General features: G+C 41.4%; 1 protein-coding gene and 1 long non-coding RNA gene across 6 annotated transcripts; one reads left to right on the plus strand and one right to left on the minus strand.

The window, feature by feature from the left end:
* Positions 1-41197: 41197 nt before the first annotated feature.
* On the minus strand, positions 41198-65433 carry LOC118154513 (uncharacterized). 2 transcript variants are annotated; one of them, XR_004744503.3, is made up of 4 exons: positions 65375-65433; positions 64550-64673; positions 60630-60758; positions 41198-60390 (listed from the first exon to the last, which is right to left on the minus strand). It is a non-coding gene; the product is annotated as an uncharacterized LOC118154513 (long non-coding RNA). The 2 variants fall into 2 exon arrangements; XR_004744501.3 differs by having other exon boundaries at positions 65223-65394.
* A 54-nt stretch (positions 65434-65487) lies between these two features.
* Positions 65488-107060, plus strand: LOC100388814 (protein FRG2-like). 4 transcript variants are annotated; one of them, XR_008482075.2, is made up of 6 exons: positions 65488-65768; positions 67025-67075; positions 67192-67314; positions 104603-104689; positions 104949-105026; positions 105256-105645. XR_008482075.2 is itself a non-coding variant. In XM_035304069.3 (4 exons), the coding sequence occupies exons 1-4, from the start codon at positions 104512-104514 to the stop codon at positions 106123-106125; spliced, it is 804 nt and encodes a 267-aa protein (XP_035159960.1). In that variant the 5' UTR covers positions 101749-104511; the 3' UTR covers positions 106126-107060. The 4 variants fall into 4 exon arrangements, 2 of the variants coding, with proteins under 2 accessions (XP_035159960.1, XP_035159961.1); XR_004744504.3 differs by lacking the exons at positions 104603-104689; positions 104949-105026; positions 105256-105645 and adding an exon at positions 72867-77790; XM_035304069.3 differs by lacking the exons at positions 65488-65768; positions 67025-67075; positions 67192-67314 and adding an exon at positions 105656-107060 and having other exon boundaries at positions 101749-104689; positions 105256-105333.
* The last annotated feature ends 37119 nt before the right edge of the window (positions 107061-144179 follow it).

A 144179-nucleotide genomic window follows, 5' to 3' on the forward strand; every position in this document is an offset into this window, starting at 1 on the left:
CTTCCTGGTCCCCCCAAAATGGGTTATTCACAGACTGATTTCTCCCAGCTTCTCAACTTTCCTGAGTTTGTTCTCCATCAGCACTACCAAAAGGAGACAGGTAGGTGCCTGCCAGCATGTGGACTGCCTTTATCCAGGCAACAGTCCTCCTCAGGGCTGAAATCAGGAGGATGACTGGAGGAATGAGGACTTCAGCTTTCCACCCTTTAGAGTTGGCACCTGGCTGTCCTCATGCCACCCCAGTGCCAACCCAAACAGAGGAGGTTGGCAAACTAAAGACACTACACAAGGGCCTGTCTGCCAGCCTGCCTGACCTGGATTCTGATAACTGGATTGAAGTGAAGAAGTGGACTCGGCTGTCCACAGCACAGCCTAGGTGGCTGAAGCCTGTCCATCACCTTGGTTCAATCACTCTGAGCTAGGGTGCTTGAAGGGGATATCACATGGGCATAGCACTCTAGCTCTGTGGGGCCAGTAGGAAATATTGGTAGCTTAGGATCACAGTGTGAGTCGAAGTTACCAGTAGTGGCAACAGAAAGGTTAATTTGGCCTCTTTTCATTTCATGTGGCGACCACCATTAGGGCATCCTACTGTGTGAGTTCCTCGGTGACATTTTTTATAAGAGATTATGCAGCATCTGGCAGCAGTGTTTCAGTCTTCTTGATTCTTGGCTCTTCTTTTTGCTCCATCTAAATTTTGGGGGCTGCATTTTCAGTGTCTTTTCCCTAAGTATGTTTCCACTGTCACATATCTAAGCCCCTTAGGCCCTCAGAAGAAGGAAAGGGGAGGAAGCAGATGAATGGGTTAGATATAAAGTTAGTCTACACTTGAACACACAGGTCTGCTGTACTATTAGTGAGGAGAACTTGGGAAGGGTGTTTAATATCTCAAGGCTTCAGTTTTCCCATATAAAATGAAAGAAAAGGTTAGAATATTCTAGAAATAGTATGTATTTCTAGAAATAGTATATATATATACATACACAGATGGAGCTCACTGATAGAGAAATATTACAATCTGTAACTAAAATTGCTACTTCCTTTTTAAGTGCTGAATTTTTCCCCACACACCTGCTCACCCTCATCCCCTCTTTGGAGACCTCTGGTCTGAGGCTTATGAGGAGACTTCAGAATTAACGTTGGACTTTCAGATCTTTGGAACTCTATACTCCCTTATCTGTGCCACGGTAACTGCCTCACATCATCTTTTTTTTTTTAGAAGGTAGTTATAATGTAAAGCAGACTTAAAGTTGTTAGGATTTTACATTAGATCATGTGAAACTAAATATTATATCCCAATTTGTTACAATTTCTTCACAATTCAATGTAGTTTTACTAATCATAATGAAGAATCACATGCAGTTCTCACGCCAAATAGATTATAATGCAAATGTTTTATTAGTTGACTACTAATTTTATAAAATTAATTTATTTTTTATTGCATTTTAGGTTTTGGGGTACATGTGAAGAACATGCAAGATAGTTGCATAGGTACACACTTGGCAGTGTGATTTGCTGCCTTCCTCCCCTTCACCTATATCTGGCATTTCTCCCCATGCTATCTCTCCTCAATTTCCCACCCTTGGCTGTCCCTCCCCTATTTCCCCCAACAGACCCCAGTTTGTAGTGCTCCCCACTCTGTGTCCATGTGTTCTCATTGTTCAACACCCGCCTATGAGTGAGAACATGTGGTATTTCATTTTCTGTTCTTGTGTCATTTTTCTGAGGATGGTCTCCAGGTTCATCCATGTTCCTACAAAGGACATGAACTCATCGTTTTTGATGGCTGCATAATATTCCATGGTGTATATGTGCCATATTTTCCCTGTTCAGTCTATCATTGGTAGGCATTTGGGTTCATTCCAGGTCTTTGCTATTGTAAACGGTGTTGCAATGAATATTTGTGTGCCTGTGTTCTTATAGTAGAACAATTTATAATCCTTTGGATATATACACAGTAATGGGATTGTTGGGTCAAATGGAATTTCTATTTCTACGTCCTTGAGGAATCTCCACATTGTCTTCCACAATGGTTGAACTAATTTACACTCCCACCAGCAGTGTAAAAGTATTCGTATTTCTTTGCATCCTCTCCAGCATCTGTTGTCTCCAGATTTTTTAATGATTGTCATTATAACAGGTGTGAAATGGTATCTCAATGTAGTTTTGATTTGTATTTTTCAAATGACCAGTGATGATGAGCATTTTTTCATATGTTTGTTGGCCTCATGTATGTCTTCTTTTGTAAAGTGTATGTTCATAGCCTTTTTCCACTTTTGAATAGGTTTGTTCGTTTTTTTCTAGTATATCTGTTTGAGTTCTTTGTAAATTCTGGATATCAGCCCTTTGTCAGATGGGTAAACTGCAAATATTTTTTCCCATTTTTTGGTTGCCAATTCATTCTAATGACTGTTTCTTTTACCGTGCAGAAGCTGTGGAGTTTGATTAGGTTCCACTTGTCTATTTTGGCTTTTGTTGCCAATGCTTTTGGTGTTTTGGTCATTAAGTCCTTGCCTACTGCTATTTCCTGAATGGTTTTGCCTAGATTTTCTTCTAGCGTTTTTATCGTACCAGGTCTTATGTTTAAGTCTTTAATCCATCTGGAGTTAATTTTAGTCTAAGGTGTCAGGAAGGGGTTAAGGTTCTGCTTTCTGCACATAGCTAGCCAGTTTTCCCAACACCATTTATTAAACAGGGAATCCTTTCCCCATTGCTTGTTTTTGTCAGGTTTATCAAAGATTATATGGTTGTAGATAAGTTCTGTTGCCTCCGATGCCTCTGTTTTGTTCCATTGGTCTATATCTCTGTTTTGGTACCAGTACCATGCTGTTTTGATTACTGTAGCCTTGTAGTATAGTTTGAAGTCTGGTAGTGTGATGCCTCCTTCTGTGTTCTTTTTGCTTAGAACTGACTTGGCCATGTGGGCCCTCTTTTGGTTCCATATGAAGTTTAAGGAGGTTTTTTCCAGTTCTGTGAAGATCATTGGTAGCTTAATGGGGATACCATTGAATCTGTAAGTTATTTTGGGCAGTATGGCCATTCTCACGATATTGATTCTTCCTAACCATGAACATAGAATGTTTTTTCATCTATTTGTGTCCTCTCTTATTTAATTGAGCAGTGGTTTGCAGTTCTCCTTGAAGAAGTCCTTTACATTCCTCGTTAGTTGTATTTCTAGGTACTTTATTCTCTTTGAAGAATTGTGAATGGCAATGCGTTCTTGATTTGGCTCTCTTTAAGTCTGTTATTGGTGTATCGGAATGCTTGTGAGTTTTGCACATTGATTTTGTATCTTGAGACTTTGCTGAATTTGCTTATCAGTTTCAGGAGGTTTTGAGCTGAGAGGATGGGGTCTTCTAGATATACAATCATGTCATCTGCAAATAGAGACAATTTGGCTTCCTCCTTTTTTCTTTGAATACCATTTATTTATTTTTCTTGCCTGATTACTCTGGCTAGAACTTCCAGTACTATATTGAATAGGAGTGGTGAGAAAGGGCATCCTTATCTAGTGCCAGATTTCAAAAATATGCTTCCAGTTTTCACCCATTCAGCATGATATTGGCTGTTGGTTTTTCGTAAATAGCGTTTTTTATTTTGAGATACGTTCCGTCAGCACCTAGTGTATTGAGGGCTTTTAGCATAAAGGGCTGTTGAATTTTGACAAAGGCCTTCTCTGCATCAATTGAGATGATCATGTGTTTTTTTTTCTTTGGTTCTATTTATGTGGTGAATTATGTTTACAGACTTGCATATGTTGAACCAGCCTTGCATCCCCGGGATGAATCCTACTTGACCATGGTGGATCGGCTTTTTGATGTGCTGTTGCAATTGGCTTGCCAGTATTTTATTGAAAATTTTTGCCTCTATGTTTATCATGGATATTGGCCTGAAGTTATATTTTCTTGTTGAGTCTCTGCCGGGTTTTGGTATCATGATGATGTTGGTCTCATAAAATGATTTGGGAAGGATTCTCTCTTTTTGGATTATTTGGAATAGTTTCAGAAAGAATGGGACCAGCTCCTCTTTGTCTGGTAGAATTTAGCTGTGAACTCATCTGGACCTGGACTTTTTTTGTCTGGTAGGCTCTTAATTGCTGCCTCAACTTTAGATCTTTTTATTGGTCTATTCAGGGTTTTGACTTCTTCCTGACTTAGGCTTGGGAGGAGGCAAGTGTCCAGGAATTTATCCATTTCTTCCAGGTTTGCTAGTTTATGTGCATAGAGTTGTTTGTAATAAACTCTGATGATGGCTTGAATTTCTGTGGAATCTCTGGTGACATACCCTTTTTAATTTTTGATTGCATCTATTTGGTTATTCTCTCTTTTCTTTTTTGTTAATTGGGCTAGTGGTCTGTTTATTTTGTTGATCTTTTGAAAAATGAGCTCTTGGATTTATTGAATTTTTGAAGGGTGTTTTGTGTCTCTAACTCCTTCAGTTCTGCTCTGATCTTAATCATTTCTTGTCTTCTGTAAGGTTTTGAGTTTTTTTAATCTTGCTTCTCTAGCTCTTTTAATTTTGATGATAGGGTGTCAATTTTGGATCTCTCCTTGCTTCTCAAGTGGACACTTATTGCTCTATATTTTCCTCTAGAGACTGCTTTAAATGTATTCCAGAGATTCTGCTATGTTGTGTCTTCATTCGCGTTGGTTTCGAAGAACATCTTTATATCTGCATTTATTTCATTGTTTATCCAGTCAACATTGAAGAGCCAGTTGTTCAGTTTCCAAGAAGCTGTGCGGTTCTGAGTTAGTTTCTGAATTATGAGTTCTTTTTTTTTTTTATTGGATTATAGGTTTTGGGGTAAATGAGCAGAGCATGCAAGACAGTTGCGTAGGTACACACATGGCAGTGTGCTTTCTTTTCTTCTCCCCTTCACCCATATTTGGCTTTTCTCCCCAGGCTATCCCTCCCCACCTCCCCCTCCCCCTGGCCCTCCCCTTTTCCCCCAATAGACCCCAGTGTTTAGTACTCCCCTTTCTGTGTCCATGTGTTCTCATTTTTCATCACCCACCTATGAGTGAGAATATGCGGTGTTTCATTTTCTGTTCTTGTGTCAGTTTGCTGAGGATGATGTTCTCCAGATTCATCCATGTCCCTACAAACGACACAAACTCATCATTTCTGATTGCTGCATAATATTCCATGGTGTATATGTGCCACATTTTTCCAATCCAGTCTATTATCAATGGGCATTTGGGTTGATTCCAGGTCTTTGCTATTGTAAACAGTGCTGCAATGAACATTCGTGTACATGTGTCCTTATAGTAGAACGATTTATAGTCTTTTGGATATATACCCAGTAATGGGATTGCTGGGTCAAATGGAATTTCTATTTCTAAGGCCTTGAGGAATCGCCACACCGTCTTCCACAATGGTTGAACTAATTTACACTCCCGCCAACAGTGTAAAAGTGTTCCTTTTTCTCCACATCCTCTCCAGCATCTGTTGTCTCCAGATTTTTTAATGATCGCCATTCTAACTGGCGTGAGATGGTATCTCAATGTGGTTTTGATTTGCATCTCTCTGATGATCAGTGACGATGAGCATTTTTTCATATGATTTTTGGCCTCATATATGTCTTCTTCCGTAAAGTATCTGTTCATATCCTTTGCCCACTTTTGAATGGGCTTGTTTGTTTTTTTCCTGTAAATCTGTATGAGTTCTTTGTAAATTCTGGATATCAGCCCTTTGTCAGATTGGTAAACTGCAAAAATTTTTTCCCATTCTGTTGGTTGCTGATCCACTCTAGTGACTGTTTCTTTTGCCGTGCAGAACCTGTGGAGTTTCATTAAGTCCCATTTGTCTATTTTGGCTTTTGTTGCCAATGCTTTTGGTGTTTTGTTCATGAAGTTCTTGCCTACTCCTATGTCCTGGATAGTTTTGCCTAGATTTTCTTCTAGGGTTTTTATGGTGCCAGGTCTTATGTTTAAGTCTTTAATCCATCTGGAGTTAATTTTAGTGTAAGGTGTCAGGAAGGGGTCCAGTTTCTGCTTTCTGCACATGGCTAGCCAGTTTTCCCAACACCATTTGTTAAACATGGAATCCTTTCCCCATTGCTTGTTTTTGTCAGGTTTATCAAAGATTGTATAGTTGTATGTATGTTGTGTTGCCTCCGGTGCCTCTGTTTTGTTCCATTGGTCTATATCTCTGTTTTGGTACCAGTACCATGCTGTTTTGATTACTGTAGCCTTGTAGTATAGTTTGAAATCCGGTAGTGTGATGCCCCCCGCTGTGTTCTTTTTGCTTAGAATTGACTTGGCTATGCGGGCTCTCTTATGGTTCCATAAGAAGTTCATGGTGGTTTTTTCCAGTTCTGTGAAGAAAGTCAATGGTAGCTTGATGGGGATAGCGTTGATTCTGTAAATTACTTTGGGGAGTATAGCCATTTTCACGATATTAATTCTTCCTAACCATGAACATGGAATGTTTCTCCATCTGTTTGTGTCCTCTCTGATTTCGTTGAGCAGTGGTTTGTAGTTCTCCTTGAAGAGGTCTCTTACGTTCCTTGTGAGTTGTATTCCAAGGTATTTTATTCTTTTTGTAGCAATTGCGAATGGCAGTTCGCTCTTGATTTGGCTTTCTTTAAGCCTGTTATTGGTGTAGACGAATGCTTGTGATTTTTGCACATTGATTTTATATCCTGAGACTTTGCTGAAGTTGCTTATCAGTTTCAGGAGTTTTTGGGCTGAGGCGATGGGGTCTTCTAGGTATACTATCATGTCGTCTGCAAATAGAGACAATTTGGCTTCCACCTTTCCTATTTGAATACCCTTTATTTCTTTTTCTTGCCTGATTGCTCTGGCTAGAACTTCCAGTACTATATTGAATAGGAGTGGTGAAAGAGGGCATCCTTGTCTAGTGCCAGATTTCAAAGGGAATGCTTCCAGTTTTTGCCCATTCAGTATGATATTGGCTGTTGGTTTTTCATAAATAGCTTTTATTACTTTGAGATACGTTCCATCGATACCGAGTTTATTTAGGGTTTTTAGCATAAAGGGCTGTTGAATTTTGTCAAATGCCTTCTCTGCGTCAATTGAGATAATCATGTGGTTTTTGTTTTTGGTTCTGTTTATGTGGTGAATTACATTGATAGACTTGCGTATGTTGAACCAGCCTTGCATCACCGGGATGAATCCTACTTGATCATGATGAATAAGTTTTTTGATTTGCTGTTGCAATGGGCTTGCCAATATTTTATTGAAGATTTTTGCATCTATGTTCATCATGGATATTGGCCTGAAGTTTTCTTTTCTTGTTGGGTCTCTGCCGGGTATAGGTATCAGAATGATGTTGGTCTCATAAAATGATTTGGGAAGGATTCCCTCTTTTTGGATTGTTTGAAATAGTCTTAGAAGAAATGGTGCCAGCTCCTCCTTGTGTGTCTGGTAGAATTCGGCTGTGAACCCGTCTGGACCTGGGCTTTTTTTGGGTGGTAGGCTCTTAATTGCTGCCTCAACTTCAGACCTTGTTATTGGTCTATTCATAGTTTCAGCTTCCTCCTGGTTTAGGCTTGGGAGGACACAGGATTCCAGGAATTTGTCCATTTCTTCCAGGTTTACTAGTTTATGCGCATAGAGTTGTGTGTAATATTCTCTGATGATGGTTTGAATTTCTGTGGAATCTGTGGTGATTTCCCCTTTATCATTTTTCATTGCATCTATTTGGTTGTTCTCTCTTTTTTTTTTAATCAATCTGGCTAGTGGTCTGTCTATTTTGTTGATCTTTTCAAAAAACCAGCTCTTGAATTTATTGATTTTTTGAAGGGTTTTTCGTGTCTCAATCTCTTTCAATTCCGCTCTGATCTTAGTTATTTCTTGTCTTCTGCTGGGTTTTGAGTTTTTTTGACCTTGCTCCTCTAGCTCTTTCAATTTTGACGATAGGGTGTCAATTTTGGATCTCTCCATTCTCCTCATATGGGCACTTATTGCTATATACTTTCCTCTAGAGACTGCTTTAAATGTGTCCCAGAGGTTCTGGCACGTTGTGTCTTCATTCTCATTGGTTTCGAAGAACTTCTTTATTTCTGCCTTCATTTTGTTGTTTACCCAGTCAACATTCAAGAGCCAGTTGTTCAGTTTCCATGAAGCTGTGCGGTTCTGGATCTGTTTCTGAATTCTGAGTTCTAACTTGATTGCACTATGGTCTGAGAGGCTGTTTGTTATGATTTCAGTTGTTTTGCATTTGTTGAGCAGTGCTTTACTTCCAATTATGTGGTCAATTTTAGAGTAGGTGTGATGTGGTGCTGAGAAGAATGTGTATTCTGTGGATTTGGGGTGGAGAGTTCTGTAAATGTCCACCAGGTTTGCTTGCTTCAGGTCTGAGTTCAAGCCCTGGATATCCTTGTTGATTTTTTGTCTGGTAGATCTGTCTAGTATTGACAGTGGAGTGTTAAAGTCTCCCACTATTATTGTGTGGGAGTCTAAGTCGTTTTTTAAGTCCTTAAGAACTTGCCTTATGTATCTGGCTGCTCCTGCATTGGGTCCATATATGTTTAGGATCGTTAGCTCTTCTTGTTGTATCGATCCTTTTACCATTATGTAATGGCCTTCTTTGTCTCTTTTGATCTTTGTTGCTTTAAAGTCTATTTTATCAGAGATGAGAATTGCAACTCCTGCTTTTTTTTGCTTTCCATTAGCTTGGTAAATCTTCCTCCATCCCTTTATTTTGAGCCTTTGTGTATCCTTGCATGTGAGATGGGTTTCCTGGATCCAGCACACTGATGGGTTTTGGATTTTTATCCAATTTGCCAGTCTGTGTCTTTTGATTGGTGCATTTAGTCCATTTACATTTAGGGTTAATATTGTTATGTGTGAATTTGATACTGCCATTTTGATGCTAAGTGGCTGTTTTGCCTGTTAGTTGTTGTAGATTCTTCATTATGTTGAAGCTCTTTAGCATTCAGTGTGATTTTGGAATGGCTGGTACTGGTTGATCCTTTCTATGTGTAGTGCTTCTTTTAGGAGCTCTTTTAAAGCAGGCCTGGTGGTGACAAAATCTCTGAGTACTTGCTTGTTTGCAAAGGATTTTATCTTTCCTTCACTTCTGAAGCTCAGTTTGGCTGGATATGAAATTCTGGGTTGAAAGTTCTTAAGAATGTTGAATATTGGCCCCCACTCTCTTCTGGCTTGTAGTGTTTCTGCCAAGAGATCTGCTGTGAGTCTGATGGGCTTCCCTTTGTGGGTGACCCGACCTTTCTCTCTGGCTGCCCTTAGTATTCTCTCCTTTATTTCAACCCTATTGAATCTGACGATTATGTGCCTTGGGTTTGCTCTTCTTGAGGAATATCTTTGTGGTGTTCTCTGAATTTCCTGCAATTGAGTGTTGGCCTGTGTTGCTAGGTGGGGGAAATTTTCCTGGATGATGTCCTGAAGAGTATTTTCCAGCTTGGATTCATTCTCTTCGTCCCCTTCTGGTACACCTATCAAACGTAGGTTAGGTCTTTTCACATAGTCCCACATTTCTTGGAGACTTTGTTCATTCCTTTTTGCGTTTTTTTCTCTAATCTTGGTTTCTCGTTTTATTTCATTGAGTTGGTCTTCGACTTCAGATATACTTTCTTCTGCTTGGTCAATTCGGCTATTGAAACTTGTGCATGCTTCGCGAAGTTCTCGTATTGTGTTTTTCAGCTCCTTTAATTCATTCATATTCCTCTCTAAGTTATCCATTCTTGTTATCATTTCCTCGAATCTTTTTTCAAATCTTTTTTCAAGGTTCTTAGTTTCTTTGCATTGATTTAATACATGATCTTTTAGCTCACAAAAGTTTCTCATTATCCATCTTCTGAAGTCTAATTCCGCCATTTCGTCGCAGTCATTCTCCGTCCAGCTTTGTTCCCTTGCTGGTGAGGAGTTTTGGTTCTTTCTAGGAGGCGAGGTGTTCTGGTTTCGGGTGTTTTCCTCCTTTTTGCACTGGTTTCTTCCCATCTTTGTGGATTTGTTCGCTGTTCGTCTGCGTGGTTGCTGACTTTTCGATTGGGTCCCTAAGTGGACACCCTGAATTTTGATGATCAAGTATTTCTGTTGCTTGGTTTTCCTTCTACCAGTCTAGCCCCTTCGCTGTACGACTGCTGAGGTCCGCTCCAGACCCTGCTTGTCTGGGGTGCACCTCTAGCAGCTGTGGAACAGCGAGGGATGCTACCAGTTTCTTTTTCTGCTATGTTTGTCCCAGCATGGTGCCTGCCTAATGTCAGTCTTTTGGATATAGAGGGGTCAGGGAGCTGCTTGAGGAGACAGTTTGTACTTTATAGGGGTTTAATTGCTGAGCTGTGAGCTGTGTTGTTCATTCAGGGCTGTTAGGCTGCTATGTTTGATTCTGCTGCAACAGAGCTCATTAAAACACCCTTTTTTTTCTCAAATGCTCTGTGTTGAGGGGTTTGGGCTGTATTTTTGGATGTCCGTTGAGGTCCTGCCCAGCTAGGATTCAGACTAGCCACTGTTTGCCTGCCGATGCTCCGCCCTGCTGTTGTGAGGCTCGCCCTGGCTCCGCTGTTCTGCTGTTCTCCGCCACGCCCTGCGGCGGAGTCTCTCTGTTGTAGCGTGTTGCATCGGCAATGGCTGGCTGCGTCAGCAGTGGGCGTGTATCTCAGTAGGGACGGGTTGCCTCGGCAATGGCTGGCTGTGTCAGCAATGGGCGTGTATCTCCGTTGGGGCGGGTTGCCTCGGTAATGGTGGCCGCCCCTCCCCCTCAGAGCGTCTCGGGCCGTCTGCACAGGGCTTGTTTGAAATCGCGGTTTTGTTCGTCCCACTGGGCCAATCCTTACGCTCTGTTCCTGCAATCCCCTGGGCTGGCCCACTGTGCAAGTCTAGCTCAGTCTTAAGTGCAGCCCTCTCACGTCTCCGGTTGCCGGTTCAACGGGGCACCCGGACAAGTGCGCCCTGTGGGGAGCGCTGGGTAGGGCCGGCCGCCGCCACCCCGGCTGCCGGCTTCGCCAGGTGGAATATCTGCCTGGTGTCCCGCGTCTCCTCTTCACTTGGGAATTTTCCCGTTCCGTGGGCAACAAGATCAGTCTGGAAATGCAGCTCAGACTCACCTCTCTGCAGACACAACGAGAACTTCAATCCTGGGTTGTTCTCGCAGCGCCATCTTGAGTCCTCCCCCTGAATTCTGAGTTCTAACTTCATTCTACTGTGGTCTGAGAGATTGTTTGTTATGATTTCCGTTTTCTGCATTTGCTAAGGAGTGATTTACTTCCAATTATGTGGTCAATTTTAGACTAGGTGTGATGTGCTGAGAATAATGTGTATTCTGTGGGTTTGGAATGGAGAGTTCTGTAAATGTCTATCAGGTTTTTTGCTCCAGGTCTGCGTTCCAGTCCTGGATATCCTTGTTAATTTTCTGTCTGGTTGATCTGTGTAGTATTGACAATGGGGTGTTAATGTCACTCAGTATTATTGTGTGGGAGTCTAAGTCTCTCTATAAGTCATAAATAACTTTCCTTATGTATGTGGGTGCTCCAGTATTGGGTGTGTATGTATTTATATTTGTTAGCTCTTCTTGTTGCATTGATCCTTTTAACATTGTGTAATGTCCTTCTTTGTCTTTTTTTATCTTTGTTGCTTTAAAGTCTATTTCATCAGAAAAGAGAATTGCAACCTCTGTTTTTTTTTTCTATCCATTTGCTTGGTAAATCTTCCTCCATCCCTTTATTTTGAGCCTTTGTATATCCTTGCATGTGAGATGGGTTTCCTGGATACAGCACAGCGATGGGTTTTGGCTTTATATCCAGTTTGCCAGTCTGTGTCTTTTGATTGGAGCATTTAGTTTATTTACATTTAGGGTTAATATTGTTATCTGTGGATTTGATACTGCCATTTTGATGCTAGCTGGCTGTTTTGCCAGTTAGTTGATGCATATTCTTCATTTTGTTGATGCTCTTTACCATTTGGTATGTTTTTAGAGTGGCTGGCACTGGTTGTTCCTTTCTATGTATGGTGCCTCTTTCAGGAGCTATTGTAAAGCAGGCCTGGTGGTGACAAAATCACTAAGTACTTGCTTTCTTGCAAAGGATTTTTTTCTTCACTTATGAAGCTTATTTTGGCTGGATATGACATTCTGGGTTGAAAGTTCTTTTCTTTAAGAATGTTGAATATTGGCCCCTAATCTCTTCTGACTTGTAGGGTTTCTGCTGAGGGATCTTCTGTGAGTCTGATGGGCTTCCTTTTGTGCGTAACCTGACCTTACTCTCTGGCTGCCCTTAGAATTTTCTTCTTTATTTCAACCCTGGTGAATCTGACAGTTATGTGCTTTAAGGTTGCTCTTTTTGAGGAATATCTTTGTTGTGTTCTCTGTATTTTCTGGACTGGAATATTGGATTGCCTTGCTAGGTTGGGGAGGTTCTTCTGGATAATATTCCGAAGAGTATTTTCCAGCTTGGATTCATTCTTTTTGTCATATTCAGGTACACCTATCAAACGTAGATTAGGTCTTTTCACATTGTCTCATATTTCTTGGAGACTTTGTTCATTCCTTTTCTTACTTTTTTCTCTAATCTTTCCTTCTCATTTTATTCCATTGAGTTGATCTTCGACCTGTGATAACCTTTTTTTCTGCTTGGTCAATTCAGCTTTTGAAACTTGTGCATGCTTCACGAAGTTCTCGTGTTGTTTTTCATCTCCGTTAATTCACTTATATTCCTCTGTAAGTTGTCCATTCTCATTAGCATTTCGTCAAATCTTTTTTCAAGGTTCTTAGTTTCTTTGCATTGGGTTAGAACATGTTCTTTTAGCACAGAGAAGTTTCTCATTACCCACCTTCTGAAGCCTGATTCTGTCATTTCATCACACTCATTCTCCATCCAGTCTTGTTCCCTTGCTGGTGAGGAGTTGTGATCCCTTGTAGGAGGAGAGGTGTTCTGGTTTTATGTGTTTTCCTCCTTTTTTGCACCGGTTTCTTCCCATCTGAGTATTTATTTACCTGTCGTCTTTGTAGTTGCTGATTTTCAGATTGGGTCTCAGAGTGGACCTCCAGATTTTTGATGATGAGATTATTTCTTTTTCTTAGTTTTCCTTCTAACAGTCTGGACCCTCTGTTATAGGACTGCTGAGGTCTACTTGAGGCCCTGCTTGCCTGGGGATCACCTGAAGCAGCTGCAGAACAGTAAGGGTTGCTACCAGTTTCTTCTTCTGCTGTCTTTGTCCCAGAATAATGCCCACGAAATGTCAGTCTGATCAGTCCTTTGTGAGGTGACTCTTTGGATATGTGGGGGTCAGGGAGGTACTTGAGGAGACAGACTGTCCTTTATAGGAGCTCAAGTGCTGAGCTGTAAACTCCGTTGTTCATTCAGAGCTGCTGGGCAGGTATGTTTAAGTCTGCTGCAGCAGAACTCATAAACCCCCGCTTTTCTTCCTGGTGTTCTGTCCTTGGAGTTAGGGATTTATTTTTGAGTTTCCATTGTGCTGCTGCCTGTTTCTTCAGGGCTGCCCTGCCCAGCAAGGAGGCTGCCTAATCACCGTCTGCCTGCAGAGGCTTTGCTGAGCTGCTCTGGGCTCCACCCTGCCACCATGTGAACTTCCCTGCAGTCCTGTTTATATGTGTGTGGTTAGAACGTAGTCAGCAATGGTGGCTCATCTCTGTAATGGCGGACTCTCTCTGTAATGGTGGGTTTTCTCGGTAATGGTGGACTGCCTCAGCAATGGTAAACTACCTCCGTAGGGGTAGAGTGCTTCAGTAATGGTGAACACCCCTCATTTACAGAGCTAGGACATCCCAGGTTCAGCTGTGCTTGCCGTGAAACTGTCAACAAAGAGCGCCTCCAATTTCTGTTTTGTGTGTGTGTGTGTGTGTGTGTGTGTGTGCACATTTGAGACCCACCAAGCCTGAACACCTGGCTCCCTGCCTCAGAGCCTTTTTTTAAAAGTTGAACAGTTGACAGTCTCCCAGGTGTTCCAGTCATCTGCTGAAAAGGCTCTGGTTCCTGTGTGATTTCCCATGCGGTGACCCACTGCTCTGGCTGAAACAATGGTGCTGCCTGGGAATCTCCTGGCCTGGCTCCTTGTTTCAGTCCCCTTTTTAATCAAATAAATGGGTGACTCTGCCTTCCCGGAGCTCCAGTCTTCAGCTTAAAAGGGCAACCAGACCAGTATATTTTGTACAAAGAACCGCTGTTCCAGGGTGCTGGCAAAACAGCCATGCCAGCCAAAACAGCTGCACTGGCAACCTGTGAAGCTCCTTGGCCTGAAAATCTCCTGGTCTGTGGGCAATAAAGATCCATCTGGAAATGTGTCATCCACTGACCCTCTGCGCTCTCACTGAGAGTCGCAATCTTGATCTGCTCCTAAATTGCCATCTTGGATCTTCCCTCTTTATTTTTTTTAAATTTGTTTATTGTATTTTAGGTTCTGGGGTACATGTGCAGAACGTGCAAGACAGTTGCATAGGTACACACATGGCAGTGTGTTTTGTTTCCTTTCTCCCCTTCATCCACATTTGGCATTTTACCCCAGGCTATCCCTCCCCAACTCCCCATACTCCGCTGGCCCTCCCTGTGTCCATGTGTTCTCATTTCTCATCACCCTACTATGAGTGAGAATCTGAGGTATTTCATTTTCTGTTCTTGTGTCAGTTTGCTGAGAATGATGTTCTCCAGATTCATCCATGTCCCTTAAAACGACACAAACTCATCATTTCTGATTGCTGCATAATATTCCATGGTGTATATGTGCCACATTTTCCCAGTCCAGCCTATCATTTATGGACATTTAAGTTGGTTCCAGGTCTTTGCTATTGAAAACAGTGCTGCAATGAACATTCGTGTGCATGTGTTCTTATAGTAAACCGATTTATAGTCCTTTGGATATATACCCAGTAATAAAATTGCTGGGCCAAATGGAATTTCTATTTCTAAGGCCTTGAGTAATCGCCACACTGTCTTCCACAATGGTTGAACTAATTTACACTCCCACCAACAGTGTAGAAGTGTTCCTTTTTCTCCACATCCTCTCCAGCTTCTGTTGTCTCCAGATTTTTTAATAATCGCCATTTTAACTGGTGTGAGATGGTATCTCAATGTGGTTTTGATTTGCATCTCTCTGATGACCAGTGTTGATAAGCATTTTTTCTTATGATTGTTGGCCTCATATATGTCTTCTTTCATTAAGTGTCTGTTCATATCCTTTGCCCACTTTTGAATGGGCTTGTTTGTTTTTTTCTGTAAATCTGTTTGAGTTCTTTGTAAATTCTGGATATCAGCCCTTTGTCAGATGGGTAAACTGCAAAAATTTTTTCCCATTCTGTTGGTTGCCGATTCACTCTAGTGACTGTTTCTTTTGCCGTGCAGAAGCTGTGGAGTTTGATTAGGTCCCGTTTGTCTATTTTGGCATTTGTTGCCAATGCTTTTGGTGTTTTGTTCATGAAGTTCTTGGCTACTCCTATGTCCTGGATGGTTTTGCCTAGATTTTCTTCTAAGGTTTTTATGGTGCCAGGTCTTATGTTTAAGTCTTCAATCCATCTGAAGTTAATTTTAGTGTAAGGTGTCAGGAAGGGGTCCAGTTTCTGCTTTCTGCACATGGCTATCCAGTTTTCCCAACACCATTTATTAAACAGGGAATCCTTTCCCCCTTGCTTGTTTTTGTCAGGTTTAACAAAGATTGTAAGGTTGTAGATATGTTGTGTTGCCTCTGATGCCTCTGTTTTGTTCCATTAGTCTATATCTCTGTTTTGGTACCAGTACCATGCTGTTTTGTTTACTGTAGCCTTGTAGTATAGTTTGAAATCCGGTAGTGTGATGCCCCCCGCTGTGTTCTTTTTGCTTAGAATTGACTTGGCTATGCGTGCTCTCTTTTGGTTCCATATAAACTTCATGGTGGTTTTTTCCAGTTTTGTGAAGAAAGTCAATGGTAGCTTGATGGGGATAGAATTAATTCTGTCAATTACTTTGGGCAGTATAGCCATTTTCACGATATTAATTCTTCCTAACCATGAACATGGAATGTTTCTACATCCGTTCGTGTCCTCTTATTTTGTTGAGTAGTGTTTTGTAGTTCTCCTTGAAGAGGTTTCTTACGTTCCTTGTGAGTTGTATTTCTAGGTATTTTATTCTTTTTGTAGCAATTGTGAATGGCAGTTCGTTCTTGATTTGGCTTTCTTTAAGTCTGTTATTGGTGTAGAGGAATGCTTGTGATTTTTGCACATTGATTTTATATCCTGAGACTTTGCTGAAGTTGCTTATCAGTTTCAGGAGTTTTGGGCTGAGTCGATGGGGTCTTCTAGGTATACTATCATGTCATCTGCGAATAGAGACAATTTGGCTTCCATTTTTCCTATTTGAATACCCTTTATTTCTTTTTCTTGCCTGATTGCTCTGGCTAGAACTTCCAGTACTATATTGAATAGGAGTGGTGAAAGAGGGCATCCTTGCCTGTGCCGGATTTCAAAGGGAATGCTTCCAGTTTTTGCCCATTCAGTATGGTATTGGCTGTTGGTTTGTTGTAAATAGCTTTTATTACCCTGAGATACATTCCATCGATACCGAGTTTATTTAGGGTTTTTAGCATAAAGGGCTGTTGAATTTTGTCGAATGCCTTCTCTGCATCAATTCAGATAATCAGGTGTTTTATGTTTTTGGTTGTGTTTATGTGGTGAATTACGTTTATAGACATGCGTATGTTGAACCAGCCTTGCATCCCTGGGATGAATCTTTCTTGATCATGATGGATAAGTATTTTGATTTGCTGTTGCAGTAGGCTTGCCAATATTTTATTGAAGATTTTTGCATCTATGTTCATCATGGATATTGGCCTGAAGTTTCCTTTTCTTGTTGGGTCTCTGCCGCGTTGGGTATCAGAATGGTGTTGGTCTCATAAAATGATTTCAGAAAAATTCCCTCTTTTTGGATTATTTGAAAGAGTTTCACAAGGAATAATACTAGCTCCTCTTTATGTGTCTGGTAGAATTCGGCTGTGAACCCATTTGGACCTGGGCTTTTTTGTGTAGTAGGCTCTTAATTGCTGCCTCGACTTCTGACCTTGTTATTGGTCTATTCATAGTTTCAGCTTTCTCCTGGTTTAGGCTTGGGAGGACACAGGAGTTTAGGAATTTATCCATTTCTTCCAGGTTTACTAGTTTATGTGCACAGAATTGTTTGTAATAGTCTCTAATGATGGTTTAAATTTCTGTGGAATCTGTGGTGATTTCCCCTTTATCATTTTATATTGCATCTATTTGGTTGTTCTCTCTTGTCTTTTTAATTAATCTGGCTAGTGGTTTGTCTATTTTTTTGACTTTTTTCGAAAACCAGCTCTTGAATTTATTGATTTTTTGAAGGGTTTTTCGTGAGTCTATCTCCTTCAGTTCTGCTCTGATCTTAGTTATTTCCTGTCTTCTGCTAGGTTTTGAGTTTTTTTGATCTTGTTGCTCTAGCTCCTGCAATTTTGACTATAGTGTGTCAGTTTTGCTTCTCTCCATTCTCCTCATATGGGCATTTATTGCTATATATTTTCCTCTAGAGACTGCCTTAAGTATGTCCCAGAGATTCCGGCATGTTGTGTCTTTGTTCTCATTGGTTTCGAAGAACTTCTTTATTTCTGTCTTCATTTCATTGTTTATCCAGTCAACATTCAAGAGCCAGTTGTTCAGTTTCCAAGATGCTGTGCGGTTCTGAGTTGGTTTCTGAATTCTGAGTTCTAACTTGATTGCACTATGGTCTGAGAGACTGTTTGTTATGATTTCAGTTGTTTTGCATTTGCTGAGGAGTGCTTTACTTCCAATGATGTGGTCAATTTTAGAGTAGGTGTGATGTGGTGCTGAGAATGCATATTCTGTGGATTTGGCATGGAGAGTTCTTTAAATGTCTATCTGGTTTGCTTCTTCCAGGTCTCAGTTCAGCCCTGGATATTTTTGTTGATTTTCTGTCCGGTTGATCTGTCTAATATTGACAGTGAAGTGTTAAAGTCTGACACTATTGTTGTGTGGGAGTCTGAGTCTCTTTGTAAGTCATTAAGAACTTACCTTACATATCTGAGTGCTCCTGTATTGTGTCCATATATGTTTAGGATTGTTAGCTTTTCTTGTTGTATCGATTCTTTTACCATTATGTAATGACGTCTTTTGTCTCTTTTGATCTTGTTGCTTTAAAGTTTATTTTATCAGAGATGAGAATTGCAACTCCTGCTTTTTTGGTCTCCATTTGCTTGGTAAATCTTCCTCCATCCCTTTATTTTGAGCCTTTGTGTATCCTTGCATGTGAGTTGGGTTTCCTGGATACAGCACACTGATGGGTTTTGTTTTTTATTCAGTTTTCCAGTCTATGTCTTTTGATTGGTTCATTTAGTCCATTTATATTTAGGGTTAATATTGTTATGTGTGAATTTAATACTGCCATTTTGATGCGAGTTGGCTGTTTTGCCCGTTAGTTGATGTAGATTCTTTATTATGTTGATGCGCTTTAGCATTTATCGTGATTTTGGAATGGCTGGTACTGGTTGTTTCTTTCTATGTGTAGTGCCTCTTTCAGGAGCTCTTGTAAAGCAGGCCTGGTGGTGACAATATCTCTGAGTACTTGGTTGTTTGCAGAGAATTTTATTTTTGCTGCACTTACGAAGCTCAGTTTGGCTGGATATAAAATTCTGGGTTTAAAGTTCTTTTTTTTTAACCATGTTGAATATTGGCCCCCACTTTCTTCTGGCTTGTAGAATTTCTGCCGAGAGATCTGCTGTGAGTCTGATGGGCTTTCCTTTCTGGGTGATCCGACCTTTCTCTCTGGCTGTTCTTAGTATTTTCTCCTTTATTTCAACCCTGTTGAATCTGACGATTATTTGCCTTGGGGTTGCTCTTCTTGCGGAATATCTTTGTGGTGTTTTCTGTATTTTCTGAATTTGAACGTTTGCCTGCCTTTCTAGGTGGGAGAAATTTACCTGGATAATATCTTGAAGAGCATTTTCCAGCTTGGATTCATTCTTTTCGTCCCCTTCTGGTAAACCTGTCAAACGTAGGTTAGGTCTCTTCACATAGTGCCACATATCTTGGAGACTTAGTTCATTCCTTTTTGTGCTTTTTTCTCTAATCTTGGTTTCTCGTTCTATTTCATTGTGTTGATCTTCGACTTCTGATATCTTTTTTGTGCTTGGTCAATTCGGCTGTTGAAATTTGTGCTTGCTTCACGATGTTCTCGTATTGTGTTTTTCAGCTCCTTCAATTCATTCATATTACTCTCTATGCTATCCAGTATTGTTATCATTTCCTCGAATCTGTTTTCAAATCTTTTTTCAAGGTTCTTAGTTCTTTTGCATTGATTTTGAACATGTTCTTTTAGCTCACACAAGTTTCTCATTACCCACCTTCTGAAGTCTGATTCCATCATTTCATCACAGTCATTCTCTGTCCAGTTTTGTTTCCTTGTTCGTGAGGAATTTTGGTCTTTTGTAGGAGGCGAGGTGTTCTGGTTTCGAGTATTTTCCTCTTTTTTGCGCTGGTTTCTTCCTATCTTTGTGGATTTATCCACCTGTCATCTGAGTAGTTGCTGACTTTTTTATTGGGTCTCTGAGTGGACGCCCAGATTGTTGATGATGAAGTATTTCTGTTACTTGGTTTTTTTTTCCTACCAGTCTAGCCGCTCTGCTGTACGACTGCTGAGGTCCACTCCAAGCACTCCTTTTCTGGCGTACACCTGTAGCAGCTGCAGAACGGTGAGGGATGCTACCAGTTTCTTCTTCTGCTATCTTTGTCCCAGAATGGTTCCCGCCTAATGTCAGTCTGATCAGTCGTATTTGAGGTGACTCTGGATATACAGTGGTCAGGGTGCTGCTTGAGGAGACAGTCTGTACTTTATAGGAGCTCAAGTGCTGAGCTGTAAGCTCCTTTGTTCATTCAGGGCTGTTAGGCAGGTGTGTTTAATTCTGCTGCAGCACAACTCTTAGAACCCCATTTTTTCCTCAGATGCTGTGTCTTGGGGGAGTTGGCGCTTTCTTTATGAATGTCTGGGGCACTATCTTGCCCAGGTAGGAGGCAGTCTAGTCAGTATTTGCCTGCCGAGGCTCTGCCCTGCTGATGTTGTGTGGGCCCTGTTTCTGCAGGCTCTTCCCTGCAGCCACAGGCTCCACAGCAGGCTCCACACTGCTGCCACCAGCTCTGCCCTGCAGCAGAGTCTCTCTGTTATTGGGTGTTGCCTCGGCAATGGCAGGCTGCGTCAGCAATGGGAGTGTACCTCCACAGGGGCGGATATCCTCGGTAATGGCAAACGCCCCTTCCCCACCGAGCTGCACCGTCCTGGGTTCACCTGTTGTGGTAGTGAAACTCTGCACCTGGAGCGTTTTGAGTTACTGTTTTGTTTGTCCCTGTGGGGGTGAAACCCGCCGAGCCCACTCGCCTGGCTTTCTGCCTCAGAGCATCTTTTTTTTGTAAGTTGAATGGATGACTCTTTCTTAGGTGTTTCAATCTCCCATTGTTAGAGCACCGGGATCTGAGTGATTTCCCATGCAGCTAGCCACTGCGCTGGCTCAAACGCCACTTCCTAGGAATCTCCTAGTATGGATCACTGTCCAAGTCCCGTTTAATCAGATGGATATGCTAATCTGCCCTCCCAAATCTCAGATTGCCTGTTTAGCAGGGCACCCGGGCCCGTCTGTTTTTTGCGGGTTGTTTTGGAGTGCCTGCGCTGTGGTGGCACTGGCCAAAGCGGCAGCAACAGCTGAACTGGCTGCGCTTGCGTCCCGTGTCTTTCCTACACCTGGGACTTTCCCCGTTCTGTGGGCAACAGAGATCCGTCTGGATATGCGGCTTTGACTCACCCTCTGAGCATTCGCTGAGAGCTGTGATCCCGAGTTGTTCTTACTGTGCCATCTTGAAACATTGCTCAACCACACTCAGATCTTCCCTCTTTTGACTACTCCCTCTCATCTTCTTTCTCTTGCCTGCCTGTTCATACCCAGAATTCCCCACAGTTTTGGCTTCAGCCCTTAAAAGGTGTTGGAGATCCAGCCAGAGACATGAGGTAGTAAGTGGATAAGGGTCTTACAAAATCCAGTCTTGCAAAATTTTGTTTTAGACAGGAGCCACACTTGGCTCTCATTTCAGAATTAGAGCCTCTACTTTGAACTGGCCCATCTTAAGCCTTAAAAAAAGAGAAGGTTAGAGTTTATGTGGGAAGCTCTTGGCACAGAAGGGAATCTGCTTTTGAATAAATACTGTGAGGTTAGACAAATGCTTCTCTCTCAGTGTCTCATACAATCAGTCTATCAAAACTGAAATAGTTTCTCTTTGCTGAAGGCACCCTGTTTTCTTTTGCCTTTGGAAAAATGCTGTTTTTTCTGCCTAGCATACTCTGTCCTAGTCTTCATCTGGTTTACGTACGTTTATCCTATGGTAGTCAATTCTTCAAGGAGGCCTTCCCTCACCATTCTCAGTCTCAGTGGCTAAGCTCCTTTTGCTTTGTGCTTCCACAAACCTGCTTATAGCCATTACCATACCACAATGCTGTTGGCTGTTTGGTTGGCTTTCTCCCACTAAACTGAGCACCCTAAGTAACAGGGACCTTGTCTTATTCATTATTCTGCTTTTATGTTTCTCATACAGAGCCTGGCACTAATGGTACTTCCTCATTTATTATATAATTGAACATCCGCCATTACTAGATACCCATTTAGGTACTGAGTATATAATGGAAAGTAAGGCAACTATGGTTTTTGCCACATGGAGCTTCCAGTTTATTGGGAGATGTTGAGTAGACGGATAAATGGATGAATTGACCTGCTGAACTTCTGTGTGTCCACGCCTAGGCTAGGTGCTATGTAGGATATAAAGGTAAATGAGAGCACAGTTCCTCTAGAGAACGCATCATCTATTTGTCTTTGAGTGACTGTGATGGGAGCTGTGAGTGGAAGAACCTGAACTCATGTGAGACATCCTTTCTTACAGTCATAAAGCTGACACCCAGGATGACACATGTGACCTTCTGGTGTTACCAGGGTCATAGCTGTACAGTCTCATGCTGAGGGGCCAGAGACTCCCTCTCATGAAATAGCTACAGAATCTGGGCCAAGGACCCCTGTTGATTCCTTTTTCTCTTTTTCTGTCCTATTTTAGAAGTCAGCGGAGCTGAGATTTGCCCACCCAACCTCTCTGCCTCAGCAGCTGCCCTCCCAGCAGCTGATGTCCAAAGATCAGGACGAGACAGAGAAACTGGATTTCCTGTTTGATGAGGAGATGGAGCAGATGGCTGGGTGGAAGAACACCTTCACTGCCTGGTCTGATGAGGAATCTATGAGATTGATGACAGGGATGTCAACAAGATCCTCATTGTCATCTAGACACCACATCATATTTGCCAGCACCCAAGGGGAACCACACAGGCAACCACACCTCCCATGCCAAGATGAGCGCTGAGCTGGCCAAGGTCATTAATGATGGTCTCTTCTACCATGAGCAGGACCTGGGGGCTGAAAAGTTCGAACCTGAGTATTCCCAGATCAAGGTAAGGCTTGGACATAGCAGTGATTGTGGGTGCCTGTAGTGTACAGAGAAGAGGAAGACTGATTAGCTGTTCAACTTGAGGCAGGTCCTTATAATTCAGAGTCTCAATTTTTATATGTGGGAAGGGGATGGTGATTGACATCTAGCTTGGCCATCAGGAGTGAGGGGCAATGTATAAACACTGCAAATTCTTCAGGTGAGGTGGGGGTGATTATTGTTCTGCCTGTGCATCCGTAGTTAATATTACAATAGTTGGTTAGGCACTTTTGTGAGGAATAGAATAAGGGTAGATTGTTATTTCTAGGCTTACATATTTAGGCGTCTACAAACTTAAAAGCCTTTTAAGAAGCTTGCTTTGAGTATGGACAATGGAGAAAAGATCGTCTTTTGAAAAATTGCTGCTGCCTGGAAATAGTCAAAACATCTCCGTTGCAGGATTTTACAGAGTGGGTATGTTTGGTGGTAGGTTGTCCTTGCATGAGTCTGTGTAACAAGTAGGAGTTCATGCATTGGAAATAAAGAGGAAGGAGAGATGTCCAGCCACTGTGTGGTAAGGCAGTTAGAGAGAGAGATGGGCAAACAGTGGAATTTTCAGGGGAGTCTATAGTGAGTTCCTGAGGAGCTGCTGTCAGCCTGGTCTCAGTCTTACTATAAGGATAGGACAAATACTGTCTTCTTCTGGGCTAGCACACTTGTGCCAAAGTAACTGGGGTGAGGAATGGTGACGGGGCAGCTGAGAGCCTTGGGAGCAGAATTCCACATATGTGGGAGCTGCTCTGTCCAGCTTCCTCCAGTCTTGATTCCTTAAACAGGCAAAAGCAGCCTGCTTACTTACATTTTCACCACTCATCTCATATCCTCTGCAGCAAGAACTTCAAAAGAAGTCAATATGATTGGCTGGAAGCAGTTTGACACACTGATCTCTGAGCCCCCTGTGGATTTCAACCAGGAAATTCCTCCTGGGCCACCTCAGTTCCAGGAAGGTGAGAGGCAGACACCTGAGATCCTGACATGGGTGAGAGGTTCTGGAACCCTTGGACTGGGGGCTATCCAGAACTGGATGCCATAGGCCTTCCCCTTCTTTCTGACTTTTCTCTCTGTCTCTGCAGTTGCTATGGATGACCTGATCAACAAGTTGATGCTCCTGAACCCTCCACCATCGCCCACTCTCTACCAACCACTGTCCCAGATTCACAAAACTACCACAACATTAGGACTCCCTCTAACACCCCCTGACACTCCCTGGACACCACAGCTAAAAGACTCAAGCCAGACATCATGGTTTTACCCAGTGGTGAAAGAAGGATGGACACCGGATGCCAAGGTGTGGCATTACTGCCAGGCTGCTCAGAGTCTTGGGCCTACTTCACTGCATTTCAGTGCTTTGGTTCTCTCCCTTGCCTTGTCCGAGCCAAGGAAGTGCCAAATCCTTCACCTGCTCTGTGTTCTGAGGCTGGTGGGCTCACCTAGGATTTGGTGGCCACATCTGCAAAATATGCTGGGTGTGGGAGTAGTGCCTCCATGTAGAAAGGCTTAAGGAAGGTTGACCCAGGTATGAATCCTTGGGAAAGTCACTTCATCACCAAACCTTGATTTCTTCACATGTGAAAGCTGTATACCAGTTACTAGCTTACCATTGTGAACATTGTAAGAGAATGGATATGAAAATACTGTTGCAAAATGTGAGAGATCACACCTGTGAGAGCATCTTAGTCCTATATGTGCTTGATGCTCCTTAGAGTTGTAGGAGTACAAATAGCAACAAACCCTGGGCTAACCTTTGCAGATGCCTTGAAAAAGAATGAGAAGACACATTCAAACCAACCCTTGGAGAGCCATGTGGGCTGGGTGATGGATTCCTGCGAGCACAGGCCCCATGCTGCTTCCATCAGGTACCTGGGCCAGTGGGGAAAGAGTAATCAGGCACAGGGTTGGGTGGGCGAGCCATGAAGTTGACTGGAACAAGAATATTGTTCTGAAAATTATAGGGACCCTCATCTAAAATGGTTCCAAAAAACCGTGGTATGGAAAGCTCAGCCCAGGACCTGGGAAGGGGGAGGCTTCTTTCCAAAAGAAGTGGTGTGGCACTCACATGAGATTGGATTTTCATACATGCAGAGAGAAAACCTGTCTGAATTGGTTTCCAAGCCCGGGTATCTACTTCCTGCCTGAGGAAGGATAGCCAGGTAGTTGAATATGCACATTCCTGGGAGTCTCTCTGAGCCTACTGCGTCTTGGGAGGCTCTGTGAAAATTTTTAGAAATTAAAAAATACATATTTATTGGCTCCACGCTGAATCTACTTATTCTGCTTCTTGGGGTAGTGCTCACATTCTTTTTTTTATTTCAGTAAGATGGTCCCAGTGTGTGTTCCCTGTTCCCCAAAGCAAGGTTTGAGAGCAACCAACTTATGCTGTCTACTCCCTGCAGAGATGGCACAGCATGCAAATAGACATGCTTTTTTAAAAAAAATTTTATTGCATTTTAGGTTTTGGGGTACATGTGCAGAACATGCAAGACAGTTGCATAGGTACACACATGGCAGTGTGTTTTGCTTCCTTTCTCCCCTTCATCCACATTTGGCATTTCTCCCCAGGCTATTCCTCCCCACCTCCTTCTCCCACGGGCCCTCCCCTTTTCCCCCGAATAGGTCCCAGTGTTTAGTACTCCCCTCCCTGTGTTCATGTATTCTCATTTTTCATCACCTGCCTATGAGTGAAAATATGCGGTGTTTCATTTCCTTTTCTTGTGTCAGTTTGCTGAGAATGATGTTTTCCAGATTCATCCATGTCCCAACAAACGCCACAAACTCATCATTTCTGATTGCTGCATAATATTCCATGGTGTATATGTGCCACATTTTCCCAGTCCAGTCTATCATAGCTGGGCATTTGGGTTGGTTCCAGGTCTCTGCTATTGTAAACAGTGCTGCAATGAACATTCGTGTCCATGTGTCCTTATAAAAGAACGATATATAATCCTTCGTATATATACCCTGTAATAAAATTGCTGGGTCAAATGGAATTTCTATTTCTAGGTCCTCAAGGAATTGCGACACTGTCTTCCACAATGGTGGAACTAATGTACACTCCCACCAGCAGTGTAAAAGTGTTCCTATTTCTCCACATCCTCTCTAGCATGTTTCATAATTTTTTAATGATCACCATTCTAATTGGAATGAGATGGTATCTCAATGTAGTTTTGATTTGCATTTCTCTAATGACCAGTGATGATTAGCACTTTTTCATATGTTTGTTGGCCTCATGTATGTCTTTTGCAAAGTGTCTGTTCATATCCTTTGCCCATTTTTGAATGGGCTTGTTTTTTTTTTCTTGTAAATCTGTTTTAGTTCTTTGTAGATTCTGGATATCAGCCCTTTGTCAGATGGGTAAAGTGCAAAAACTTTTCCCCATTTTTTTGGTTGCTGATTCACTCTAATGACTCTTTCTTTTGCTGTGCAGAAGCTGTGGAATTTGATTAGATCCCATTTGTCTATTTTGGCTTTAGTTGCCAATGCTTTTGGTGTTTTGGTCAAGAAGTCCTTGCCTACTCCTATGTCCTGAACGGTTTTGCCTAGATTTTCTTCTAGGGGTTTTTAAAAATGCATTTTAGGTTTGGGGTTACACGTGCAGGACGTGCAAGATAGTTGCATAGGTACACACATGGCAGTGTGTTTTACTGCCTTTCTCCCCTTCACCCACAATTGGCATTTCTCCCCAGGCTATCTCTCCCCAGTTCCCCTCCCACTGTCTCTCCCATATTTCTCCCAATAGACCCCAGTGTGTAGTACCCCCTTCCCTGTGTCCATGTGTTCTCATATTTCCTCACCCACCTATGAGTGAGAATATGCGGTATTTCATTTTCTGTTGTGTCAGTTTGCTGAGAATGATGTTCTCCAGATTCATCCATGTCCCTACAAATGACACGAACTCATCATTTTTGATTGCTGCATAATATTCCATAGTGTATATGTGATACATTTTCCCAGTCCAGTCTATCATCAATGGGCATTTGGGTTGGTTCCAGGTCTTTTCTATTGTAAACAGTGCTGCAATGCACATTCGTGTGCATGTGTCCTTATAGTAGAATGATTAATAGTCCTTTGGATATATACCCAGTAATGGGATTGCTGGTTCAAATGGAATTTTTATTTCTAAGACCTTCAGGAATCGCCACACTGTCTTCCACAATGGTTGAACAGTCTACACTCTCACCAACAGTGTAAAAGTGTTCCTATTTCTCCACATCCTCTCCAGCATCTGTTGTCTTCAGATTTTTTAATGATCGCCATTCTAACTAGTGTGAGATGGTATCTCAATGTGGTTTTGACTTGCATCTCTCTAATGACCAGTGATGATGAGCATTTTTTAAATATGTTTGTTGGCCTCATGTATTTCTTCTTTTGTAAAGTGTCTGTTCATATCCTTTGCCCATTTTTGAATGGGCTTCTTTGTTTTTTTCCTGTAAATCTCTTTGAGTTTTTTGTAAATTCTGGATATCAGTCCCTTGTCAGATGGGCAAACTGCAAAGATTTTTCCTCATTCTGTTGGTTGTTGATTCACTCTAGTGACTGTTTCTATTGCCATGCAGAAGCTGTGGAATTTGATTAGGTCCCATTTGTCTATTTTGGCTTTTGTTGCCAATGCTTTTGGTGTTTTGTTCATGAAGTCCTTGCCTACTGCTATGTCCAGAATGGTCTTGCCTAGATGTTCTTCTAGGGTTTTTATGGTGCCAGGTCTTATGTTTAAGTCTTTAATCCATCTGGAGTTAATTTTAGTGTAAGGTGTCAGGAAGAGGTCACTTTCTGCTTTCTGCACATAGCTAGCCAGTTTTTCCAACACTATTTAGTAAATGGAATTCTTTCCCCATTTCTTGTTTTTGTTAAGGTTTGTCAAAGATTGTATGGTAGAAAATATGTTGTGATGCCTGTGATGCCACTGTTCTGTTCCATTGGTCTATATCTCTGTTTTGGTACCAGTACCATGCTGTTTTTATGACTGTAGCCTTGTAGTATAATTTGAAGTCTGGTAGTGTGATGCCTCCGACTGTGTTCTTTTTACTTAGAATTGACTTGGCTATGCGAGCTCCCTTTTGGTTCGATATGAAGTTTCAGGTAGTTTTTTCTAGTTCTGTGAAGAAGATCATTGGTAGCTTAATGTGGATAGCATTGAATCTGTAAATTACTTTGGGAAGTATGGTCATTTTCACGATATTGATTCTTCCTACTCATGAACATGGAATGTTTCTCCATCTGTTTGTGTCCTCTCTTATTACACTGAGCAGTGGTTTGTAGTTCTCCTTGAAGAGATCCTTTACATTCCTTGTTAGTTGTATTCCTAGGTACTTTATTCTCTTTGTAGCAATTCTGAATGGCAGTTCGTTCTTTATTTTGCTCTCTTTAAGTCTGTTATTGGTGTATAGAAATGCTTGCGAATTTTGCACATAGATTTTTTATCCTGAGACTTTGCTGAAGTTACTTATCCGTTTCAGGAGATTTTGGGCTGAAACGATGAGGTCTTCTAGATATAGTATCATGTTATTTGCAAATAAAGACAATTTGGCTTCCTTCTTTCCTATTTGAATTCCCTTTTCTCTTTTTCTTTGCCTGATTTCTCTGGCTAGAACTTTCAGCACTATCTTAAATAGGAGTAGTGAGAGAGGGCATTCTTGTCTAGTTCCAGATTTCAAAGGGAATGCTTCCATTTTTTTGCCCATTCAGTATGATATTGGCTGTTGGTTTGTTGTAAATAGCTTTTATTATTTTGAGATACGTTCCATCTATACCGAGTTTACTGAGGATTTTTAGCATAAAGTGCTGTTGAATTTTGTCAAAGGCCTTTTCTGCATCAATTGAGATAATCATGTGGTTTTGGGTTTTGGTTCTGTTTATGTGGTGACTTACATTTATAGACTTGCTTGCATATGTTGAACCAGCCTTGCATCCCTGGGTTGCATCCTACTCTATTATGGTACATAAGCTTTTTGATGTGCTGTTGCAATCGGCTTGCCAGTATTTTATTGAAGATTTTCGTGTCTATGTACATCACGGATATTAGCCTGAAGTTTTATGTTCTTGTTGAGTCTCTGCCAGGATTTGGTATCAGAATGATGGTGGTTACAAAAAATGATTTGGGAAGGATTCCCTCTTTTCAGATTATTTGGAATAGTTTCTGGAGGTATGGTAACAGTTCCTTTTTGTGTGTCTGGTAGAATTCGGCTGTGAACCCATCTGGCCCTGGGCTCTTTTTGTGTGGTAAGCTCTTAATTGCTGTCTCAACTTCAGATATTGTTATTGTTCTATTCATGGTTTTGACTTCTTCCTCGTTTAGGCTTGGGAGGACACAGGAGTCCAGGAATTTATCCATTTCTTCCAGGCTTACTAGTTTATGTGCATAAAGTTGTTTGTAATATTTGATGATGATAAATTGAATTTCTGTGGTATCTGTGGTGATATCCCCTTTACCATTTTTATTGCATCTATTTGGTTATTCTCTCTCTCTTTTTTAAATTAATCTGGCCAGTGGTCTATTTTGTTGATCTTTTCGAAAAACCAGCTGCTGGATTTGTTAATTTTTTGAAGGTTTTTTCGTGTCTCTATCTCCTTCAGTTCTTCTTTGATCTTAGTTATTTCTTGTCTTCTGCTAGGTTTTCAGTCTTTCTGTTCTTTCTCCTCTAGCTCTTTCAATTTTGATGATAGGGTGTCAATTTTGGATGTCTCGAATCTTCTCATGTGGGCACTTATTGCTATATATTTTCCTCTAGAGACTGCTTTAAATGTGTCCCAGAGATTCTGATATGTTGTGTCTTCATTCTCATTGGTTTCAAAGAATGTCTTTTTTTCCTTTATTTCATTTTTTATACAGTCAACATTCAAGAGCCAGTTGTTCAGTTTCCATGAAGCTGTGTTGTTCTGAGTTAGTTTCTAAATTCTGAGTTCTAACTTGATTGTACTGTGGTCTGAGAGACTGTTTGATATAATTTCCATTCTTTTGCATTTTCAGAGGAGTGATTTACTTCCAATTATGTGGTCAATTTTAGAGTAGGTGTGATGTGGTGCTGAGAAAAATGTATATTCTGTGGATTTGGGGTGGAGAGTTCTGTAGATGTCTATCAGGTTTGCTTGTTCCAGGTCTGAGTTGAGGTCCTGGATATTCTTGTTAATTTTCTGTCTGGTTGTTCTGTCTAATACTGACAGTGGAGTGTTAAAGTCCCCCACTATTATTGGGTGGGAGTCTACATCTCTTTTTAAGTTATTAAGAACTTGCATTATGTATCAGAGTGCTCCTGTATTGGGTCCGTATATATTTAGAATCCTTAGCTTTTTGGTGTATCAATATTTTTACTATTATGTAATGTTCTTCTTGTCTCTTTTGATCTTTGTTGTTTTAAGTCTATTTTATCAGAGATGAGAATTGCAACTCCTGCTTTTTTTTGCTCTCCATTTGCTTGGTAAATCTTTCTCCATCCCTTTATTTTGATCCTTTGTGTATCCTTGCATGTGAGATGGGTTTCCTGGATACAGCACATCGATGGGTTTTCACTTTTTATCCAATTTGCCAGTCTGTGTCTTTTGATTAGTGCATTTAGCCCATTTACATTTAGGGTTAATATTGTTATGTGTGAATTTGATCCTGCCATTTTGATGCGAGCTGGCTAATTTGCCCATTAGTTGATACGGATTTTTCATTTTGTTGATGCAGATTCTTCATTATATTGATGCTCTTTACCATTTAAAACGTTTTTGAAGTTGCTGCTACTGTTTGTTCCTTTTTTCTGTGGTGCCTCTTTCAGGAGCTCTTGCAAAGCAGGCCTGGTGGTGATAAAATTTCTGTGTACTTGCTTTTTCGCCGAGGATTTTATTTTTCCTTTACTTATGAAGCTCAGTTTGGCTGGATATAAAATTTTGCGTTGAAAGTTATTTTCTTTAAGAATGTTGAATATTGGCCCTCACTCTCTTCTGGCTTGAAGCATTTCTACCAAGAGATCTGCTGTGGGTCTGATGGTCTTCCCTTTGTGGGTAATCCGACTTTTCTCTCTGGCTGCACTTAGCATTTGTTTCCTTCATTTCAACCCTGGTGAATCTGACAATTATGTGCCTTGGGTTGCTCTTCTTGGGGAATACCTTTGTGGTGTTCTCTGTATTTCCTGGACATGAATATTGGCCTGACTTGCTAGGTTGGAGAAATTTTCTTGGATAGTATCCTGAAGAGTATTTTCCAGCTTGGATTCATTCTCTTCGTCACATTTAGGTACACCTATCAAACGTAGATTAGGTCTCTTCACATAGTCCCATATTTCTTGGAGACTTTGTTCATTCATTTTTGTGCTTTTTTCTCTAATATTGCATTCTCACTTTATTTCATTGAGATGATCTTCGACCTCTGATATTCTTTCTTTTGCTTGGTCAAATCAGCTGTTGAAACTTGTGCAAGCTTAGCAAAGTTCTCATGTTGTGTTTTTCAGCTCCATCAATTCACTCATATTCTTCTCTACATTGTCTATTCTTGTTATCATATCCTCAAATATTTTTTCAAGGTTCTTACTTTCTTTGCATTGAGTTAGAACATGTTCTTTTAGTTCGCAGAAGTTTCTCATTATCCATTTTCTGAATTGTGATTCTGTCATTTCATCACACTCATTCCCCATCCAGCTTTGTTCCCTTGCTGGTGAGGAGTTGTGATTCCTTGTAGGAGGAGAGGCATTCTGGTTTCTGGTGTTTTCCTCCTTTTTGCGCTGGTTTCTTCCCATCTTTGTGGATTTATCCTCCTGTCATCTGTGCAGTTGCTGATTTTCAGATTGGGTCTCTGAATGAATGTCCAGGTTGTTGATGATGAAGTTATTTCTGTTTCTTAGTTTTTCTTCTAACAGTCTGGCCCCTCTCTGTAGGAATACTGAGGTCCACTCCAGGCCCTGCTTGCCTGGGGATTACCTGCAGCAGCTGCAAAACAGTAAGGGTTGCTACCAGTTTCTTCTTCTGCTATCTTTGTCCCAGAATGATGCCCACAAAGTGTCAGTTTGATCAGTCATTTGTGAGGTGACTCTTTGGATATATGTGGGTCCGGGAGATGCTTGAGGAGAAAGTCTGCCTTTATAGGAGCTCAAGTGTTGAGCTGTGAGGTCCTTTGTTTTTACAAAGCTGCTGGGCAGGTACATTTAAATCTGCTGCAGCAGAACTCATAAACTGCCTTTTTTTCCCCAGGTGCTCTGTCCCACGGACTTAGGGCTTTATTTATGAGTGTCCATTGTGCTGCTGCCTTTTTTTTCAGGGCTCCTCTGCCCATGAGGGAGGCAGCCAAGTCACTGTATACCTGCAGAGGCTTTGCTGAGCTCCACCCTGCTGCTGTTGAGCTTCCCTGTAGTCCTGCTTATATGAGTGTGATTAGAACTGCCTCAGCAATGGTGGCCAGACTCTGTAATGGCAGACTCTCTCTGTTATTGTGGGTTGCCACGGCAACAGCAAGATGCCTCAGCAATGGTGGACTACCTCCACAGGGGTGGAGTGCCTCGGTAATCACGAACGTTCCTCCCCCACCGAGCTGCACCATCCTGGGTTCAGCTGTGCTTGCTGTGAATCTCAACCCTGAGCATTTCCAGTTGCTGTTTTTTTGTTTGTTTTTGTGAGGGTGGAACCCGCCAATCCTGATCACCTGGCTCCCTGCCTCAGATCCTTTGTTTTTTTTTTTAAGTTGAATGGTTGACTCTCTCTGAGGTGTTCCACTCACCTGCTGAAAGGATGCTGGGATCTCTGTGATTTCCCATGTGGCGACACACTGTCCCGGCTGAAACAACGACACTGCCCAGGAATCTCCTGGCCAGCTTAAAAGGAAAAGAAGACAAGTGTATTTTGTACAGAGATCCGCCATGCCACTGTGCTGGCAAAACAGCAACACCAGCTAAAACAGCCGTGCTGGCCAAAACAGCCAAGCTGGTGACCCATAGGTCTCCTCTGCCTAGGAATCTCCTGGTCTGTGGGTAATAAAGATTTACCTGGAAATGCGGCATCCACTCACCCTCTGCATTTTCACTGGGTGCTTCAATCCTGAGCTGCTCCTAAAAGGGCTATCTTGGATCTTCCCACCTAACCTGCATTTGTCAAGAACTATAAATTATACATTTGAAAGACTTAATCACCAATTCTGGAAAAATTACTAATAAACTAAACATAAAAATTTATCCAAATTTAGGATGGTTTCTGGTATATTGTATTTCAATTAAAAAGGTCATGTGGTATGTTTAGAACAGGTTGATTACCTTTTAGTCTGTATCATTACAATTTTAAATTCAGTAATTGAATATTAAGAATGAAAATTAACAAATTTACTTTAAGAATCTAGGTAGCTTCTAAATCTTCAAGGCAAAGCCTGTATTCTTCTAAAATCAAGTATCACCTGGGCATTTTTATTCATCAGAATAGTCTGCACAGTCAGACCCATCACATATTCAGGTTGGCTGAACACACTGTGAGGTAGAATGACATCTTATGAACCCTGTGGTTTTCACTCCAAGTTTATAGAAATGTGTGTAGTTTATGTTATCTAGAAGGAGGTAAACACACAATGAAAAAATACCTCATTTGCAAAGATTATGAGCTTTCCATGTAGGTCATAGAGATGAGAAAATTTAATTTTATTTGAGAAAATAGAGATGTAATTATTGTACACAACAGGGATAAATGCATAGCAATTTTAGACAAAGCTCAGTAAAATCCTGCACAGTGTTCAAAGCAATGCCAAAAGTGCCCAAGCCTAAAAAGACAAAAGGTAGTGGAATATCTTACTGCAATTAGTTTCATCTGAAGCGTTTGTGCACTTGATCTTGAAATGCAAGTTTCATCTGCACAGCAGAACTCAACCATGGCACAGGTCGAAACCAGAAAAACAAGTAAATAAACAAATGGATAGATGGGAGAGAATGACTTCTTGCTTTTACATTTTGAGTATTTCAATTATTTTATATAGTTTTGTTTGGTTTTGCTTTTTGTAATGCTGGGAAATCAAACTTGACCCCTGAACCCCACCACCAAGCCTAGGTTAGACGCCTTTTACATGTCTTCCCTATCACACAATTCTTCTCTCTGTTGTATTTGGCATATTGCATTGCAACTGCCTGTTTAAGTACCTAAAGTCTGACTAACTAAATGTAAGCTACATGAGAGCAGGGCCTATGTTGTGTTCATATCGTATTGCTGTGGTAATATCACCCTAGCACTGAGCCAAGATACAAAAAAAGAATGTTGCTGGAAATTCTTTCTCCTTCCAACTTCAACAGTCTAAAGTTATGACAGTAGGCAAATGCCTGATTAAATGCCTACTGGGAAATCCCAAACTGGTTGCCAAGAAATGAAGCATTTCCTGCTATAATAGAGACAGAGGTAGAAACAGGGACTAACAGATGGGCAGGGGGGAATCACTGAGCACTGACTGTTTCTCAGAGGGAACAGCTTACTACTACTACAAAGTCGTCTATGCTATGTCATACTCTGTTACATGGCCATATCATCATTAATATTTAATGTAAGAAATACAATGCTTCATGCCAAGAAACATACAAATGTGGCATTCCTTATTATTTTTATAAAAGTCATCTAATTCTATGATCTGTACTGAAACAAAAATTAGTTTCAATATGCTACTGTCATTATATACATTTTATATAAAATATCTATTCTCAGTCACATCTTTCTTTCCAAGTTGCTTGCCCATTCATAATCACATAATGGTATTCAGAAAAATTGTTTAAACAGGTGCATGATATGCTATATATGTTAGATTAACTTAGGTGATACTTTTATTCCAACTTCACATTTCTACAAGTTGATTATGTTAATGAACAACCTGAAGTGCCCTTTGACTACGTCACTTCTACTAGTATTATTTTTTTTATTACACTTTAAGTTCTGGGGTACATGTGCATGTCTTGCAGAATCGTTGCACAGGTACACGCATGACATGGTGTTTTGCTGTCTCCATCTGCCCATCACCTACCTCAGGCATTTCTTCCAGTATTATCCCTACCCAATCTCCTCACCCTCTGCTGTCCCTACTGTAGCTTCCCAGCCCCCAAAAGCCCCCAGTGTGTGATGTTCCCCTTCCTGTGTCCATGTGTTCTCATTGTTCAATACCTGCCTATGTGTGAGAACATGCAGTGTTTGGATTTCTGTTCTGATGTCAGTTTGCTGAGAATGATGGTATCCAGATTTATCTATGTCCCTACAAAGGACATGAACTCATCATTTCTTATGGGCTGGTGTATATGTGACACATTTTCTTTGTCCAGTCCATCATTGATGATGGGCAATTTGGGTTGGTTCCAAGTCTTTGCTATTGTAAACAGTGCCACAATGAGCATATGTGTGCATGTGTCTTTATAATAGAATGACTTATAATCCTTTGGGTATATATACCCAGTAATGAAATTGCTGGGTCAAATGAAATGTATATTTCTAGATCTTTGGTGAATTACCACACTGTCTTCCACAATGGTTGAACTAATTTACACTCTCACCAACAATTTTAAAGGCATTGTTATTTCTCCACTTCCTCTTCAGCATCTGTTGTCTCCTGATTTTTTAATGATCGCCATTCTAACTGGCATGAGATAGTATCTCAATGTGGTTTTGATTTGCATTTCTCTAATGACCAGCGATGATGAGCTTTTTTTGTATGTTTGTTGGCTGCATAAATGTCTTCTTTTGAAAAGTGTTTGTGCATATCCTTCACCCACTTTTTGATTTTTTTCTTGTAAATCTGCTGTAGTTCTTTGTAGATTCTAGATATTAGCCTTTTGCGAGATGTGTACATTGAAAAAATTTTTTCCTATTCTGTTGGTTGCTGGTTCACTCTAATGATTGTGTCTTTTGCTGTTAAGAAACTCTTAAGTTTAATTAGATCCCACTTGTCTAGGTGGGCTTTTGGTGTTTTAGTCAGGAAGTCTTTGTCTGTGGCTATGTTTTGAATGTATTGTTTAGGTTTTTTTCCAGGGTTTTTATGGTTTTAGGTCTTATGTCTAAATATTTAATTCATCTGGAGTTAATTTTAGTGTAAAATGTAAGGAAGGTGTCCAGTTTCAGCTTTCTGCATATGGCTAGCCAGTTTTCACAACACCATTTATTAAACAGGAAATCCTTTTCCCAATGCTTGATTTTGTCAGGTTTGCCAGAGATCACATTGTTTCACATGTGTGGCATTGCTTCCAAGACTTCTGTTATGTTCCACTGGTCTATATCTCTGCTTTGGTACCAGTACCATGCTGTTTTGATTACTGTAGCCTTGCAGTATAGTTTAAAGTCAGGTAGCGTGATGCCTCCAGCTTTGTTCTTTTTGCTTAGGGCCTGGAGTGAACCTCAGCAGTCCTACAGCAGAGGGGCCAGATTGTTAGAAAAAAAACTAAGAAACAGAAAGAAATAACTTCATCATCAACTAATGGGACGTCCATTAAGAGACTCAATCTGGAAGTCAACAACTATAAATACAACAGGTGGATAAATCCACAAATATGAGAAGAAACCAGCGTAAAAAGGATAAAAACATCCGAAACCAGAATGCCTCTCCTCCTACAAGGAATCACAACTCCTCACCAACAAGGAAACAAGAATGGATGGAGAATCAGTGTGATGAATTGACAGACTCAGGCTTCAGAAGGTGGGTAATAAGAAACTTCAGTGAGCTAAAAGAACATGTTCTAACCCAATTTAAGAAACTAAGAACCTTGAAAAAACGTTTGACTAAATGCTAATAAGAATAAATAACTTAAAGAGGAATATAAGTGAATTGTTGGAGCTGAAAAACACAACACGAGAACTTCATGAAGCATACACAAGTTTCAACAGCTGAATTGACCAAGCAGAAAAAAGGATATCAAGGTCGAATATCAACTCAATGAAATAAAACGAGAAGGCAAGATTAAAGAAAAAATGGTAAAAAGGAATGAACAAAGTCTCCAAGAAATATGGAACTATGTGAAAAGACATAATCTACGTTTGATAGGTGTACCTGAATGTGACAAAAAGAATGAACCCAAGCTGGAAAATACTCTTCAGGATATCATCTAGTAAAACCTCCCCAACCTAGCGAGGTGACCCAATATCCAAGTCCAGAAAATACAGAAAACACCACAAAGATATTTCTCAAGAAGTGCAACCCTAAGTCACATAATCATCAGATTCACCAGGGTTGAAATAAAGGAGAAAATGCTAAGGGAAGCCAGAGAGAAAAGTCGGATTACCCACAAAGGGAAGCCAATCAGACTCACAGCAGATTTCTCAGCAGCAGCAGAAACCCTACAAGCCAGAAGAGAGTGGGGGCCAATATTCAACATCCTTAAAGAAAATAACTTTCAACCCAGAAATTTATATCCAGCCAAGCTAAGCTTCATATGTGAAGGAAAAATAAATCCTTTTCAAACAAGCAAATACTCAGAGATTTTATTACCACCAGGCCTGCTTTACAAGAGCTCCTGAAAGAGGCACTGCACATAAAAAGAAACAACCAGTACCAGCCACTCCAAAAACATTCCAAATGGTAAAGACCATGAACTCAATGAAGAAACTGCATCAAATAAAATAAAAACAGCCAGCTACCATAAAAATGACAGGATCAAATTAACACATAATATTAATCCTAAATGTAAATGGGCTAAACGCCCCAATCAAAAGACAAACTGGCAAATTGGATAAAAACCAAAACCCATCGGTGTGCTGTATCCAGTAAACCCATCTCACATGCAAGGATACACAAAGGTTCAAAACAAAGGGATGAAGGAAGATTTACCAAGCAAATGGAGAGGAAAATAAAATCAGAAGTTTCAATTCTCATCTCTGATAAAATAGACTTTAAACCAACAAAGATCAAAAGAGACAAAAAACGACATTACATAATGGTAAAAGGATCAATGTAACAAGAAAAGCTAATGATTCTAAATATATATGCACCCAATACAGAAGCACGCAGATACATAATGCAAGTTCTTAAAGACTTACAAAGAGACTTAGACTCCCACACAATAATAATGTGAGACTTTAACACTCCATTATTAATATTAGACAGATCAATGAGACAGAAAATTAAAAAGGATATCCGGGACTTGAACTCAGACATGGAACAAGCAAAACTAATAGACATTTACAGAACTCTCCACCCCAAATCCACAGAATATATTCTTCTCAGCACCACATCACACATACTCAAAAATTGACCACATAATTGCAAGTAAATCACTCCTGAGCAAATGCAAAATAAAAAAAAGGAAATTCTAACAAACAGTCTCTCAGACCACAGTACAATCAAGTTAGAACTCAGAATTCAGAAACTAATTCAAAACCGCACAACTTTATGGAAACTGAAAAACTGGCTCTTGAATATTGACTGGATAAACAATGAAGTGAATGCAGAAATAAAGATGTTCTTCAAAACCAATGAGAACAAATGCATAACATACCAGGATCTCTGGAACACATTTAAAGCAGTCTCTAGGACAAAATATACAGCAATAAATGTCCACATGAGAAGCAAAAAGAGATCTAAAATTGACATCTTATCATCAGAATTGAAAGTGCTAAAAAAATAAAAATAAAAAAACTCAAAACCTAGCTGAAGACAAGAAATAACTAAGATCAGAGTAGAACTGAAGGAGATAGAAACACTAAAAACCCTTCAAAAAAATTAATAAATCCAGGACCTGGTTTTTTGAGAAGATCAACAATATAGACAGACCCCTAGCTGGATTAATAAAAAAGAAAAGAGAGAATAATCAAATAGATGCAATACAAAATGATAGAGGGGATATCAACAAAGATTACACAGAAATACAAACCATCATCAGAGACTATTACCAACAATTATGTACATATAAACTAGTAAACCCGGAAAAAACGGTTAAATTCCTGAACACTTGCATCCTCCCAAGCCTAAACCAGGAAGAAGTCAAAACCTTTAATAGAACAATAACAAGGCCTGAAGTTGAGGCAGCAATTAAGAGCCCACCGCTCAAAAAAAGCCAAGGTCCAGATGGGTTCACAGACAAATTTTACGTGACATAAAAAGAGAAACTGGTACCATTTCTTCTGAAACTGTTCCAAACAATCCAAAAAGAGGGAATCCTTCTCTAATCATTTTATGAGACCAACATCATCTTGACAGCAAAATTTGGCAGAGACTCAGTAGGAGAAGAAAACTTCAGGCCAATATCCATGATGAACATAGATGCAAAAATATTCAATAAAATACAGGCAATCCAATTGCAACAGCACATTAATAACCTTATCCACCACAATCAAGTAGGCTTCATCCCGGGGATGCAAGGCTGGTTCAACATACGCAAGTCTATAAATGTAATTCACCACATAAACAGAACCAAAGACAAAAATCACATGATTATCTTAATCGATGCAGACAAGGTCTTTGACAAAATTCAACAGCATTTTAGGCTAAAAACCCTGACAAAACTAGGTATTGATGGAACTTATCTCAAAATAATAAAATCTATTAATGACAAACCAACAGCCAATATCATACTAAATGGGCAAAAACTGGAAGCATTCCCTTTGAAATTTGGCACTAGATAAGGATGCCGTTTCTCAACACTCCTATTCAATATAGCATTGGAAGTTCTAGCTAAAGAAATCAGGCAAGAAGAAGAAAAAAAGAGTATTCAAATAGGAAAGGAGAAAGTCAAATTGTCTCTATTTGCAGACGACATGATAGTATATTTAGAAGACACCATCGTCTCAGCCCAAAAAGTCCTAAAACTGATAAGCAACTTCATCAAAGTCTCAGGATACAAAATCAACATGCAAAAATCACAAGCATTCCTATACACTAATAACAGATTTAAAGACAGCCAAATCAAGAACTGCATTCACAATTGCTACAAAGAGAATACAATACCTAGGAATACAACTAGCAAGAAAAGTGAAGGACCTCTTCAAAGAGAACTACAAATCAATGCTGCATGATAAGAGAGGACACAAACAGATGGAAAGCAATGGGGAAAGAAGTCCCTGTTTAATAAATGGTATTGAGAAAACTGGCTAGCCACGTGCAGAAAGCAGGAACTGGACCCCTTCCTGACACATTACACTAAAATTAACTCCAGATGGGTTAAAGACTTAAACATAAGGCCTAACACCATAAAAACCCTAGAAGAAAATCTAGGCAAAACCATTCAGGACATAGGCATAGGCAAGGACTTCATGACCAAAACACCAAAATCATTGGCAACAAATGCCAAAACAGACAAATGGGACCTAATCAAACTCCACAGCTTCTGTACGGAAAAATAAACAGTCATTAAAGTGAATCAGCAACCAACAGAATGGAACAAATTTTTGCAGTCTACCCATCTGACAAAGGGCTGATATACAGAATCTACAAAGAACAAAAACAGATTTACAAAAAAACAAAAATAAAGAAATCTATTCAAAATTGGGCGAAGGATATGAACAGACACTTTACAAAAGAAGACATACATGAGGCCAACAAACATATGAAAGATGCTCATCATCTCTGGTTATTAGAAAAATGCAAATCAAAACTACATTGAGATACCATCTCATGCCAGTTAGAATGGCAATAATTAAAAAATTTTGAGACAGATGCTGGAGAAAAAGTGGAGAAAGAGGAACAATTTTATGCTGTTGGAGGGAGTGTACATTAGTTCAACCATTATGTAAGACAGTGTGGCAATTTCTCGAGGACCTAGAAATAGAAATTCCATTTGACCCAGCAATCCAATTACTGGGTATATATATCCAAAAAAATTATAAATCGTTCTACTATAAAAACGCATGCAAACAAACATTCATTTCAGTACTCTTTACAATAGCAAAGACCTGGACCCAACCCAAATGCCCATTGATGCTAGACTGGACAGAAAAATGTGGCATATATACACCATAAAATATTATGCAGCCATCAAAAACGATGGGACATCGATGAACCTGGAAGCCATCATTCTCAGCAAACTGACACAAGAACAGAAAACCAAACACCGCATGTTCTCACTCATAGGCGGGTGTTGAACACATGGACACAGGGAGGGGAGCATCACACACTTGGGTCTTTTGGGGGGAAATAGGGGAGGTACAGCAGGGGGTGTGATTTGGGGAGAGAGCATGGGAAGAAATGCCAGATATAGGTAATGGGAAAGAAGGCAGCAGATCACACTGCCTCGTGTGTACCTATGCAACAATCTTGCATGTCCTTCACATGTACCCCAAAATCTAAAATGCAATTAAAAAAAAGAAGGTCAATGTTAGCCTAATGGGGATAGCATTGAATCTATAAATTACTTTGGGCAGCATGGCCATTTTCATGATATTGATTCTTCCTAAACACGAGGATGAAATTTTTTAAATCAGTTTGTTTCTTCTCTTATTTCCTTGAGCAGTGGTTTGTATTACTCCTTGAAGAGGTCATTTACATCCTTCGTCAGTTGTATTCCTATGCATTTTATTTTCTTTGTAGTGTTGACATTTTAAAGTCTATTTGATTATAAATAGAAATTATATCAATGGTTAATAATTAAAATGCTATTTTTAAATATGTGGATTTTGTTTTAGAATATGTATGTCATTTGTAATTCATAATGTAGGTTTTATTATATTGAATTTTATCTTAAAATTGCCTACTTGTTTAAATGATCAGAAGAAATGTTTCATTTACATTTTGCAATTATAATTTCTTCAGTTTTTATTGAAAATAATCATAACATGTGAAACAGATGTTATTATAAATACAGATACATGTGTTATTCCAAAACAAGAAAAAATTATGCTTTTTCTTTTATGTGTACAAGAGCAAACCCTCTTCTATATTTATTTGCATTATATTTTATATTCTATTTTTTTCAATAGAAGCAGTAAGTGCAATATATAACACAGAGTATAATCATGTCAATCCTTTACATTTTGTTTTTGGCTTCACTGTCTATTAGTAGTTTTTTATAACTTTGTTCAAAAAAAGATTGCTTTTGATCTCTTTTTAGAAGACAAATTGCATTTCTCTGTTTAATAATGTTTAAGATGGTTCTAATATTCCTACAAATTCCTGTAATGGTCCATCCCATTAAATGCATGATTTTCTATCTTCTTGAAGTCATATTTTAGGATGCCAATGGAGACAATTGCAACTTATTTCACCATCATCATCTGCCTCCAATCTCCCATAGAGAATCTTCTGTCTGAGAAGTAGTGGCAGAGATGGTGAAGAGGTAGGAAATGGCATTTCAGGCAGTCAAGAAAACTGGAGATTCAAGATTTCACAATAATGGGGGCTAAAAGAAACAGTCCTGGAAGTTCTGAGGTAACAGAGAAAGTAAATGGTAACTTGGGAGGAGTCTAACAATGAACATGTGAAACAAATGCACAACAGTTTTGAATTGAGTTCTGGAAACAAAACAAATAGAGGACCAAAAACTAGATGAATAGAGACATTAACTCTGAAGTTCAGAAGAGTGATTGGAAAGTAGTAATTTTTCAGAATATATATTAGAAATCACAAGGAAATACATAAAGGAAGAAATTCAGAGGCTATAAGAAAGAGTAGATTTGAGGCCCAGGATTCAAGATGGCACGGTAAGAACAACTCAGGATCGCAGCTCTCAGTGAATGCGCAGAGGGTGAGTCAAAGCCACATTTCAAGACAAATATTTGTTGCCCACAGAACCGGGAAATTCCCAGGTGTAGGAGAGACACAGGAAGCAAGAGCAGCCATTTTGGCTGTTACAGCCGCTTCGGCTGGCACTGCAGTGCAGTGGAACTCCACAACACTCAGCACAAAACACACTGATCCGGATGCCCTGCTAAACCGTCAATCTAAGATTTGGGAGGGCAGATTAGCATATCCATCTGATTGAACGGGACTTGGACAGTGAGCCAGACCAGGAGATTCATGGGAAGTGGTGTTTGAGCCAGTGAAGTGGGTTGCTGCACGGAAAATCACACAGATCCCGGTGCCCTAACAGTGAGCAACTGAAACACCTGGAAGAGAGCCATTCGTTCAACTTAAAAAAAGAGAGAGAAATGCGCTCTGAGACAGGGAGCCAGGTGTTTGTCCCCCACAGGGACAAACAAAACAACAATTTGAAATTCTCCGGGTGGAGAGTTTCACTGCGGGCAGAGCTGAACCCAGGATGGTGCAGCTATGTGGAAAAGGGGAGTCCACCATTACCGAGGCAGTCCGTCCCTACTGAGGTACACTCCCATTGCTGACGCAGCCTGCCATTGCTGAGGCAACCCGCCATAACAGAGAGACTCCGCTGCAAAGCGGAGCCTATGGCAGCAAGGTGGAGCCCATGGCTGCAGGGCAAAGCCTGCAGCAACAGGGCAGACCCCATATCAGCAGGGCAGAGCCTCAGCAGGAAAACAGTAACTAGACTGCCTCCTAGCTGGGCAGGATAGTGCAACAGACACTCATAAAGAAAGCCCCAACTCCTGGAGACAGAGCATTTGAGGAAAAAAAGGTGTTTAAAGAGTACTGCTGCAGCAGATTTAAACGTAGCAGCCTAACAGACCTGAATGAACAACGGAGCTCACATCTCAGCACTTGAGCTCCAATAAAATACGGACCATCTCCTCAAGCAGCTCCCTGACCCCTGTATGTCCAGGATCACCTCAAACAAAACTGAACAGACTGACATTAGGTGGGCAGCATTATGGGACAAAGATAGCAGAAGGAGAAACTGGTAGCATCCCTGACTGTTCTGCAGCTGCTACAGGTGTACCCCAGACAAGCAGGGCCTGGAGTGGACCTCAGCAGTTGTACAGCAGAGGGGCTAGACTGGTAGAAGGAAAACCAAGTAACAGAAATACCTCATCATCAACAATCTGGGCATCCACTCAGAGACCCAATCAAAAAGTCAGCAACTATTCAGAGGACAGGTGGATAAATCCACAAGGATGGGAAGAAACCAGTGCAAAAAAAAGGAAAACACCCGAAACCCAGAACATGTCGCCTCCTACAAATAACCAATACTCCTCACCAGCAAGAGAAAAAAGCTAGACGGAGAATGACTGTGATGAAATGACGGAATCAGACTTCAAAAGGTGGGTAATAAGAAAGGTCTGTGAGCTAAAAGAACATGTTCTAAATCAATGCAAAGAAACTAAGAACGTTGAAAAAAGATTTGAGAAAAGATTCGAGGAAATGATAACAAAAATGGATAAGTTAGAGAGAAATATGAATGAATTGAAGGAGCTGAAAAACACAACACGAGAACTTCGTAAAGCATGCATAAGTTTCAACAGCCGAATTGACCAAACAGAAGAAAGGATATCAGAAGTCGAAGATCGATTCAATAAAATTAAATGAAAAACCAAAATTAGAGAAAAAAAAGCAATAAAGGAATGAACAAAGTCTCAAAGAAATGTGGGACTATGTGAAGAGACCTAACCTACGTTTGATAGGTGTACCAGAAGAGGACGAAGAGAACAAATTCAAGCTGGAAAATACTCTTCAGGATATTATCCAGAAAAATTTCAAAGACCTAGAAAGGCAGGCCAACGCTCATATCCAGGAAATACAGAGAACATCACAAAGATACTCCACAAGAAGAGCAACCCCAAGGCACATAATCGTCAAATTCACCAGTGTTGAAATAAAGAAGAAAATACTAAGAGCAGCCAGAAAGAAAGGTCGGGTCACCCACAAAGGGAAGCCCCTTAGACTCACAGCAGATCTCTTGGCAGAAACTCTACAAGTAAAAAGAGCGTCGGGGCCAATATTCAACATCCTTAAAGAAAAGAACTTTCAACCCAGAATTACATATCCAGCCTAACTGAGCTTCATAAGTGAATAAAAAATAAAATTTTCTGTGAACAAGCAAGTACTCAGAGATTTTGTCACCACTAGGACTGCTCTACAACAGCTCCTGAACAAGGCACTACACATAGAAAGGAACAACCAGTACCAGCCATTCCAAAAACACACTAAATGCTAAAGAGCATCAACAAAATGAAGAATCTAAATCAACTAACAAGCAAAACAGCCAGCTAGCATCAAAATGGTAGTATCAAATTCACACATAACAATATTAACCCTAAATGTAAATGGGCTAAATGCACCAATCAAAAGAAACGGACTGGGAAATTGGATAAAAAAACAAAACCCATCGGTGTGCTGTATCCAGGAAACCCATCTCACATTCAAGGATACACATAGGCTCAAAATAAAGGGATGAAGGAAGATTTACCAAGCAAATGGGGAGCAAAAAAAAAGCAGGAGTTGCAATTCTCATCTCGAATAAAACAGACTTTAAAGCAACAAAGATCAAAAGAGACAAAGAAGGACATTACATAATGGTAAAATAGTCGATACAACAAGAAGAGCTAATAATTCTAAAAATATATGGACCCAATACAGGAGCACCCAGATATAAAAGGCAAGTTCTTAATGACTTACAATGAGACTTAGACTCCCACACAATAATAGTGGGAGACATTAACAATCCACTGTCAATATTAAACAGGTCAACCAAACAGCAAATTAACAAGGATATCCAGGGCTTGAACTCAGACCTGGAACAAGCAAACCTCATAGACACTTACAGAACTCTCCACCCCAAATCCACAGAATATACATTCTTCTCAGCACCACATCACACCTACTCTAATATTGACCACATAATTGAAAGTAAAGCACTCCTCAGCAAATGCAAAAAATCGGAAATCATAACAAACAGTCTCTTAGACCATAGTGCAATCAAGTTAGAACTCAGAATTCAGAAACCAACCCAGAACCACACAGCTTCATGGAAACTCAACAACTGGCTCTTGAATGTTGACTGGATCAACAATGAAATAAAGGCAGAAATAAAATGTTCTTCGAAATCAACGAGAACGAAGACACAACATACCAGAATCTCTGGGCCACATTTAAAGCAGTCTCTAGAGTACAATATACGGCAATAAATGCCCATATGAGAAAAGTGGAGAGATCCAAAATTGACACCCTATCGTCAAAATTGAAAGAGCTAGAGGAGCAACATCAAAAAAACTCAAAACCTAGCAAAAGACAAGAAATAACTAAAATCAGAGCAGAACTGAGGAGATAGAGACACAAAAACCCATCAAAAAATCAATAAATCCAAGAGCTGGTTTTTTGAAAAGATAAACAAAATAGACTGACCACTAGCCAGACTGATAAAAAAGAAAAGAGAAAACTACCAAATAGATGCAATAAAAAATGATAAAGGGGAGGCAACACAACATATCTACAATCATACAGTCTTTGATAAACCTGACAAAAACAAGCAATGGGGAAAGGACCCCCTGTTTAATAAATGGTGTTGAGATAACTGGCTAGCCATGTGCAGAAAGCAGAAACTGGACCCCTTCCTGACACCTTACACTAAAATTAACTCCAGATTGATTAAAGACTTAAACATAAGACCTGGCAATGTAAAAACCCAGAAGAAAATCTAGGCAAAACCATCCAGGACATAGGAGTAGGCAAGGACTTCATGAGCAAAACACCAAAAGCATTGGCAACAAAAGCCAAAATAGACAAATGGGACCTAATCAAACTTCACAGTTTCTGCACTGCAAAAGAAACAGTCACTGGAGTGAATCAGCTGCCAACAGAATGGGAAAAAATTTTTGTAGTCTACCCATCTGACAAAGGGCTGATAGCCAGAATTTACAAAGAACTCAAACAGATTTACAGGAAAAAAACAAGCCCATTCAAAAGTGGGCAAAGGATATGAACAGACACTTTACAAAAGAAAATATACATGAGGCCAACAAACATATGCAAAAATGCTCATCATCACTGGTCATTAAAGAGATGCAAATCAAAACCACATTGGGATACCATCTCACACCAGTTAGAATGACGATCATTAAAATATCTGCAGACAACAGATGCTGGAGAGGATGTGGAGAAATAGGAACACTTTTACACTGTTGTTGAGAGTGTAAACTAGTTCAACAATTGTGGAAGACAGGGTGGCGATTCCTCAAGGCCTTAGAAATAGAAATTCCAATTGACTTAGCAATCCCATTACTGGGTATATATCCAAAGAACTATAAGTAGGTCTACTATAAGGACACATGCACACAAATGATCATTGCAGCACTGTTTACAATAGCAAAGACCTGGAACCACCACAAATGTACATTGATGATAGACTGGATTGGGAAATGTGGCACATATACACCATAAAATATTATGCAGCAATCAAAAATGAGGAGTTTGTGTCATTTTTAGGGACATAAATGAATCTGGAGAACATCATTCTCAGCAAACTGACACAAGAACAGAAAATGAAATACCGCATGTTCTCACTCATAGGTGGGTGATGAAAAATGATAACACATAGACACAGGGAAGGGAGTACCAAACACTGGGGTCTATTGGGGGGAAGAGGGGAGGGACAGTGGGCGGGGTGAGCTGGGGAGGGATAGCCTGGGGAGAAATGCCAAATGTGGGTGAAGGAGAGGAAGGCAGTAAAACACATCACCATGTGTATACCTATGCAAATGCCTTGCATGTTCTGCACATGTACCCCAAAACCTAAAATGCAATAAAAAAAAAGAAAGAGTAGATTTGCAGGATGTGTTTGTCTTTTTCTCCTATTTTCCAAAATAACAATGGGGCTGATGAATCCATGGGAGTAGGGCAAAGACAAGCTGTTAGTGTTTGATGTGGAAGTAAGAACAGATTGTCCCTTTGTACCTGATCCTGCCTCCACATATTGCATTATTTGGTACAGGGTTTGAGAACCAGCAGAGTTAGAGAAGGCAATGAAAGTTGTTGTTGAATTTTGTAAGGAGTAGGAGTGAGGTGATTGTGTGAATTAATATCTCCTGCACTAACAGGCAAGGAAGGAGAATCCTGTGAGGAAAAATAATCTACAGACATAGTAGAAACCTTAGTAAATAAGAAAGACATATCCTGTCTAAACCTCTTTTTTTCTGTTGCCTCTACTATATTTTTTATTAACTTCGTTTTGATCATCAACTATTGAAATTTGTTCCATGCATGTGGTGATTTTTATGAATAAAGGTAATGAACTCTCTAATTTGTCAAGTGATTATGAAAGTTTTCTGATAATATTTCCACAGGTTAAAAGTCCTTATAAAGAGAGAAAATAAAATAATGTGGTCCAAATAAAGACAAACCAATGGACAGATGCTACACTTTTCTCTCTAAGTAGTCGGAAAGAAAAAGTAAGCCTATGAAACATGAGTGAAAATACCCTACAGCCACTCCAGGAATAGCAATGAGGCACTACAAAGAAAGAGGAGCTATTAGTGATTTTGGATCAAAAGCAGCAGCAAGAGAAAAAGTAAAACTACAATTTCTCTTGCTCTCATATACTTTCTTAATTATACTATTTCTTCCAGTTTCTTTTTAGCATGTCAGCTAAAATATATCATGAGATTTGAAAGATTTAAAAATGCAGTTCTGTGAACAACGTCATTGGTAGCTTGATGGGGATAGCGTTGAATCTGTAGATTACTTTGGGCAGCAAGGCCATTTTCACTCTATCTATTCTTCCTAACCATGAACATGGAATCTTTCTCCATGTGTTTGCATCCTCTTATTTTGTTTAGCAGTGGTTTGTAGTTCTTCTTGAAGAGGTCCTTTACGTTTCTTGCTAGTTGTATTCCTAGGTATTTTATTCTCTTTGTAGCAATTGTGAATGACAGTTCATTCTTGATTTGGCTCTCTTTAAGTCTGTTATTGGTGTTTAGGAATGCTTGTGATTTTTGCACATTGATTTTGTATCCTGAGACTTGGCTGAAGTTGCTTATCAGTTTCAGGAGATTTGGGGCTGAGACGAGGAGGTCTTCTAGATATACAATCATGTCATCTGCAAATAGAGAAAATTTGACTTCCTCTTTTTTATTTGAATACTCTTTATTTATTCTTCTTGCCTGATTTCTCTGGCTAGAACTTCCAATGCTAGAACTTCCAATAGGAGTGGTGAGAGAGGGCATCCTTGTCTAGTGCCAAATTTCAAAGGGAATCCTTCCAGTTTTTGCCCATTCAGTATGATACTGGCTGTTGGTTTGTCGTAAATAGCATTTATTATTTTGAGAGAAGTTCCGTCAATACCTAGTTTATTGAGGGTTTTTAGCATAAAGAGCTGTTAAATTTTGTCAAAGGCCTTGTCTCCATTGATTGAGATAATCATGTGTTTTTTGTCTTTGGTTCTGTTTATGTGGTGAATTACATTTATAGAGTTGTGTATGTTGAACCAGCCTTGCATCCCAGGGATGAAGCCTGCTTGATTGTGGTGGATAAGCTTTTTGATGTGCTGTTGCAATTGGATTGCCAGTATTTTATTAAAGATTTTTGCATTTATGTTCATCATGGATATTGGCCTGAAGTTTTCTTCTTCTACTGAGTCTCTGCCAAGTTTTGCTGTCAAGATGATGTTGGTCCCATAAAATGATTAGAGAAGGATTCCCTCTTTCTAGATTGTTTGGAACAGTTTCAGAAGGAATGGTACCAGATCCTCTTTGTATGCCTGGTAGATTTCAGCTGTGAACCCATCTGGACCTTGGCTTTTTTGGGGGTGGTAGGCTCTTAATTGCTGCCTCAACTTCAGGCCTTGTTATTGGTCTATTCAAGGTTTCAACTTCTTCCTGGTTTAGGCTTGGGAGGATGCAAGTGTCCAGGAATTTACCCATTTCTTCCAGGTTTACTAGTTTATGTGCATAAAGTTGTTGGTAATAATCTCTGTTGATAGTTTGTTGATAGTTTGTAGAATCTGTGGTGATATCCCCTTTTTCATATTGTTCTGCATCTATTTGATTATTCTCCCTTTTCTTTTTCATTAATTTGGTTAGGGTTCTATTTTGTTGATCTTTTCAAAAGACCAGGTACAGAATTTATTGATTTTTTTGAAGTGTTTTTTGTGCTCTATCTCCTTCAGTTCTGCTCTGGTCTTAGTTATTTCTTGTCTTCTGCTAGGTTTTAAATTTTTTTGATCTTTCTCCTCTAGCTCTTTCAGTTTTGATGATAGAGTGTCGATTTCAGATCTCTCCTTGCTTCTCATGTGGGCATTTATTGCTATATATTTTCTTCTGGAGATTGCATTAAATGTGTCCCAGAGATTCTGGTATGTTGTGTCTTTGTTAGAATGTTTCTTATAAATAACCTAAGATAATTCTGTCTTCCAACATTCCTTATCCAACCTGTAGCAACCAAAAGCTTAAAAGGAAATCAAAAACATCAACTCTGCTCTCATATTTCTCTTTCATTTACTTTCAAACAACATCTTTTATTTAATTATTTAATTCATCCTTTAGGTTCTAAGGGTGTGCAAATGAAGAAGGAAAACTTTTCTTCTCCAGCTATGTTTATCCTTTTTCTTTAGCTTGTTGTTTATGGAATCTTTCAAAGGTATGCTATGAACTTAGAAAACAACAAATGCCAATTTCATTTCCTTTCAGGAGCGTCAGAACTTCTAGCTCCCCAGTCTACCTAAAAGTACTTTGCTTCCCCAAGGAATTTTATATGCTTCCAAAAGGGATAAGTTCTATACTCATCTTAAAAAAGAAGGAAGCATATCATTCACTCTCCCTGAATATATTCACTCAACCTTTCATGTAGCCAGAAGAGGAATACAAAATAACGAATTAGGAACAATGCCTCATATCCCCACCTCTAGGTGGCCCAATGTCGGAAACTCTCAGTCATGAAAGGACTTCTATAAAGGGGCAGTAAATTAAAAAATATGATGAAGATTCAGGATTTTTCTTTTCCCCCAAAGGAGAATAAACCAAAAGCAATTCATTGCAACACCCTTTCTACTTTGTAAATAGACTTTGCTCTTGTGAAATTTCAAAAATTAATAATTACTACTGACATCTAAATTCAGTGAGGTGTAATAGTACTTCAGATAATTTATAGTTGGCTCCACCGTAGCTTCTTACCATAGTCTATCAAAATTTCCTTGTGTATACTGACTTCCAATTATGTGATTTTATCTTTTGTTTTGATTACAAAGTGACAGGTGATTTCCATGCCTGCATATATGTACAAAAAAGCACTGCATCTCTACATTATACTGATAAAAGAATGAGAGAAGAGATAACTGGAAGAAAGAGCTTGAAAAGAGACCTCTTTTTTTATTCCCCCTGAGCCCTTATCAATGTCTTTTCCTTTATCATCTTTTATGTACTATAAGGGAGATATTTGGTGAAAACACATTTGAATAATATAAGTCTTTATCAGACAGCCTGGCTTATGGGATATAAACCCAGGGAAGTCATTGTTCTATAACTTCAATGGTACCCCACAAGGACACTATGTTAATAAGAGAAAAATCAAAACTAAAAGATTAAATTAAGAGTAGTCTTTCACTTAAATAGCTACCCATTTGTTTATACTAAAGGAGCTAGTTCATTCAATTCACCGGTTTCTACTAAGTAAAAAAGTGTATACTTGTGTTTCCACAAGAATTGTAGTTTCAGATGCCCTGCATTCAATATAACAGGCATTAAGGCATCAGTTTTACCTGTTTATTTTTAAAATACATAACTGCTATAATTTTATTATAAAAGGAAGGTTATGGTAGAAGATTCATTTGCAAAGGTACTGTTCTGTGCCCAAGAGTATAACCGAGAAAGTTATAACACAGAAATCAATATTGTAGACTAAAAAAGAAAAAAATAGCATTTTGAGTTATTTTTTATTATTATTCAGCAGCTGGTATTGATATCATTTGGCAGTATAAAATATATCTATATATTTTAGAAGACTTACTGCTTCAACCAGCCACATAAGAATTTAATAAACACTTATCATATATGATGTATTAGATTTTATAAACTCAAACACACTAATTTATTTACCTCTTTCAAAAATACACTTTCATTTCTGGAGATAACCCATAGTAACGTATTAACTTCCCATGGTTTAACTATCCTGCAAGATCTGCACATGTACCCCTGAACTTAAAGTATAATAAAAGTAAAAGAAAAAAAGCCAGCCAATTAGAGTAATATGGCTCATTCAACCAGACAACAATTTTTAATTGGACGTTTGGGATGACAGTTGAAGCTTTATGTAAGCCTCAGCATCTTGTTTTTATTGTATAGGAGTGGGAGGGTCATGGTCCACATAGGTATTCATAGGTGGTCATCATTATTTAACAGATACCCCTGCAATTAGCTGAATACATGCCACAGGAGAAGCGTGATTTCCAGGACTGCACAGAAATAAGTTATTCTTACAGCAGCACCCAAATTTTGATGTTCCAACATATCCAAGTTTTATGTAAGACACACTTGAATCCATGGGTGTCACTTTTTATTACCATTTTTCAAATAGTCAAAAGTACATTTTCATTAAACAGTGAAATCCTAAGAAAATATTTGTATAATCCCTTAAAGCACATTTTATAGAAGTCTAGGGTTCCATGACAACTTAGAGTTTTCTGAAATTCACCTGGAAATTTATTAATTTAGCTTTCCCTTAAAGTCTAACACATTTATAAAAGCTGCAAAACAAGGAGGCTACCCAGCTTCCTCAGGAATACACCCAAGTATTTAAATCCCCTAATAATTGTCAGAAAATGCCTTCTCATGCCTGACTCTTAAGCTGGTGCCTGAGCTTAGCATAGTATATAGGAGGCTCTTGGAAAAGACTTTTTGATTGACAGATGGAGGCTCCTGTGGAAGGGTAAGGTAGGAGATTGGCCACTCCTCTTCTCACCAAGTAAATGAGACTAGAGCAATCTAGTCTTCCATTCACTCCTGACTTGGCACTGTGATTACCGTGATTAGGCAGCCTAATTTTCTGATTAGCCCAACATACTGCTGAAACAGTTATGGCTTCTTCAGGTCACCTCTGAATAGAAAACATTTGACTAGATACATTTTCACAGTGTGTGTTTGTAAAAGATATCAATCAATGCTCTTCACAGCACTTATGTGAAGCTCTAATATTTCTTGTCATAACTCAGTATAGGATAGATGTCATTGAACTTGGTCAGGCAGAAAGGGAAAGCCAGTAATTTGTCTTATACACTTGAGCCAGTAATTGAATGTTCAATAGTTGTCTGGGAAGTTGGATTCATTTGTAGAAGATAAAAATGGAGATGGTAGGCAGATCTGAGGCATACGGAAAAGACCCAGTTGTCAGAATAGGGTCACAGGGCCAGAGAGTCAGGAGGACTTGATACTCATGGCCATGTGTTGGGCTGAAGGCAGATAAATCTATCATTTCTGGCCTGCATTAGGATCGTGTGAGAACAAGAAGGATACTGGGTCCTCTGACAGGGGCCAAGGAGGAAGCTGAAAGGAGAGAAGAGCCTCACTATCTGGGGTGTCAGGAAAGGTCTAATATGCTCAGGATTGGGAAGCAGCAAAGTACATATAGGAATTATCTCCACAGTCTTATGACATAGGTTATTTAGGTTAGATAATCAGCTTTTCCTCATCTTGCTGCCAGATCCTTTACCCCTAACCATATATTGACTGCATCACCTTTCATCAGGTTTGATCGTTGCTCAGGCATTTGAAATAATTTTGAAACTGTGTTCTAATCCTGGTAGGAAGTATACAATTTTAATTGAACCATGTAGACAGTTCAAAGTCATTTTTTTTTATTTTTTGAAAGAAAGAAAGAGAAAGAGAAAATGGGAGAGAGAACAGGAGTTGCCAAGGCTGGAATGCAATCTAAAAATAGGTATTAAAAACCTCTTTTATGCTGATAATTGTGCTTAACAGTGGAGACAGGAAGGAATAAGGGAAGAAAATAACAAACAAACAGCCAACCAATATTTCAATTAAGTCTGTGAAATGCTATGCAAATGCTAAAGAGTGATTTACTTCCAATCACGTGGCCACTTTTAAAATAGGTGTAATGTGATACTGAAGAATGTATGTTCTGTGGACCTGGGGTGAAGAATTCTATAAATATTAACTGAGTTTTCTTGTTCCAGGTCTGAGTTCTAATCATAGATTTTCCTGGTTTTTTTCTATCTCATTGATGAGTCAAATATTAACAATGTGGTGTCAAAGCCTCCCACTATTATTGTGTGGGAGTCCAAGTCTCTTTATAAGTCATTAAGAACTTGTCTTATGTATCTGGGTGCTCCTATATTGGGTGCATATATATTTATGATCATTGATTCCTGTTGTTGTATTGATCCTTTTACCATTATGTAATGTCCTTCTTTGTTTCTTTTAATCGGTTACTATTAAAGTCTATTTTGTCAGAGATGAAAGTTAAAACTCCTTTTTTTCTCTCCATTTGATTAGTGAGTCTTCCTCCAATCCTTTATTTTGAGTTTTGTGTGTTCTTGCTTATGAGATGGATCTGGATATACTGTATAAATGGATTTTAAATTTTTTTTCAATTTCCCTCTCTGTGTCTTTGTTTGGGGCATTTAATCCATTTAAATTTATAATTAATATTAATATTCGTGAGTGTAATATTGTCATTTAATGCTATCTGGCTATTTTGCCCATTAGTTGATATAGATTCTTCATTGTGGAGATACTCTTTACTTTTTGGTAAGTTTTTCGGATGACTGATACTCGTTGTTCCTTTCTAGGTGTAATGCTTCTTTCAGAAGCCCTTGTGAAGCAGGTCTGGTGGTGATGAAATCTCTGAGTGCTTGCTTGTTCATGAAAAAATTTTATTTTTCCTTTATTTATGAAGCTTAGTTTGGCTGGATATGAGATTCTGGGTTGAAAATTCTTTTACTTGAGAATATTCAATGTTGACCCCCACTCTCTTCTAGTTTGTAGAATTTCTGCTGAGAGATCTTCTGTGAGTCTGATAGGCTTCCCTTTATGGGTAACCTGACCTTTCTCTCTAGCTGCCCTTAGAATTTTCTCCTTTATTTAAACCCTGGTGAATCTAACGATTATGTGTCTTGGGGTTGCTCTATTTGAGGAATATCTTTGTGGTGTTCTCTGTATTACCTGGAGTTGAATATTGTCCTGAATTACGAGGTTAAAAAGTTTTTCTGAATAATATCCTGAAGAATATTTTCAGCTTGGATTCATTCTCTTCATGACATTCAGGTACACCTATCAAACATAAATTAGGTCTTTTCACATAGTTCCATATTTTTTGGAGACTTTGCTCATTCCTTTTTTCTCTTTCTTCTCTAATCTTGGTTTCTCTTTTCATTTCATTAAGTCGGTCTTCAACCTCTGATATCCTTTCTTCTGCTTGATCAATTCGACTGTTAAAACCTATGCATACTTCATGAAGTTCTTGTATTGTATTCTTCAGTTCCATTCTTTCACTTATATTCCTCTCTAAATTGTTTATTCTTGTTAGAATTTTGTCAAACCATTTTTCAAGGTTCTTAGTTTATTTACATTAAGCTAGAACATGTTCTTTTAACTCACAGAAGTTTCTTATTATCCACCTTCTGAAGCCTAATTCTGTTAATGGAACACACTTGTTCTCCATCAGGCCTTGTTCCCCTGTTGATGAGGAACTGTGATCCCCTGTAGAGGGAGAGGCATTCTGATTTTGGATATTCTCAGCCTTTTTATGCTGGTTTCTTCCCATAATTTTAAATTTATCCACGTGTCATCTTTGTAATTGCCGACTTTCAAATTAGGTCTCTGAATGGACATCAAACTTGTTGATTCCCAGCACTGAAATCTGAGGACCCAATGTGCCACTAAAACAGGGGCATTAAGATTCATGGTGCTTTTCTGCCTGGGAATCTCCAGTCTGGCTTCCCTCTTGAGTCCCTTTTTCAATCAGTTGAGTGAGAAACTCTGCCTTCCTGGAGCTCCAAACGTCGACCAAAAGGGAACCCTGTCCCGTTCACTCTTCACTGAGAACTGCTGCACCAACGTGGTGGCAAAACCACCACACCAGCCACAAGAGTCATGCTGGAAAAATGTGGGGCTTCTCCACTGGGAATCTCCTGGTCCGTGAGCAAGAAAAATTCATCTGAAAGTGTGGTGTCCTCTCATTCCCTGCACTTTCACTGGGAGCTACAATCCTGAGCAGCTAGTAATCATCCATCTTAGATCACTGTCTCCTGAAGTCTTTTTACAAATAGGACACCAAGGCTTTTGAAGCTCTGCCCACCATTCACATAACTGAAATTCTTCATGAGAGACAGAAAGGTTAGGCTCATTCCATGGCATAAGTGATGTGAGCAAAGGTAAAAATCTGGGCTAGTAAGTGAGTGTAGTGAGCAAAGTAGACACCAGCAAATTATGTTGGCTTTTCTGTCTTCCTTGTTTCTCTTTCCCTATATCCTGGTTTGTGCTTCCTGAATTCACCTCTCAGATAAACCACTTGCACCAAAAAAAATCTATTTTCTGAATTTATATCTCAGTTTTTGCACATTCTCTCTTGATAGGTTTACCTTTAACCTGGCTTAATGCCTATATTATAGTTCCCTCTCCTGCTTACAAATAATTGACAGAACATATCCATTTCTAGGTCTTATCATTTCTTTTCCTCTTTTCTTCCAAATGCTAATTTATTATCCTCCATCTACTTCCAGTATCTGACTATATCTTACTGTTTTTAAATCTTTTATGGGTAGCATAATAGGTAACTTTATTGACAAATGTAACTGGCTCTTCCTAAACTATAGTATGAACCTTAGATAATAATCTATGTAAGTCTTTCCTCCAAGACACACTGTCTAACATGGCAAAGTAATTTCCCAACATTCCATACAGCTACAAAACAATTTGTACACATACTGCCATCTTTCTCAACTCTGCATAGCCCTCTCACACAACTGTACTTTATACCTTTCCTTTATCATCAATCTTTTCTAAAAACAGCATACGTTCACTGTATTTACTCCCTCACCACCCATTTTCTGCAGTAATCCAATGTGCTCTTGCTTTCCCCTGCTATTCCACTGAACTGACACCCATGAATTTAATCAAGAGAGTATCTACTATTTGACAAATACAATGGATGCCTCCAGTTCATGCCTGACCTCTTGCTTTTCCTGTAGCACCTGAAAATGCTGAATAATCCTCCTTTCTTGAGAAAATAATTTCTTCAACATGTCCTTCTATTAGTGTAGCAGGCTGCTTCTCATTTTCATATATAATTTGTTATTTCAATAAGTAATTTTGATGCATTCTACTAATGCAATCATTATTCCACACATCTTCTGAGTTTTTCTCTTTAATGTGTCCCAAATCAATACTTCTGATCAACATCTATTACCTGATTTCCAAATCTCTACCTATCTACAAGCCTCTGAAACAGCTTCCTTCAGATTTCTTCAAGTGCTCCAACTTCAGAATGCAAACTATCCTTATTGTCTTGTCCCCATTCCCACACAAACAAATCTTATTATTGTAGGTTTTATTAATATAATCCTATTCTTCTTTTTCCTTTTTGAATTGTAAATTTGATTGTACTTGGCCTGCTTTAAATCTTCAGTGACTCTCTGGTGACTACAAGATACAGTTTGAGTTACTTCACATGGCACAAAATGCACCATCATGCCCTGACTCCTTCCTGTACCTTCTCTGTTTTTACTACTCTCTTACATGGAGTCTGTCTATGACTATATCAAATTACTTTCAGTTTCAATGCTAGTCCCTGATTTGGAATTCTCTTTTGTTTCATTCATTCCACCTTATTTTTAGTTTAAGACTCAGCTAAAATTCAGTATAGTCTGTGAAACCTTAGGGGACACTTCCAAGCCAAAAAACAGAAACACATGTGGTGTTCTTATGTGTCCAATCACAGCACAATATATATATATATATCTTCACCTGCTTACACGGCTGTCTTGGGATTAGAATTTGATATTCTTGAGTACAGGCTCATGTCTCATGAATTTTGTGTCTTGAACCTTAATGGACTGCACTCAATAAAGTGTGTTCATTGAATGAGAAGGCTTTAAAGTGATAATGGTTTAGAAATAACTGTTGTGTCTAGATTTAAGAAAGCTTTTAATGTCAGACTAAAACAGCATTTATTCTGCAAACATTGTATTCCATTAAATGATTCTTTATCAGTGCAATACACATATTTTATAGCCAGTGCCAACATAGTATTCACTATTGCCAAATCTTGTTTTAACCTAATTTAATATTGTTATTCTTACTTAATTATTTTTTCTACCTTGCTGTCTGGGAAACTGAGACATGGGTCAGTTAAGTGTCATACCCAAATATAGACAATAAATGTTTGGGCACCAGTTTTTTCTAACTCAGGTAGTTTGGCTTGATCATCTATTATAATAATCACTTTGTGAAAATGTTAAACAGTATTAGCATGACTGATAACATAAATATGAACTGAAAAAAGCATAGGCAGTAAAACTAAGTAAAGAGATACTCTGTGAATCCAGGCTTAAAGTGGATTGAAATAGAAGTTATTTGAAATAACTGGAATATTTGTTGGTAACTGAATATGTGGGAAGGAGAAATTAAGGAGACCACCAAGGTTTCCTGTCCAGTGGTAAGGAAAATGTGGTCATGAGTAAAACAGAGAACTAAGGATCAAAATGGAACATTTTTCGGAGCAGAAAAATTCCATATTACTCATTCTGGTAGAGATGTTCAGATCCAGCAAGGTGGAACTGAAGAGGTAAGAAATTATAAGAGTTTTAAAGTGAGCAAAGGAGTAGAAAACAGAAATAGAGAACATACTGACAATTTTCACATAACTTTAGCAACTACATTCCAGCAGCATTTACCAAAGAGTGATCCCTAGATGTTACTAGTTCTTACATACCATAGATCTCTCAGAAACAAATGTTGGAAAAGTTCTGGAAACACTTAGCACACCAATACTCCTATACTGATGGAACAAGTATTTCTCTTTATAATCTAATTTATCAGAGTTGTCTCCACAGTCATTTTCTCCATCACATAACTTGCCATGTGGAATGCAATGGTGATTATAGCAATGCTTGAAGCCTCTTTAACAGCTTCCATTTTCTTATAAATAAAAGTATAAACTCAACCAGAGATCATATAGAAGCACTTGTACAAAATGGAAATCACAGATATTTCATTCACAATGACTGGATTATGGATCTATAAAAAAGTGCTGTGCTGTAAAAAAGCTCTGGATTAGCATGTTTATGAATTGTCAAAGAGTAGTTCATTCAGCAAGGACCCTTTTTGACTTAGTGTCTTAACTTTAGTGATTGATGCCTGGAGATCTTTTCAAGTTATGCCCACATTATTGTTTCTGGTACTTCTGTAAAGTAGCACAGAAATAAATATGCATCACATATTCCATTCTGAAGAAATAAATATGAACCTCAAAAGTAACAAAAACACTCCAACATCCATTTTCTATATCCTTGGCATCTATCTGCAAGGATTTTATAACAAGAAAAAAAGCAACAAAGCATGTATTCCTGAATCAGTGTCTCATAGAGTCATCTAAATGTCAATACATTTCTCTTAAAAATGAAAATATCTACAGAATTCCCTGAGAAAGGATTACCTTCTGAGTTCTATTTACCATTATTAAGGTTTCTTGACATTCTTTGATTTGGGACAGAAGGTACCATTTAAAATAATAATAGCTGCCATGTATTAAATGCCAGCTTTGCCCCAGGCTCTGTATTGAATATATGTAGATAAATGCATTCTGGTTTAATGCTCTCAACAGCTATAAGAGCTAGTTGTTTCATAGTAGAAAACTACAACTTAGAGTTTTGTTATGTTGCTTACCCTAGCACATTAGGGTTTGGACACTAGCCTAGTTACACTAGAAGGTTTGGGAACACAGATTTAACCTCAGGTGTGAGTCCAAAGCCTATACTCTACACCTGGGGTTGGCAAACTATTGCCCATAGGACATATCTAGGCTGTGAGACTGTTTTTATGTGGCTCTTGAACTAAGAATAATTTTTACATGTTAAAATGATGGTAAATAATAAACAACAGAGTATATGTGACAGAAAGTGTATATGACCCACAAAACCTAGCCTATTTACTAGCTGAACCTTCATAGAGAATGTTAGCCAACTCCTGCTCTACACAAATATCATGTGACTTCTACAAAGATAAAAATGACATGAAATATAATGTCAAGTCAATTTATGGTAATTGCAAACCTGTGAGTTGATTACAAAAAATTTTATCTGTTTTAATATTTATATATTGTATAGAATATAACCATTTATTAAAGTGAATATATTATTTCAGGTAAATTATTTAGGCCATTGGTTATAGATCAGTTATGGCCAAATTATACTAGACTCTCATTTTAAATGATGGTGTGTTATTCTGTAATACAATAGAATGACAGGACTGTCTGTGGATCTCACAGATTCAGTCTTCCTCTTGTTCTAACTTTTCATTAATTATTTAGGTGTAATTATTACCCAGATAATGGAATAGAAGAGTAGATATAAAATGCAGCAATTTCAGATATAGATTCCTAAATTTTGCATAGCACACAATCTCAATGCCATTAGATTTCCAGAAGCAAAAATAAATCACACCAAGTTGTTAAAATTCTGGATCAAATATATAATGATTACCAATGATTACAAAAAGACAAATTTCCAAGAAAAAATATTATTGCAATGAAGGTAAATCTCAGTTGCTTACTACAGTGGAAAAGCCAATCTCTACTCCTCAGGGAGGATAGAGGTTAATTATCGCTTGGTGTTGCCAACAGAAGCATAGGTAGTGGAATTCAGTGTATGATGTGGGCCATGACTAAGGCAATAAGCCTTAGTACCAAAGGACACTAGCTACCATGCTAATCTTGGAGACATAAATAGAATTGACAAGACTTTGATAACAACCTAAAAATGTGCTATTGCCTATTGGTGCAACTTTGCTTCAGAGTAATCCTGTAATATTCAAAAATCACTGAAATTTCTGAGTTACATTTTAAGGAAAGTAAGCCTAAAACCTATTGCTAAAGATGAATAACTAGGAAGTTAAAAGATTAGCTCCTACTTTGAAAAATATTCATTTTCTGGCTAAGTGTGGTGTTCAAACCTGAACAACTTGTGAGTCCAAGGCGGAAAGTTGCTTGAGCTCAGGAGTTTGAGATCAGTCTGGACAACATAATGCGACTCCCATCTTTTTAAGAAAAACCTATTTTGTGGATAGAAAATCATGCAAAAATTAGTTAGTAAATATCATGGCTACCAGATAGAAGATAAAATGCCTCATTTTAACACAAGCAAATCCAACTCAATTACCTTAGATCAACAGGTTTATGAGAGACATTAAAGAAGTTATCCACATAAAGCAAACAGAGACAAGCAAACCAAAAATTGTAAAAGGAATCAGAAAACTATCTGAAATAAGCAAACCCTGTATTGGACACTTACCACAGTAGAGCAGTTTTTCATGTGATTTGTCCTTACAATGGGGAATGCCATCACAAGTGAGCTGGTGCTTGATACACTCACGATTTCCACATTCAAACTCTGAATAAATGTTGCAGGAGGAATTTTTAGCTGCAAGAAAAAACAAGTCAATGCTTTCATGCAATGGCAAACATTTTTTGAACCCATTACAATTACTTTTAAAATTTATCTTATGAAGATAAACTAAAATTTATCTAAGTGTAAAATTAAAGAGCAACAGTTTATTACATTTCTTTACAAAAAAATTAAGATCTTAAAAGTAATTTTTAAAGGAATGGGTTAAATGAGCTCTCTACATCTCTAAAGAGGTTTTGTGTTTTCTTAATGGAAACTATTATATATTTTTCAATATACTAATATTTTTTAGTGCATAGAATACCCATCTTTAAATGCTTGATGTGAATCATCTCAGTCAAATAAATAGTTGCTACTTTTCTCCCTTATCCTCATCAGCCACTAGTTTGATCCATGTGTGGGAGGTATCCAGGAACAGACCCTTTCTTGCTACCATGCATGACTGCACCTACTCCATGAAATGTACAAGAATTGGCAGGATGAGGTGCTGGAGGAAAATGGACACATGGAAAGCATGTGCACCTGATGCTAGGAACTCCAATTGATCACTGTCAGACAGTCTGATTTCTAAATCTCAGACTTTTTATTAGAATTTAAAAGTTTGAGTTTTTAGGTGATTTGTTCTAATTTGTAAACAAAGAGTCTCAAGTATGAAAAGGTCTTTTCTATAGGTAAGTTTTATCCTTATAATGGCAATATGTGATCCCTATTTTGATGGGTCTCTAGTGAGGACAATGGACTTGTTTTTATTATTCAATAATAGATTTACTAGAAAACTTTGGGATCCAATTTCTGGGGTGTGCTGTCTGCTTGCATGTATGTACTCAACCCATTGCTTGCTGAATGATTGTACATTTAAATCCAGTTGTAATAATTATGTTGGAGGTAAGTAAAACTCATTCAATTCTGCTAGTTAAAGAATATAGCTTAATTTTAAAATTTAGTATCTGATTTTGAGTTTTATTTCAGGAATATTTAATTAAATATCTATGAATACTATTTGAAGCTTCCAAGGTTTTATTTCTTTATTATTTCCAGAATTTAATTAATTTAATGGAGGGTCTATTTATTTAAGACTTCTATTTATTATATCAACTTTTATTTTAGATTCAGGGGCTACATGTGCAGGTTTGTGGCATGGATTTACTATATAATACTGAGGTTTAAGATATGATTGATCCTGTCACCCAGGTACTAAGCATCGTACCAATAGTTAGTTTATTAACCCTTGTCCACCTCCTTCTCTCCGCACCCTAATAGACCCAAATGTCCATTGTTGCCATCTGTATGTCCAAGTGTATCAAATGTTTAGCTCTCAGTTATAATTTAGAAGATATGATATTTGGTTTTCTGCTCCTGCATCATGTTTGACTTCTAATTTAACTCTTTCAATGATAACAACATATTCCAATGATTTTTTTTCGCTTGATGCAGTTTAAACTTCATTGATCAGTCATTAGCTAAGGGAAAAAGTCATTTTAGACAAGGTAGCAAAGAATTAAAGACTAAAAAATATAATTAAATTTAAAAAATTAAAAAGATGGTAATAATGCTAACTGCAATCATCTCAGTATAGAAGAAAATTCAGCCACTTATAGAAAGTCTATTGACTTATTTCACCTATTTTAAGTATATCTTATTTACTGTCTCTTGTCCAATGAAAAAATTATTGTTGTGATAGAAATGGCCATACGTAATTTTTAAAATCTTAATGTCTTTGGGAAAAAGAAAAACTATTCAAAGATAAATATATTTTTTACATTATACAAAAACAAATATTGTGTGAATACAACTCTTCCTAATGTATGCTCATCTGGTGTAATAGTATTGAGTGTTTTCTGCTTCTTTCTGGAAACATAGTTGTTCAGCTGACCTTACTCTCCTGCACAGCAATTACTTCATCTTATTACATTTACTGTATCTATTTCTGTTATGGATTACAATAAGATTAGCAATGTTATATGCAAGGAAATTGCCTATATTTTTTGTCAGAAGTTATGGCAAAAAAAGGTTTTTGCTCCTTTGTCCCCAGGTAGGTGTTAGCACATGGCTTTTCATCCCTTTAATGCTGCCATTAACATTCATAAACTACTCTGGGTAAAATCACTCAGATGAGGACACAGATATGCCAGAAACATTCTCATATCCTAAAGATGAATTTGACAAGGAGAAGACAACAGTTACTTTCTAATCTCTCTGCTGGACTACAATAGAATCTCAACATGAATGCACAGTGGATATCATTGGCCTCTATAACAGATTGTCAGCTCTGAGGGATCCAGTATCACTCTACAGCTCCACGTGAATACAATCATGCTTGTTTAAAATGACAGTTTCCTTCCTAATTCATTTCCTCTCATCAATAGAGAGCAGCTTAGTAGGGACATTTGTATAGAATTTATTATGCACCAAGGACAGGTCACCACTGTACAGAAGTAAGCTTTGCAGTTTTGACTAAGGAATTGCCTCTCTACTAGCCTGCAGTGACCTGTGAAAGAAACATGAGTGATTTCAATGCATGGCTAACACTCCAGGCTTACAGATGGCACCAGATCCAGACCATTACAGCTGAAACCACAAAGGCAAACTTAAAGGGTTTAAGCAATTGCCTGAGCAATTCAGAGAAGTGTTAAGTGACAAAGGAATATGTGAATTTGTGGCCCTAAATGTGGAAAATTGGCCATCTGCATTTAAAATTCTGAATAATTGCATCATTTTCTCATTTGCTTTGGCACAATCTTAAGTAAAACAAATTTTACTTTTTATGCTAAGAGGTGCCCTTTTAGCCTGTGGTATTAATTTGTACAGTGAGAAAATATGTCTGTGTTATTTTACATACTGTGTAATAGTTTGCAAGACAACGAAAATTATGACCAAGCACTTGCATTAAAGAGCAGATAAGAGAGAAGATCCTTCTACTGGAAAGAGAAAAAAGGCTGAAGAAGAAAATGAAAAATATTGATTTTTATAATGTGGACATATCCAACTCTATTAATTTTCTCAATGAAAATACATGACATGAGAATATATTAATAGATGAGGAAAGAAAAAAATGCATGAAATTTGAAATATCCTTAAGTGAGTTCACCAATTTCCAACAAGATACTTCTCTCCCACCTTATACACAAATTGTCTTAATATTAAAGGAAATTAACCTTTTAAAATTTGACTTGCTAATTTTTGATTGCAATATTGGAACACTTGAACCCCGATTTATTTTGGAACAGTTTTGGAAACTTAGCTGTTAATAAGTGTATATTGTAATCGTACTAATTAAAGACTGTAATGCCTTTGGGAGGTATAAATATCATGCAAGACTGCACTGTTACATTCTTAGTTAACAGTTTGGAAATGATTACAAGGAAGTTGCATGAGCCATTCTCTCTCATTTACATACTGTGATGGACTGTGGGTGGTTTTACTGCAAGGCTACTGATTCGCTGCCTGCATACTAGTTTATGACAGCCTCAATTACTTTAGCTACTGATTCAATTCACAAAGCCACGACTAAAAGTTTTCAGATGATCATTGTGTGCAGACACTTCTCTAGCTAGCCCAACATTTTCCAGTGCACAACCAGGAGAGGAAAACATTTGTTACCATTTTGATTATCATTATCTAGCACATGGTGCCATAACTAAGCAGAACAGTGAACTCAGTTTTCTTTAGATCATAGAGATAACCTGACTGAGCTTCTAATACTGGAAGAGAGCACAACTTCATGAATACACTAACACAATTTCAGTTATGTATGTGGAATTTGAAACAGATGTCATATTACATTTCAGTTCTCTTTATTTACTCACACATCTGTTGTCCTCTAGCAATATTTGGTCCCCTCTGCAGGAACAATTCACTCTCCCATTGTGAGATAAAAGGCACAAGTCAAGGCAACCTCCATTCAGTAATGCACAAGGAGAGAAAGTTCACCTACAATAAAGAGGCTTCACTGGTTACATTTTATATTGAATTTGCATTCTATATTAGATATATATTAATAATAAATTATTAGCCTGCCTCAATCTCTCAATAATATGTCATTGAAAAGGAACATTCAGGACTTTTGAAAATCTGAGCATTCCTAAGGCTAAGTACATTAGGAAAAGTATGAAACACTAATCAAATCTTTCAAACATATTTGATAACATGGCAACAAATGAACTAGTTCTGCTAGAGATCACATTGACACTGCAAACCGCAATTTGGAAAGCATTGCATTAATTAAAGAACTGTTATGCCCATATGCCTTGGAGACCAAGGCAGGGCCCTTGGTGGGTGGCCCAGGTCAAAGGGGTCAGTCAGCTCATGGAGCTGGGGAACGGACTGCTGACACCCTCCCCGATGGTTTCAGGTATGTTTCTGTGGTCCAGCGACCATCGCCTCACCTCACCAAACTGAATTTCCATCCCCATGGAACCCGATCCCTGCCCACTCCATCCAATCTGGAATCCAATGGGAAGAGCAGTCCCGAGCGCCCACCTCACGGTCTGAAGGGCACTCCTCCTACACCCGACCCGAACAGGAGAGTCGGCTCAAGGAGGTAGTGAGGTCAGGACTATCAGGGTCCTGCGCTGCTTGTGACTTGCAGCCTCCTTCCTATGGCCTCCCCTGGCACCGCCTCCAACATGTACCTGTGCGGCAGCAGCTGGACAGCATCAACATGGCTGCTCCCCAGCCGGCACGCAAATGCGCATGCTCAAGCAGCCTGTCACAAGCGCAGGGGCGGAGCTGGGGCTCGCGTCACAGTGACTGCCACTGTTGCCTGGGGAACGGTAACAGCGGCTTGGCAGAGCAGGGGTCCTCTGTTTCTGCCTCAACGTTGGGCAACCTCACCCCCTCTCCAGGAGACCATCGCCAGGGTCCCGCGATTTTAGGAATCTGGCAGGCCAAACCAGGCTGGGAAAAGTTCCGGCGGGGCTCCACGGATGCCCAGGGCGATACCCAAGTATCCCCAGAATGTTTCAGACCTGCACAGACAGTGTGAAGGGGCCTCTCTTTGAAAGCTGTCCCGGCTGGGATTTCCAGGTATGGTCTGCCTGCTGCGGGGCTGCTCTGTCCACTAGAGGCTTCCCTGCAGAGAGCAGAAGCGCACAGCCTCAGGAGCTGCCTGGCAGTGTTGTTTCTGTGCAAGTGTTGGATGTCTCCATGCGTCTTTCTGTGTGTGTGTGAGTATGTATATATGCACGTATCTTTCTGTGTGTGTTGTGTGTGTGCAGTGTGTGGGGGTGCGACATGCTGACAGGAGTGTGGCCAGTGCACTCCAGCGCCGTTTCTCTGTAGTCCACCTACCTGCAGGTGCGGGTCAGCATCTGGCTCAGTTTTGGGGCTGCAGTGCCCTGCGTTCCTGGTCTTCCTTGTGGTTTCTAAAGCTTCAGTGTAGGGGGTCTGGCTCCCACCTGCAGGTGTCCTAATCACCTGCCCATCCCGAGGCGGATCACTCCTTGGGAAAGAAGAGGGGTGCAACACACCTACAATCAATCTCTTCCAAGGGCCCTTGGTCCTGTGGCACATCTAGGGCTGGACGGACCATCCCGTCCTGAGGACCCTTTGAGGGACTACACTGGTGTCCTTAAACTTATGTGTGTTTCATCTACTTAGGATTCTTGGTGAAAAACAGATTGTAATTCATGTGTTGGAGTAGGCCTGAAATTCTGTATTTCTAGCAGGCATGCAGGGGATGCCAGTGATTATGGGTCATGGTAGATATATCAAGGAGCAAGTATCAGTATTGTTCTTTTGAAGTAAGAATAGTAGATGTAGGGTCTGCATTTAAAGGCCTTTTCTGGATATAGTCTTCATTTTTCTTCCTAATTACTTTCCTAATATAATTAAAACACACTGATTGCCAACATAAATGAAAACAGAGAGTTCATAAATTTAGTCTTTTTGAATGACTAACTTAGTTGATTCTTAATTATCTAGGGGCAGATTGCATGGTATGAGTTAGCTGTAGAAGTCATATGTGATAAGTTAGGAAAACTTAAATGCTCTACATAAATCATAATTATGGACAATTATGAAATGTTGAGAAAATTCTTTAAAATAATATGGTAGAATTAAATGTTTCTATCAGATACATGTTTATTTACAAGTGAAGTACTATAAAGTATATTTAATTGGTTACTTTTTCTTTCCTGTGGCATAAATGGTAACAAAATGCAGTGACCCAACATAGTATTAAGTAGAAACAGCTAATTTTTTAAGTACCTAACTTAAGCAAGAATGTTTAACAAAGGAAATTTATTTTTATCATTAATTAAACACTAGATTTTTCCCCCCAGAAAACTAGAGGAGGAAAACGAGGCTTCATTTCTGAGGAAGAAAAACATGAGGTTGGTATAAGTTAAGCACTTTCACACAGTGTGAAGTTTCAGAAATTTTCTTCCTTAAAATTGTTTCCCTCATATCCTGATTTTCTATTGTTGTTTTATTTTAACTTTTATGGCAGGAAAGAGTTCCCAGAGAGAGAAGACAAAGGCAGTCGTTGTTGCAGCAGAAGCCCAAGGCTGAAGATTGAAGAACTGAATATGTAACTTTGTAAGGGACCTGGAGACAAGGAAAATCTTGTCAGGTGAGTTGGATGCTAAAACCTTCTCTTTAGAGATTAACTGTCCATATTTATTATTTTCTCATCACAGAAAAAATGTAAAAATAATGGCAGGGTAGGACCTTTCTTAAAGTATTACGTAGTGAAAACAGTACTTTAGAAACAGATTTTATCCACTTACTACTCTCCCACACATGGTTATACTCCGGATTTAGATGTAAATAAGAGTGATAATCTGACACAGGGAATTATGCTCCTCTTGACAAGAGACATTAGCAACAGTCTCTCTTTTTAGGCCATAAATGTAATTTGATCTAAACACTTTGTACTAAGATTCTTATGTTTTATGTCAAAGCAATAAAGTTACTAAGCTGCGTTAGCATATCCTACATGTTGAAATTTATCAGCAATGGTGAGAAGACAGATATTTATTTGACAAGAACTTAATTAGCACTTTCTTATTTCTTACCAAAACAACTGTGTTAAATGCTTCTCTCTGACAAAATAAATAAAGTGAAAAGTGCTAATTTTTTGTTTTGTTTTCCTTTCTTTGCTTCATCTGGTACTTTTTCTTTTAATCAGTCATAATGATAATCAGGAATCTTAGCTGATGCTGCACATTAGCTGTATCCAATAGCAGTTTGATAACCTTAAAGCATGTCTGTGTGTACTGTTATTGAAAAAGTGCTCCACACATTTTGCTCACTGCTGCAACTATTTTTGACTTAATGATGACAAAAGAATGGCTTATTCTGACATATGAACATAGACCCATAAAATAACTGGTTCCCGTTCAAGAGTGACTTCACCAGTTTTAAGCCTCTCTCCTTTTGTCTACTTTTTAGATTTAGCCTTATGTGGAAGGAGACCAGTTATGGGCAGAATTAGAAGAGTGTGATCAGAGATGTTCAAATTCAGCTTTCAAAATTCACTCATTTTGTATCATGATGTTTTTCTTTCTCAGAGAGGTAAAAACCTCTTGCAGGCTGGGCGGGGTGGCTCACGCCTGTAATCCCAGTACTTTGGGAGGCTGAGGTGGGTGGATCACAAGGTCAAGAGATCGGGACCATCCTGGTCAACATGATGAAACCCTGCCTCTACTAAAAATACAAAAAATTAGCTGGACATGGTGGCGCATGCCTGTAATCCAAGCTACTCGGGAGGCTGAGGCAGGAGAATTGCTTGAACCCAGGAGGTGGAGGTTGCAGTGAGCTGAGATCGCGCCATTGCACTCCGGGCTGGGTAACAAGAGCGAAACTCCATCTCAAACCAAAAAAAACCTCTCGCAAGCCATTTAGTTTGTTTCTCATTTATTTGAACAAAGACAGTTGCTTGATATAACATCTAAACACTGTAGATTTGTTAGTCAATATCACATAAATTTTGATTCTATTTTAAATAAACCACAATTTTGCCACCCACCAACAAATAAGCAATAATAAAAATGTGTATAGTATACGTATAAAACATGTGAAAGATCAGCTCTCCTGCCATTCAGAAATTTTATTTCTCTAGGCTACAGCCTATGAGGTTCACTAGTCTACATCTAGCAAAATTCTAAAGCTTTTTCAATGGGTGAAAATTACCATATACATTTCATAAAATGCTATAACTTCCATTCTGATCTGAGGAGTTAACAGAATTCTGGGTTTTAGCAAATTCACCTCAGCAACATGTAATAAAAGAGGAATGGAAAGGGGTATGGGATGAATCTCCAACTCACTACACAATTCTGTAAAAAGCAAAACAAAGTTGGTGCTACAAGTGTATGGCACATTCTTTCCCTTTGTCTTTTCTAAAACAATGTTATCTGAAAACACGTTGTGTAGTCACAGAATTTTCCAAGTCAGTTTATGCATAAAAGAGAAGGAAAATATTCCAACCATAGCTTTGGATTTGGGTACTTAGTGGAGCAATGAATTTTAGAAGGTGACAGGTTACATAATGAGGTTGCAGTTATGATTGCACCTGTCCCTGAAAGGTTGCCATGCCAGGAGAAGAGAATATCAGCTCACTTGCACTGTGTATGTAGTGATTATTGAGTATTTAATTATGGCTGAATTTTAAATGGTTGGGATACAATTCTAACTGATTTCAATGTAAATCAATAGAGTTTCTAATCAGGATGAAGTTCAATGCTGAATGACTAGTTAAGCCTCTACCATTTTAACTTATGCCTATATCAGTAGGTAGTATTATATTTCATATTTGATTGGAACTATATTGCATCCAGAATTGAGGCTATAAAGCACTTTGTTAACAGAGTGATATGTATTATTTTGTATATGTGTACATTCCAGGCCACATAGAAGCATTTGAAATGCAAGAATAATAAACAAGAATGCTCAGGAATATTTTTAAATCTAAGGGACTTTTTTTTAGGGGAGCAGTGAACAAAAGCAGTAGCTATTTAACATTAGGTGTTCAAATTGCCACTCTATGGTGGGCAATAGAAGTTTAAAAAATACATAATGTCATGATTACAAAGCATTACTGCTCAGAGGGTTAGGCTTCAGGAGAAGATAATCAGACAAACTAGTTCTTCAGAGGGTGGCTGATTGGCTGTTTTGCTAAAGATAAATCTTTCTTCTTCCAAATATTCTGAGTGAAAAAAAAGTAGATTGATAGCAAGAAGTATAGTGATTTGCACATTATCCAACCCACTGAGTTATTCCTACCTGTCCTCGTTCTGGTTCTTGATTTGCAGGCCAGCTATACTCTGCAGCTGGAACAAATTATACCAGCAGAAGTGCTGATGTGACCACAAGTTGAACCAGGAGGCAGAGGTTGCAGTGAGCCAAGATTGGTCCACTGCACTCCAGCCTGGGCAACGGAGTGGGGCTCTGTCTAAAAAATAAAAATAATATTAAAAAAAGAGAGAAAGAGGGTGAAGGATCTAGGGAGCGAGAGGGATAGATCCTTGGAGAGAGAGTGCTCTGCTCTGGTAGACAGGGTCCTTTTGAGCAGAACACAGTAGAGGAGTGTGCTTGGGCCTGGCCAAACGGGGGCAGGGCCACCCAGGGGGAAGGACCAATGGAGCCCTGAGACGTGTTTTTTCTTGGATTGGTTGGTTACTTTAGGGGTGCATTTCATAGGGATCTTCCTTTGTTGACTCCACCACTGGTGTGGTGGGCCCTGAGATTTGTAGAGTGTGCCTGTCTGTCTGGTGAGCTCTGAGTGTTCCCATGGGGCCTGAGGCCTGGGTGTCTCTCGTTTACTCTGGACTGGAATGTACATGAAGTCGGTGGCAATGGGAATCCGGGTAGACAGGAATGGCTTTCCTGGTGGCTGGTGAAGGCAATGATGTTCCTCCTAGGAAAGCATCCCCTGTGTTCTGGAGCAAAAGTCTTGGCTGGCATTTCTGGGACATGTTGCCCCTGCTTGCCCCTTCCCTGGCTTGGAAGTTTGTGGGGGGTGTGTGATGAGTGAATTGTATAACCTCAGTGTCTGCATCTGCTTCTTTGAGGTTGGGTCCTGGCCCACCCCACCCTGTCCCACTCTCCCTGGAGCCCTGGCTCCTGTTGGGGCTGCTGCAAGTCCTAAGAGGTGGGATGCTGCTATCTGCCAGTGCTGCAGCCCTGGACCCCCAGGAGGACCCCCAGAAGAACCCCCAGGAGGAGGGTCCAGGGCTGCAGTGGGGGCACAGGTGGGCAGGAAAGGGGAAACAGAGTCAGGGATCTACTAAAAATACAAAAATTAACCAGGTATGGTGACATGTGCCTGTAATCCCAGCTACATCTGAGGCTGAGGCAGGAGAATCGCTTGAACCCAGGAAGCAAAGGTTGCTGTGACCCAAGATCTCCCCACTGCACTCTAGTGTGTGCTGCAGAGCCAGATTCCATCTCAAAAAAAAAAGACAGTCTTGGCAAAAATGTAGAAAAAAGGGAATGCATACACATGATTGGTATCAATGTAAATGAGTATCATCATTGTAGAAAACAGAATAAAAATTTCTTAAAACCTTAAAAATGGAAATTCCTTATGATACAAATATTTGTGCTTTTGACCTAGATGACAGACTATGGGACCAACTAAAACATTTAAATAGATGTAGAAAAGGGATTTGACAAGGTTCAACATTGCTTGATGTTGAAAACTCTCAATAATTTAGATATAGAACAAATGCACCTCAACTAAATAAAGAACATATATAACAAATGCATACCTAACATCATACTAAACAGAAAAAAGTCAGTATTTTTTAAGAGAAAAAAACGAGATGCTATTGTATATATATTTCACATATTGGATATGTGTGTATGTATTTCTACAAATTTTTTGCCTTATAGTCTTAGCTGCTGGAGTGGAGGTGGCCATCTGGTTCTGCTTGAAAGTGAGAGGCCAAACTCTGTGACACCTGTCTTTTGAGGTGGCCTCCAATTCAAGTCCTATCCAGTCTCCACTGCCCTCTGCTTCAGGGGATGGAGGAAATGCAGCTTTGGTTATGGGGACGTGGCCAGAGAGGTGCAAATCCCCACCTTGAGGAACCCACAGACTGAAAGTCCTAAGGCCAGCATCCACTGAAAACCGTGAAGCTGCCTTCAGGAGACATGCTAATGTGCAGTACTCAGACCTCAGCCCCAGAGCAGACAGAGCCCCAGGTGTCTCCAATCCATATGCCTTACTTCTCATACTTATTTTCTTATGGTGGGAATACTAAAAATCTACTCTCTCAGTGATTTTCGAGAATATAAAAAATTTTTATTAACTATATCATATTAAACAGTAGATCCTGAATTTGCTCTTCCTAACTTCAGTACCCCTTGGTCAAAATATCTGTGACCTCACCCTGGCCCCTGTTAAACACGATTCTGTTCTCTTGTTTATATTTTTGGAGTGATCATGAAGCATTGATAGTAATTTTTCACTCTATGTTTGGTAGAATTCAGCAGTGAAGACAACTGTGTCTAGGCCTTTCTTCATGGGAAGATTCTTAATTAATTTAATATTTTTATTTGCATATATTCTATTTCTTAACATATATCTATCAATATATTTCTTCTTCAGCTTACTTTTTAAATTTGTTTTTATCTAGGAATTTATTTCTAAGTTTTGATCTTCTATGTTTGAGGATTTTTATGGTGGTTTAGATGAAGAAAAGGGAAAATTTTAAAATAAAATAAAAATGAGGGTTTTGACATCCATCATGACCCAATGTCTCAGGGTGCTCTTTTGTAGGGTTGGAGATTACTGTACCTTCTGTACTGAATACTCATATTTATTGTGTGAGATTCGTATATAATCTAAAACAAAAGTGTCTACTCAGGTTCTTTGCTCATTTTTAAATCAGGTTATAAGATCTTGGGGGTGTTGTTTGTTGCTATTGAGTTATGGAAATTCTTCATATATTTTCATATTAACCCTTATCATATATATGGCTAGCAAATTTTTTCTCCAAATCCATAGGCTACTTTTTCATTTCATTGACTGTTATCTTTGCTATGCAGAAGCTTTTCAGTTTGACGTAGTCCTACTTGCTTATTTTTGCTTTTGATGTCTGTGCTGTTAACGCCCTATCAATAAATGTTTTGTGTAGGCCAGTGTCAAGGAGATGTTTCCCCTATGTTTTATTCTAGGAGTTTTACACTTTCAGGTGAAATTACAATGGGATATCACCACATACCTGTTAGAATGGCTGTTAGAAAAAAGACAAGAGATAACAGTGTTCGTAAGCACTGGAGAAAAAGAAACCCTTGTACACTTCTGATGGGTATGTAAATTCAACCATTTGCACACAGAGAGAGAAGCCAGAAATCTGCCTGGTAAGAAATTACTGTTTTTCTGGCATGACAAACTTCCGGGTTTTCTTTCCCCGAGCAGCCCTAGTGATCCTGCTTTTGGTACCATCACCCTGGGTTGCCAAACCAAATCATAAAGGAAAATTCTATATTATTTTTTGTTCTAGCCAGAGCAAAATACAGGTAATAAAACATGGGCATTAGCCATTCTGCTTAGCACGAAATATCAAACTGGCAAGTCTTCAATTTGCCCCCAGATGGGCCTCCTCATCTTTAATTTAACCTCCGACTTTGAGTTTCAACTCATGGTCTCCGGGCAAAATGGCCGCCCTAAATAATAGAAAAGATAGGAAAGGGAAAGGAAATAGACAAAATCATTGTGTGTGACAGGGTGGAGAAGATGGAATGATCAGGGAGGCCAGAGAAAGACCCAGCCATTTCAGAGACACTGAAAAGTTCAGGCTGCTGTAGCTGCTATCATGAAGGGACTTCTTTCCAGCATTCCCATCAGCTCTCAATGTTCCCCTTTTAGGAAGGGCAAAGCTTCCCATATCCCACTATCCTGTACATGCTTAATCCTGTTACCCACAGCCATCAGCAAAGAGTGCAAGACAGATTAACTCAAAAAGAATAGAAGTTAACATTCTATAGTGCCAGACCTCTTTCTAGCTGAGAGGAACTTCACTGAGAGGGTTTTCTATCCTCCTAAATCTTAGAAGCGACTCTAACCTTTCTGATCTGGGCCTCTAACCCAAGGTCAATCAAGCATCTTTGCCTTTTATTAAGAGGGGCCTCTAACTCACTTTTCCCACTTTGTCTTAGGAGAGACTTAACTCCTCTAACCCAATGCTTTTTTTTTTTTTTGGAGACAGAGTCTTGCTCTGTCACCCAGGCTAGAGTATAGTGGTGTGATCTTGGTTCACTGCAACCTCTGGCTTCCAGGTTCCAGCAATTCTCCTGTCTCAGCTTCCTGAGTAGCTAGGATTACATGTGCACCCCATCATGCCCGGCTAATTTTTGTATTTTTTAGTAGAAACAGGGTTTCGCCATACTGGCCAGGCTGATCTTGAACTCCTGACCTCATGATCTGCCCACCTCAGTCTCCCATAGTGCTGGGATTACAGGCATGAGCCACTGCTTTCAGCCCCCAATACCATTCTTACCTGGGTACTCAACGACTTACCCAAAATCACCTAATCAGTGCTGCAGTCTATCGCCTTTGGGTCAGGGGTCTCTTCAGTATTGTCCCTTCAGGATTCACCAGAAAGACGTTACCAGACCCCACCACTTACCCAAAGTTAGCTTTTTGGTCAGGGTTTTTCTCAGAATAGTCATCTTTATGGTCACCAGAAAGATGTTACAGGAACCTACGCTTACCCAAAGGTAGCATTGGGTCAGGGTTTCTGCACTATAGTCCCTTCCATGGCCACCAAATATATGCTACAGGATAGGGTCTTGATCCACACCTGAAGAGAGGGTTCTTGGATTTCAGCAAGAGAGAATTCAGGGCTAGTCAGCAGTGCAAAGTGCTAGCAAGTTTATTAAGAAAATAAAGAAATAAAAAATGGCTACTCTATAGACAGAACAGGCCTGAGGGCTGCTGGTTGCCTTTTTTATGGATATCTCTTGATGATATGCTAAACAAGTGGTAGAATATTCATGCCTATTCTTTTTAGACCATATAGAATAACTTCCTGACCTTGAATGGTTTTTGTAAACTGTCATGGTGCTAGTGGGAGTGTAGCAGTGAGGACAACCAAAGATTACTCTTGGGCCATTTTGGTTTTGGTGGGTTATGGCCAGCTCCTTTACTGCAACCTGTTTTATCAGCAAGGTATTTATGACCTGTATTTTGTGCTGACCTTCTATCTTACCCTGTGACTTAGAATGCCTTAACTATTGAGGAATGCAGCCCAGTAGGTTTCAGCCTCATTTTACCCATTCATGATGGAGTTGCTCTGACTCACATGCCTCTGACAGGGCTGTGGTCTGATGCACATCAGTCCTAGAGCAAGACACTCTAGGCTGGGAGTTTCCCACCCATGGCTTTTACCCTCTCCAGCCACTTAAACAGGTATGGTGTTCTGTGTGAGCCTCTCAGCCTTCAGGAGGGATTTTTATCTTGTGTCACAGTGGGAAAGCCTGTGGCACAGAGGCCATGAATGGTGACATGTGGGAGATTCTGTGACTGGGAAACATGCACCTCCCCCAGTTCCAGGACAACTTCTCCAGGACGCACACCCCTTGGGCTGTGCTGGTAGGCTGTTCTTGGCATATGCCATCCTGGTGGGGTTCAGCAGTTGTAGGGGTGGGAGTGGGTTTGCTGAAAGGACCAGATGCTATGGAACCCACAGTGGTAAGGGGATATTTTCTTCTCTTCATAAGCATATAGTTACAGATAGAAGGCCAGATATCTCCGCAAGTGAACTCGCTCACCCTGACATTGTAAATTAACAGCTTGTCTTCACAGTACAAGACAAGACTAGAACTTGTCCCTCCCCTCCGCCCTTCCCAGCTCCCCCACTCCAAGATGAATACATACTTGATTGCTTCCTCCATGCCGAGTTTGCTTTATCTTGTGTAAAGTGCAGATTTACTAAACTTTTGCTAAATGCCTTCCTCTAATGGCTCCTTTTCACACGAAATGTGTGGATTCAGCAAGCCTAATCAAAGCCTCACACTAATGTGGCCATACCTTCTCTCTTATTTTTTCTTTCCCTTTCTCCCTCCTGCCTGCTGTACCACCTTTAAAAACTGAAACCCTCAAAATCCTCTTCAGAAAAAGTAGAGACCATAGATCCTACTTGCCTGAACTATTTTCTTTTATTTTATACCTTCTTTCCCCATCTCATGCACAAAAGTTGTTTTGTTCTTTGATGAGTGTGGACACCAGTGCCTTCGTGGGTTTGAAGCCCCCTTTTGCTGATTAAGAAAGAACATTTCCTAAGGCTGCTGGAGCTCTGGGCACTATGTGTGCCTGGCAGCTAGGTGGAGCATGTGGGGGCCTGGTTGACCTGTGCCCTGCTGCCTTGTCCCCAGGAGGAGCCAGACCATGTGTTCTCAGTGCCCATTCACATGCAGTCCCACACTGTCTTTGCTGTTTCCCTGCCTGCTTCCCCCTACTCAGCCCCTGATGGGTCTCCCCAAGATTTTTTCCCACCACCCCCAACATAAGATGGAATCTTAAGAGGCAATGGCCTTGCTTCCTGCCTCTGCCTAAAGTTAGGGGTCTCTTACTTTTGCTGGCACCTAGCAGTCAGGGAGAATAAAATTAGGGTCAGCTCTCAGCTGAGTGAACAGCCCTTCTCCTCTCACTACCCCACATAGGTGAAGCTGCTGGTCATGGCTGACCTAGAGCTTCTCTGTGTCCTACCGTTTCTCGCTGAACCAGTAACATTTATGGGGTACAATGTGGTGTTTCACTGCATTATACTACATGCTACAGTGTAGGAACATCACATTGTGCTTTGTAAATGTGTATAATTATCATGTGTTCATTATATGATGTTTCACTGCATCACACTGTACCACATACACTGTACAGTGATCCAACCAGTCATTAGCATATTTAACACTTTAAACATTTATTATTTCCTTGTGCTAAAATCCTCTCTTCAAGCTATGATAGAATAAACAGTACATTCTTAGCTATAGTCACTGTACCATGTAATAGAACACCAGGATTTATCCTTTCTAACTGTAACCATGTACCCATTGACAAACCTCTCCCCATTTCCTCATCCTTCTGTCATCTATAACTTCTGGTAACCACCATTCTACTCTCTACTTCTATGAGATCGATTTCTTTAAATGTCACATGAGTGAGAGTATGTGGTCTTTTTATTTCTGTGCCTGACTTATTCCACTTAACATAATGTCCTCTATACTCTTCCACATTGACACAAATGATGGAAATTCATTCTATTTTATGACTAAACATTATTCTGTGTGTGTGTGTGCGTGTGTGTGTTTGCGTGTCTGTGTGTGTATGACATTTTCTTTATTCTGTAGATGGGCACTTATAACTGTTGGTGAAAATGTAAATTAGTACAATTATTTTCCACTTATATAGGGAGAACAGCATGAAGGTTTTTCTTTTCTTTTTTTTTTTTTTTTTGAGATGGAGTCTTGCTCTGTCACCCAGGCTGGAAGGCAATGGCACAATCTCAGCCAATTGCAACCTCCACCTCCCAGGTTCAGGAGATTCTCCTGCCTCAGCCTCCTTAGTAGCTGCGACTACAGGTGCATGCCATTACACCCAGCTATTTTTTTGGTATTTTTAGTAGAGACGGGTTTCACTGTGTTAGCCAAGATGGTCTTGAACTCCTGACCTGGTGATCCACCCACCTCAGCCTCCCAAAGTGCTGGGATTGCGGATGTGAGCCACTGCAACCAAATTGGGTTTTTTTCAATGAATTATAAATACAGCTACCATATGATTCAGCAATCTGACTACTGGGTATATATCAAGAGGAAATAAAATAAGTGTGTCAAAAAATAACTGCACTCTCATGTTTGTTAAGCAGTATTCATAATAACCAAAACCATTATTTCTTCCAAGTATTTGTTAATTTACCTTTTTTACATATATTACACCCTAAACTTTTAAAAGATTCATGTCTGGTTTCCGATTTCTGAAACTTATGAGTCACTGATTCTTTGAATATTGCCTTTCTATTCAGATAGTCTGGTAAAACAATTAAATGTTTTTAATTTGTTCTCAATCTAGTCTTCGTATATAAATATACTTCTATTTTCTATTAATTTGCCTTTTATAAAGTATATGACTACATGAATTGTGATCAGCATTTCACTTTACTAATCCTCTTTTCAGCTGAGTCTATTTTAATATGTAATTTGTGTGTTGTACGTTACATTGTTTTAAAACGTTTTCAATTCTTTACTTTTCATTTGCTTCTTTTCCAAAGATAGCTTGATAAGCTCATAGTTTCTTTCCATATTATTTTGGTTTCTTGTTTTTCCATTATATTGACTTAAAAAGTTAAATATAAAGTCAATATCTAAGATTTATGTGCCATATATTTTTTCTGATGCTTCACCCCAGTAGCTCATCTCCTGTGTGTAATATAATTTATAATTTAATCATCACATATGGCAGACACCACATTCTGATGCCTGCAGGCAGCTTCTCTTCATTTATTCCGTTTGCCCTGTCAAAAGGTAACAACCCACATGGATTTGACATCCTTGTGATCAGATGCATCTGAGTGGAGCACTGGCCTCTTAGGTTCATTAGGTTCTCTGGATCATTACCTTTATTTACTTCCAGTCCTGGCAAGTTTTCTTAATTTCCTTTCAACTGTATTAGGCATTCTGTGAATTCTTGTAACTTCTTGGTGATTTTAGTTGTTTTCATTAAGTGTTTAAACTATATTATTTTTCTGAAAAGCAGAAATAGCAATAGTTGCATATATGAGTAAAAGATTTTACATAGATTTTCTATTCCATGTATCACCACCTCATTCAAAGTTCTTTTATTTGAGACACTCCTCCCATCAATAGCCCATATTGTAATAATTTGTAGAATGTGGTTACTTTTGTACCATTAGAAAATTAATTATATATTATGTACAAATTTTTGAAATACTCCACTGCAATACATAGTATATGGTCAGAATTATTGTTTTCTTCAACAGAAAACCAATATGAGTAAAATTATTTACCTGAATTCAGATCTTTGGGCTTCAGTTGCCATTCTATCTCATTAGCAATTCCCTAATCCATAAAAGTACCATTTGTTTTTTTGTTTAACTCATAATTTATCAAAATGAGTTATTTAATGTTATAATGTTTTTATGGCAACTGAGGACATTTTCAATAAATAGCTTGAGCTTCAGGCTCTGGTTAAGTATTCGTTTTGTACGAGAAATCAGATTTTTCTGGCACAACTTAATTGCCTGTAATGGTGTTTATGAAAATTATGAATGCCAGCACACTATTTCAATACTGTACTTAGTTGTTCATATATAAATATTTTATTAGCTATAAAACAAACCAAATACAAATGCTGAATATATAGTACATATCAACAGATTCTTCACATGAGAAAACTATAAAATACTAATTTTCTATGAAATATTACCTGTTCATTAGTTCTTCAATATTATTTAGGCTATAACAAGGATAAGAAAATGTATTCATCACTAACTATGTTTTCTCAACAATATTGATCTAGATCCTGAAGGGCATGAACAAGAATGCATATTGTCAGATTTCTTTTTATAGAATTTTGATGTTTCTTTTTCTGTGTTTGCTGTTCATCTTAGTATAAATATATGGAGACAAGGACAAATGTACACTTAAGTGGTTATGTGAATTTTGCTTATGTGTCTCATTGCTTATATGGATGTTGTAAATGACAAGGTAAAATAGTAAAGTTTGATAAACTCATCTGTGTGTCCTATGAACTTTAGTTCACTTATTGTATAACTTGATTCAGTCACTAATAATTGTTTAATTGTTCTTTAAAAACTGCAAACCAAACTTTATTACACATTTCTGAATCAGGAAGGGGTAAACTGTTTTCACAGTTTTCTTGTGCCGCTGATTTTTGGGGAGAAATCTTCTGCAATTAAATAAGAGTTTCGAAGCTCTATTTTTTAAAAAGCTTGAGTTTTCTTCTATGATTAACTTTCACTCCTCAGTCTCTTTTACCCAAGGCATTGTTCCTAGGGGACCATGGGAGGAGGGTCAAAGTCCAGGGACCAGACGTGCTCCAGGCTTTCCCTTGTTGAGTTGGAAACAGTGGCCAAGAGTGTTTTAAATCGAGTTTCCATGTGGCTAGATATGACCTGCTGGTCACTCTTGATTATTTTCCACATTTATGCAGCTATGGTTGGCAAATTGAAAAGTGTATATTTTTATGGTGCACAATAGACTGTTTTGAGATGTGTATATCTCAGTTAGGCTAGTTAACGTATTAACCCCTCACATAGCTAATACATTTCTGTGAGTAGTGAGAGCACCTGAGATTTATATTTGTAACAAATTCCAAGTACACATTATTATTAACTGTAGTCCCCATTCTGTGCATTAGGTCCTGAGCAGTTATTCATCTTATAACTGAAGGTGGGCACCCTTTCATGGACATCTCCCTACTTTTCCACACTTCCTAGCCCATGGGAACTACCATTCTACTCCCTGTTTCTATGGCTTTTTATTTTTTTATTTTTATTTACTTTTTTAGGTTTCACAGATTGTGCAGTATTTGTCTTTCTCTCTTTGGCTTATGCCACTTAGCATAATGTCTTTAAGATTTACCAATATTGTTGTAAATGAAAGAATTTCATTTTTTATTAAAGCCCAAATTATATATCTTTCAGTTTATCTACTTCTGTATCAGAGGAGTGTGGATACCCTTGATGATACTGACTTTCTGTCCTTTGGTTATATACTCTGAATTGGGACTAATGGCAGTTCTAGTTTATAAATTATAAGCAACTTCCGTACTGTTTTTCATAAAGACTGCACCAACTGACATGCTCGGCAACAGTGTACAAGTATTCTCTTTTCTCTGCACACTAACACTTTTTATCTTTTGACGTTTTTATAATAGGTATCCAAATACCATGATAAGGTGATACGTTATTGTGATTTTAATTTTAATTACTCTGATAATTAGTGATGCTGAGCCTTTTTAATATACATGTTGGCCATTTGTATGTCTTTGGAAAAATTGCTATTTATATATTTTGCCCAATTACTAATGAGGAAAATGCTTTTAATTCTGCTGTTGGATTATTTTTTATATTGATTAGTGTGATATGTATTTTGGATAGTAACATATTATCCTACATATGGTTTAAAAATATTTCCTCCCATTTCATATAATGCCTTTATATTTTGTTGTTTCCTCTATTGTGCAGAAACTTTTTACTTTGACATAGTTCCACTTCTTTATTTTTTGCTTTTGTTGACTGTGTTCTTGGTGTCAAATCCAAAACACCATTGCCACTACCAGTGTCAAGGAGGTTTTTCTTCTATGTTTTTTTAAGAGAATTCATTATTTCAATTCTTGCGTTTAAGTCTTTATTTCATTTCAAATTCATTTTGTGATGATATGAGAGGTTCACTTTTTATCTGTGCATATCTACTTTTTCCTACACCATTTCTTGATGTGTTTATCCTTTCTCCATTCTGAGGGATTGGTATATTTGTGAGTTTATTTCTGGATCCTCTATTCTGTTCTATTGCTTTTTATGCAGGTACTATTTATTTTTATGACTATAGCTTTGTAATATAGTTTGAAACCAGGAAGTGTGAGGTTTCCAGCCTTTTTGTTCTTCTCAGTATTTGGCTCTTGGAGGTCTTTTGTGGTTTCATACTAATTATAGAATTGTTTGTTCTACATTTTAAATAAAATGGCATTAAAATTTTGATAGAAATGTCTTTAACTCTGCAGATCACTTTGTGCAGTATGGATATTTTAACAATATTAATTTTTAGAATCCATTAACACAGGATATATTTCCCGTTTTGTATTCTTTCATTTTTTCTCAACATTTTATAGTTTTCAGTATGCAGATCTTTCATATTTTTTGTTAAACTTATTCCTAAGTATATTATTCTATTTGATAATACTGTAAATGTAATTGTTATCCTTATTCTTTTTTCAGATAGTTTGCTGTACTATAAAAAAATGCAACTGATTTTTATATATTAGTAGTGTATCCTAAAAATTTACTAAATTAGTTGTTTAGTTATAACAGGGTTTGCTTTCCATAAAATGATGGATATTCTGAAATCTGGTTACACTTTAAATTAAGAGTTGCTATTATCATGTCAAAAGTCTTTAAAATTTGACCAGATGGATTACTGATGTCATGAATTCAATGGAATTCAAATCTTCCCATTTAAAATAATTTTGTCTAGTCGACCTGGAACCCCAGGGATTAAGGGCACCCCGTGGGAGCCGGGAGAGCCGGTGGGGGGTGGAAGGGAGAAGTGGTCAGGGACTGCACTGAGCAAGGGAAGTGGCAGGGAAGAGAGGGAGTCGTGTGGAGACCAGTGGGGAGCGAGAATGGGCCAGAAACAGGGTGAGGGTGGGACTGGGCGACAGGACTGCTTCCCGGTGTGGCAGGGAACTTTGCTGAAACTGCGGGCCCCAGGGAACACTGCAGGCAGGGTGGGAGGGAGTGGAGAAGACCAGGCAGACCCCAAGGTCAATGTGAAGAAAGGGACCATTTCCTGGTTCTTTGGCCTCCGCCCAGCGGGTTTGTGGGCGTGGCCCCCCAAGGGGCGGGGCAGAGATGGAGGCGGCTCCCAGTGGGCTTGGAGAGGTAAGGGGCGCACACCCGCTTCGCCGGGCCTGGGTGACCACGGAAGGTTGGGAGAGCTGCAGATCTCGCTGGCCAGGTGCCTGGGCGCGGGGGGCGCGGGCGGGGCCGAGCTCCTGGGGCCTGCAGGTGACCCTGGAGGAATCTACAAGCACCTACTCTACAGTCGGCCTTCCCGGAGACCTGTGTGGACAGCGCCGTGGACATGCCCCTCCCAGCTGGAACATTTGTGAGGCTGGAATTTAAGCTCAGGCAGACACACAAGCGGCCGGAGGAAGGACTAGAAGAAACCCAGGTACAAAGTCCAGCCCAAGGGGAGGAAGTAAAAACTCCCGACTTGCATCAAACTGGGCTCCGAGGATAAGGTTCTGGGCAGGACGGTTCACTGCCCTACAGAGAGGCAGACTCAGTGGGAGCCTGAGGAGCACCAGGAGAGGCAGTGCAGCCGACGGAGTGGGAGGCGAGGACCCCACAGGTACTGCTTCCCTGCCCAGTTCGCCTACTCCAAGGCCTGGCCCCCAGCTAAGCCCAGCACTGAATCACCTGGTGCCTCCTGGAGCACTGCCAGTGGTAAACAGTGGAAGACCTCACCTCCCCGGGGAGGACCCCACTATATCACCAGATAATGAAACTGCTCTCTCCCCTCTAAAAAAGCAACAAATAATTATTTTATCTGGTCTTTGAAAATGTGTATCCTCTGTCTACTGGTCAAAATACTGCCCATTTATCTATGCACCTAATTAAACTTTTTAATGAAGTTATTTAACTTTTAAAATTATGAAACTAAACTAAATTTGATGATGGTTTTAATATCATCTGATATGATTGACAATATGTCAATTTGTCATTGCCATTGCCCTTTGTGTTATTTATTTTACTCTGTTAGATATTCTGTCTATAAATGTCTAAGTGGCTTAGAATCTTGCCTAACTACTCTAGTTCATCAAATTATCTTTCTGTATCATTCTTAAGATAGAATATTTTTTATTCATTTCATTAATATTATTTTTCTGCCTAAACTTTTTATTTAAGAAAATTATAAGGTCTATTAATTTTGCCCTTTTGATAAAAGCCAAAGTTTTGGGCGTGCGTGATGACTCTCCTGCAATCGTAGCACTTTAGGAGGCCAAGGCAGGCGGATCATGAGGTCAGGAGATGGAGACCAGCCCAGCCAACATGGTGAAACTCTGTCTCTACTAAAAATACAAAAATTAGCTGGGCGTGGTTGTGCATGCCTGTAATCCTGGTCACTCGGGAAGCTGAGGCAGAAGAATCTCTTGAACCAGGGAGCAGGAGGTTATGTTGAGCTGAGATGGCACCACTGCACTGCACTCCAGCCTGTGCAAGGGAGTCTCCTTCTGTTGCCCAGGCTGGAGTGCAGTGGTGCGATCTTGCCTCATGGCAACCCCCACCTCTCCAGGTTCAAGTGATTTTCCTACCTCAGCCTTCTCAGCAGCTGGGATTACAGGCGTCTACCACTACGTCCGGCTAATTTTTGTATTTGTAATAGAGTATTTCACTGTGTTGGCCTTCTTTTATTCACTGTGTTGGCCAGAATGGTCTCAAACTCCGGACCTCCCAAAGTGCTGGGATTACAGGTGTGACCACTGTGCCCAGCCTTTTTTCCCCCCTTTATTAATCCATTAGAGAGTACAGATGCAGCTTCATTACCAGAAGCATGTTGCATAGTGATGAAGTATGGGCTTTTGGTGTGACAATCATCTGAATGCTGTTTATTGTCCCAGTTAGTTATTTTCTCATTCCTAAACCCTCTGCCAACCTCCCGTCTATCTCAGTCTCCAGTGTCCATTTTTCCAGTCTCTGTATCCAAGTGTATGCATTATTGAATTCCCACTTATAACCAAGAAAATGCAGAACTTGATTTTCTATTTCTGAGGTTTTTTATTTACAATAATGACCTCCAGTTTTATTCATGTTGCTGAAAAATAAATTATTTTATTCTTCTTTATCTTTATCATTTTCTCTCTTTGATTGTTGACTGATAAAGTTAAACTGATTTTATATATTTGCTATTGTGAGTAGTGCTGGAATAAACATATGAGTGTGGGTACTTTCTTTATGGAAGGAATTATTTTCATTTGGGTAGATACCAGGTAGTGGGAGTGCTGAATCAAATGGAAGTTCTATTTTTAGTTTTTTGGGAAATCACCACACTGTTTTCCATAGAGGTTGTAGAAATTTACATTCCCACGTACAATGCATAAATGTTCTCTTTCCTCTGTATCCTTAACACATATCTCAGTTTTTGTTTTTGTTTTTGTTTTGTTTTTGCTTTTCAGTAATAGACATTTTGCAAGGCGTAAGTTGGTATCTCATTGTGGTTTTTAATTGGCATTTCTCTGATCATTGACCATGTTGAGCATCTTTTACAGGCTTGTTGACCATTATTGCCTTTTTTATTAAATGTCTGTTTATTTTCTTTCCCTGTTTTTTTTTTTTAATTTTTTATTGGATTATAGGTTTTGGGGTACATGAGCAGAGCATGCAAGACAGTTGCGTAGGTACACACATGGCAGTGTGCTTTGCTTTTCTTCTCCCCTTCACCCACATTTGGCATTTCTCCCCAGGCTATCCCTCCCCACCTCCCCCTCCCACTGGCCCTCCCCTTTTCCCCGCAATAGACCCCAGTGTTTAGTACTCCCCTTTCTGTGTCCATGTGTTCTCATTTTTCATCACCCACCTATGAGTGAGAATATGCGGTGTTTCATTTTCTGTTCTTGTGTCAGTTTGCTGAGGATGATGTTCTCCAGATTCATCCATGTCCCTACAAACGACACGTACTCATCATTTCTGATTGCTGCATAATATTCCATGGTGTATATGTGCCACATTTTTCCAATCCAGTCTATTATCAATGGGCATTTGGGTTGATTCCAGGTCTTTGCTATTGTAAACAGTGCTGCAATGAACATTCGTGTACATGTGTCCTTATAGTAGAACGATTTATAGTCTTTTGGATATATACCCAGTAATGGGATTGCTGGGTCAAATGGAATTTCTATTTCTAAGGCCTTGAGGAATCGCCACACTGTCTTCCACAATGGTTGAACTAATTTACACTCCCACCAACAGTGTAAAAGTGTTCCTTTTTCTCCACATCCTCTCCAGCATCTGTTGTCTCCGGATTTTTTAATGATCGCCATTCTAACTGGCGTGAGATGGTATCTCAATGTGGTTTTGATTTGCATCTCTCTGATGACCAGTGACGATGAGCATTTTTTCATATGATTGTTGGCCTCATATATGTCTTCTTTCGTAAAGTATCTGTTCATATCCTTTGCCCACTTTTGAATGGGCTTGTTTGTTTTTTTCCTGTAAATCTGCTTGAGTTGTTTGTAAATTCTGGATATCAGCCCTTTGTCAGATGGGTAGACTGCGAAAATTCTTTCCCATTCTGTTGGTTGCCGATCCACTCTAGTGACTGTTTCTTTTGCCGTGCAGAAGCTGTGGAGTTTCATTAGGTCCCATTTGTCTATTTTGGCTTTTGTTGCCAATGCTCTTGGTGTTTTGTTCATGAAGTCCTTGCCTACTCCTATGTCCTGGATAGTTTTGCCTAGATTTCCTTCTAGGGTTTTTATGGTGCCAGGTCTTATGTTTAAGTCTTTAATCCATCTGGAGTTAATTTTAGTGTAAGGTGTCAGGAAGGGGTCCAGTTTCTGCTTTCTGCACATGGCTAGCCAGTTTTCCCAACACCATTTGTTAAACATGGAATCCTTGCCCCATTGCTTGTTTTTGTCAGGTTTATCAAAGATTGTATAGTTGTATGTATGTTGTGTTGCCTCCGGTGCCTCTGTTTTGTTCCATTGGTCTATATCTCTGTTTTGGTACCAGTACCATGCTGTTTTGATTACTGTAGCCTTGTAGTATAGTTTGAAATCCGGTAGTGTGATGCCCTCCGCTGTGCTCTTTTTGCTTAGAATTGACTTGGCTATGCGGGCTCTCTTTTGGTTCCATATGAAGTTCATGGTGGTTTTTTCCAGTTCTGTGAAGAAAGTCAATGGTAGCTTGATGGGGATAGCGTTGATTCTGTAAATTACTTTGGGCAGTATAGCCATTTTCACGATATTAATTCTTCCTAACCATGAACATGGAATGTTTCTCCATCTGTTTGTGTCCTCTCTGATTTCGTTGAGCAGTGGTTTGTAGTTCTCCTTGAAGAGGTCCCTTACGTTCCTTGTGAGTTGTATTCCAAGGTATTTTATTCTTTTTGTAGCAATTGCGAATGGCAGTTCGCTCTTGATTTGGCTTTCTTTAAGTCTGTTATTGGTGTAGAGGAATGTTTGTTATTTTTGCACATTGATTTTATATCCTGAGACTTTGCTGAAGTTGTTTATCAGTTTCAGGAGTTTTTGGGCTGAGGCGATGGGGTCTTCTAGGTATACTATCATGTCGTCTGCAAATAGAGACAATTTGGCTTCCACCTTTCCTATTTGAATACGCTTTATTTCTTTTTCTTGCCTGATTGCTCTGGCTAGAACTTCCAGTACTATATTGAATAGGAGTGGTGAGAGAGGGCATCCTTGTCTAGTACCAGATTTCAAAGGGAATGCTTCCAGTTTTTGCCCATTCAGTATGATATTGGCTGTTGGTTTGTCATAAATAGCTTTTATTACTTTGAGATACGTTCCATCGATACCGAGTTTATTGAGGGTTTTTAGCATAAAGGGCTGTTGAATTTTGTCAAATGCCTTCTCTGCGTCAATTGAGATAATCATGTGGTTTTTGTTTTTGGTTCTGTTTATGTGGTGAATTACGTTGATAGACTTGCGTATGTTGAACCAGCCTTGCATCCCTGGGATGAATCCTACTTGATCATGATGAATAAGTTTTTTGATTTGCTGTTGCAATCGGCTTGCCAATATTTTATTGAAGATTTTTGCATCTATGTTCATCATGGATATTGGCCTGAAGTTTTCTTTTCTCGTTGGGTCTCTGCCGGGTTTTGGTATCAGGATGATGTTGGTCTCATAAAATGATTTGGGAAGGACTCCCTCTTTTTGGATTGTTTGAAATAGTTTTAGAAGGAATGGTACCAGCTCCTCCTTGTGTGTCTGGTAGAATTCGGCTGTGAACCTGTCTGGACCTGGGCTTTTTTGGTGTGGTAGGCTCTTAATTGCTGCCTCGACTTCTGACCTTGTTATTGGTCTATTCATAGTTTCAGCTTCCTCCTGGTTTAGGCTTAGGAGGATGCAGGAGTCCAGGAATTTATCCGTTTCTTCCAGGTTTACTAGTTTATGTGCATAGAGTTGTTTGTAATATTATCTGATGATGGTTTGAATTTCTGTGGAATCTGTGGTGATTTCCCCTTTATCATTTTTTATTGCATCTATTTGGTTGTTCTCTCTTTTATTTTTAATCAATCTGGCTAGTGGTCTGTCTATTTTGTTGATCTTTTCAAAAAACCAGCTCTTGGATTTATTGATTTTTTGAAGGGTTTTTCGTGTCTCAATCTCCTTCAGCTCAGCTCTGATCTTAGTAATTTCTTGTCTTCTGCTGGGTTTTGAGTTTTTTTGATCTTGCTCCTCTAGCTCTTTCAATTTTGACGATAGGGTGTCAATTTTGGATCTCTCCATTCTCCTCATATGGGCACTTATTGCTATATACTTTCCTCTAGAGACTGCTTTAAATGTGTCCCAGAGGTTCTGGCACGTTGTGTCTTCGTTCTCATTGGTTTCGAAGAACTTCTTTATTTCTGCCTTCATTTTGTTGTTTACCCAGTCAACATTCAAGAGCCAGTTGTTCAGTTTCCATGAAGCTGTGCGGTTCTGGGTCAGTTTCTGAATTCTGAGTTCTAACTTGATTGCACTATGGTCTGAGAGGCTGTTTGTTATGATTTCAGTTGTTTTGCATTTGTTGAGCAGTGCTTTACTTCCAATTATGTGGTCAATTTTAGAGTAGGTGTGATGTGGTGCTGAGAAGAATGTGTATTCTGTGGATTTGGGGTGGAGAGTTCTGTAAATGTCCACCAGGTTTGCTTGCTCCAGGTCTGAGTTCAAGCCCTGGGTATCCTTGTTGATTTTCTGTCTGGTTGATCTGTCTAGTATTGACAGTGGAGTGTTAAAGTCTCCCACTATTATTGTCTGGGAGTCTAAGTCCTTCTGTAAGTCATTAAGAACTTGCCTTATGTATCTGGGTGCTCCTGTGTTGGGTCCATATATGTTTAGGATCGTTAGCTCTTCTTGTTGTATTGATTCTTTTACCCTTATGTAATGGCCTTCTTTGTCTCTTTTGATCTTTGTTGCTTTAAAGTTTATTTTATCAGAGATGAGAATTGCAACTCCTGCTTTTTTTTTGCTTTCCATTAGCTTGGTAAATCTTCCTCCATCCCTTTATTTTGAGCCTTTGTGTATCCTTGCATGTGAGATGGGTTTCCTGTACACAGCACACTGATGGGTTTTGGATTTTTATCCAATTTGCCAGTCTGTGTCTTTTGATTGGTGCATTTAGTCCATTTACATTTAGGGTTAATATTTTTATGTGTGAATTTGATACTGCCATTTTGATGCTAAGTGGCTGTTTTGCCTGTTAGTTGTTGTAGATTCTTCATTATGTTGAAGCTCTTTAGCATTCAGTGTCATTTTGGAATGGCTGGTACTGGTTGATTCTTTCTATGTGTAGTGCCTCTTTTTGGAGCTCTTGTAAAGCAGGCCTGGTGGTGACAAAATCTCTGAGTACTTGCTTGTTCTCAAATGATTTTATTTTTTCTTCACTTCTGAAGCTCAGTTTGGCTGGATATGATATTCTGGGTTGAAAGTTCTTTTCTTTAAGAATGTTGAATATTGGCCCCCACTCTCTTCTGGCTTGTAGTGTTTCTGCCGAGAGATCTGCTGTGAGTCTGATGGGCTTCCCTTTGTGGGTGACCTGACCTTTCTCTCTGGCTGCCCTTAGTATTCTCTCCTTTATTTCAACCCTGTTGAATCTGACGATTATGTGCCTTGGGGTTGCTCTTCTTGCGGAAAATCTTTGTGGTGTTCTCTGTATTTCCTGCAATTGAGTGTTGGCTTGTCTTGCTAGGTGGGGGAAATTTTCCTGGATGATGTCCTGAAGAGTATTTTCCAGCTTGGATTCATTCTCTTCGTCCCCTTCTGGTACACCTGTCAAACGTAGGTTAGGTCTTTTCACATAGTCCCACATTTCTTGGAGACTTTGTTCATTCCTTTTTGCGCTTTTTTCTCTGATCTTGGTTTCTCATTTTATTTCATTGAGTTGGTCTTCGACTTCAGATATTCTTTCTTCTGCTTGGTCAATTCGGCTATTGAAACTTGTGTTTGCTTCGCGAAGTTCTTGTATTGTGTTTTTCAGCTCCTTTAATTCATTCATACTCCTCTCTAAGGTATCCATTCTTGTTATCATTTCCTCGAATCTTTTTTCAAATCTTTTTTCAAGGTTCTTAGTTTCTTTGCATTGATTTAATACATGATCTTTTAGCTCACAAAAGTTTCTCATTATCCATCTTCTGAAGTCTAATTCCGTCATTTCCTCACAGTCATTCTCCGTCCAGCTTTGCTCCCTTGCTGGGGAGGAGTTTTGGTCCTTTCTAGGAGGCGAGGTGTTCTGGTTTCGGGTGTTTTCCTCCTTTTTGCGCTGGTTTCTTCCCATCTTTGTGGATTTGTCCGCTGGTCGTCTGCGTAGTTGCTGACTTTTCGATTGGGTCTCTGAGTGGACACCCAGAATATTGATGATGAAGTATTTCTGTTGCTTGGTTTTCCTTCTACATGTCTAGTCCCTTTGCTGTATGACTGCTGAGGTCCGCTCCAGACCCTGCTTGTCTGGGGTGCACCTCTAGTAGCTGTGGCACAGCGAGGGATGCTACCAGTTTCTTTTTCTGCTCTCTTTGTCCCAGGATGATGCCTGTCTAATGTCAGTCTTTTGGATATAGAGGGGTCAGGGAGCTGCTTGAGGAGACAGTTTGTACTTTATAGGGGTTTAATTGCTGAGCTGTTCACTCTGTTGTTCATTCAGGGCTGTTAGGCTACTATGTTTGATTCTGCTGCAACTGAGCTCATTAAACCCCCCCCCCCTTTTTTTTTTCTCAAATGCTCTGTGTTGAGGGGTTTGGGCTTTATTTTTGGATGTCCGATCAGGTGTCCTGCCCAGCTAGAAGGCAGACTAGCCACTGTTTGGCTGCCGAGGCTCCGCCCTGCTGTTGTGTGATTCGTGCTGTTCCTGCCGGCTCTGCTGTGGTCTCCCCCACGCCCTGCAGCGGAGTCTCTTTGTTGTAGCGTGTTGCCTCAGCAACGGCAGGTTGCGTCAGCAGTGGGCGTGTATCTCAGTAGGGACGGGTTGCCTCGGCAACGGCTGACTGCGTCAGCAATGGGCGTGTATCTCCGTTGGGGCGGGTTGCCTCGGCAACGGCTGGCTGCTTCAGCAGTGGGCGTGTATCTCAGTTGGGGCGGGTTGCCTCTGTAGTGGTGGACGCCCCTCCCCCACAGAGCGTCTCAGACCGTCTACTCGGGATAGTTTGAAATCGCGGTTTTGTTCGTCCCACTGGGTATCCCAATTCCTGCAATCCCCTGGGCTGGGCTACTGTCCAAGTCTCATTCAGTCTCAAGTCCAGCCCTCTCAAGTCTCAGGTTGCCGGTTCAACAGGGCACCCGGACAAGCGCGCCCTGTGGGGATTGCTGGGGTAGGGCCGGCCGCCGCCAACCTGGCTGCCGGCTTCACCAGGCAGACCTACTGCCTGGCGTCCCGAGTCTTTTTTATACTTGGGAGTTTCCCCGTTCTGTGGGCAACAAAGATCAGTCTGGAAATGCAGCACTGACTCACCGTTTGCAGATTCAACGAGAAGAGCTCCAATCCTGGGTTGTTCTCACAGCGCCATCTTGAGTCCTCCCTATTTCATTGAGTTGATCTTCGACTTCTGATATTCTTTCTTCTGCTTGGTCAATTTGGCTGTTGAAACTTGTGCATGCTTCACGAAGTTCTCGTGTTGTGTTTTTCAGCTCCTTCAATTCATTTATATTCCTCTCTAAGTTGTCCATTCTTGTTATCATTTCCTCGAATCTTTTTCAAATCTTTTTTCAAGGTTCTTAGTTTCTTTGCATTTATTTAAAACATGTTTTTTTAGCTCATGAAAGCTTCTTATTATCCACCTTCTGAAGTCTGATTCTGTCATTTCGTCACAGTCATTCTCCGTCCAGCTTTGTTCCCTTGCTGGCGAGGAGTTTTGATCCTTTGTAGGAGGTGAGGTGTTTTGGTTTCGGGTGTTTTCCTCCTTTTTGCCCTGGTTTCTTCTTATCTTTGTGGGTTTATCATCCTGTGGTCTGAGTAGTTGCGGACTTTTTGGTTGGTTCTCTGAGTGGACCCCCAGATTGTTGATGGTGAAATATTTCTGTTGCTTAGTTTTCCTTCTAACAGTCTAACCCCTCTGCTGTATGACTACTGAGGTCCACTCCAGGTCCTGCTTGTCTGGGGTACACCTGTAGCAGCTGCGGACAGTTAGGGATGCTACCAGTTTCTTCTTCTGCTATCTTTGTCCCAGAAAGATGCCCACCAAGTGTCAGTCTGATCAGTCCTTTTTGAAGTGACCCTTTGGATGTTCAGGGGTCAGGGAGCTGCTTGAGGAGACCGTCTCTACTTTATAGGAGTTCAAGTGCTGAGCTGTGAGCTCCATTGTTCATTAAGGATTTTTCGGCAGATACTTTTAAGTCTGCTACAGCAGAACTCATAAAAACCCTTTTTTTCCCTCATATGCTCTGTCTCGGGCATTAGGGCTTTCTTTATGAGTATTCATTGCACTTTCCTGCCCAGCTAGGTGGCAGTCTAGTCACTATTTGCCTGCAAGGCTCCACCCTGTTGGCGTTGGCTCCGCCGTACTGTGGCGGGCTCTGCTCTGTTGCCTTGGGCTTCGCCCTGTTGCTGAGGGCTCTGCCCTGCTGTCGTGTGCTCTGCTCTGTTGCCTCTGTATTGGCAGAATCTCTCTGTTATGGCGGGTCGCCTCAGCAATGGCAGGCTGTGACAGCAATGGGAGTATACTTCTATAGGGGCGGATTGCCTTGGCAACAGAGGACGCCCCTCCCCCACCGAGCTGCGCCGTCCAGAGCTCAGTTGTGTCCTCAGGGAAACTCTCAACCCCGGGTGTATGGAATCGCCACCCTGCTTTTCTCTGTGGGGGTGGGACCTGCCGAGCTGGGCCACCTGGCTCGCCGCCTCAGAGCCCCTCTTTTTCCCTTTCCTAAGTTGGAATGTTGACTCTCTCCCAAGTATTTCAGTCCCCCGCTGATTGGGGACTGGGATCCATGAGATTTCCCATGCAGCAACACACTGCGCCAGCTCAAATGTTGCCTCCCGGGAATCTCCTAGTCTGGGTCACTGTACAAGTCCCGTTCAATCAGATGGATATGCTAATCTGCCCTCCCAAATCTCAGATTGCCGGTTTAACAGGGCATCCAGACCAGTGCGCCTTGTGCGGAGTGCCGCTGTGCTGCTGGCCAGTCACAATGGCAGTGCCAGCCAAAACAGCCACTGCGGTGCCATGTGTCTCTCCTCCACCTGGGAATCCCTCCCGTTCTGTGGGCAACAAAGATCCGTCTGAAAATGCGTCTTGAACTCTCCCTCTGAGCCTTCACTGAGAGCTGCAACCCCGAGCTGCTGCAACCCCGAGCTGCTCCTACCCCACCATCTTTAAGAGTCCTGGTGACCAACTTTTATCTACTGCTTCTGAACATGGGAGAATTTTCAGTTTATTTTTATACCTTTCATGTCAAAAGCCCCAGTTTTATGTAAAAAAAGGAAGGTGTCTGAGAGAATGGGCCTTTTAACTTATTTTTCTTTCTGAAAAAAGATATGTTTTTCTGTCATTCTGGCTGGGGTGCAGTGGCTTACTTCAGCTTTGACATTCTGGGCTCCAGTGATTCTCTCACCTCGACCTCCCAAGTAGCTGGGACCACAGGTGCACATTATTACAACTGGCCAATTTCTGTATTTTTGGCAGAGATGAGGTTTTCCTATGTTGAGCAGGCTGATCTTGTACTCCTGAGCTCTAGTGATCCTCCAGTCTCAGCATTCCAAAGTGCTGGGATTACATGTGTGAGCCTCCACACCAGGCAGATGGGTCTAAACTGATTTTAATCAGGGTCCCTGAGCATGGAAGACATGCCCTTATTTTTTTCCTAATACAATGTTTGACAGTTATATAACTAAGATTTTTTTACTCCTGTGATTCATAAGGATATGATAGTAAAAGGCTTTGAAAGCCTTTAGAAAAAAAAGTACTATATTGTGCTTAAAACCACCTTTTACTCTGAAAGCAAGTGCCATCCAGATACATCTGTTGAGAAAATATTTTCTCCTGCTGCATTTTAGCCAAACAGCTAAGTATGTCTTGATTTTTTTTTTAAATTTTTAACAGGACAAATGTATTTTTCTAAGATCCCAAACTCAGGAGTCGCCATGGGGCACATCACCATAGCACACAAGGAAAGCATACACAGCAAATTCATCTCTCACCCCAAACCAGGGTTTGTTACCCCTGGGTGCAGATGGGAATCACCAGAGAGGATCTTAAAATTGTCTAAACACAAAAGACAAGAGATAAATTCACTCAGAATCCTGGTAGTGGGATCTGGGAAACAGTGCTGTTTAAAGCTCTCCGGGTAACTATGGGGTACAAACAAGTTCCCATACGGCGGCTTTAAATCAACCTCTTCTGGTGAACTAATGGCAAATGGTTTCCTGAAATGAAAAAAAAAATTGCTGCTGAGTTGTGGTCTTCTAATCTTACCTGCATTACCTACTTTTCTTTCCAGAACTGACCTCTGCTACACATTTTATTCCTGATTCAATCCAGTTCTACTCACACCAAATGCATAGTATGTGCTAGGTGTCCCTGCACTGCTGAATCTCACTGTGGGAAAAGGACTTTGGTGAAGAATAATTGCATCCTAAAAAAACTCAAAATGCTGAACTCAAATGATCCTTCTACCTTGGCCTCCCAAAGACTTAAGATTGTAGGCGTGAGCCACCATGCCTGGCCTATACCCTAAAAAATTAGAACTATTATACTTACTAAATTGATGAAAACATGTAAAGACCTAGAAGGACACTAAAAAGTTAGGCATGGATAAACACCTTGAAATATTGATATTCATCTGATGATGCCCTGAGTAAATACGTCCCACTTTAAAACAATACAAAACAGTGCTATTATCCTGAGCTATTAAGTTAAAATATTGTGCAAATAGGTAATATTTACATTTTTATATATGTATAACATTCATGCAGAAAGACATGTACAAAGAAATCACATAAAGCTCAACTGATTTTTATGAAGTAAACACACTTGTGTAACCTACAAATAGAAAACTAGCTTCATTGATGCTCTGGCAACCACTTTCTCTCTTTTTGCTCCTCCAAAGTCACTAGGATCTTAAGAGCTAGCATTGTAGATCAACTTTGTGTTCTTATACATGTTTTATTATAGAAAATTTAAAATATATTAAAAAATGATAAAAAAAAGTACAATAGGCTTGTTACCCAGGCTCAACAACAACTAATACGGTGCCAATTTTGTATTATCTATACTTCAACCCATTTATCAAGCAGACATTATTCTCTATTTGTGTGTGTGTGTGTGTGTGTGTGTGTGTGTGTGAGAGAGAGAGAGAGAGAGAGAGAGAGAGAGAAGATTTTTGCTCATTGAAGGTAAAATCTTGGCTGAGCACAATGGCTTAAGCCTGTGTAATTCCATCACTTTGGAAAGACAAGGCAGGAGGATCATTTGAGGTTAGGAGTTTGAGAACAGCCTGGGCAACATAGTGAGATCACATCTCTACTAAATTTTTTAAAAAAATTTAATCAGTCATTGTGGTAAACGCCTGTAGTTCCAGCTACTTGGGATGTTGACATAGCAGGATCCCTTGATACCTAGAGTTTGAGGCTACAATGAGTTGCGATTGTGCCACAACACATCAGCCTGGGTGACAGAGTGAGACTGTTTCTTAAAAAAGAGAAATGTTCAATCTTAACTAGCTTTTTACACATAAATACATCCATATAAACAATCCCTCTTTTAATAGAAGTAGTACAAAAATTAAAAATCATTAATGTGAACCCATTTCTAACTCAGACTTTATCTTTTAATTAGTTTTGTTTTGAGATAAGATGTGCACTCATTGAAAGGTCTTATCTTGGATGGCTCACATTTGTAACCCCATCACTTTGGGAGCCAGAGCTCAGGAGTTTGAGACCAGCCTGGACAATATAACAAGACCTCAGTGGGCCAACATAATTAGACCTCATCACTACAATGATTTTTAAAAAATTATTTGGGCATGGTGGTGCTGTTTGGGAGGTTGACATGGGTGGATCACTGGAGTCTGGGAGGTCAAAGCTGTCACCTGAGTGACAGAGTGAGGCTCTGTCAAAAAAAAGGTACAATCTTAACTGTACATGTTTGACACATCAGCACATCCATATAAACAATCCCTCCCTTAAAAATGAAAGTACCCAATTTAACAATTACTAATATGCATGAGAATTATCTAGAAACTTTTTGTTTTTTTCCGTTGGGTTTTATTGAAAGGGGGCACCTAGAAACATTATTTGAAATCTAGATTTTGATAAAAATAGGTCTGAGTTTTTTTCTTTTTTCAAGACGGTCTTCTGCTCTGTCATCCAGGCTAGAGTGCAGTGGTGTGATCTCGGCTCACCGAAATCTCCTCTTCCAGGTTAAAGTGATCCTCCTACCTCAGCCTTCTGAGTAGCTGGGATTACAGACATGCACCACCACACCCAGATTTTTTAATGTATTTTTAGTACAGATATGCCAGTCTGGTCTCAAACTCCTAACCTCAGGTGATCCACCCAACTAGCTCTCAAAAAGTGCTGAGATTATAGGTGTGAGCCACCATGCCTTGCCAGGCCTGAATTTTGCCTGAGAATTTGTCTTTCTAACAAAGTACAGAATATGACAACTACAAGGTCTCTTTTATATAAAATAAATAGAATTTAATAAATAAAAATTGAATAAATTGACTTAGCTAAGGTTAAAAAACAAATCAAAACACCAATATTATGTGTTATCTGTAGAAGTATATTTTAACAATGACATAAACTATTAATAACCAATAAATGTTATAATAATTTATTAACAAAATAAACAAAATTCTTATGATACATATGAAAATGGTTTCTTTCAGTAAAATATTCTCATATCTTGAGAGAGCACTGGTTAAAAACAGAAAAGATTTGGAAGTCGATGTCTCATCAAGTAAGTAGCAGACCTCTCTTCACACCTTTTACAGAGTTAGCTAAAAAGCAGTCATTTACACAAGAGCAGATAATATTTCTAGCTTTCTATAAAGTTTCTATGTTAATGTTGTTACAAAATTTGAATTGATTTTTTAATAAAATTACCTGACAAAATTTTATATAATTTTTTTTAAATTTTTTATTGGATTTTAGGTTTTAGGGTACATGAGCAGAGCATGCAAGACAGTTGCGTAGGTACACACATGGCAGTGTGCTTTGCTTTTCTTCTCCCCTTCACCCACATTTGGCATTTCTCCCCAGGCTATCCCTCCCCACCTCCCCCTCCCACTGGCCCTCCCCTTTTCCCCCCAATAGACCCCAGTGTTTAGTACTCCCCTTTCTGTGTCCATGTGTTCTCATTTTTCATCACCCACCTATGAGTGAGAATATGCGGTGTTTCATTTTCTGTTCTTGTGTCAGTTTGCTGAGGATGATGTTCTCCAGATTCATCCATGTCCCTACAAACGACACAAACTCATCATTTCTGATTGCTGCATAATATTCCATGGTGTATATGTCCCATATTTTCCCAATCCAGTCTATCATCAATGGGCATTTGGGTTGACTCCAGGTCTTTGCTATTGTAAACAGTGCTGCAATGAACATTCGTGTACATGTGTCCTTATAGTAGAACGATTTATAGTCTTTTGGATATATACCCAGTAATGGGATTGTTGGGTCAAATGGAATTTCTATTTCTAAGGCCTTGAGGAATCACCACAGTGTCTTCCACAATGGTTGAAATAATTTACACTCCCACCAACAGTGTAAAAGTGTTCCTTTTTCTCCACATCCTCTCCAGCATCTGTTGTCTCCAGATTTTTTAATGATCGTCATTCTAACTGGCGTGAGATGGTATCTCAATGTGGTTTTGATTTGCATCTCTCTGATGACCAGTGACGATGAGCATTTTTTCATATGATGGCTGGCCTCATATATGTCTTCTTTCGTAAAGTATCTGTTCATATCCTTTGCCCACTTTTGAATGGGCTTGTTTGTTTTTTTCCTATAAATCTGTTTGAGTTCTTTGTAAATTCTGGATATCAGCCCTTTGTCACATGGGTAGACTGAGAAAATTTTTTCCCATTCTGTTGGTTGCTGATCCACTCTAGTGACTGTTTCTTTTGCCGTGCAGAAGCTGTGGAGTTTCATTAGGTCCCAGATGTCTATTTTGGCTTTTGTTGCCAATGTTTTGGTGTTTTGGTCATAAAGTCCTTGACTACTCCTATGTCCTGGATGGTTTTGCCTAGATTTCCTTCTAGTGTTTTTATGGTGCCAGGTCTTATGTTTAAGTCTTTAATCCATCTGGAGTTAATTTTAGTGTAAAGTGTCAGGAAGGGGTCTAGTTTCTGCTTTCTGCACATGGCTAGCCAGTTTTCCCAACACCATTTGTTAAACATGGAATCCTTTCCCCATTGCTTGTTTTTGTCAGGTTTATCAAAGATTGTATAGTGGTATGAATGTTGTGTTGCCTCCGGTGCCTCTGTTTTGTTCCATTGGTCTATATCTCTGTTTTGGTACGAGTACCATGCTGTTTTGATTACTGTAGCCTTGTAGTATAGTTTGAAATCCGGTAGTGTGATGCCCCCTGCTGTGTTCTTTTTGCTTAGAATTGACTTGGCTATGCGCGCTCTCTTTTGGTTCCATATGAAGTTCATGGTGGTTTTTTCCAGTTCTGTGAAGAAAGTCAATGGTAGCTTGATGGGGATAGCGTTGATTCTGTAAATTACTTTGGGCAGTATAGCCATTTTCACGATATTAATTCTTCCTAACCATGAACATGGAATGTTTCTCCATCTGTTTGTGTCCTCTCTGATTTCGTTGAGCAGTGGTTTGTAGTTCTCCTTGAAGAGGTCTCTTACGTTCCTTGTGAGTTGTATTCCAAGGTATTTTATTCTTTTTGTAGCAATTGCGAATGGCAGTTCGCTCTTGATTTGGCTTTCTTTAAGTCTGTTATTGGTGTAGACGAATGCTTGTGATTTTTGCACATTGATTTTATATCCTGAGACTTTGCTGAAGTTGTTTATCAGTTTCAGGAGTTTTTGGGGAGAGGCAATGGGGTCTTCTAGGTATACTATCATGTCGTCTGCAAATAGAGACAATTTGGCTTCCACCTTTCCTATTTGAATACGCTTTATTTCTTTTTCTTGCCTGATTGCTCTGGCTAGAACTTCCAGAACTATATTGAATAGGAGTGGTGAAAGAGGGCATCCTTGTCTAGTGCCAGATTTCCAGTTTTTGCCCATTCAGTATGATATTGGCTGTTGGTTTGTTATAAATAGCTTTTATTACTTTGAGATACGTTCCATCGATACCGAGTTTATTGAGGGTTTTTAGCATAAAGGGCTGTTGAATTTTGTCAAATGCCTTCTCTGCATCAATTGAGATAATCATGTGGTTTTTGTTTTTGGTTCTGTTTATGTGGTGAATTACGTTTATAGACTTGCTTATGTTGAACCAGCCTTGCATCCCCGGGATGAATCCTACTTGATCATGGTGAATAAGTTTTTTGATTTGCTGTTGCATTCGGCTTGCCAATATTTTATTGAAGATTTTTGCATCTATGTTCATCATGGATATTGGCCTGAAGTTTTCTTTTCTTGTTGGGTCTCTGCCGGGTTTTGGTATCAGGATGATGTTGGTCTCGTAAATGATTTGGGAAGTATTCCCTCTTTTTGGATTGTTTGAAATAGTTTTAGAAGGAATGGTACCAGCTCCTCCTTGTGTGTCTGGTAGAATTCGGCTGTGAACCCGTCTGGACCTGGGCTTTTTTGGTGTGGTAGGCTCTTAATTGCTGCCTCGACTTCTGACCTTGTTATTGGTCTATTCATAGTTTCAGCTTCCTCCTGGTTTAGGCTTAGGAGGATGCAGGAGTCCAGGAATTTATCCGTTTCTTCCAGGTTTACTAGTTTATGTGCATAGAGTTGTTTGTAATATTCTCTGATGATGGTTTGAATTTCTGTGGAATCTGTGGTGATTTCCCCTTTATCATTTTTTATTGCATCTATTTGGTTGTTCTCTCTTTTATTTTTAATCAATCTGGCTAGTGGTCTGTCTATTTTGTTGATCTTTTCAAAAAACCAGCTCTTGGATTTATTGATTTTTTGAAGGGTTTTTCGTGTCTCAATCTCCTTCAGCTCAGCTCTGATCTCAGTTATTTCTTGTCTTCTGCTCGGTTTTGAGTTTTTTTGATCTTGCTCCTCTAGCTCTTTCAATTTTGAAGATAGGGTGTCAATTTTGGATCTCTCCATTCTCCTCATATGGGCACTTATTGCTATATACTTTCCTCTAGAGACTGCTTTAAATGTGTCCCAGAGGTTCTGGCACGTTGTGTCTTTGTTCTCATTGGTTTCGATGAACTCCTTTATTTCTGCCTTCATTTCATTGTTTACCCAGTCCACATTGAAGAGCCAGTTGTTCAGTTTCCATGAAGCTGTGCGGTTCTGGGTCGGTTTCTGAATTCTGAGTTCTAACTTGATTGCACTATGGTCTGAGAGGCTGTTTGTTATGATTTCAGTTGTTTTGCATTTGTTGAGCAGTGCTTTACTTCCAATTATGTGGTCAATTTTTGAGTAGGTGTGATGTGGTGCTGAGAAGAATGTATATTCTGTGGATTTGGGGTGGAGAGTTCTGTAAATGTCTATCAGGTTTGCTTGCTCCAGGTCTGAGTTCAAGCCCTGGATATCCTTGTTGATTTTCTGTCTGGTTGATCTGTCTAGTATTGACAGTGGAGTGTTATAGTCTCCCACTATTATGGTGTGGGAGTCTAAGTCCTTCTGTAAGTCATTAAGAACTTGCCTTATGTATCTGGGTGCTCCTACATTGGGTCCATATATGTTTAGGATCGTTAGCTCTTCTTGTTGTATCGATCCTTTTACCATTATGTAATGGCCTTCTTTGTCTCTTTTGATCTTTGTTACTTTAAAGTCTATTTTATCAGAGATGAGAATTGCAACTCCTGCTTTTTTTTGCTTTCCATTAGCTTGGTAAATCTTCCTCCATCCCTTTATTTTGAGCCTTTGTGTATCCTTGCATGTGAGATGGGTTTCCTGGATCCAGCACACTGATGGGTTTTGGATTTTTATCCAATTTGCCAGTCTGTGTCTTTTGATTGGTGCATTTAGTCCATTTACATTTAGGGTTAATATTGTTATGTGTGAATTTGATACTGCCATTTTGATGCTAAGTGGCTGTTTTGCCTGTTAGTTGTTGTAGATTCTTCATTATGTTGAAGCTCTTTAGCATTCAGTGTGATTTTGGAATGGCTGGTACTGGTTGATTCTTTCTATGTGTAGTGCCTCTTTTTGGAGCTCTTGTAAAGCAGGCCTAGTGGTGACAAAATCTCTGAGTACTTGCTTATTCTCAAAGGATTTTATTTTTTCTTCACTTCTGAAGCTCAGTTTGGCTGGATATGAAATTCTGGGTTGAAAGTTCTTTTCTTTAGGAAAGTTGAATATTGGCCCCCACTCTCTTCTGGCTTGTAGTGTTTCTGCCGAGAGATCTGCTGTGAGTCTCATAGGCTTCCCTTTGTGGGTGACCCGACCTTTCTCTCTGGCTGCCCTTAGTATTCTCTCCTTTATTTCAACCCTGTGGAATCTGACGATTATGTGCCTTGGGGTTGCTCTTCTTGCGGAATATCTTTGTGGTGTTCTCTGTATTTCCTGCAATTGAGTGTTGGCTTGTCTTGCTAGGTGGGGGAAATTTTCCTGGATGATGTCCAGCTTGGATTCATTCTCTTCGTCCCCTTCTGGTACACCTATCAAACGTAGGTTAGGTCTTTTCCCATAGTCCCACATTTCTTGGAGACTTTGTTCATTCCTTTTTGCGCCTTTTTCTCTGATCTTGGTTTCTCGTTTTATTTCATTGAGTTGGTCTTCGACTTCAGATATTCTTTCGTCTGCTTGGTCAATTCGGCTATTGAAACTTGTGTTTGCTTCGCGATGTTCTCGTATTGTGTTTCTCATCTCCTTTAATTCATTCATATTCCTCTCTAAGTTATCCATTCTTGTTATCATTTCCTCGAATCTTTTTTCAAATCTTTTTTCAAGGTTCTTAGTTTCTTTGCATTGATTTAATACATGATCTTTTAGCTCACCAAAGTTTCTCATTATCCATCTTCTGAAGTCTAATTCCGTCATTTCGTCACAGTCATTCTCTGTCCAGCTTTGCTCCCTTGCTGGTGAGGAGTTTTGGTCCTTTCTAGGAGGCGAGGTGTTCTGGTTTCGGGTGTTTTCCTCCTTTTTGCGCTGGTTTCTTCCCATCTTTGTGGATTTGTCCGCTGGTCGTCTGCGTAGTTGCTGACTTTTCGATTGGGTCTCTGAGTGGACACCCAGAATGTTGATGATGAAGTATTTCTGTTGCTTGATCTTCCTTCTACCAGTCTAGTCCCTTTGCTGTACGACTGCTGAGGTCTGCTCCAGACCCTGCTTGTCTGGGGTGCACCTCTAGCAGCTGTGGCACAGCGAGGGATGCTACCAGTTTCTTTTTCTGCTGTCTTTGTCCCAGGATGATGCCTGCCTAATGTCAGTCTTTTGGATATAGAGGGGTCAGGGAGCTGCTTGATGAGACAGTTTGTACTTTATAGGGGTTTAATTGCTGAGCTGTGCACTCTGTTGTTCCTTCAGGGCTGTTAGGCTGCTATGTTTGATTCTGCTGCAACAGAGCTCATTAAGAAACCCCTTTTTTTTCCTCAAATGCTCTGTGTTGAGGGGTTTGGGCTTTATTTATGGATGTTCAATGAGGTGTCCTGCCCAGCTAGAAGGCAGACTAGCCACTGTTTGGCTGCCGAGGCTCCGCCCTGCTGTTGTGTGATTCACCCTGTTCCTGCAGGCTCTGCTGTGGTCTCCGCCACGCCCTGCGGCAGAGTCTCTTCGTTTTAGCGTGTTGCCTCAGCAATGGCAGGCTGTGTTAGCAGTGGGCTTGTATCTCAGTAGGGACGGGTTGCCTTGGCACTGGCAGGCTGCGTCAGCAGTGAGTGTGTATCTCAGTTGGGTGGGTTGCCTTGGCAACGGCTGGCTGCGTCAGCAGTGGGCGTGTATATCAGTTGGGGCGGGTTGCCTCGGTAGTGGTGGACGCCCCTCCCACAAAGCGTCTCGGGTTGTCTGCTCGGGATAGTTTGAAATCGCAGTTTTGTTCGTCCCACTGGGTATCCCAAACGATTTGTCTCTACAATCCCCTTGGCTGGCCTACTGTCCAAGTCTCGTTCATTCTCAAGTCCAGCCCTCTCAAGTCTCAGGTTGCCAGTTCAACAAGGCACCCGGACAAGCGCGCCCTGTGGGGATTGCTGGGTAGGGCCGGCCACCGCCACCCTGGCTGCTGGCTTCGCCAGGCAGACCTACTGCCTTGCTTCCCGTGACTTTTTTATACTTGGGAGTTTCCCCGTTCTGTGGCCAACAAAGATCAGTCTGGAAATGCAGCTCAGACTCACTGTTTGCGGATTCAATGTGAGCTCCAATCCTGGGTTGTTCTCACAGCACCATCTTGAGTCCTCCAATTTTATATAATATTATATTGTAATCTTTCAAAATGTATTTGTAGGTGAAATAAATTTTATATGATATTATATTATAATGCATAATGTTACTACGATAATTTCAATTTACATTCAGACAATTTCATTAGGCAGTGTCTGTCCACCGCTAATTTTTTTTTTTTGGTTCCACTATTTGCACAGCTGGGGAAACTGCGACTCACCCAACACAGTCTCTACCTCTGTCTTTCTCCTCCTCAGAGAATCAGTTCATCAGTCAATCAAGTCATTTGGGACTGGAGGCTGAGTACTCCCTAACAGAATGTCTCATTCCTGAATACTCTTTTCAGAAGAGTGGGAGACAAGAAGGTCCGTTTAGGGAACACTTGCTGGGACTAAGCCTTCTATAGTTTGAGGGCTCTGACCAGCAGAGACAGATTTCGCAGAAGGAAGTGATGAGGCAGCTGTTCTGAACCTGGAGCTCCACCACACCTTGTCCTGTCTCGCTGAGACAATTTTGAGAGGCTGCTCTGGAGTGTATCTTGATGGTGGTTGTTGGAAACACTGTGGGCTTTGATGGGATTCAGGTGGTGTCTGCTGTGTGAAAATGAGAGCTGAATATTCCGAAGCTAGGCTGTTTTTCTTGTGATCAGTTGTGTTACCGTTTGGAACCAAGTCTATTTATACCAGGGAGCCTGAATAAATCCCATACAACACAGTGGTGCTCCTGGGAAGACTGAGGAAGGGTGAGAAAGGGGGAAAGTTTTTCTACCTAGACTTTTTGCTACCTCAGAAATCGGGGGCTGATTAGGTTAGCATAGGCTCTAACTCAATCATTAAATTGTATTGCATGTGATCTAATTATCTTCCTCATATTTAAGGTAGGAAGGGCCATTTTATTTGGTATTTAGTCGTTCTCTGCATTTTCATTTTATCACATTTGTGTGAATCTAATACAATCAACCAAAATTTGACATTTGTTGTTTCCAAGCATTAAAGAAATGATAATATCCAAGCATAGAATTTTAACACTATGTATAATAAATTCTCTTTCTGTGCAAAATATATAACATGTGTCAATATAAGTATGTCTAATTCTGCATCTTGAAAGATGAACAGGATCATAAATACTTGCAACAGGAACTGAGACAGAAATCAGAAAGAACGATTCCCTGATCTTCTGATCCCTGTGCTCCTGGTTCTTTGTTTTCTTGACACTATGACAGGATTCTGAAAATGTCTCCCTTTAACTGTGGCTGGGTCCCCAGTAGAACTACAGTAAGAAACCTTATTGAGGCTCTAATAAGTAATAGATAGGAGAAAACCGTTCAGCCAATAAGAGTAAGCCACGCCCAGCAGAGGGAGGCATAAAAGGCAAGTCCGGCAGACTAACCCACACTCTGCATTTGGACGTGTAAGAGAGAGCACCTTTCACTTGAGCTTCAACATGGGAAGGGGAAATGAAGACTCCGATCTCCACTACTCCTCTATCCAAAGCTCCACAGTCCAGCCCCATTTCCAACAGATCTCCTTTACAGAACAGGGCTCAGATGAGAAGAAACCATTCAAAACAAAAGACAAGACCAGCTCCTCTCAATCCAGTGAGAATCACATACAAAGTCAAGGTAAGCCCTTGGGCTGTTTCTGTGGAGGCTGGAAGGAGGGCTGGAATCAGGGATACTGAGCTATGTGTCTTTGGTAGGGTTTTATTTTGAGATTGGGGATGAGAAATGGCTTAGTGTCCTCAGGGGACTTTGAGAAGTGTGTTCATTCATGACACTGGCAAAAGAGCTTCACTTGGAAGACTGTCCACACAAATGCATCAGAGATAGACTATGGGACTCTGCCTAGGGAGAGGTGAGTTACTTAAACTTTCTTTTGCAGTAGGATCAGAGCCCAATCCAAACGAGGAGAACTCTGAGAAAACCAAGCTCAAAGCCGGAAACAGCACTGCTAGATCAGGTAAGATTTGAATCTTTCAAGGTGGGAAGGAACAGGACAGCAACATAGGCTACCCTGGCAAGGAAACTGGGAGTTTATTGGCTTCCAGGGCCCTACAGATTTTGGACACTGGAGAACAGAAGAGAGCTGGGGTTTGGTGGTAACCTCAGCTCCTGAGTGTCCAGAATGGAATTTGAATTTCAGGGTGTTCAGTTGGAGGCACTTTCTCAAATGCTCATTTTATCTGCAGAACCAGAGTCCAGCTCATATCAGGGAAACTGCAGGAAAAGAACAACCAGTTCCAAGGAGAGCTGCCAAGACAGAGCAGGTAGGATCTTGGTGTTTTTTGTTGTTTGTGGTGGTTTTGTTTTGTTTTGTTTGTTTTTCCCCAAAGGGCAAATAATCAGAAACCTTTTAAAGGAGGCTTGAGCAGGAAGGGAGTTACTTAGTGATAAAAAATTTTTTGAGATCTTAGCATCCAGAATACATTTGGAGACTCAGAAGCAGTTAAGCCTCACTTTATTCCAGTGGTGAGGTGGTCAGGAAGGAGTGGGAGAGACAAGTGTGGTCCACCTGAGCACACAGGAGTTTCTGCAAATGAGAGTCTGTGGGAACTGTTCTGGCGAGTTTCTCACGTGCTTTCTCTGTAGGGAACTGTCCAAAAGAGGAGTGTAGCTTAACAATGAAAAAAAAGTCAAAGTCCTCCACTGCTGTGCACAACAGTGAGATCCAGGAGACCTGTGATGCCCACCATAGGAGACATTCGAGGGCTCGCACTGGACACAGCAAGCAGCACAGGTCTCGGGCACTAGGAGTTCAACCACCGTCACTTCGAAAAAGCTTGGTGACCTCTGTGAGAGCTACATCGGAGGCTATTTATCAAGACCTAGCTCAGGTGTGGGCACAGCTTGTCCATTCTCCACTGACCTGGGAGCAGTTCACATGGCTCACTCAGCTCCGGGGAGCTCTGTGTGCTCATGTGCAGACCTTCTATGCCATGGCCACTCAGGCAGCTTATGCCTTCCCTGCTGAGGACTGGCTTGTCCCAGACACACTGCCTGGTCCTTGGGATTCAGCCCTGGATAGAGATCCACCCCTCCCCTGGCCAGGAGATAACTGAATCGGTCAGTGGATCAGATGAGGCTTGAGCTGTGAGCACCTTGACCCTATTCAGCAGAGGATGCAGCTCTGGGAATGAGAACAAGGACCTGTTACTTCTCAGATTCTTCCAAATGACCAGCAGCAATGATTTTAAATGCACTGTCTTAATAAATAGCAGAACTTGAAGCAGTCACAGGAAAAAACTTAAACAATATACTCAGAATGGTAAGCCCTGCATTTTGCAGACCGCGAAGGCTACAGACTGATTTTCTACTTCATGTTAGATATTTGGTGCCTTTTGGATATCTGATGACAGTTGTGCATTTATATGGAATCAGGAAACTATTGGAACCTAATCATATGAGTTTGCATATTTTAGATTGTAGGAAAGTACATATAAAATTATATGCTTTTTTTGGTGGCAGAGTCTTCCTATGTTACCCAGGCTGAAGTGCAGTGGCACAATCTTAGCTCACTGCAACCTTCGTTTCCTAGGTTCAAACAATTCTCATACCTCAGCCTCCCAAGTTTCTAGGACTAAAGGCATGTATTTTTCTTGTATTGTTAGTAAAGACATAGTTTTGGCTAATTTTTTTCCTCATATTGTTAGCAGAGAGAGATTTTTGTCATGTTGTCCAGATTGCTCTTCAACAAAAGTGATCCACCAGCCTTGGTCTCCCAAAGTGCTGGTATTACAGACATGAGCTGCCTTACCAAGAAATTGCTCCTTTTTAAATTCAGAAATGGTTGTAGGTTCTCACTCTTCCAGCCTGAACCCATGGAGTATTAATATCCATAAACCAAGAATAGCATTACCTGTGGGAAAATGTCTATACATTTTTACAGTTTGATATAATTATAGTAAAATCACTATGTAATTGGTCTACTTTTAATATTTTACATAAAATTTAAGTCAAGATATATTAAACAGAAAATGGTTGTACTTATTTTTTCAGCTGCCTCATGTATTTTTATTTTAAGCATCCTAGATTTAAATTATATTGTATTTTACACATTTCAATTGATTGCACTGTATTACAGAATATGAAGATTTCATAATATACTACAATACAGTATATTTTGTTGTATTTGACATATGTTCGACTTGTATTTTACACTGACATCATACAGTCTTTCACTGTGTAAGTGTATTATTTGTTTGGTTCTTTATAATTTTCATTCAATGTAATAATAAAATAAACATTAATGCTGTTTAGAATTTTAAATTTTAAGATAATTTGTCTCTCTTCCATATGGAATTTGTATTTACCATAGATGTGAAAATGAGAATATCTTATCTTCACTTTTGCGTCATCCTAACCCTGACCTCCCCACAGCCCACAGCTCTTGTAATAGTCAGGAAATAGTGTTCAATCACTCCAGTAAATGGGACCAATTAAACGATAATACAAAGATATTAATTGGAGGTATAGAGCTTTTGTTCTCCACCACTGCAATAGAAAAGAATCACAGTAATGTGAGTCATGCAATTTTTGGGTTGACACTGCTTATAAAAGTTATGCTTACACTATGCTGTAAAATAAATCTGAAATAGATTTATGTTTAATAAACAAATGCAATACATAAATAAGATTTCTAAATAATAATGTACATACATTAATGAAAATGAATTTTATTGCTAAAAATGTTGACACACACAACTGGATCATATAATGTTGAAAAATAGAGATGGAGAAAGTAACAGAGACAGAGAAATGCAGGGATAGAGAGAGAAAAATACAGAGGGACAGTGGAAAGGAGAAAGGGAGGAGAAAGGAAGAAAGGATGGCAGTGAGGGAGGGAGGGAGGAAGGGGAGGACAGAGGGAGAGAGACAGCAAGAGACAGTGGAAGGCAGAGAGAAATCCATCCTCAGGCTATGATGCAGGAGATGTTTCTTTTCTCTGTGGTTTCGCTCTCATTTCTACAGGAAAATGAGCAAGACCGGCACACCTGTGTGAGTGAGACACACCTGCATGAATGAGACTATCACAGCAAACGTGATACCCATAACCATTGTGTCCTTCCCAGAGAGAGGGCCTGAAAAACTCAAGATGGTCTTGGAGGTTCATTTCCATACTCCACACTTCCAGGGTGGTTTCTCCCTGAAAACGTGTGTGAGCCGAGAGAGACCTTCCAGTTTCTGTGGAATTCCTGGAGAACCGCAGAGAGCCAGCCCCGAAAGCACCCCTTCCCCTTCCTCTCTGACCCCACCTTCACCCACCCCACAGGCCCTGGTCCCGGTGGTTTTCAGCTTCGGAATCAGGGCTACCTGGGCCACTTGGGCCCCAGATTTCATGTATATTAATGAATGGAGGGGTTGGTAAGTCTTTATAAAAGTCGCTGGTGAGGCCAGCCTCCTGGCTGGACCTGTGTGCTGTGCAAAGTTCAACTGAGGGGCACAGAAGCCCACCAGCCTATCTTTGCTAGTGTCTGACTGTGAAATTCTGGCCAGGTCTCCCCGGGATGGTTCTCTCCACACCTTCAGACAGTCCTGTCCCTGTGAAGAGACTCATTTGGACCCAGAGCCAAAGGGATGCCCTGCAAAAATTCTTTGAGTGGAGCCTTAATCAGGAATCTCCACCAGAGTACAGCTGGCCCAAGTGATAGGCACTCCAGAGCCCAAGGTCCAGAATTGGTTTCAGAATGAGAGATCAGGCCAGCTGAGGCAGTGGCAGGTGGGCATCTGGTCCCTGGACTGGAAAACGCAGCACAGAAGAAGGCAGGTGAATGCAGGCTGCAGTCACTGGATCCCAGAACATCATGCTCTTCTGAGCAGTTCAGAAAGATCGCTTTCCAGGCATCATCATGGGAAAGGAACTGGCCAGAGGGCTTCCATGAGCCAGGCAGCAAAGGCCATCCCTCTGCTCCAGCACAGCCAGGCTTCACAGGCAGAAGAAATCTCCCAACCTTCCTCGGCACTGGGGAATTTTCAGTTTGCTGCCCTGGTTCCTCCGGAAGTGGCATGCGCACCCTAAGACTCCTCAGTGACCTCCACACCCCAAAGATTTGGGGAACTAGATCCTGCAGCAAGGCAGCCTACTTGGGCATGGGCTTCGTGGGACAACTTGGACCCGCTCAAGCTGAGTCACAGGGGTCCACAAACAGCAGGCCAGGCTTCTGGACCAGCCAAAGCAGAGGTCTCATCCCTTTTTCTGCCGTGTTCTTTAGTGGGGTGGGTGGAGATGTTTGTCCCGGGAAATGCCAAGCCCAGGCAGCAGCCAGCCTTGCTCTCCTTTTGGCAGCTTGCCTTCTCTGCCTTCCCGCTCTGCCATCACTCTCCACCAGTGTCCTGCCAGCGTACTTGCCATCACTGTGGAGTGCCTGGCAGCAAAATGCAGACCCTGAGACACTGTGCAAGCCCGGGTGCAGCCCTTTCCAGGCAGGAGAGAAGGCATGCAGAGAGGGGAAAGGAACAGAGACAGAGAGTGAGGGAGGAAAGGACAGATGAATAGAGGGACCTTGAAAGGGAGGGAGGGAAAAAAAAAGAGGGGACTAAGGGAGGGAAGGAAGAAGAGAGGGAGGGAGAAAGTGAGAAAGTGATGGAGGGAAGGACTGAGGGAGGAAGGGAAGCAAAGAGGGAGAGAGGGAAGGAGGGAGGGTAGGAGGGAAGGAAGGAGAGAAATGATTCTGTGGACTGTTTCCCGAGCTCTGTGGGGACACAGAGACTTCCAGAAAAGGGTGGAAAACCAGCATCGCGTCAGTGCTCCCTTTTCCAGTTTCCAAACAGGCCATATTGGAAACTCTCCCTGATGCAGGGAGACAGTAATCATTCTCTGTGGTTGCACTCTCATTTCCTACATGAAAATTAACAAGATCCACAAACCTGCCTGTGTGAGACTATCACCTCAACTTCAGCACCCGCGCTGGCAATAGAGCCAGCAGCCTTATGCTGGGGGAAAAGGGACTGATGGACATCCAGACCCCCCACCACTACCATGAGCAAACGCTCCTCTCCACACACACAGATACACAGAGGCACATACGAGCGGGGACACATGCACACACACAGACACAAAGACGAAGACACAGACAAAGCTTGAAAGAGAGTAGGGGATAGAGGGATGGAGAGATAGAAAAGGAGAGAGAGAGAGACAGTAATAGAGAAAGAGGGAAGAGGGAGAGGGAGATGTGACAGAGAGTGCACCAGATGGAGAGGGAAGAAAAAGGGGGGGTGAGGAGCTAGAGAGTGAGACTGATAGTGCCTTAGAGAGGGAGTGCTCTGCTTTGGTAGACAGGACCCCTTTGAGCAGGCTGGGTAGGGTGGAAGGTGCTTGGGTGGGGCCAGAACTGGGTGGCAGGGCCGCCCACAGAGGACCAAGGGAGCTCCGAGACATGTTTTTTCTTGGATTGGTTGGTTGCTTTGGTGGTGTGTTTTATAGGGTTCTTGTTTGTTGGCTCCTTCTTGCCCTCTTGGTGCAGTGGGCCCTGAGATTTGTAGAGTGGTCCTTCTGGCGAGAGCTGTGGTGCAGAGTATGAGCACCAGCCCCAAGGCCTTGTTGTCTCTCATGTCCTCGAGACTGAAGCTTACATGAAGCAGGTGGCAATGGGAATTTGGATGCACGGGGAGGTTTTCATGGTGGCTGGTGAAGGCAGTGATCTTTCCCTGGGGAAAGCAGCCCATGTGTTCTGAAGCAGAGGTCTTAGCTGGCATCTGTAGAAACTGCGCTCCTGCCTGCCCCTTTACCCAGCTTGAATGGTTGCAGCAGTGCCGGATGAGTCAATTGAATTGCCTTGGCATCCCAGGAGCAGGTAGACACCATTAATGGCTGGGAACCCACGCCTGTGCTTTCTGCGTTGGGTCCCGGCCTGCCCCGCCATGTCCGGGCTGGTGCTGAACTTCTAGTGGGGCTATGGCAAGGCAGAAGAGGTTGGATGCTGCTGCTTGGTGGCCAGTTAGTGGTGGACCCCCATTAAGAGGTCCTGGACTCAGGCAGGGGAGCAGGAGGGTGGAAAAGGGGTAGCAGAGTCAGGGAACGGTTGGGAAGCAAGACAACCAAAGGGGAAAGGAGGGAGGCAGCGGGAAGCCAAAATCTGACAGCACCTGGTTTTCCCAGGTGGCCTTCCACTGCCAAATACTAATCAGGCTGAGCCCTGCTTAGCTTCCGAGATCAGAGAAGATCCGGCGCCTTTAGGGTTGTCTGGCCAGAGATGCTGGCAGCAACCCCAGCAGCCTCAAGAGCCCTGCGTGGCCATGCCTACTGGACTGCAACATCACCGCCACCCTAGGGCCTCCAAGCTCAGATCAGGGACTTTCCAGCTCTCCTTGGGGCCAGGCTACTTTCCCCTTCTACACCTGAGCACTACCAGCAACCCCACTGTGCCTTCCCACTACCTTTAGGAGCCTCCTGCAGTCACTGTCAGGCAGACCTAGCGGGGGACCACTGCTGTGCAGTCCTGTTGCCACACCAAGAAGCCAAAGGCCTCCATCTCCTGACCAGGCTCTGGCCTCTCCAGGCGGCTGTTTTTCCATTGACCTTCCAGGCCTTCTTCCCACTCCTGAGCTTCCACCACTTGGGGTGTTCAGGATGGGATGTGCTCTGAAGCATCAGGGCTTAGGGCTCAGGGTCCTTGGAGGATCCCCCCACCCCTCCTGCAAGGCCTGCTTTTTCCCCATTCACCCAGGTTCACCAGGGCTGCCCAGGGGGGAACAGCCTGCCCAGCCCCAAAGGCCCTTTTACTCACAATGCCCCACCACTGTCACTTGTCTCTAGAACTCAGCCCCTGGGCACCTGGGTAGCTGGGCCTGGCTTTGTGTGGTGCTAAAACTAGAGCTGGCAGCCTGATCCCTGGAGAGAGGGTCTGATGGATACCCAGACACCCCACCAAAACCACAAGGAAACCCACCCCCTGACACACACACAGAAGCACATGGGCATGTGTGTGTGGGCTCCCCCATGCACGCGCACACACGCAGCTTGAAAGAGAGCAAGGGAAAAAGAGATGGAGAGATAGAAACGGAGGGAGAGAGAGTGCTAGAAAGAGAGAAATGGAGAGGGAGAAAGGGACAGAAAGAGAGTGAGGTGAGGGGGGAGAAGAGAAAGAGAGAGGGTGAGAAACGAGAGTGGGAGAGTGATAGAGCTTTGCAGAGGGAGCCCTCTGCTCTGGCACACAGGGACCTTTTGAGCAGGCTGGGGTAGGGTAGAGGGTGCTTGGGCTGGGCCAGTACAGGGTGGCAGGGCCACCCATTGGGGGAGGACCAACGGAACCATGAAACGTGTTTTTTCTTGAATTGGTGGGTTCTTTTGGTGGTGCCTTTCATAGGGTCCTTCCTTTGTTGGCTCCTCCCTGTTCTCTTGGTGCAGTGAACCCCGAGATTTGTAGAGTGCACCTGCCCATCTGGTGAGAGCCATGTCACCGAGCATGCCCACGGGGCCAAGATCTGGGTCTTTCTTGTGTTCTTGGGACTGGTGTGTACATGAAGTTGGTGGCAATGGGAATCCAAATGCATGGAAGGGTTTTCACCGTGGATGGCTAAGGCAATGATCTTTCTCTGGGGAAATCAGCCCATGCCTTCTGGAATGCAGGTCTGGGCTGGCATCTGTTGGACCCACTGCCCCTGCCTGCCCCTTCACCCGGCTTGGATGGTTGCTGTGGCACAGATGAGTGAATTGAATTGCTGGGTGTTCTGAGAGCAGGAAGACACCAAGGAAGACAGGACACTTGTGCTTGTGCTTTCGGGTCGGATCTCGGCCTGCCCCACCCCACTAAAGCAGGGCTTCTGGTGGGGCATCAAGGAGGGAAGAGGTGGAAGAGGTGGGATGCTGCTGCCTGGCGGAGCTGTAGCCCTGGACCCCCACCAGGAGGTTTCGGTCTGTGGTGGGGGCCACCCACAATGGAAAAGGCAGAGCAGAGTCAGGGGTAGGTTGGAAAGCATGGGAAAAACGGGGAACGAGGGAGGGAGAGGAAAGCCAAAAGCCTACAGCACCCAGTATTCCCAGGCTTTCTCCTATATAAGTCCCAACCAGGTTCAACCCTACTTAGCTTCAGAGGTCAGATGAGATCTGATGCATTGGGGAGTGTTCAGTGTGATGTGGCCCTAGAAACCGGCAGTGGCTCCAGGCTAAAATAACCCGACCCAGCAACGGCCGCCGGACTCCAGGTGTCACCGTCACCCCTGGGCCATGGGGTTTGGATCGGTGACCCCTGAGCCGCTCGCCCCCTGAGGGGCTGGGCTGTTCTCCTCCTCTAGGCCAGAGCACTTCCTGATGCTGTCCTGTGCCTTAGGTTGGCTTCGCCCATCCTCCCACATTGATATGGCCAGGTCAGCACCAGACCTGCTGCCACGTGGGGGCGCCAGAGACCTCTGTCCCAGGCCCAGGCTCGGTCCTCTCTGGGCGTCCCTTCCGTGGAGTCTTCAGGTCTTCCCCCTGGCGTTTGTGCTCTGGAGCACCCACAACATCAGACCGCTAAGGACGGAGTGTGCTCTGGGGCACCAGGGCCCAGCACCAACGGTTCTTATCCAGTCCTCTGCCTTGCCATGGAGGGATTGTTTTGGATCCAATGCCATCCCTCCTGCAAAACCCCCTCTTGCCCCACCCACCCAGAGCTGCCAGGGCTGCCCAGGGGTGAACAGCCAGCCCAGCACCGTGGGCCCTTTTTCTCACAGTGCCCCTACCACTGTCACTTGTCCCAATGAGGACTGGGGCAGTAGGCAGGGGGGTGGAGGGTGGGGTCTGCTTTGCCTGGAGCTGGCCCTACAGACGGCAGCCTGGTCCCAGGAGAGAGGGGCTCACGGACACCCAGACACACCCCACCACCACCACCACAATGAGCAAACCCATTCCCACACACAGCCACACATGGGTGTACACGTACACACACAGAGAAAAACACAGACACAGCTTGAAGGAGGGCAAGAGAGAGAGATGGAGAGATAGAAATGGAGGGAGAGAGAGACAGCGATAGAGAGACAGAGGAGGTGGAAGAGAGAAGGAAACAGAAAGCTCCAGGTGGAGCAAGAAGTGAAAGAGGGAGGGTGAGGGAGCTAGAAAGTGAGAGCCACAGAGCATTGCAGAGGGAGGCTCTGCTCTGGTAGACAGGGCCCCTTTGAGAAGGCCGGGGTAGGGTAAGGGTGCTTGGGCCAGGCCAAGACAGGGGAAAAGGTCGCCTATGTGGGAGGACCAATGGAGCCCTGAGAAATGTATTTTCTTTGATTGGTCAGTTGCCTTGGGAGTGCATTTCCTAGAGCTCTTCCTTGGTTGGCTCCTCTCTGTCCTCTTGGTGCAGTGGGCCCGAGATTTGTACAGTGTGCCCTTCCATCTGGTGGGGGCAGTGGCGATGGCGCTGAGCCTGTGCACTGGCTGAGGCCTGAGTCTCTCTCAGGTCCTCGGGACTGGAGTTTACATAAAGTCGGTGGCAACACGAAACCAGGTGCACAGAGACAATTTTCCCATCAGCTGAGAAGGCAATGCCCAGCCCCCAGAGAAAGCAGCCCATGAATTCTGGAGCAGAGGTCTCGGCTGGCATCTGAAGGACCCGCTGCCTCTGTCTGTCACTTCTCTGGGCTTGGAGAAATGCGGAGGCACCGCATTAGTGAATTAAATTGCCTGGGCCTTTCAGGAGAGAAAAGACCCCCAGAACTGAAGGGAACATGCGCCTGCGCCTTGCCCCAGCTGGAGCGGGACTCCTGGTGGGACCGCAGCCAGGCAGAAGAGGTGGGATGCTGCTTCCTGGAGGTGCTGAAGCGGTGGACCCCAGGAGGAGGTCCCAGACTGCAGTGGGGTCCCAAGCGGGTGAAAAAGGGGGAGCGGAGTAAAAGGGCAATTGGGAAGCCCTTCAACACAAGGGGGGAAAGAGGGAGGGAGCCAGAAGCCAACAGGTTGCATCACTTAGTATTCCTAGCTGGTCTCCCATCCAAGTACTAACCAGGCCAGACCCTGCTTTGCTTCAGAGATATGATGAGATTGGGCCCTTAAGCCAGCAGTGGCTCTGCGCTGCCCCTACTTTTCCACCCAGCCTTTGCTGGGCTCCTCGGGGACTCCCAGCCTCCTGCCACACTCCCTCAGGGACTCCCAGCCTCTTGCCACAACCAGGCTGTTCTTCCTTTCTACTGCTGCCTTGGAAACCCTGGAGTCATGTGCCTCAGTCTTCCCATCTACAACATAGGTGCTCCTTTGTCACCCACAGCCTGATACCCAGTGTCAGCTCAGCCACACAATGAACCCCATGGGCCAGGCATCCAGAGCTATGTCAGTGTCGCAGCCCCTCCTCCCCTCTAAGGGAACCTTGACCATCAGTGGTCAGGTCCCACCCTAGACCATCCCTACTTGCCTGGAGTCGGGTCTCGCCTGTGTCTTCAGCTCGGCCTCCCATCTCCCTCACCTCCCCTGAATGGGGCCCCTGCAATGCAGGAGACAGTGCATATGCACTTCAGCCCCATGATGGCCATGTCCAGGTGCTGCTGCTACTCAGTTGAGGGCAGTGTTCTTCTCTCTGGGGGCTCAGACTTTGACAATTCCCTGGAGGGCCCCAGTTGCCTCTCATTGATGGGATTGGAGCCCCTTATTCAGGCAGCACCTCTTGGGGGTGCCCTCCTCTCCAGTCATCAGAGAGACCCTCATGGAGAGAGTGCTGCAGCCACACCTCCTGAGACCCCTTGGCCCCTCCTGGGCCAGGCAGCCACTCAGCAAACTTATCCGCCAAGGCCTTCTCCTGGCAGCCTTGTGGGGACCCAGTAGGCACTCTCTGTCACATGCATATGGAAGGGGCACAGCATGCACTGGGTGAGCTGCTGCAGCTGTTGGCTCTGATTTCTTCATGGGATGAAGTCAGCACCAGTAGTAGCTGGAGCCCAGCAGGATGTGGTCCAGGACACCAGCCCCACACCACCCTTGACCCAGACAGTGAAGTCCATGGGATCCCCTCCAGGTGGGTGGCAGCTCAGCTCCACTGAGTTCCCACTGCTGAGGACCAACTGTTTCTGCAGGTAGGCTTGCCTCTGGCCTGGGACCTCGATGGGTGTGATGAGTGACTGAAACAAACACATGGAAAACTGACACACAAGGTTGTTAGGAAGCACTGTGGCACCCTCTCTGCCACACCACTGTGGCACTTCCTCTATACAGGCACACCAGTGGAGGCCACCGCAGCCGTGAGTGAGGAAGGATTGACCCAGAACCTCGGGTCCTGCCAGTCAACCCTCAAACCCTGAGCTGGAAACTGTTCCTCTAAAGGGCCAGGGGTTAATATTATCAGCTTTGTCAACCATTTTCCGTGCAAGGACCTAACTATGCTATTGTAGCCAGACAGCAGCCTTCCCCAGACACCTGTAAACAAACAGGCATGGTCAGACTCCTATACAGCTTTATTCATGAACAGGCAACATTCAGATTCCACAGTGGCATGAAGTATAATTGTTTTGATTTGTTTGAACATTTGAAAATGTAAAATCCACTCTTAGCTCACCCGCAACACAAAAGCAGGTGGGGCCAGGCTGCACTTGGCTAAACTCTGGCTGAGATGGAGCTCAGAGGAGTGGATGTCAGGGTGGGTAAGCACAGCACCTTCACAGTGGAGATTCCCTCATCTTGGCTTTAAGAGCAGCTCAAGTAGAGAGTGGGGGAACAGAATGGGCCTGAGAAACAAGGATGGAGATGCCAGCTCAGGCAGCGTGTGGATGGATCCACTCAACAGTGCACACTGCAGGCACCATTTACACCAAGGTGAGCACAGACACAACCAGCCCAGGAGGTGTGGGGTTTCTCTGGGGAAGGGAGTAGCTTATGTGGAAGTGTCACATAGCAGTCATTACAGATAACACACTAAAAAAAGGAAAATAAAAATAGGATGCCCGTTCTGGCCAGTTGGGTTTCACTGGCTAGTGGAGTGAGGAGGCCCAGGTGGACTTACTAGGGTGGTTGGCACTAGGCTTCTTCCTACAGGGAGGTTGGGACCCCCAACTCACAAATTAAGACCCACATAAAGTCCCCAGAGGCTCAGGGAAGTGTCTGTCAGTCATTAGGCAAGGGGGTCTGAGCTAGAGCCACAGAGCAGGAGAGGAGCACTGGTCACGTCACCCTGAGGGCTGAGAAGCTGGGGTGGGGACACACATCCAGGGGCAGATGCACGAGGGTGGATCCCAGGACCCTGCCCCTGCCCAGTGCCTGCCCATCTCCCAAGGGACCACCAAGGCCTGAGACTCAGAGACAAATACTTGACCATCACACCCGGGCTTTCCTGACAAAAATAGACATGCCTGGTGCAGGTAGGCAGTCTGGGTTTGGGGCCAGGAAAAAGGTTGGGGTTCTACTTGGTAGGACTGCTTCCCCAGGCCCAGCTGGAATGGTTGACCTGCACTTGTCATTCTGCCAATGTGCAGCCTAGATGTGAGGGCTCAGCTGTATACTCTGGCCACATCAATCACATTCCCCAGCCAGGTCCAGTTCTGCCCATCCCACTTAACCTGGCCCCCCATGCCTAGTTCCCACCAAGATCCTGCCAGCCAGAAGAACCCACCCTCATCTCTTAAAGCATACATATGTGCCTGCATCTCATAGGGACCCACAGCTCAGGGACAGCCCCTGTGGACCCCCATGGTCAGGGGGTCTCTTGACTTAAACCCCAGCTCTCCAGTCCTGGCCATCATATATTTTGGGGACCACCAAGCACTGGTCACTGATTGCCCCCAAGAAGGCAAAGAACGGGCTGGTCATGACAGCCTCAGGCCTGGGTCCTGGCCCCAGGGAAACTGCTGGTTAGTTCTGGTTTGGACTTCACATTGACAACAGGTCAACCCATGTGCAAAAGCATTCTCTTCAATCTGGTCCAACAGGAGGCTGGGGGACCCAGTGCAGACCCCAGGCCAGCCTGCAGTGTTTTCAGCAGTGTGGGGTGGGGAGCAGAAAAGGGTCCCACACTCAGCCAAAAGCTGACCCCTGACTTGCTCACCTACCTTGCACAGGGATCCCAGATTACAGGCAGAGGCTGGCAGTGGAGTTCCTGTCTCCTGGGATCTCATCCAGGGCACACAGAGGCCTGAGAAAGCCAGGCAGGGGCTGAACTGGGGGAGTCAAGCAGGGGGATGCCAAATGAAGGGCAGTGTGCCACTGGGCATGACTGGCACTAAGAATTCAAGATCTAGCTGGCCTTGAAAAGGTGACCACAGGACAGAGGTTGGCCAAGCCTCTTTACACCCCAACCAGCTGCCAGGCACACATGGAGCCCCTCATTTCCCCTGAGGCCCCAGGAAGGGCTCTTTCTTAATCAACAAAATGGGGACCCCACCCGCACCTACACATACAGTGATGTTCACACAATCAGAGAAGTAATCTTCTGCTGTGCCAATGTAAGGAAGGAATATCACCCACCCCACATTTTCCAACATCATCCCCAAATGGTGCTGAGCTTGGAGTGCCCAAGCCAACAGCCCACTGATGCAGCAGCCTGAGGAATGCTGTGTCCTGGAGGGGCTTGCGGGGCCTCAGGGGCATTTCACAGTCAGAGCATCTCCCTGACTTTGTCATTCACTCACCTTATGCCTCAGTTTCCTCCACTATGACATGAGAGAAATCCCACCCACAGACCCGGGGACCCAGCAAGGCCACCGCACCAAGTTAAATGGCTGGAGTGTACAAAAGCCAGGCTGAGAGGCCCTGCCCAGGGTGTCTTGCCCTGGGACTGAGATCCACCAGTCCATGGCCAGGCCAGCCTGTGGAGGACAGCTCCCAGTTCCCAGTCCCTGCAGTTGAGGCCCCAGTGCTCTGGGGGAGGCACAGGGTGGGATGGAGTGGAAGGACACCCCGTCATAAGAGCCCTGGGCAAACCTGAGAGAACAAGCATTAAACTGAGACTCGAGTCTGAGGGCGGCTCCACCAAAAGACTTGGGTTTGGGGTGATGTGAGGGCTGGGGTCAGGAAACAAAGCCTCTGGTTTTAGACCCACAGGAAGATCTGTGAAGCGCTGTTGGGTAGAGCACATGTTACCAGGTGCGTGCTTGAAAAGAGCCTAAGAAGAGGGGGCTCCTGGAAGGAACCCTGATGCCATGGGAGAGGGTCCAGCCTTCCAGCTTGGCATCTGGGCACATTCTGCAAAGCTTTTTTAAGAAAGCCAGAAAATTAAAAAAGAAATCCAGAGGCCAGCGAGACTAACGGGGCTTTACTGGAACTATCTGGACTAATCCTCCAAACAACCCAGCCACAGCAGCCCATCAGTCCTCTGGGGCAGGTGAGGGACCTGAGGTAAGAGAAGGACACCCAAAAGGTCCAGACAGAGCCCCCTAGGCCCCCACACCTCCCCCGTGGCAGCTCCAACCCCTGCTTTTTCAGTAATCAGGCACTGAGGCTGCTGGGCCAAGGCCACTCTCGCATGCCGAGAAGCAGCGTCAGGTTTCCGCCTAACTGGGGACCGGACACTGCCCTCCTGCGATTCCGGAGCTGGCTGCACCAGGGATGCAGCCGCAGGGTCCGGGAGCCTGGCGGCACATGTGCAGTGGTCTGCGCACCAGCTCCTACCCTCCGCAGGCCTCTGCGGGGACTGACTTGTTGGACCTGCGGGGCTGCTGCCCCCCAGCCTGTGACAGCGCCCCGCCCGGCCTTTGGAGCATTCCCTGGGGCAGAGGCCGTGGTGCCCTCACGCTGCCGCCCTGGCCTGCCACCCCCACGCCCAGCTCCCGCCCCAGCTGAGGAGGGCAATGCTCCCCGGGGAGGGCAACCGGGAAGGTGGTTCAGGGGCGGAAGTGGTCCAGGCTCCTGCTGGCGACTTTGCTCCGGAGCTCCGGGGCTGCCTGGCGCCTCTGCCTCTTCCCGCCGCGGTCCCTCTGGTCCCTCACTGGAGGCTGCGGAGATCTCTGGGTACAGGGGCCATAAACTCTCCAGAGCTGGAACCCGCATCCCGAGGGCTGCCACCGGGACCGCTGGAGATCAGAAACTGCCTGGTGCCCAGGACCCTTCTCTCGCCGGCCCGGCCCCGCACTTAGGCCTGGGGGCCGCTGGCACCTGACCCGGTGCCTGGGTCTTGGAGGAGCTCGCTGCCCACGTAGTGCTGCACGCTCTGGTGGGTCTCACCCTGATACCCAGGTGGTGCCCACCCTGGCTCCACGGCTAGGGTACTGGCTCCTCCTGGGGGTCTTGGGTTGGGAGGCAGTGGCATTAGGGGAGAGGGTGGGACCAAGGGCAGATCCTGCTTTGTGCACAGAGAGGTTGAGCACAGGCCTCTGTTGCAGAGCCTGTGGCTTCAGCTGGGACTGTGCTGGGGCTCGAAGTGTGAGATCTGTGAGGCAGGTGATGTCAGGGAGACTTCACCATGAAGGAGTGGCAGAGCTGACCTCTGGGGTGGGAGCAGGTCTTTTTCAGGTGGAAAAGGGCAGGAGCAAATTTCTGGCAGAGACAACTGTGTGTGTAGACACCTGAGGGTGAAGGGGAGGCAGCCAATCTACCAGACCCACAAAATGCAGACTGAACCCCAGAAGCAGCGGGTTCACTGTGGCATTGATGAAGCAAGTCTGGGACACACATGTAGCTAAGCTGTGAGTTCTGTGTCAGAAGTCCCAACACTTACCCCCCCCAGGAAGACACAGGTTTGGAGGTTGGGTGCTTGAGACCTCAGAATGGAGAGCAGGGGCCAGAGACACCAGTTAGGGGCATCCTACCCTAGGACTTTGAAGAACAATGTGGGGAGCTGGTGGCAGAGCCTGAGCTGGCCCAAGGTGGCAGGGTGGGGACAGATTTGAGGCATAACAGGGACTGCTGACCTCAGTTTCCGGAATGTCCCAGCCTGGCCTCCTGGTCCAGCCAGCAAGTATTTGGTGCTGCCCTGCAAAGACTCTAGGGGTGCCTGGACCCCCTTCATCCATGTGACTGGTGACTTCTGTGCCCACCCTCACAAGAAGAGGGATCTTCTCTCACATTCAGGCAAGCCCAGGAAAGTCATGGTCCTATGTGAGCCAAAGAGGAGAGAAGGCAATGCCTCAGCCCAGTGTTTCTGCCCCCACTGGCTTGTGGCCTTGGGGACTTGATTTGTACTGCAGGAAAATGGGCAATGAAAGCCCCTCCCTGACTGACTTCTCACTCCACTCTGACCAGCCCACTGCCTATGCCCACCCTGCAGCTCCAGGTACAGAGGCTGGACTGGCTCTGGGCTGACCTCAGGGCCTTCTGATGACTCCAGCCCTCAGCATGTCTCATGCTCACCCCTTGCCACCCACCTGACAGCTCAGCATGTCTGCTGTCTGCCATCCTCAATGCCTGCTCCAGACAAGCCCAGGTCCTCCAGGAGTAGCAGAAGGAACTGAGCTGAGAACGAAGTCCCAGCTCACTGAACCCCAAGTGGGCTGTCCAGTCTCCCCCTTCACTTCACAGCCCCAGGAAAGTGCCCTCCAGGGATGGGATCCCAGGGGCCACAGCAGCACATTGTGGCCTAATCTATTCACTAGGTAATTAAACAGTTACTGAACAGGCCAGGATGGCCGTGGGTCCTGACATTAATCCCCTTTCCCTGTGAGGGTGCCGGGTTGTGTTTGCCATCCTGCTGTCTTTGTAGAAAGAGCTGGCAGGTTGAGCACGTCTCAGGGGCAGCCATGGGACAGCAAACCTAGGAGTTGCCTCTTCTGGAACCCTCGGAGGCCCCTGACTGCAGGGGGGTCTAGTGGAGGTCCAGACACCTCTCCCAGGTTGGTGCCCACAGGCCCTCCCTGGCCCATTCCCTCTACACCGTGCCCCTGATGGTCTCTGGGAGGGGAGAATCCATCCATCTTGTACATAATAGCTTTCTGCTCCGTTTCCATGAGGACTGTCTCTTTGGCAGAAATGACCAGTAGGGGGTCTTCAGCCTGTGCTCAGTAATTCTCTGTGGAATTCTTTCTCATCCCTTTTCTATTACAGTTGATGTGACATCTTTACACTGTTGTTGAGGACATAAACTAGATACTTTTCTAACACTCTTTGGTGGATCTGTTTTAGAGCTGGGCAGTTGCTGAGACAGACAGTTGATTATTGGTGGCTTTTGAATTGTGACATCTTGTTCTCTAGTCTCTTGCTTCTCCTGGTAGAGGGAGACCCAGCTTGTCTAGAGTGGGTTTAGGTCAGGTGATACCAGACTCTAGCATAGGTGGACCCAGGGCATCAGCTGAATCCCCTTCCAGTCCAAGCAAATAATGGGGTAGTTGTGAGCTCATAATAAGCAGGTATTTCATTTGGCAATCTAGGGATATTGAAGGGGAAGCCATGTAGACATTTCTTTTATGTCTCGTTTTTTTGGGGGGATGAAGTCTTGCTCTGTTGCTCAGGCTGGAGTGCAGTGGTGCAACGTCTGCCTTCCCAAGTCAAGCAATTCTGCTTCCTCAGCCTCCTATGTAGCTGGGCCTACAAGTGCCTGTCACCATGCCTGGCTAATTTTTGTATTTTTAGTAGAGATGGGGATATACCATATTAGCCAGGCTGCTTGCGAAATCCTGACCTTGTGAGCCACCTGCCTTGGCCTCCCAAAGTGCTGGGATTGCAGGCGTGAGCCACCACACCCAGCCGACATGACATTTCTTGTAGTAACAAAATGCTCCTTGAGCTTCTGGGTCTGTGCTATGAGAGATACTTCTTATTTTTTATTTCTTATTTCTGGCTTATTTCGGTGGGTGGAACCTTTAGAGCAAAACAATAGTAATAATTGTTATTTCAGACACTCTTTTGTTTCTGACTTGAATGGTGCTGGTCTTCAGAGTTTAAACACAGAAGTTTAAACTTGAAAATTACATTGATAGTTTTCCGAGATGGACATTATTATGGTTAGGATAATATCTTACTTGCGGTTTACCCTGTTTTCCATTTTAAATCAATAACAACTTTTGAGTAACTTTTTGACACGTACTGAGATAATCATGTAGTTTTTATTACTTGACTTCATAATAAAATCAGGTCATTTTTATTTGATTTTATTATTTGATTTTATTATTTGACCCTTATTTAATTGGATTTATTATAATCAAAAAACTTCTACAATTCATGAATTACTTCTCCTGAGCTCAGTTTCTCCATATATATTCTGTTATGTTTGACTGTTGTTTTATTTTTTAATTTAGGTTGTGCATATATATTCATAAAAATAATTGGGCCAGGTGCCATGGCTCATGCCTGTAATCCCAGCATTTTGGAAGGCTGAGGCAGGCAGATCACTGAGGTCAGGAGTTTAAGACCAGCCTGACCAACTTGGTGAAACCCTATCTCTGCCAAAAAATGCAATATAGCCAGGTGTGGTGGCACAGGCCGATAATTCCAGCTACTTGGGAGGCTGAGGTGGGAGAATTGCTTGAATCCAGGAGGCGGAGGTTGCGGTGATTCAAGGTCACACCATTGCACTCCAGCCTGGGTGACAGAGTGAGACTCCTCTCAATAATAAGAATAATAATAATAAAACAATAATTGAATCATTTCATTTTCTATCCATTTTTAGGTTTTACTACTGGAGTCAGGCTAAAAGTACAGGATATTTGGGAGTTTTCCATCTGTTTTGCTCTGGAAAAGATTACATAATAACCATGTTTGAGTATTAGAACACGTGTTTCTATGAAATTTTATAAAACTTAAAACAGTTTAGGGCAGTACTTAATAGTTTATGACGTTTATTAATTTACACAAGTGATCTTTTTTAGTGATTCAATTATGCATTTATTTCAGAAATCACTCATTACTTTTGGATTTTAAATGTATTAACATAAATGTATACTTTCCATTTTTTTATATTTTAGTGCCCTTTAATTCTGTATATATACTATCTTTGAGATTTCTAAGTTCACATATTTTTATCTTTTTTCTTAACCTAACTTTCAGATTACTTTTCTTATACATATATTTTTATCCACAGAATTTTATCACTATTAGCAGTGGTATTAGGTCAATTTTTGGAGGGAAGACTTACATTGTGGATATAAGGAGTTATTTTAGTTTGCTATATTTTTTCTTTATTTTCTTCAGCCTCCTTTCAATCTCAGCCTGTACCACCTGATTTTTTACTTTTTAATAAAGTGAGACATAATTCAAATACTATAAAATGTAAAGCTCTTGAGTGTTCAATTTGATGAATTTTGACAATTATGAGCAGCAGTAAAACACATGCCCCAATATAAAGTATAAAACATTTCTATTACCACAAGTAGTTGCTTGGCAAATAATTTTTCCCACTCTGTGTCTTACATTTTATTTTTTATTTTTTTAGAAGAACTCTTGCTCTGTCACTAGGCTGAAGTGCAGTGGCACAATCTTGGCTCACTGCAACCTCTGCCTCCCAGGTTCAAGTGATTCTCCTGCCTCAATCTCCCAAGTAACTGGGACCATAGGTGTGCACCACCACACCCAGCTAATTTTTGTATTTTTAGTAGAGACAGGTTTTCACCATGTTTGCCAGGATGGTCTCCATCTCTTGACCTTGTGATCCACCAGCCTCAGCTTCCCAAAGTGCTGGGAATACATGCATGAGCCACTGTGCCTGGCCTACATTTCATTTATTAATATGATAGCCCCTCCTTATCCAAGGAGCATATGTCACATGACTTTCATTAGGTGCATTAAACTGCACATAGTACCAAACCCTGTATATACTATGATTTTTCCTATACATAGTTGTAATAAAGTTAAATTTATAAATTAAGTGCAGTAAGAGATTACAATAATGACAAAATAGAATAATCTTAACAATATACTCTTAAAAATTTTATATGAATGTGATTTCCCTTTCTGTCAGTGTATCTTACTGTACTGTACTCTCCCTTTTTAAATTAAAAAAAATTTTGTAGAGATGGGTCTTGCTATGTTGCCCAGAGCTGGTCTCAAACTCCTGTCGCAAGCAGTCCCGACTCTCAGACTCCCACAGTGCTGGGATCACAGGCTTGAGCCACCATGTTCTTGTGATAATGTCAGATGGTAAAATGCCTGTGTGATGAGATCGAGGTGAATGGTGTGGTCATTGGGATATAGCATTTGGCTGATATTGCCCTTCTGAGAGTAAGGCAGAAAGAAAATTATGTGCTTCAGGTTATCCTGGTCATTGTGATGACCATGGATAATGTCATGACAATATCAAGAGTAGATGACAGCAGCGACTAATGGGCAGGTAGTAGAGACAGCTTGGATATGCTGGACAAAGGAGTGATTCACGTCTCTTGCAGGATGGAGTGGGATGGTGTGAGATTTTATCACACTAATGCAATTGGAGAAGTATGAATTTTTTATATCTGGAATTTTCCATTTAATATTTTTCAACCACAGCAGATCAGTTAAACAAGGGTAACCGAAGCTGTGGGAGGTAAAACCACAGATAAGGAGGAGCTACTGTGATATATTTTCACGAGAAGACATTTGAAACTTCGATTAAATCCAGTTTAGCACTCTTTTTTTAATGTTCAGTGCGCTTTGGTTCCTGTCAAAAAAAAATCTCTGCCTACATCAGTGTTATAAAAATATGGTAATCCCAGCATATTGGGAGTCCGAGGTGTGTGGATCCCTTGAGGTCAGAAGTTCTAGACCAGCCTGGCCAACATGGGAAAACACCATCTCTACTACAAATACAAAAATTTAGCCGGGCATGGTGGTATGTGCCTGTAATCCCAGCTACTCAGGAGGCTAAGGCAGGAGAAGAGCTTGAACTAAGGTGGTGGAGTTTGCGGTGAGTTGAGATCAAACCACTGCATCTGAAAAAAGGAGGAAAAAATATTTTACTACATTTTCTTCTGGAAGATTTATAATTTTATTTTTTATATTTAGGTCTTGAACCATGATAAATTAGTTTTCATAGGTGCAGTGTGGTAGAAGTTGAGGTTTGGTTTGCCCTGTACAAAGTTTTAGTTATTCTAAGCACAGTCTGTTAAAACTACCTTTCTTTCCTCACTGAATTGACTTAGAACCTTGATTGGACATCAATTGACCATAAATATGACAGATCATTTTTGGATTCTGTATTCTATGCCTTTGATCTCTTTGCTTTCCTTTGTACACTAATAGCACACTGTCTTGAAGATAGTAGTTTTATGCTAAGTACTGAAATCAGGCAGTTTAGGTCGTGAAGTTTTGTTAATCTTTTTCAAAATTGTGAATAACTAGAATGAACATAGGTATCCAAGTATCTTTTAAAGAAAATGTCCTCATTTTGCCCTTATTTTTTAACATGCAGTTGCTAGGTTAACTGATTTTCTTTGGGTATCTTAAAGATATTTTATCTTCTGGCCTTCATTAGTTCTGAGGAGACATTCACAAACATTACTTTTAATTGAGACTGAGTCTTGCTCTGTTGCTGAGGCTAGAGTACGGTAGCATGATCTTCACTCACTGCAACTTCTGCCTCCTGGTTTAAAATGAGTCTCCTGCCTCAGCCTCCTGAGTAGCTGGGATTACAAGCACTTGCCACCACACCTGGCTAATTTCTGTATTTTTAGTAGAGATGGGTTTTCACCATGTTGGCCAGGCTTGTCTCGAACTCAAGACCTCAAATGTTCCACCCACATCAACCTTCCAAAGTCCCAGGATTACAGGTGTGAGCCATTGCACCCAGCCATTATTATATGGTATGTCTTTTCCATTGACTGTCTTTAAGATTTTTTGCAAGTTTTTGGCAGTTTGTGCTGTACTGAGTTATGGTTTTCTTTGCATTCATTATGCTCAATATGTGCCAAGCATCTTGGGTCTGTTAATTGATTTCTCTCGTTGATTTTGACAAATCCTTAGCTATTACCTCTTCAAGAATTTTTCTTCCTTATTCCCCCTGTCCTCTTCTTCTGGTCCTCCAATTACACACTCTTTAAACTATTTGATAGTGTCCCTCAGATTTTACATGCTGTGTTCTGGTTTTTCTTCCCCCACTTCCTTTTACTTTTTGTGTAGATACAAATAAAATGAATACATTTTATTGGCCTTTTGTTTGCTAAATCTAGGCTGTTTTTAAGTCCATCTAATGAGTTCTCCATTTCTATATTATATTTATATACATACATATATATTTTAGCCCTTTCATTTTCATTTATTTTTACTTTTGTTACAGATTAGGTCTTGCTAAGCCACCTAGGCTGAAGTACAGTGGCATGATCATAGCTCAGTGAAGTCTCAAGCTCCTGAGCTCAACTGATCATTTTTCCTCAGGCTTCCAAAGCACTAGGATTACAGGCACATGCCACCTCACCTAGTTGATTTTTAAAAACAATTTTTATAGAGACAAGAGTCTCACTATTTCTTTTTAAATAATTTCCATATCTCTGCTGAAACTCCCCATTTGTTCACATTATCTATTTTCATCAAGACATACTTTGGCACATTTACCCTGCTTATTTTAAACTCTGATCATTACAACATCTGGACCATCTTTTAAGGCTGCTTCTGTGAAAAATTTTTTTGAACACCAGTCACACTTTCTTGCATCATTTTCTGAAACAGAGTCTCACTCTGTTGTTCAGGCTGAAGTGCAGTGGTGTGATTTTGGTTCACTGCAACCTCTGCCTCCCAGGCTGAAGCGAATATCCCACCTCAGTTTCCTGAGTAACTGAGATTACAGGCACCCAACATCACACCTGGCTAATTTTTGTATTTTAGTAGAGGCAGTGTTTCACTATGTTGGCCAGGCTGGTCTTGAACTCCTGACCTCAGGTGATCCAACCCACTCAGCCTTCCAAAATGCTGGGATTACAGCATGAGCCACCACACCCATCCTGCTTTTTTGTATCTTCTCATAATTCCTCATTGAATGCCAGATATTGCATGTTAAAAAACTCTGCAGTTCCAAAATAAACAAAATTTACCCACCGAAGAATGGCATAACCCTCCTGGCAGGCCCTAGAGTCAGGCTGTCATGCAGTGTCATCTGTAGTTGAGCTGGATGGGAGATCTATTACAGCTTTAGTTGAAGCTGGGTCACAGCAGCTTCAAAGATTTTGAGGGTAGTATCAGGATGTTCTGCTTTGCAGAGCTTGTGATGGGAGCAATAAGACTCTGCAGATGTCTTTTGCTTTATGGTAGAGCTACCAAGCTTTCTAAACCGCACAGGCTTTTTGCTGTCTCTTCTGTCCAGTTCCACAATGGTTTTCTGGGTTTTCAGGAGGGCTCCTTCCATTCTCTTAGGTGCAGGAGGGACCTCAGCCATGAACAGAGGGTCTCAGAGGGGTTTCTCTCAGCTCTCCTGCCCTATCCTACCGTCACCCTACTAACTGCCTGCACCCACTTAAGGTCCAAGGACTAAAATAGTGGTGGGTATGGCATGATTTTCAGCTGGGGTTTTTTGAAATGTGAATCTGTCACAATACCTGTTAAAAGTTTGTTCCCCCTGGGTGAGGTGGCTTATGCCTGTATTCCCAGCACTTTGGAAGGGTGAGATGAGCAGATCACCTGAGGTCAGGAGTTCAAGACCATGCTGCCCAACATGGTGAAACCCTGTGTCTACTAAAAATACAAAAATGAGCCAGGCATGGTGGCACATGCCTGTAATTCCAGCTACTCAGGAGGCTGAGGCTGGAGAATTGCTTGAACCCAGGAGGTGGAGGTTGCAGTTACCTGAGATTGCACCATTGCTTTCCAGCCTGGGTGACAGAGGGAGGTTCTGTCTCAAAAAATGAAAAAAAAAGTTTGTTCCAGTTAGGCAGCCCCCACCTGAAGCCCATGTCTACCATGAATAAAAGCTTCTTGGAGCCTCTTCTCTCCTAAGAAGGCCTCATCACTTTGTAGAATTTACCTCTTTTATATTTCTTTGATTTGTTAGCTCTTTGATGGATTAGAAAGATAAAGGAGGCTGGGCAGAGGTATCTGGAGTAGAAAAGATGCCCACTCCAGAGGACTCAAGATGGCGCTGTGAGAACAACCTAGAATTGAAGCTCTCAGTCAATGCAAGGAGAGGGTGAGTCAGGGCCGCATTTCCAGATGGATCTTTCTTGCCCACAGAACGGGGAAAGTCCCAGGTATAAAAGAGACGCAGGAAGCCAGGCAGAGGCTTTGGCCGGTGTGGCGGCAGCCGGTGCAGTAGTGCGGCAGCCGGTGCGGTAGCGCAGCAGCGCCACATAGCGCTCCACACAAACTGCACTGGTCCATGTGCCCTGTTGAACCGGCAACCTGTGACTTGAGAGGGCTGAGCTTGAGACTGAATGGGACTTGGACACTGAGCCAGCCCAGGAGGAGATTACAGGGACACAACATTTGGGGTAGCACAGTGGGACAAACAAAATGGCGATTCCAAACGCTCCCAGTGGAGAGGTTCCCCGAGGGCGCAGCTCCATGGGGGAGGGGTGTCTGCCATTACCGAGGCAATCACCCCTACTGAGGTACACGCCCATTGCTGATGCAGCCTGCCATTGAGGAGGCAACCCGCTACAACAGAGAGCCTCTGCCACAGGGCGTAGCCCCATGGCAGCAGGGCGGAGACCGCAGCAGAAGGGCAGAGCCTTCAGCAACAGGGTGAACCTCACACCAGCAGGGCGGAGCCTTGGCAGGCAAATAGTGACTAGCCTGCCTCCTAGCTGGGCAGGACAGCACAGCGGATACTCAAAAATAAAGCCCCAATACCCCCAGACAGAGCATCTGAGAAAAAAAAGAATTTTTTTATGAGTTCTGTTGCAGCAGAATTTAACATAGCAGCCTAACAGCCCTGAATGAACAACAGAGCTCACAGCTCAGCAATTGAGCTCCTATAAAGTACAGACTGTCTTCTCAAGCAGCTCCCTGACCCCTCTATATCAAAAAGACTGACATTTGGTAGGCATCATTCTGGGACAAAGATAGCAGAAAAAGAAACCGGTAGCACCCCTCACTGTTCTGCAGCTGCTATAGGTGCACCCAGACAAGCAGGGACTGGAGTGGACCTCAGCAGTTGTACAGCAAAGGGGCTACTTGGTAGAAGGAAAACCAAGTAACAGAAATACTTCATCATCAACAATCTGGGTGTCCACTCAAAGACCCAATCGAAAAGTCAGCAACTACACAGACGACAGGTGTATAAATCCACAAAGATGGAAAGAAACCAGCGCAAAAAGAAGGAAAACACCTAAAACGAGAACACCTCACCTCCTAGAAAGGACCAAAACTCCTCACCAGCAAGGGAACAAAGCTAGACAAAGAATGACTGTGATGAAATGATGAAATTAGACTTCAGAAGGTAGTTAATGAGAAACTTTTTTGAGCTAAAAGAACATGTTTTAAATCAATGCCAGAAACTAAAAACCTTGAAAAACGATAGGAAAAAAGATTAGAGAAAATGATAACAAGAATGGATAATTTAGAGAGGAATACAAATGAATTAAAGGAGCTGAAAAACACAATACGAGAACTTCGCGAAGCATGAACAAGTTTCAATAGCCGAATTGACCAAGCAGAAGAAAGAATATCAGAAGTCAAAGGTCAACTCAATGATATAAAATGAGAAACAAATATCAGAGAAAAAAACGCAAAAAGGAATGAACAAAGTCTCCAAGAAATGTGGGGCTATGTGAAGAGACCTAACTTACGTTTGATAGGTGTACCGGAATGTGACGAAGAGAATGAATCCAAGCTGAAAAATACCCTTCAGTATATTATTCAGGAAAATTTCCACCACCTAGCAAGACAGGCCAATACTCAAATGCAGGAAATATAGAAAACACCACAAAGATATTCCGCAAGAAGAGCAACCCCAAGGCACATAATCCTCAGAATCAACAAGGTTGAAATAAAGGAGAAAATACTAAGGGCAGCCAGAGAGAAAGGTCAAGTCACCCACAAAGGGAAGCCCATCAGACTCACAGCAGATCTCTCGGCAGAAACACTACAAGCCACAAGAGAGTGGGGGTCAATATTCAACATCCTTAAAGAAAAGAACTTTCAACCCAGAATTTCATATCCAGCCAAACTGAGCTTCATAAGCAAAGAAAAATTAAAATCCTTTGCGAACAAGCAAGTACTCAGAGATTTTGTCACCACCAGGCCTGCTTTACAAGAGCTCCAAAAAGAGGCACTACACATAGAAAGGAACAACCAGTACCAGGCATTCCAATATCACACTAAATGCTAAAGAGCATCAACATAATGAAGAATCTACAACAACTAATGGGCCAGCTAGCATCAAAAGGGCAGTATCAAATTCACACATAACAATATTAACCCTAAATGTAAATGGACTAAATGCACCAATCAAAAGACACAGACTGGCAAATTGGATAAAAATCCAAAACCCATCAGTGTGCTGGATCCAGGAAACCCATCTCACATGCAAGGATACACAGAGGCTCAAAATAAAGGGATGGAGGAAGATTTACCAAGCAAATGCAGAGCAAAAAAAAGCAGGAGTTGCAATTCTCATCTCTGATAAAATAGACTTTAAAGCAACAAATATCAAAAGAGACAAAAAAGGCCATTACATAATGGTAAAAAAAATCGATACAACAAGAAGAGATAATGATCCTAAACATATATGGACCCAATACAGGAGCACCCAGATACATAAGGCAAGTTCTTAATGACTTACAAAGAGACGTAGACTCCCACACAATAATAGTGGGAGACTTTAACACTCCACTGTCAATATAAGACAGATCAACCAGACAGAAAATCAACAAGGATATCCAGGACTTGAACTCAGACCTGGAGCAAGCAAACCTGATAGACATTTACAGAACTCTCCACCACAAATCCACAGAATATACATTCTTTTCAGCACCACATCACACCTACTCTAAAATTGACCACATAATTGAAAGTAAAGCACTCCTCAGCAAATGCAAAACAACTGAAATCATAACCAACAGCCTCTCAGACCATAGTGCAATCAAGTTAGAACTCAGAATTCAGAAACCTACCCAGAACCGCACAGCTTCATGGAAACTGAACAACTGGCTCTTGAATGTTGACCGGATAAACAGTAAAATGAAGGCAGAAATAAAGAAGTTCTTCAAAACCAATGAGAATGAAGACACAACATGCCAGAATCTCTGGGACACATTTAAAGCAGTCTCTAGAGGAAAGTATATAGCAATAAGTGCACATATGAGGAGAATGGAGAGATCTAAAATTGACACCCTACCGTCAAAATTGAAAGAGCTAGAGAAGCAAGATCAAAAAAACTCAAAACCCAGCAGAAGACAAGAAATAACTAAGATCAGAGCTGAACTGAAGGAGATAGAGACACGAAAAGCCCTTCAAAAAAATCAATAAATCCAAGAGCTGGTGTTTTGAAAAGATCAACAAAATAGACAGACCACTAGCCAGATTGATTAAAAGAAAAGAGAGAACAACCAAATAGATGCAATATAAAATGATAAAGGGGAATTCACTACAGATTCCACAGAAATTCAAACCATCATCAGAGAATAATATAAACAACTCTATGCACATAAACTAGTAAACCTGGAAGAAATGGATAAATTCCTGAACTCCTGTGTCCTCCCAAGCCTAAACCAGGAGGAAGCTGAAACTATGAATAGACCAATAAGAAGGGCAGAAGTCGAGACAGCAATTAAGAGCCTACCACTCAAAAAAAGCCCAGGTCCAGACGGGTTCACAGCCGAATTCTACCAGACACACAAAGAGGAGCTGGTACCATTCCTTCTGAAACTATGACAAATAATCCAAAAAGAGGGAATCCTTCCCAAATCATTTTATGAGACCAATATCATCCTGATACCAAAACCCGGCAGAGACTCAACAGGAAAAGAAAACTTCAGGCCAATATCCATGATGAACATAGATGCAAAAATCTTCAATAAAATATTGGCAAGCCTATTGCAACAGCAAATCAAAAAACTTATCCATCATGATCAAGTAGGATTCATCCCGGGGATGCAAGGCTGGTTCAACATACACAAGTCTATAAACGTAATTCACCACATAAGCAGAACCAAAAACAAAAACCACATGATTATCTCAATTGATGCAGAGAAGGCATTTGACAAAATTCAACAGCCCTTTATGCTAAAAACCCTCAATAAACTCGGTATCGATGGAACGTATCTCAAAGTAATAAAAGCTATTTATGACAATCCAACAGCCAATATCATATTGAATAGGCAAAAATTGGAAGCATTCCCTTTGAAATCTGGCACTTGATAAGGATGCCCTCTTTCACCACTCCTATTCAATATAGTACTGGAAGTTCTAGCCAGAGGAGTCAGGCAAGAAAAAGAAATAAAGGGTATTCAAATAGGAAAGGTGGAAGCCAAATTGTCTCTATTTGCAGACGACATGATAGTATATCTAGAAGACCCCATCACCTCACCCCAAAAACTCCTGAAACTGATAAGCAACATCAGCAAAGTCTCAGGATATAAAATCAATGTGCAAAAATCACAAGCATTCGTCTACACCAATAACAGACTTAAAGAAAGCCAAATCAAAAACGAACTGCCATTCACAATTGCTACAAAAAGAATAAAATACCTTGGAATACAACTCACAAGGAACATAAGGGACCTCTTCAAGGAGAACTACAAACCACTTCTCAACGTAATCAGAGAGGACACAAACAGATGGAGAAACATTTCATGTTCATGGTTAGGAAGAATTAATATTGTGAAAATGGCTATACTGCCCAAAGTTATTTACAGAATCAACGCTACCCCATCAAGCTACCATTGACTTTCTTCACAGAACTGGAAAAAACCACCATGACCTTCATATGAAACCAAAAGAGAGCCCGCATAGCCAAGTCAATTCTCAGCAAAAAGAACACAGCGGGGGGCATCACACTACCGGATTTCAAACTATACTACAAGGCTACAGTAATCAAAACAGCATTGTCCTGGTACCAAAACAGAGATATAGACCAATGGAACAGAACAGAGGCATCAGAGGCAACACAACATACCTACAACCATACAATCTTTGATAAACCTGACAAAAACAAGCAATGGGGAATGGATTCCCTGTTTAACATATGGTGTTGGAAAAACTGAGTAGCCATGGGCAGAAAGCAAAAACTGGACCCCTTCCTGACACCTTACACTAAAATTAACTCCAGATGGATTAAAGACTTAAATGTAAGACCTGGCACCATAAAAACCCAAGAAGGAAATCTAGGCAAAACTATCCAGGACATAGGAGTAGGCAAGGACTTCATGAACAAAACACCAAAAGCATTGGCAACAAAAGCCAAAATAGACAACTGGGACCTAATGAAACTCCACAGCTTCTGCACGGCAAAACAAACAGTCACTAGAGTGAATCGACAACCAACAGAATGGGAAAAAATTTTTGCAGTTTACCCATCTGACAAAGGGCTGATATCCAGAATTTACAAAGAACTCAAGCAGATTTACAAAAGAAAAAAAAAAAAACAAACAAGCCCATTCAAAAGTGGGCAAAGGATATGAACAGACAGTTTACGAAAGAAGACATATATGAGGCCAACAATCATATGAAAAAATGCTCATCGTCACTGGTCATCAGAGAGATGCAAATCAAAACCACATTGAGATACCATCTCACGCTAGTTAGAATGGCGATCATTAAAACATCTGAAAGCAACAGATGCTGGAGAGGATGTGGAGAAAAAGGAACACTTTTACACTGTTGGTGGGAGTGTAAATTAGTTCAACCATTGTGAAAGACAGTGTGGCGATTCCTCAAGGCCTTAGAAATAGAAATTCCATTTGACCCAGCAATCTCATTACTGGGTATATATCCAAAGGACTATCAATCGTTCTACTATAAGGACACATGTACACAAATGTTCATTGCAGCACTGTTTACAATAGCAAAGACCTGGAATCCACCCAAATGCCCATCGATGATAGAGTGGATTGGGAAAATGTGGCACATATACACCATGGAATATTATGCAGCAATCAGAAACGATGAGTTTGTGTCGTTTTAATTGACATGGATGAATCTGGAGAACATCATTCTCAGCAAACTGACACAAGAACAGAAAAAGAAACACTGCATATTCTCACTCATAGGCAGGTGATGAAAAATGAGAACACATGGACACAGGGAGGGGAGTACTAAACACTGGGGTCTATTGGGGGGAAAAGGGGAGGGCCAGTGGGAATGGGAGGTGGGGAGGAATAGCCTGGGGAGAAATGCCAAATGTGGGTGAAGGGGAGAAGAAAGCAAAACACACTGCCATGTGTGTACCTATACAACTATCTTGCATGTTCTGCACATGTATCCCAAAACCTAAAAAGCAATAAAAAATTTAAAAAGAAAGAAAGAAAGATGCCCATTCCAATTAAGAAAGCATCTGGATGAATTCTGGCTAGTCTAGAGAGGAGCTAATGGCTGTTCTTGGGAGGTTTCTTAGTAGAGCTCACACCTGTAATCCCAGCACTTTAGGAGGCTGAGGCAGAAATTTGAGACCAGCCTAGGCAACATGGTAAGACATTGTCTCTACAAATATATGTACACACACACACACACACACACACATTATATATATAACTAGTTGGGCATGGTGGTGCACCCATGTAGTCCTAGCTACTCAGGAAGTTGAGGTGGGAAAATTGCTTGATCCCAGGAGTGGAAGGCTGCAGTGAGCTATGCGCACACTCAGGCAACAGAGCAAGACTCTGTCTCAAAACAAAAAAAAAGAAAAAACACACACAAAAAAACTCAAAAACCAGAGTATGATTTTGTGTCTTATGCCAACTGTTCTCATTCTCAAGAATCTCTTGATCCCAGCAGGTGGAGGTTGCAGTCAGCCAAGGTGGGTGGATCACCTGAGGTCAGGAGTCAAAGACCAGCCTGGACAACATGGCAAAATGCCATTTCTAATACAAAAAATAGCCAGGTGTGGTGGCAGGCACCTGTAATTATAGCTACTTGGGATGCTGAGGCAAGAGAATCACTTGAATTTAAGAGGGAAAGTTTGCAGTGACCTGAGATCACCCCACTGCACTCTAGCCTGGGTGACAGAACTAGGGAGGCTTCATCTCAAAAACTAATAAAAATGTTTTTTAAAAAAGGCAGGGATGGACACAGTGACTCATGCTTATAATTCCAGCACCTCGAGATGCCAAGGCAGGAGGATCACTTAAGGCCAGGGGTTCAAGACCAGCCTGGGCAACATGGTAAGACCCTGTCTCTACAAAAAATAAAATTATTAGCTGGGCCTAGTTGCATGAACCTGTAGTCCTAGCTACTCAGGATGCTGAGGTGGGAGGATTGCTTGAGGTCATGAGGAGGAGGCTGCAGTGAGCCAGGACTGTGCCACTGCACTCCAAATTTAAAAAAAAAAGAAAGAAAAAAAACCATGAAAAAGAAAAAAGTTTAATGGTTGTGGAGAGCTTCCTGATTACAATGCAGATCTGACAACTGTGAGAGCTCTGCAGAGAACCAGAGCAGACTGTCCACATAGGAGCTGTTTATAAGGCAGGAATGGACCAAATCTGGAATCCCTGCCATGCAGAGTCATTGGTTGGGAGCAACCTGGGAAGAGTATGCATCAGAATGGACCCTGTGGTGGGCCCAAGTGTGTTAGTGCCTGGAGTGTCTTAGCCAGCCAGACCTCTTGCAGAAGGCTCTCTTAAGGGGAGATCTGGCCAGGCATGGTTGCATGCACCTGTAATCCCACCACTTTGGGAGGTTGAGGCAGGTGGATCACTTGAAGTCGGACTTTAAGACTGGGCTTGACAGCATGGTGAAATCCCATCTATACTAAAAATACAGAATTAATCAATGTGGTGGCATTTGCCTGTCTTCTGAGCTACTTGGGAGGCTGAGGTAGGAGAATCTTTTGAGCCCAGGAGGTGGAGGTTGCAGTGAGCTGAGATTGCACCACTGCATTCCAACCTGGGCAACAGAACAAGATTCTGTCTTTAAAAAATAAAATAAAATAAAATAAAATAGGGAGATCTGAATGTGTTACCACCACCATCACCACATTGCCAAACAGTTTTCCAAAGTGAGTGTGCCAACATAAATTTCCAAGAGAGCTGTATGCGCTTCCTTCACACCACATCCACCCAATCTTGGGCATTGTTAGTGCTTTCAGCATTAAGGTTTTTGGTGATTCTATAGAGGAATCTCATTGTGGGTATTTTGTTTTTTTATTTTTTTTTTGAGTTTTGGGTTTGGGCATTCTTGTTTCTTTTTCTGAGACAGTCTCACTACTCACTATGTTGCCCAGGCTGGAGTGCAGTGGCAGGATCCAAGTTGTGCACAACCAGCCTGGGCAACAGAGTGAGACACAACCTCCACCTCCCAGGTTCAAGTGATTCACCTGCTTCAGGCTTTTGAGTAGCTGGGATTACGTCACCTGCCACCAAGCCCAGCTAATTTTTTTGTATTTTTAGTAGAGACAGGGTTTCACTATGTTAGCCAGGCTGGTCCCAAACTCCTGACCTCAAGTGATCCACCTTTCTGGGCCTCCCAAAGTGCTGGGATTATAGGTGTAAGCCACTGTGACTGGTCTGTTTTTTTTTTTTTTTGACAGGGCCTTACTCTGTCATTCAGGCCAGAGTGCAGTGGCATAATCATAGCTCACTGCAGCCTCCAACTCCCAGGCTCGAGAGTTTCTCCTGCCTTACTTAGCCTCCTAAGTAGCTCCTGAGGCTATAGGCATGCACCACTAAACTCAGCTAATTTTTTTTTGTAGAGATGGGGCCTCTCTCTGTTGCCCTGGCTGGTCTCAAACTCCTGGGCTCAAGCAATCTTCCCATCTTGGCTTCCCAAAGTGCTGGAATTGCAGGCAAAAGCAGCTATGCCTGGCTTCTCTTTGTAGTTTTTCAATTGCCTTTCTCTAGTGACTAATAAATTTGAGCATTTTTTATGTGTTCTTTGACCCCTTAGACGTTCTATTTTGTGAAGTGCTATTGAAGTCTTTTTTCCACTTTAAAAAAATAGGTTAAGCCTTGGCAACATAGAGACCTCACCTCTTCTAATAAAAAAAATTAACAAGGTGTGTAAATATACACCTGTAGTCCCCCCTACTCAAGAGACTGAGGCAGGAGGATTGCTTAAGCCCAGGAGTTAGAGGCTGCAATAACTGATGATCTTGCCTCTGCACTCCAGCATGGGTGACAGAGTGAGACACTGTCTCAAAATTAAAAATAAAGAAATTTGAATATAACTATCTTTTAAAAAGAGATAATGGATTCTGTTATTCTAGTATTGTCAGAACAGAGAAAATGCTCATTTTTAAAAACCTAGATGAGGGGTAGACCAGTAAACATCATTTGTACACACAAAACCTGCTGACCTAGCAGGCAAAAAGGAGGCCTCCATTGAGCAAGTCTACCTGCTAGATGCTATGTTATCTCTAAACTTCATGAGATCTGGTCAGGCACAGTGACTTATGCCTGTAAATTCCTGTAGGCTGAGGTGGGAGAATTGCTTGAGGCCAGGAGTTTGAGACCAGCCTGGAAAACAGCAATATCCTATCTGTATAAAAAACTTTTTTAAAAAATCAGTTGGGTGTGATAGTGTGTCCCTGTGGTCCCAGCTACTTGGGAGGCTGAAGGGAGAGAATCACTTGAGCCCAGGAGTTTGAGGCTGCAGTGAGCAATGATCTTGCACTATAGCCTGGACAACAGAGCAAGACCCTGTCTTCACAAATAAATAAATAAACCATAAATGATCTGTACTAAGGTACAGGCAGGTGTTATTATCCACACTTTTCATCTTCAGCTCTGAGATGAGTCATACATCAACTCTGATGACCTTTGCTTCCACTCCCCTTAAGCCATCCACAGGAATAGCTACTTTACATAGAAAAGTAAATCTCAGAGGGTTGAATAACTTGCCCAATTACTGTAAAAGGTAGAGCTTCAATAAGCATCGAGGTTTGTCTGATGCTAGTATTCTCTCTCCAGCCCTCAGTGTGGCTTCTGTTTATTTATTTAAATTTTTTTGAGATGGAGTTTTACTCTTGTTGTCCTGGCTGGAGTGCAATGGCATGATCTTGGCTCACTGCAATCTCCATCTCCTGGGTTCAAGTGATTCTCCTGCCTCAGGCTCCCAAGTAGCTGGGATTACAGGTGCCTGCCACCACACCCAGCTAATTTTTTGTATTTTTAGTAGAGAAGTGGTTTCACCATGTTGACCAGGCTGGTCTTGAACTTCTGACCTCAGGTGATCCACCCACCTCAACCTCCCAAAGTGCTGGGATTACAGCATGAGCCACCACATCCTGCCTTGGCTTCCCTTTAATGAACTACCACTCAATTTGATATAAAGCCTCTGTTTATTCCCAGAATATAATGAATGAACTATTTCCCAACCGAATTCCTTTGTTTTTTCTGTCAGTGTAATCAAGAGCCAGTGTCTTCCCTTATGCTTGCCTCAAGGTGAAACAGTGATGGCTCCCTTCTGCTCTGAAGCAGGCTAGACCTAAGCTTAAATCCTGAATTGTACTGAGACTCTGCTGCACACTACCATCATGAGGCCCCTGTGATGTATCTCAACTGGGGTTCTCTCCATCCAAGCCCTATGAACCCCATAGCTGGCACCCTGGCCACCAGCCTAAACTTAGTCTCAGAGCTCAGTAAGCTTCAGGAAGCAGAAGTCTGTGACTTCTCACACCCCTGCCAGCCTATTCTTTGTTCTTCGCTGTATTAACTCATTTAACACAGACAAAGTTTTTTATGTTTTACAGATGAGGAAACTGAGGCTTGGAGAGGAAACATAGCCTGCCCAGAATCACATGGCTAGTAATTTGCAGAACTAGAATTCAAATTCCAAGTGTATCACCTGGACCCAAGCTCTTAAACCCTGTGCTATAAACTAGTAACATATGGAGAATTTAGATTATTTTGTTTAGCATTTGCCACCATATAACATAACACGTATCATACTTATCTATCTTGTTTATGCCTCCCCCACTAGATTATAGGCCCGACAGGGGCAAAGATCTTTGTTTGATTAACTGTATTAGCATCCAGAATAGGTCCCAACCATAGAGTAAGAACCCAGTACATATATATATATTATAAAAATATATTTTTATATTATATATTATACATTATTATTTATATATTATTATAAATAATATATTTTTATATTATATATTATACATTATTATTTATATATTATTATAAATAATAATGTATAATATATATTATATAAAAATATATTTTTATATATTATATATTATAATAAATTTTATATAAATATATATTATATAAATATATATATTATATAAATAAATTTTATATAATATATATTATACATTATTATTTATATATTATTTATTATATTATATATATTATATATATATTTTATATTATATATATTATATATATATATTATATATATATATAATATATATAATATATATTATACATATAAATAATATATATAAATAATATACATTATATATATATATATTTTTTTTTCCGATAGATCTCTGTGGTGCCAGTCACGAATGGACAGCTTGAGGACCAAGTGAGCTCCCAGGGCCTTTCTGCAGCTTTCTCTACCCTTGTATTTTTCTCAGCTTTCTATTTTGACTTGTCTCTAGGTAAAGTTGGAAACTTCTACAAACAGACCTTCAGCTTTTCCAGTGTGGGTATGTGTTCAGGAGAGGAGGGTCTCCCTTTCCCACTTCTGCAGTTGGGGCACTCATAGTACTTGGGGTGTTTCTTGGATCCCACAGCGACAGTCCACTTCCTTCAGAGTGTCTGTGGGTCCTCTCAGGATTGATGATTTGTTCTTGCAGTCGACCTGGAGTTAAAATTCACAATGAAAGCCTCCACATGTTGCTCTGTGTGGAGCTGAAATCCACTCCTGCCTCCAGTCGTCTAGGATTTCCTGAATTACCTTATATTTTATTTTTAAATTTTAGTTTATAAAAACTACTTTTCCTCAAGACTTAGCACAAACGACCTCAAAAACCTCACTAAAAATACATTCTATATTTTACCAGAATGTGTGACATGGATTAGAGTGTATGACCTGGTCACCCCATGGGGAGAGAGAAAAAACATTGGAATTCTTACCTATGTTATTTTATGTAACTTCATTATTTCTTTATGGAATATGACTTATATATAGAGTATATATAATAAGAATCTATATAAATGTCAGTATATATAGATCACTTTCTTAGTATAGTGCACTTTGCATGTATTTATCCAGGGCAATAACAAGAGATAGTAATAGCAATATCATTCAGTGAAATTGTAGATCTATAGAGGGTTCTGACACAGAGACATCTTGCTTAAGATATGGAGAATTACCTTTACTATTAAAGAAGTTAGCATTTTTTCAAAGCATGAGAATGTATTCCTGTATAAAGTCTCAAGAAAAAGACCTCCATGAAATTATTATTATTATTATTATTATTTTTTTTTTTTTGAGACGGAGTTTCGCTCTTGTTACCCAGGCTGGAGTGGAATGGCGCAATCTCGGCTCACCGCAACCTCCGCCCCCTGGGTTCAGGCAATTCTCCTGCCTCAGCCTCCTGAGTAGCTGGGATTACAGGCACGCACCACCGTGCCCAGCTAATTTTTTGTAATTTTTAGTAGAGACGGGGTTTCACCATGTTGACCAGGATGGTCTCGATCTGTTGACCTCGTGATCCACCCGCCTCGGCCTCCCAAAGTGCTGGGATTACAGGCTTGAGTCACCGCGCCCGGCCCTCCATGAAATTATTTTAATCCAAATTTATTGATGTCATAAAGTAGAGAAAGGTAGTCTGTGTCCTCTAACACCGAGAGCTGGATTTTAGCAATTTTCTCTTGAGATTAAAAAATTTACATTTTTTTCTGGGATAGAAAGAAATCTTGATCAGAGCCAGGATTATTTTAAAGAGATATAGTTAATTAGCCCTGTGGTAAGTGAAATAATGCCATAAAATATGCCTCTTCCTCTCCCCAGAGCCTAGGAATGTGTCAGGGCACTGACACATGCCTTTATTTCAATGCAGAATTAAGGCTGCAGGTGAAATAAAGGTGGATAATCAGCTGGCTCAAAAATAAGAATCTTAACTTGAATTACAAGTTTGGCCTAATGTGTTAAAAGGCTCCTTAAATGTAAAAGAGACTATAAATTATTCTATTATAAGGACACATGCACACGAAAGTTCATTGCAGCACTGTTTACAATAGCAAAGACTTGGAACCAACCCAAATGCCCAGTTATGATAGACTGGACAGGGAAAATGTGGCACATATACACCATGGAACAGTATGCAGTCATAAAAAACAGTGAGTTCATGTCCTTGGTAGGGACATGGATGAACCTGGAAACCATCATTCTCAGCAAACTGACACAAGAACATAAAATCAAACACCACATGTTCTCACTCATAGGTGGGTGTCGAACAATGAGAACACATGGACACAGGGAGGGGAGCATCACACACTGGAGTCTGTGGGGGGGCACTAGGGGAGGGACAGAGCAGGGTGGGAAATTGTGGAGGGATAACATGGGGAGAAATGCCAGATATAGGTAATGGGGAGGAACGCAGCAAACCACATTGCCATATATGTACCTATGCAACAATTTTGCATGTTCTTCACTCGTACCCCCAAACCTAAAATGCAATAAAATATATATTTTAAAAATGTAATAGAGAGACTAAGAAGTGAATCATTCTGAGTGCTGTGATGTGAGGGAGTCTGTGCGGTTTTTAATTTTTTTTTATTTATTGACTCTCTTCTTTCAAATAAAATTAACTTTAGTTCAGATATGCAAACACTCATAAGGTATTTTTATATGACTATCCCTCTTCTGGTTGATGAATATTAGGCAAGAGAATCTAGAACTACAAAAAGTGTTTTCTAAGTAGTTTTCCCCAGAGGTAATAGTAGTATAGATAATGAGCATTCTATACAGGTGATTATGGAATGTGCTAGTGTTCTCTTTGTGTGCATGTGTGTGTATATCTCTATATATAATTTGGTGTACAAAATAATATGACTGTAATTTAAAAAATTTGTGGGGCCGGGCGCAGTGGTTCACACTTGTAATCCCAGCACTTTGGGAGGCCGAGGCAGGTGAATTACGAGGTCAAGAGATCGAGACCATCCTGGTCAACATGGTGAAACCCCGTGTCTACTAAAAATATGAAAAATTAGCTGGGCATGGTGGTGCACACCTGTAATCCCAGCTACTTGGGAGGCTGAGGCAGGAGTATTGCCTGAACCCAGAGGTGGAGATTGCGGTGAGCCGAGATCATGCCATTACATTCCAGCCTGGGTAACAAGAGCAAAACTCCGTCTTAAAAAAGAAAATTTATGACACAACTAATCAAGATAACATTTTGACTGTTTAACTTCTTGAAAACTAAAAAATAAAAATCAAAAAATCAAAAAACATTGAATGGATAAAAGAAAGATGTCATTTGTGATAATTTTGACCATGTAATAAATAATATTTATGATGTGAAGTCAATTTTTTTCAGATATATATTTCTCTAGTTTCCTCTTTCATATTTTACTATGCAGTAGTAGTTTCTTGTTGTCACATCAATATTTATATTTATTTATTGATTTTTGAACACTATGTATGTCTGAATTAAAAGATTCATATCTGGTTTTAAATTTTATTTTATAAAATTATTAGTTATTGATTGTTGTGTTTTATTCTTTTTACATATCCTAGTGAAGTAATTAAATATGTTCCCCTCCTTCCTATTTTAGTCTTTATATATCTGTATTTATGTTTTATGTCAGCTTACCTTTTTCACTATAGATTCATTCTACTTCATCTCCCAGTGCACTATTTCTCTCAGTAACTCTTATAAAGTTAATAGTTAAACCATAGGATGTATATTCAAATTCTATACATTTTTCAGCTATTCAAATTATCCTTGGCTTTTTTCACACATGCTCTTCAACTTTAAAGTTTTTTTTTGCTCTTTCAACATTATTTTGGTTCATATTTTCCCACTGTATTGACTTAAACATTTGTGACAGTTTTGATATTGGAAATGTATGTGTAATCTAATTTATTCTGGTAGCTTACATTCTGGTAGCTTATTTTCTAGTATGCTTCAATCTTTTTAATTTAGTTCTCCTATCAGGGAGATCTAATACTGTGAATATTTTTAATCTGTATGTTTATGTATTTATCCTAGTTGGCCTGGCACAAGATTGCCAATGTTTCTGTGTGACCAGCTATTGACTTTTCACATTTACAACTCCCCTGAATTTTTTCTTGCCTCATTTCTGGTCCTGAGAAATTCACATATTTTCTCCTCATCTCCAGTGTATATTTTAGGGATTCTTGAAACTTTTAATCCATGGACATCCACACTGTCTACATAAGTAAAATATT

The sequence above is a fragment of the Callithrix jacchus genome, chromosome 6 (genome assembly GCF_049354715.1).
Source record: "Callithrix jacchus isolate 240 chromosome 6, calJac240_pri, whole genome shotgun sequence".
In the NCBI taxonomy this organism is placed as follows: Eukaryota; Metazoa; Chordata; class Mammalia; order Primates; family Cebidae; genus Callithrix; species Callithrix jacchus.

Excerpts from the sequence above, each read along its gene's own strand:
- LOC100388814 (XM_035304069.3), top strand. The coding sequence starts at position 104,512 with ATGGGAAGGGGAAATGAAGACTCCGATCTCCACTACTCCTCTATCCAA. Across the intron at positions 105,027-105,255 it reads AAACAGCACTGCTAGATCAG|AACCAGAGTCCAGCTCATAT; the intron begins GTAAGATTTGAA and ends TTTTATCTGCAG. Across the intron at positions 105,334-105,655 it reads GAGCTGCCAAGACAGAGCAG|GGAACTGTCCAAAAGAGGAG; the intron begins GTAGGATCTTGG and ends CTTTCTCTGTAG.